General features: G+C 41.8%; 1 protein-coding gene across 1 annotated transcript; it reads left to right on the top strand.

Annotated features, from left to right (window-relative positions):
• The first annotated feature begins 35,586 nt into the window (after positions 1 to 35,586).
• On the top strand, positions 35,587 to 93,007 carry TAF4B (TATA-box binding protein associated factor 4b). The gene is made up of 14 exons (XM_066330165.1): positions 35,587 to 35,734; positions 36,476 to 36,583; positions 40,778 to 40,945; positions 41,049 to 41,171; positions 43,219 to 43,308; positions 46,961 to 47,536; positions 52,640 to 52,775; positions 53,292 to 53,397; positions 58,551 to 58,720; positions 61,442 to 61,572; positions 65,997 to 66,122; positions 67,078 to 67,134; positions 79,481 to 79,600; positions 90,621 to 93,007. Exons 1-14 carry the CDS (start codon positions 35,621 to 35,623, stop codon positions 90,783 to 90,785), a joined length of 2,190 nt encoding a protein of 729 aa, XP_066186262.1. The 5' UTR covers positions 35,587 to 35,620; the 3' UTR covers positions 90,786 to 93,007.
• Positions 93,008 to 119,947: the final 26,940 nt, after the last annotated feature.

Consider the following 119,947-nt stretch of genomic DNA (forward strand, 5'->3'; position numbering starts at 1 on the left):
GTCGGTGGGAACCGTGGCCACCCCGTGGCTTGTGCAGCTGCTTCCCAGCTGGCATGCTCTCTCCTCAGACTAGGTCTAGGCTGGCTCCTGTCCCCAGCCCCATGACGATTGCCCTTGCTGGCTCTGCTGTCCGAGGGTGGGCTGCGACTGCCCATCGCCCCCTGCTTTTCCCCCTTGACAACCGGTTCCCGGGCTGCTGGCTCCAAGCTGTTGTTGCATTCCTACAACATCCCGCTCCCCAAGGGCTCGCCACCTGAGCCTGATGTGCTCTGCTACCAGAATGACACTTCTTCTGCCCTGTCTCTTCAGATTATACAGGACCCAGAGCTGATGTGATGCTAATCTGGCTCACTCTTCTCCAGGAAATATCTGTGGCGCAGTGCTAAGATGGAGCAATGCCAGCGTGTCTATTCGTGTTTCTAACCATTTCACTCATCAATGTGGTCCATTTTTTTTTACTATTTTGGTCCATTTTTTTTTGTCTGCTGCACAGTTTATCATCATCATCATCATCACCATCACTATAATACTTGTAGAAAACCAAAAATAAAAAAGGAAGGTTTGAAGTAGCTGTATTTTTCTAAAGTTGATGGTGATCTTCACGGTGATCTGTGGTTATTATTACATGGTTTTGAGAGAACAGAGAGAGTAACAGTTGTAGTACCAGTGTGTTCAATTTGGTGCTTTTTTAGTTACTACAAACACCATCAAAGAACCCTACAAATGAAGAATACATGATGGCAATGGCCAAATCAGTGTGTAATCAGAACCAACCATCTCCTACACAGTTAGTAACTGAATTATGAGGATTTATTTTTATCATACACTTCTCCCTGGAGAACTGATGAGGTGTCTGAAAGTGTCTCAAGGCTACAAGCACAGCAAACATGTTCCTATGAAATACATTGAACACTGGGAATGCCACAAAATGTTTTTCTTTTTCCACAAATGTGACATCCACATGTCATGCTCTGGTTACTCAACTCCTGTGTATAAAGCATTTTGCACTGGGGTGTCTTGATGATTGCAGTGTTCAAGACGATGTGAGTTAGATGTCAGCCACATAAACACTCCTCTTAGGATCTTAATGTTTCATTTTGTTTTCCCACTTTAAACTTTAAGGTTGGCTTTTGAGTTGAGGAAAAAAAAATAGGCTTGTGGGATGCCACAGGTGAGGAACCTTAAAATGAAAGGAGTAGTTTCCCATTTTATTTCCCCAAATGGTCCAAACTAAATATGTGAATTTTTTTTTAGTACATTGCTATTTCCATGCAAAATACAGGAGAACAGTGCTTGAAATTCAACTCTGTCAGTTTCTAGAGGGAAGATATAAGATCATTCATTCACAGTCTTTAAAACTGTCTCCTTTGTTTCATTTTGTCTGAGGATTAAATTCAATCCTTTTTTTTTTTTTTCTTTTTTTTTTTTTGCCATTTGTGATGTTTTTCGTTCACGTTTAAATTTTTGGACTTTCACATTCATAAATGGCAACAGATCTAAAGAAACATTGATAAAAGGGGGTCTGAAACTCGGTTTCTTTTAGCATGGAAAGGGAAATTCACATTCAATATCAACATTTAAATAATGACACAGATGCATAAAAGCAGGGAAATAGATAGCTACAATGGAAATGTGCCACATGTCTCAGAACACATAACCACAACAGGGTGTCTCTTTTATGACTTCCTTAATGCACTGCAATATGTCTAGATATCAAAGGACATATGGTATATTTTCCCTTTAATTGCACATTTCTTTGCTCTTGTGAGTTACTCACAACCTTAACATTATTTAATTGTAATTCAGATGCATAAATCTCAGTCATCATCAAGAGTTTCAAATGCAAATATGTTTCAATGAGATCTTGCTTCCACCTCTGTTCCAACTTTTGTCAGTGTAGTCTTTCTTTTTTGCTGAAAGAGTACATTTGAGTATGTCATATGTTTGGGAGATAGGAGAATTCAGACAGAGGAGAATCAGTTCTTTTCTGAAAGACATTTTCCTTTGTTTCTGACTCATATTTCTTAGTAACTTTTTTTTTTTTTTGTCACTTAGATTACCTGAATTTCCACAGAGTCATGGACATTCTCCTCCACAAGAAGGAAAATGCAGAATGCTGATTCATTAACCTTTTCAAATGTACATTTAAAATGTAAAAAAATTAAATGTAGTATTTATGAAGCTAATTATGCAGGAAAGGGACAGAAAAGAATTTTATGGTAGCACCACTTGCTTAAAAACCTTCATGACTACAGGTCGTGGTATCAAAGTTAAGTATTCTTCATATGAGCCAGGTGTTTCTTAGACAAAGCTTTTAACATCTTTTTTGGTGAGAGCACAAATTGACAGCAACCACGTTCTTTGCTATAGTAAGGATGATAGCTCTGGATCTACTGGTAATAGATAGGACAGTGGCAAATTTAAGCCTCACTTTCAGGGTGGATTACTTTTTCATCTTGAAATTAAAAAAAAAAAAAAAGGGGAGGTGTTTATGCTGGTGTTTTGTGACATCAACAATGCCACCAGGTAACAGAGCAGATCCCAAGGAAGAAGAGTCTTTCAGTGGATGAAAAAGGAAGATGGTGAAATGAAAAAAATGACATTTTTGTTGTAATATTTCTTTACCAACTGAACTTGGTGATCACATAACTTTTTTGGGATTTTCTACATGTCCAGTCTCTGTGTTAATTCATCTTGTGGCAAAATGAAGCTTACATATGACGGTCTGCCTATGTAAATGGTTGATGTTCAAATTCTGTTTATTTAAAAGCCAGCAAATTGTCATCAAAACACACAACAATATCAGAATGGGGTTTAGGGTAAACGGTGCTTTTTGCTTCCTAAAAGGAATGATGCTAACGGAATAAATTTGTCTTCAATTTATTCTGCCAGCTTCCTGCCTGTTTTTTTAATTGTTTTTTTTTTTTTGCAGAATTTTGTGATTTCAATTCTGCATTGGCTATTATATGGAATGGTAATAAAAAGTAGCACCTGAAATGCAAGCCTGTATGTTCCAGTATAAAATGAAGTACTCAAACAGCACTGTACACTACAAGGATTTTGGTGGCTTTGCCATATTCCAGAGGGGCAATAACAAACACAGAAAAAAATCATTTGGATGCTAAACTTTTATTCTACTTCCTTCTGCAAATATAAATATTTAGAATAAAGAAGCTCACAGCAGGTTCAGCATTTTGCACTTATGGGAGTAAGTGCAAAATCTGCAGTGAGAAAATGTTTCCATGTCCTGATTTTATTCTTCAAAAGGGAATCTCCAGCTACTAGGAACATATGCTATAAATAAAAAATAGCAGAATGTCTAATCTAAGCCTCTTTGGAGCTGAAAATTCCTCAAGTATTCTTAGAGGTTAATATTTTATTTTGGGGCACGGAAGCAAAGTGCTACAGTTCACTAACTTCTTCAGTTTTTGAATGTTGAAAGCAAAGCAGGAAAGACGAACATGAGAAGGCACTACCAAGCCATGCTGAAGAAAAGGCAGCAATGATCTTGACAATCACTGAACTTTAGTATCTGGTAAAAGGTAATACATTTGCGGTGTAGAGTCATACTGTTCTTCTGGGGACTCTCACTTCTGCATCATCTCCAGCATCTGCCTTCTGAAGACTCATGACAATGAATGACAAAGGAGATGACTGAACAGCTAGAGGGCAGTACTTCCACCTTGTCACAATCCCAATCAACTTCCTGAGGGAAAACAGAAAGCGCAAATTATGTTGAGTGTGATTTCCTTTCAGAGAATCTGATCCCATGAGGTAAGGAAGATTCCTCATTCTGCTGGCAGTGCTCTTTTCAGTGCTGTCCAAGATGCTCTTGCCCTTTGTGCCAAGGGCACGTTGCTGGTTTAAAACCACCTTGTCCACCAGGATTCCCAGGTACTTTTTGCAAAGTCATCCCTCAGCATGAACTGGTGCATGGGGTTGGTTCTCCTCAGGCAGAGGACTTCGCTCTCCCATTTGTTGAACTTCATATGGTTCATGTCTAACTGTTTCTTCAATCCACTGAGGTCATCCAAGAGTGGTGATGTGTCAACAACTCTCACTCTTGGAATACCTTTGAACTTGCTGAGGGTCCAATTCCCTGCTGTCATCCAGGTCAGTCATGAAGGGGTTGAACAGCATTGGCTTGAGCAGTGGCTCCTGAGATGTATCACTGTTGACTGGCCCCCGGCTGGACTCCACGCCTGCTGATCACAACTCTGTGAGACTGACGCTTCAGCTGATGTTCAGCACACCCCACTGTACACTTATTTAGTCTGTACTCCATCAGCTTGCCTTTGAGACTGTCTTGGGAGATAATTAAAGTTAGTCTTAGCTAGATAATGAAAGTTAGTTAATTTAGTTAGTCTAAAGACTTAACTAAAGTTGAGACTTTTAAATATCCCCTCTCTGCTCAGACAGTAATTCTGTAGTATTCCTCCAGATTGCCTGTCCTTGCTTCCACCTCTGGTATGCTGTATTTTTATGTTTGAGTTTTGTCAGGAGTCCCTTGCTTATGTTCATCCATGCAGACTCCTTGCATATATGCACGCATGTTTCTTTTCAAGAAGGAGCAAAAAGGAGGAGAAGGAAGATACTTTGTGTGAGTACAGTCTGTAAGAGGAGGGTCCCAAGGCAGAGAAGATCTGCTGTGAAAAACAGGAGAAAACACAGAAAAAATAGTAACTATGTTGATTTCTAATAATTATTTTAAGGATGTAGCTTTTTTATCACCTTATGCTTTTTACCACTTTAATGCTTTTTGCCACTCTCTTTTCATTTTATTCCATTCCATCCATTTATGAATTTTAAAGCATGCCTCTCATACAAAAAGATACTTTAAAAAAGTGTTCTCCTATAATTGCAATATATTCTTTTTCAAGACAAATAGGAATATCTCTTACATTAAGTCAGTCTGAAAATCAAGTTAAGTTTGCTCTTGGTATCAGTAAGAAAAATTCTAAGTTAAAAGACTAATTAGAAGTCTTGCTGATGGGAATGTGGACCATAATAATACTTACGCCTCTTTTATGTTGATTCTACAGGAACAAGAAAAGAGTTTTTTCCCTAGAGTATAACCTTCATTATTAAATACTGCTAGTCTTCTAGTAATGACAAAATGTGGCTGTGATCTTCTAAATGCATTCACAGTCTAGTTATTAGTGTGTATGTATTTTTGAAGAATAAGGTACTATTGCTCAAATCAATTCAGTATGCCGTTTTCTAAATGCTGTATTCTTTCTTAGTCATTCCAAGTGGGCCTTTGATTCTGCCATCCACGATGGATCATTTTACCCTGCTGATTTTACCCAGCTAGTGAGAATAATTGTGTTTGGAACAAATATCTTTTGTAGAATTAAACATTTATGTATCTATTGAAAATAGTAAGCATAGATTTTTATTTTTCTTTGTCTTAGAATTCCTCATAGTACTTGGTCAGCATGAACTTGGAAAGTTGATTAGATATGGTCAAGGAAAATAAATTACAACCCATGAATGAAGAACTGAAGTAACTTTGCTCTCTGGTGAAAGGAAACAAAAAACCCCTAAATTCATCTGCAATTATGACAAGGAGAGCCAAGTGGAAGAGAGAGTGGCCAAATCTGCGAAAGAAAAGCAGATTAAACCTCCTATGTTTACTGATATTTATTGGTTCAGACCAAATTTTTGCAAGCAAAGTAATTAATTATAAGGCTAGAACAGAGGACAAAATTTTAATGTATTGACAATGTAACACGAAATTGTCTATGAAATTTTTCACCTGCATAATTTAACATGGAACTTTTATGAGCTCTGGAACAAGTAGAATTGATAGCTAAACTGTATGTGCCTGTTGGTTTGGAGTTTTGAAAAGAGCAAACATTTTATTTTGGAAGTATGAAATCATAGTCTGTTATTCTTCCTAAATGACCAGCTTATGTCTTTTAAAATATTATACCGTGTTCTACATTTATGCATGTAATGTTTTACCCTGTGTGTGCTTTATATAAAATAGTCACAGAAACAGTGTAGTTTGATGTTGGTTGTGATGTGCCAAAGCTATGGTCCTGGGTAAATGATAAGGAGAATATTTATCATAAGAAAGTTTTGTAAAAAAGGGGTGACTTTTGTATGTACTGTACTAAAAGAGCTTTTCTTTCTTGAAAAAGCTGGATAAGAAGATACATTTCTGCAAGGAAAGGACTCTATATGTTCCTGTAGGCCCTCTTTTACATCAATTTCTAGTGTTGGTAGGAGAGCATCTTTAAAGAAGACTGACTAAGCAAGGGAGGGGTTGCTTGTGTTGTATTTCAATCATACTTCAGATGTTCAACTCAAAATCCTTGTTTATTTGTCATCGATCCTATCATTAATTGAATTTCTTCAGTCCATTGTCAGATCTGACACAGTGCTGGTCAGTTGTTTTGGTTTTTTTTCTTTTTTTTCATTTATTTGATAGCCTAAGAAAAAGAAGTGCTGAGTTTCAAAAACTGAGAAAGCAACAAAGTTCTTATCTTCTTATCTAAGTGATGTCTCTAACATTTGTTCCATTAATCACTCTCAGAAGTTTTCAAAGTAGCAGTCTTCACCTTTCTTTCTCTTTCTTTTTCTTTCTTTCTTTCTTTCTTTCTTTCTTTCTTTCTTTCTTTCTTTCTTTCTTTCTTTCTTTCTTTCTTTCTTTCTTTCTTTCTTTCTTTTTCTTTCTTTCCTTCTTTCCTTCTTTCCTTCTTTCCTTCTTTCCTTCTTTCCTTCTTTTTCTTTCTCTATATAAGAAGCTTCTCATAAATGTCTGTAGTGCATTTACCTTCAAAACTCCTCCCCACCAAAATACTTATGAAACCAGTGACAGCGTTTAAGTTGTAGTCTGGCACTATCTTACCAGCTAAGAAAACCTCACAGCCCACTGTTACTAAAATCCATGTTTTTTCTTTCTCCCCTCTACACTCACTTGTGTTCCCATTCTGTCCCCCGTACCATCACTTTTACTTGTCTGGTCATATAATGAGATGTTTTAGGAAGCTGAATTGGCAGAAAAACAATTGTCTTTCTTTAAAAGCACTTCTCTGCCTGTTCACTTTCACAGATTGGGAGCAGATGAGTTTCAATATCAAAGCAAGGGAAGATGATTCACGGGGCAGAAGAGTGGAGCAGCTTTACCCTTCTTTGTCAGGAGTTAACTTTTAGAAGATTGTAGCCATAACTACAGCTATAAACAGTGAATATTCTTGAGAATACTACTTGCCACATTGGTCTGTGCTGACTTGCTATCTGGCTGGGCTCTCATGTCTGTAACCACTCTATTTCCTTTCTTTTCTACTTGGTTGTAAGCCTTTTATCCAGGGGCTGCCTATCTGAACTATATTTGTAAACCACAACTTTTGCAACTTCAAAACTTTTTTCTGTGATGTTTACCATACCTTAAAATTTTTCCTTCTTAACAGGTGTCAGACATTATTATTATTTCTAATCTGGGGAGGATGACACAGCCTCCACATAACTGTTTGCCAATGTCGCTGTGCAAAATCTGATTATTACAACATCTCCTCTACATAACATAAATTATTATTGGGGAGAAGCAAAAATTATACTTACATAACAGGATAGAATTTGAGGGCTGTGAGTTATTTGGGTATACGAAAACAAAAATGTCACCAAGCTTCAAGAGGAAAGAACAGTGATGATGTTCACTGAAGAATGTATGTGCTGGTTGATCACATCTGTTTGGCTTTTGTAGAGATTGTTACCAGTTATTGGACCACAATACATTGCACTGCAAGTATATGGTACATAGAAGACCTTTAAAACTGAATTTATGAAGACTGAATTTATGAAGATAATTGAGTAACTGTGAATTTATGAAGAATATTGTGAAGATGGACACTGTTTTGGGAGACTGGTACTAGGACATGAAGGCTTCTGCACAACTGTTTTGAATATAGCTAAAGTATTCTTATGGGGCCCATGGGAATCATTTTGATTTTTCAAAATTAGTGGTACTTTTCTTTTTTTCAATCATCTTTTAGGTGTCTGTTTGCATCTTGTAATTAGGAACAAGCCACTTGGATAGCAGGAGTTGCTATTTACTAATTCCAATAGCACTAGGCAGACTGAAAGGGACAAGAAAGACTAACCTACAGATCAAATTCATCAAAACAAATGAGGATGATATTGGAAATATTTCTGGAGACTTGAAAGACAACTTTGGGCTTAAATCTCTGCTGCTGTCTGCCTCCATTGCCCCAGATGCTACATTTTGACATGCCAATCTCATAGGAGAGACCCCCTCTTCCAAACATATATAAACCAATACTTTTGAACATTTGCCTCCACAGGGAATCTTCTTCTTCAGATGAGGACTTGAATAAAGGCAAAACTGCATGGAAGCTCAGCAGATGGTTAGCAGAACTGCCTAGAGCATGCATATTATCCCCCTGTACAGCTCCATGGGACCCCTAAACCAACTGGCCATTGTTACCTGGCACCCCAAGGCAAGGGTCTTACCCTTACCCACTTACCCCAGTGCCCTCCCACTGTCACTTCTGTGCTGGCCTTGCTGGCTGGCTGGGATGTGGCAAACCAGGCTGGAAGCCCTGCAGGGTAGAGAGGTAAGCCAAGAAAACCAGAGGAGGTTTCTTGCAGTGTCTGCAGGCCAGGTGAGAGCCTGCAAACTCAAAAGAACAGGAGGCAATTCAAAGAGCAAAGCCACAGCACTGACTTAGATCAGTCTAAACTCTCACACATTAGTGTGTGCTGCTGGGCAGTGACACTTCTTCCTCCTGCCTCTGCTCTGTCCTAAGCCCTGTCATCTTCTCCCTGGTGCCCTTTCTGATGTTGCTTTTGGAGCCCTTGCGAGTTGACTCAGCTCATCAACCTCCCAGGAAAAAAAAAAAAACTTCACTTGCTTGTTGCATTGATTCAGTGGGCAGCCATGTGAACGCCATACCTGTGAGGGAAAGGGGGAGTGAAGGAAGAAGTTGAGGGAGGAGATTTTAGTGTTGTTTTTTGGGGTCAGACTATTAATGTCACCCACTGAATGTGGAATTTGATATTACACCTAACCAACTGTGCATGAAGGCTGCTACTTAGGATAATAGTGCTAAACTCACTGATCTGATGCAAAGTGAATTCTTTTTTGCTGAGTTGCCACAAAGCTCTGTGATTGTTAAATCCAGTTCAAGGAAAGCTGCAGGAATGTGTGGAAGTGGTTGGGAAGAACAGAACTGCTGTATTTTGTGGCAATCTCCATTTAGGTTATGCTATGAGGAGGTGAAACTATCCTCTTTGTGTGCTTTCAGAAGGGATGAAAACAAAATTCAACTTGTCAAAAAGATTTCATTTTTAGTTGGATCAACACACAGGTCTGACAACATCTATAGAACTTCTCATCTTAAAATAGGGAGAGAATCAAAATATGCAGTGAGGGTCTGGAGAGAGGAAAACATTTTCTTTCACAGCAGTGGCCTCTTAGATTGGCTGATGCTGAATGTGGAACTGCTCCCCAAGAAGGGGAGCCCAAGTGATCAAAGAAATTTTCAGCTTTTTGTAGCAAACAGCTCATCAGAATGATCTAACTTAGAAAAAATCATTATCTTTTACCTTTGGAAACTGCATGTTTTCACTGGCCTCACAAAGCAGGTGAATTTGTGGGAGAATGGAAGAATAAAGAACTACACCAGAGAGCAAATAATTTACTAGGAAATTGGGAAGTAAGGAACTCACTCATCTGGCTTTACCATCAGGAAAGTTGTAATGTGGTACTGTGCTTTGGATTTTCTACAGTATCTTGTAGTGAAGAAGAAAAAGGATGTACCTCAGTAGCTCTCTGTTCTTACACTGTCATGCTGCTGGCAACCCCCATTTCCTGGTACTGTGGTTGGTGGGAGTGGTACAATACCAAAACCACAATGGTTTTGGTACACTAGGGAAGAGGGTACTTCTCATATGTGTTTTTGGAGTGGCTAAATGCATATTTAATCATGCAAGTTAACCTTCTGTAAACTTAAAAACTGCTATGACTTGAAATTTACTTAAAATTGCTATTTCTCAGAGTAAAGTTACTTCTGTGTCTGGTTTTAAATTTGTCTCTATATATTTTCACCTACATTGCTCTCTTGGCAGTTTTTTACTTTTAAAAAAAATTGCAATGTGGTCCTTGAATAATAATTTGTTGTTAGTTAATGGGGGACTTCTTGTGATGACTTTATCATTGTGATTATGCAGACCTGACTTCTGGTGCCACAATAGTGATTTAAAGCACCACAGACTGACTCTTGAGGGTCCAGCCACAGTAGAATACATCACACACTGCATTGCAGCTTCAGCAGATAAGCAGTTTGACACTTCGGTTTCTGCTTAAAATTGTCAGTTGATACAAGTATCATGAAGAGGTATGGAAGCTGATTGATAAAATCCTCAGGCTAAAGGAACAGTCACAGCTGACAGCAGCCAGTGTTGTCCATACTTTGTACTCAGCCCAACAAGTATTTACCACTATAATCCAGTGGAGTACTTTCATTGCTGAGTTTGTGCTCAGTGGATTCTGAAAGCTCTTACAGTGCCTGAGCTGATGGAATACCTCTTCACTAGTGAACAAAACCGCTGAAGACCATGTTTTGTCCTCGAGGCCATGCTCAAACCAGAGTGTCCTTGACTCCAGAACAGAGCAGCTGTGCCCTGGCTGTAGGTCCCCAGTATGTGGCAGATACCATTTTAGCAATAGAGATGAGCATGCTCCAGTGTCTGATGACCTTTCTGTTCTGACACAGGTATAGCTAAGGCAGCTGGGAGTTGCTGCACTGCCTTTGTTTCCCCAATACCCAGTAGGAGTGGTGTCCACCTTCACTGCTCAGTTTTAATTAGTTCTCTTTGGTAAGGCTTAGTAGGAGAAGAGGAGGGAGGAAAATAATGCATCAGCACATTTTGTAATTGCTTCCATACTTTGGTTATGAGTAAATTGGAACAATTTTTTCTGTAGAATTAAAACTCCCCCAGACCTGTAAGAGTATGTGCCTTGGTGAAGGCAAAATCAAATATCACATTGGCTTTGAGGCAAAGGACTGAAGGACATAAGGATAATTTAAAGGATTACGTTAATTTTATGTATGTTCTGTGTTTTTAAAAATTTCTCTGCTTTTGTCCACCAATGAAATAAAAAGTTCAAGGTTGAATTGTGATAATCACTTCTGTATTGACCCGTCTTTATTTCTAAGTGGGTAGTTTTATTATATAAATATTTCTCATTACTATGTCGGTACTGTAAATACTAGTTTTATCAATTTGATTTCTTTTTGCCAATTTTCTTTAACCTCTTAATATTATTGATGGTTTGAAGTAGTTACTAGAACTGGTAAGTAAGTACACACTGTGTTGTCTCTACTTAAGAACCTTGGTGGGGAAAGCTGCTTTTTGATAATTTGCCAGATTGTAGCCATTCTTGCTGTTACCATTATCTCCTCCACAATTCCTTTTTGCTCAGAGATTTGGGCTCTCAATTTGGAGGCTATGAATAAAAGGTAATGAGGAGTCCTAATTCCTTCTTTTCTCCTTTCTTAAGTATTGCATGTTTGTTTGTGTGGTTTCATTTTTCCCAAGGTGGGCATAGAGTAGCAGAGTTACTTACCAATGCAAGTGGTGATGTTAAACTTTTCAGTGTTTATTGTTCTGTACTCTGATATGCCCATCACACCTTCTTGGCTTCCTGTCCTGCTGGGACCTGTCTGTACTTGCCTCTTATTCCCTAGCTTTTGCCTCAAGAGCATAGTTAATTGGATTATCGTTCACAATCTCTGCTTGATTCCTCCCAAAAGAGAGAAAGCAGGGAAGCTCTTGTCCCCATCTGCTTTTCCCATCCTCTGAATATTCTTATTTTTTCACTGTAAGCAGTGCAGAACACCTTTCTTGCCATTCTCACTTTAATTTCAAGAAAATGCTAATGGATGGACCTTGTCTTCACAACTGGTGAACATGTGTTGGCCACCAGGGATACCATTTATTGACAAAGTCATGGTACAGGTGAAAATGGTCATAATCAGCTCTTCAGTAAACCCAGGTGAAAGTTCTGCCCAAGTTCTGGGTATCTTCTGAATTAACAAATGCTACTGGGGTTGTTTTGGTTTGGGGTTTTTGTTGTTGTTGTTTTTGGTTTTTATTATATTATATTATATTACATTACATTATATTATATTTTTTAAATTAATAAACTTCAGGGAGGGAAAGATAATCATTGAGCCACTACAAATATTTATTCTCCAGATAATGTAAGAAAAGAAAACAGAGCACTAGAAACTAGTCTAGCACATGAGACCATGTGAACAATCTTCAATTCACTAGGAAGTTGATTGTGATTTAGATGCCAATGAAACTGGAAAAAGTTTGGAATCTCATTTGAGAGAAACCCTGTGCATGCCTTTTTTTTTCTCCTCTGATGTAAAGAAGTATGTACCAAACTTTGGCAGTTCTTTCAAATGGAGCTTCTTGGCTGTTTATGCAAAAAAACCCCTTGCCTAACTCAGTCATGGCATTCTTAAAATGCTGTATATAGACCTACACGGGTTAGTGAAACAGCCTACACCCCAGCTTAATTGGAAAGCTTCTACCATGGACAGAATTTGAGTTCCTTTAACTGTTGCTCACAGAAGTGTGTTAAAAGATTGAAGTTTTTGTGCTTTCCATAGTTATTGATCAGAAGAAGTTTTGGCAAACAAGAGCTGCCAGAGAATAAAGAAAAAGACGTGGCATAAAAATAGTTGAAAACTGCTGCTCTCACATATTTATGTTCCTAGATATCCTAAGATGAAGTACTGGAACATTAGCAGAGTCTAACTATGAGCTGCAAGGGGAAATGGTTTACCTGGCAGACAGGAATGTTGTGCACTGCATGTTGCATAGTGACTGTGAAGGAGTGCCTTTGCAAAATATACATGAGCCTTTATAAGAGCAAATTAAGGTAAGTTCATGTGTGTTGTGGTGAGATTTGCAACTTCCTTTCCATCACCTGTGATTGCTGGCAATGCTAAACCTGGGTAAGAGTTTTGGAACAGAAATATGCTAAAGTAGCTCCAGGAGCCCAAAGAATACCATCAAACTAGCTAAGAAGTCACCAGTACTAAATGCATGCTAAAATCTTCGAGGAAAGTCTGGGACTCTTTCCTTCACGAAAATGAAAAATACTTGGTAAATAAATATACTTGTTTTAATGATTTCATTGTATGCTACACTGTGAAATCTTGTGGAAAAAACATTGAACTTGATATAATAAGGAGAAACCAGCCATCCCAGATATGTATTAATGACTCTATAGGAAACAATTACATAAATGGTATGCGAAATCTTCTCACAAAAATTATTCCAGGTGACACCTGTGCATTCAACTTGATGTATGAAATCTCCCCTAACATCTGCTGGTACTATGTTAGGTGACTTTTGTAGTGTCTCTGTAGATTGATAGTGCTGGGAGCTATAATGGTTGCTGCTGATTTATAGTAGTGTAAGACACTGTTGGGAACATTTCATGCAGCAAGCAGTGTAGGAAGGTGTATGGCAACATACTACTTGTGTGGGTTGTATAAGACACTATCATTGTCTTTGAAAATGATGAAAATTATAGCAGTGTTTTATCCTGTAGTGATCCCTATCACAGTGTTTCTGACATGTTGTTGTCCCTTTGTAGCTTAATAGCTTCTATTTCCATCACAAGTGGAAGATACAGGCTTTATAGTGTATAAAAAATTCACATTAAAATGTTATCAAAATGCAGTATCCTCATTGTTTGTAATAGTAACTGTAATACTACCTCTATAAAACACTGTCAGAAGGTTAAAGGAAGACAAACGTTCTTCCCTGCTCAGCACTGGTGAGGCCACACCTGGAGTGCTGTATTCCATTCTGGCCTCCCCAGTACAAGAGGGACACAGATGTACTTCAGAGAGTCCAGCACAGGGCCCCAAGGGTGATGGAAGGACTAGAGCATCTTGCCTGTGAGGAAAGGTTGACAGTGTTGGGACTGCTCAGCCTGGAGAAGAGAAGGCTCAGGGAGATAAAATTAATATCTATAAATACCTGACAGGAGGATGCAAAGAAGCCAATGGTGTTCAGTGACAAGACTGGAGGCAACAGGCTCAAACTGAAACACAGATTGTGTTGAATGCCAGGTGGGTTTTTTTGTTTTGTTTTGTTTTTGTTTTTTTTGTGGTGTTTGTTTGTTTGTTTTACAATGAGGGTGATGGAGCACCAGAGGGAATTGCCTGTCTCTAGGTATTCAGCATGAATGACAGATTTTAATGAGTGTCTACTTTGAAATTCAATATGCATTTCCTCTCTCCCAGTAGGATAGTACAGTAGGTGACTGTGACTTGGATGTTTTGGAAACAGCACAGGAAAAATAGGAGAGGGAACAATATGTAGATGCATTTTCCTGAATGTTTAAATAGGTCAAACAATTTACTTTGCATTAATGCTTTTGAAATTAGACTAATTTTTCAGTTTAAACATTTGTTCAAAGTTTTAGAGTACCCCCTCTTTCCCCCTTCAAGAATGAGAACAATGTGAAGGAAGGAAGAGGAAGGGGGGAAAACATCTCAGTCTTTTTATTAATGACCAAAAGAAAATAAAGGTAAATCCAGGTATTCTTTGCAGGCATTTTCTGATCATGTAAATCAAGTAAACCATTTTCTTTGAGTTATCCATGGAACGAAATTAAGGAAACAAGATTGCAGTTCCAGGTTCAGAAATCATTAGCTTTCTATGCTTTCATGCTCTTTGTGTATTAAGGGTGAATCAAATTATGAATTCCCAGTGGAAGACCAGCAATTCAGCTAAAAAATATGCACCTACTTAATCTAAGATGATACACAAGCATAGAAAGGTGGAAATGTAACACACTACTCCAGCAATAGTTTTCTGCAATGTGATGCTTGTGAGGATAAAGAAAAAATAGATTGGAGCATTGCAATTGCTCCGATTGGATTGGAAATCCATGGTATTGATAATTTTGTTTTACTCAGATTTTTCATGCATAAGATACTGAAATGCAAGTTACAGAAGCAGAGAAGGGAAAAAAAGATCTAAGTCACAGAACAATTATGACAGGATAATGTTTCTGAAGCTCTAAGAGACAGTAATTGCCTAGAGTGCACAGAGCTGCTGAATGAGCTGGTTTCTGTCTAAGCTGAGTTTTGTGGTTTTCTTGAAACATGATGGAGCTAGAGTTGTGCTACTTCCAATATGCTGGAGCTATGTAAAAAGTATTTTTTTTTCCTCACACATATATTTGCCACAAAAAATAACTGAGGTGTTTTCAGAGGCTGATGATTGGCCTGGGTTAGTGGTGGTACAGGATATGTAAAATCTGTCAAAACCTCTTTTTTCCTCCTTTTTTATTGTAATTTTTGCAAATAGGCTAATTACTGCTCAGTGGTACTATGAGTCCAGTAAAGATCTTATTTGTGTTCTGTTTCATTTACTAAGTGTTGCAATACTGTACATTATTCATGAGCAATATCAATAGATAAATAAAATAGCAATGTCACTTTACATAATGCTGTATTATAATGGGTCACTGCAGCTTCAGTGATAAAACTCTTTTAGTGAGTTTTACTGGATAGCAAGAGGTATCCAGTATAACTTCAAAGTATGAATTCATCTGTCATTCTTAACATATTAACTCTGAGATCAGTTGGGTTTATCCTGTGTTCTGTTGAGAATATATTTGTGCTCAGTGGCTAAACTTTAATACTATGTATCTCTTTTGTAGAGCCATTGTTACCTGTTTCCTGTTACTGTATATTTACAGCTACTCATGGCTATTGCTCATGTCCATTCCTCCCTTCTTTCTTCCGATTCACTTAGTTTTCTGATCTTTCTTTCTCACTTAGAGCCAAGCTTGTGGAGGTGCATGTGGTTTCCAGACCTTCCCACCTCACCAGGTCACTTCCAGCTGAACAAGAGCCAGCTGTGCCCAGGTGGCCAAGGCGGCCAGTGGCATCCTGGCCTGTTCCAGTGATAGTGTGGCCAGCAGGACCAGGGCAGTGATTGTCCCTCTGGACTGGGCACTGGTGAGGCTGCACCTCAAATCCTGTGTTTGGTTCTGGGCCTCTCACAACAAGAAGATGATGGAGGCGCTGGAGCATGCCCAGAGAAAGGCAATGGAGCTGGGGAGGGGTCTGGAGCACAAGTTGTTTGGCTACACGAGTTGGGGGTGTTTAGCTGGGAGGAGGCTGATGCCCTGACCACTGTCTACAACTACCTGAAAGGAGGCTGTGGCCAGGTGGGAGGTGGTCTCTGCTCCCAAGTAACAAGTGATGGGACAAGAGGAAATGGCCTCAGATTGTGCTGGGGGAAGTTTAGATTGCAGATTAGGAAAAATTCCTTCACTGCAAGGGCTGCTGAGCATTGGAAGAGGCAGCCCAGGGAAGTGAAGTCACAACCCCTGGGGGTATTGAAAAGATCTGTATGTGTGGTACTGAAGGACAAGGTTTAGCAATGGACTTGGCAGTGCAGGGTAATGATTGGACTTCATGATCTTGGCAGTCTCCTCGAAAATAAATGTTTCTACGACTCTGTGATGTAGCATGAGGTTCTTCAAACCAGCTGACACTGCAGGTGCATAGCCAGACAGGAATTCCTCTGCTGGGACTTCATATGCCTCACTGTTAGGTCTCTTGCTATTTGTAGCTCAGTGTAGTCAACCAAGATTTATGTCCAATAACAGTTTAAAAGTATATGCCAAATTCCTTTATTATACCTTCATGTTAAATGTTTTAAGAGGTTTTAAAGCTGCAGGATATTGTACCTCATGGAACAAAGACTTTGACTTATGCAAATCTGTATATACATTGTGACCTGAATATCCAAAAGAAAGAGGCACCTCCATAAAAAGATCAGTCAAGACAGAAAAAGCAGGGCAGACTGTATCTCTGATTATAAACAAACAAACTAAAAAAAATCTACTGAAATTGCAACCAAAATGCAGATGTGTTTCCTGCTGATATTAAGTAGCTTTCTGTGATTTTACTTGGTTTTTTTCATTAGTAAATAGATACACACTTACAACTTTGAATCCCATTACCTTTTGCTCATGTATTCTATTCCTACATTTCCAACTAAGAGAATATAAAACTTCTGTAAAAAGGATCATGGACATATTAAAACCCCTTTAAGCACATTAGATAGATTTTATGGGATTATAGGAAGCTGAAACCATCTTTGTAAATTAAACTGGCTTAAGATCTAAGGACTTAAAAAGGTCCATCTTTGGAAGAGTTAAGGCCTGCTGTGTGGACAGAAATTTTGGAAGGTGAGTGGCTTTATGGAGGGTGGTTTTTGTTTTAAAAATGATATTTGAAAGCCTCAGCACAGACTGATTCAATGCACACTGTGAAGGAAACAGGTTATGCAGAGCAAATTACAGGCAGTATCTATCTAACCTAATAGCTCCTGGAAAGGAAATCTGAGCTGCTGTTTGCTGTAATGCTTCTATATGAATGTCAGATGCATCCATTCATGGGTTATTTGAAGTAGTAGAACAGGTCAGTTTGCCAAGGCCAGGTGTTCAGTTACATGGTTAGATGCATCTTCAGCTGACTTTGAAAAGCAATCACCATGTTTAGCAGTATCCCCCAGACAAGGTCTTGGGGTAAAAAAAAGGTATAGACAAGAATGACGACTTAATTCAGAGTTTTTCAATGTATAGGGTATTTTTTTTGATGGTGGAATTTACCCAAGAAGCTAAAGACTTTTAAAACCCCCAAAACTCCAGGTAATGACAAAAGTAACTTCCTTACATATGTTTTAACCTCTTCAGTTATGAAAATAGCTTTCAAGTTCCAGATTCTTTGTTGCTTTTATTCTGAATGACTTTTTGTATTTCCTTTAACTTTGCCAATAGAGTGCATACTGGGCCGCTATGATAACACGTTTTTCCAGTCTGGGAAAAGGACAGGAAATATCCTGTGTTATTTCATACAATGATGGGTGCCTCTGTTTTGTTTGGAGAATACACTTATAGCACTTAAACTTTTTATTTTTTTAAAAGATATGCATATTTCTAAATCTCCTGGGTATGTTTTATTTTTTTTCCTCTTTATTGTAATTGTGCTATGCCTTTTCTTGTAAAGCATTTCATATTGCTTCCTTCACTTCTTGATTCATGTATTTCTTTCTCTCACTTTGCTGTATTTTCTACTTCCCATTTCCACACAGTGCTGTGCTTTGCAGCTTTGGTGCATACACTTCTGTTGTCTTTAGCTGCTTCTTTTTGCCTCTTTCAGATACAGTTTCACTCCTGAGCATTTGCATGGAGGTCTTAGAGACTCCCTCTAAATGGCTGCAAGAAGATAAAAACTTGGCTTTAAGTAAGAAGCCAACACCATTCTTCCTGAAGCCCAAGAATAATAGACATGATGCCTTGCTTTGCATCCTCTTCCCTTCTGCCATCAGTCACTGCTGGTCTTTGGTGAAACTGAAGCATCTCTCTCTCTCCTGGTCTCTGTGCATCCTTTGGCAAAGTTGGAGGTAACTCACTGTACCCTGGATGTTCCTTTATGTGTGTAACATAACTTCATACGCATAAGTTTTGATGTAATTTGGTCAGACTTGGCAGAGCTGTAAAAGGTACAGAGGATGTTCTCTTCTGCGTTACCATCTCTTCTCTTTCACCATCTCCTTAGCTTGCTCTGACACTTGGAAACTGTGACCACTGTTGCTGCCACCTCTTTTGAGATTTTGGGTGGATTTGTTCTGGAATAGAATAAGCATGTCAAGAGATGAGCGATTTCTCTTCTCTAAATGTTTCTGTTGCTGCTGACAGCAATACAAGCACTAATGCTGTGGAATCAAGCAAAGTTGTTATTCGAAATGGCCAAAAAGAGGAGTGTTTCCCTTTCTTGTCTACATTTCTGTCTGAAAAAACACAGCTGCAAGGGCAGTTTAATGAAAGAGTAATTATTTTTTTCTCCCAGTATTTTTTTGACTTTGAGCTTTTTGTACCACTTTAGTGAACCATACAGCAGGCCCTGGATTTTGTAATTGCTTACATTGTGCTCAATTTGGGTAGTTACAAGTAATACCTCTTAAATTTTATGCATAAAGCACGTGCATCTTTTACGCATGAAGCACATGCTTCAGAATGTATTGAAATCTAACCCAGACTTGGCTACGATACACAACGGCCTCAAAACACAAGTACTGAAGGTCATGCTGAGTTCCCTATCACTCGTACTCGTAACTTTCCGTGATATTCTAAAATTTGTTTTTAGAGCTGTGTTGTGTGTATTCTGTCAGGATCGCACTTGCTTTACAAGGGGGTCCGAGTTCCACGTCCTTCCTCAGCCCTTCTTCAAATCGAGCCCCGGGCATGAAGGTCAAAAGGGACAACTTCGTCCCCTTCATCCTTACAGGTCCGTGCTGCTTTCGCCATCTCGGCCTGTCAGCAGGTTCCCATCACGACACGACCAACTCCCACACTTGCCGGAGCTGCTTTTGTTTTGAATGGCAGCCCCAAGGGCACCTGCAGCCCAGGTAGAGCCGGGCTGCTCTGGCGCAGGTAGGCGGGCCGGAGGCTGGCACGGCGGGAGGAGCAGCTCCGCGGCTGTGCCGTGGCCACCCAGGCGTCACCCCCCTCCCGGGGCTCCGTCCCCCTCCTGCCGCCCGGACTCTGTCCGCCGCCGCCGACTTCAGCGCGGCACAGGCGCCGGAGTCCGCATGGCTCCATAAACACGGGCGGGCTCAGAGGGGCGGCGGGGCCGGCCCGGGCGCCGCCGCAGTAGGACGCGCTGGCGGCGTTGGACCGCCCTTCTTCCCTCCCGCCCTCCCGCCCTCCCGCCGCGGTCCGGGAGGCCGGGCCGGCCGGGCCCACGTGCGCGGCGCCCGGGAGCGGGAGCGGCGGCGCTGCCATGTGTTTCCGCGGGCGAGCCGCCGGCCGCGGCTCCGCCTGAGCGCCCCCCGCCCGCGATGCTGCGGGTCCCCGCGGGGCTCTGCGCGACGCGGCCGCCCCCCGTCCCCTCGCCGCCTCCTCCCCCATGAGCGCCTCGGCGGCCCCCGTCAGGCTGATGCCCGGCGGGCACCCGGAGCAGGCGGCCGCCTGCGCCCCAGCCGCGGGCTCGGCGCCCGACAGGGGCAGCCCCGCCGCCGCCGCCCCGCCGCCGTGCCCGGCCGCCGCCCCCGCGGGGATCCCGGTGGTGCGGGCGGCCGCTCCCGGGGTCCCGCGGCCGATGGCGCCCAAGGGGCCGCCCGCGGCCACCCTCCAGCTGCCGGCCAACTTGCAGCTGCCCCCAGGTGAGTGACCCCTCCCGGGCCGCCCCAGCTGCGCGCGCGTCCCATGTCGCGACTTAGGCGGCGTGTCGCGGTCGTCGCTGCCCGGGGCCGGTGGGCAGGACGGAGCGCGCCGCGCTGCCCTTGCTGCTGGGGACGAGCCGTGGCGAAGGACGGGCGGGGCGGCGGGGTGGTGGTGATGGTAGTGGCGGTGTGTGTTTCGGGCTGGTTGTCTGCCCCAAACTTCTGGGAACCGGCGTGTGCGTCTTCATTGGCAGGGCATTGGCAATGTGGCTGGGTTCAGTCGGGTAGCGCTGGGGATGCTTGCAGCCTGTCTGAAGGATGGATCTGGAAGTCTCTGGATAAAGGCAGCTTCTTACTTTGCTGGATAGCACGAAGAGCTAAGTAACCAAAAACTCAGCGGCCAAGTTACCATACATATGACTTGAAAAAGACTGCTGGAGGCTTTAGTGGAACTTGGATGAAGGAGTGTGTCGGGGAGGGGCTGTGAGCGTGGGCTGGCGGCTGCAGAGCGGCTCCGTAACTCACGCAGCGGGTCGGGTTGCCCGCGCTCCCCTCCGACCGGGAATTCTTGTTACTGGCACAACTCGGCCGATGCGACTGAACATGGAACAAAATACTGCCGTGCCTAAGGAGGGTAGAGTTAAAACTTCATTAAGTTGTTGCTCCTTGAAACACTTTTTATTCTGTAAACCCTCTGTGGGAAACATAAGGGTTCTGAGAGATACCGCCCTTACAGGTGTGCTTCCTATAGCAGCAGTGAAAGTATTAACGTAGGAATTGCACAATGCTGATAACAGTCATCCTAATACTTTGGATAGCAACAGAGGATTAGCCCGGGCTTCCACCTGCACTTTCTCTTAAGAGGAAGAAGGTGCTGTTGGTTCTGAACTTCCCACTTCTCCCTGTTGGGCTGTATTTAAATGTGTTTTTTTATAAAAAAGTGACTTTGCTTCCACAGGTTTTGGTCTCGCTCTGTTGAGACCCCAAGATATGTAATGACTTTCTTTTTATTTGATGCTATAATTATTTCCTGCCAGGACAGTTCTGTTGTTGGAGCATATGTTGCAATTACTTTCAGGTTGGATATTGCTGAAAAGAATGACTGGCTTTACAGTAATCCCTGTGCTAGTAGTGCATATTTGCTTATTTTTTCCTTTCCTCATTTTTTTTTAATCCAAATGTCTTTATCAAAGGCATGCACCTCCTAAGGAAATATATAATGCTAATTTAAAAAAAAAAAAAAAAAAAAAAAAAAAAGTCTTTAGTCAGTCAGTTTCACTGTAGATTTCCCAGCACTCATGATGCTGTAATGTCTGGGTAGTCAGCAGTCAAGGATGACTTTAAATCCTTGCCAACTTTCCTCTGAAATGAACCATGATGGAAAAATACTAAATTCTTGTAGCAGGACTTCCCAGATATTCAGATTTTCAGATCTGATATTCAGATCTAATATTCTTGCTTTCTGGAATGTATTGGCGTTCAGTGAAACACCTTTCTGTGAAGGCGGATGCTCATGGAAGTTGCCTGTTGTTTGGGAACTACAAGTTAGCAAAACTTTTTGGTAGTGGCTTAAGTTTGATTGCATCCAGGTATATTGTTGAATGTCATCTGACTTGTATTGTGGTAGGAGGTATTATATAAAAGTGGTATTACCCCTCAGTTGCATCAGCTTGTTTTTCTTGCCCCTGGGACAATGCAGTCTTTGTATCTACAATGCAGTAGAAGTTCTGAAGTCCTGGTACTCTGCAGCACTGTAAATTAAAATAACTGTATGGACTTCAGTGCTTCAAAAGAAACTAGACGTTGTCGGATTTCAAATAGATCAATGTTTCAGGGAAACCTGTCTATGTAATTGTTGCAAGGTTATATAAAAATGCATTCCATCTTGAAAAAGTGTTAGTATTTTACCTCTGTCTTCTAGGTGCATTCAATTTTTAATTAATAATAAAAAATGCAAGATGGATAGCATTAAAGCCACAAGTGTTAGCAGCATTAAAAAGAGAATGTGGAATAAACCATCAAATTCCTAGGCTTGAAAAGTTTTTATTTCAAATAAACTGCCAAATCTAGCTGTGCAGGTTAAAATACGGAAGGGAGAATGCACTTAGGTTTAAAATCATGGCATTCAACTTTTCTGGCACCTGTTAAGAAAAGTGCATATGGAAAACATCCTTCCCTTGAGTTTCAATGGGAAATATTTGAGGTGGCTTGGTCTGAGGAAGGCTGGACAGCACTGCCCTTACTGGTTATTAATGAACTGCTTGTGGCCCACAGTGGGCATTGCTCCCACAGCACTGCAGTCTGGGGAAGGAAAGGCACTGGTGGAGCTGTGTTTGCCTCTGTGGCTTGGAAGGCAGTGGAGGCTCATGAGAATTTGGGATTTATGCTGTTCTTTCTCTTCCATCTCTACCTCCCCCTTCCTCTTGTTCAGAATAAAGCCAGGAGTTGGGAAAAGCAGAAAACTAGATAATGCCTGACTCCTCGTGTCTCTGAAAACAGATTCCCCATCTGCCAAGTGCCTTTTTTTGTCTGGTTGCCCAGGAAAGATCAATGAGCTTTACGAGTTCTCTTGGTCTTGAAGGACTCAGACATGCTCATGGGTAACAAGGGGTTTTTATCACCTTCCTATGATTCCTCTACAAAGTGCTGGTTTTCAGCAGAGCAGCCAGCCGTCAGAGCAGTGCTGGTGGCACCCAAGGCCATCCTCCTGCACCAGTCCACCCCTGGCTGACCACTGCTGAAAGCTTTAGCACGCAGTAGGAGTCCAGCTGGTTGGACTTCACGGTTTGGGTTTCATCTTCTGTTTGTGCGTACCATCAGCTCTTAGACTGAATGGTTGGGCTATGTCCTCCCAAATGAAGGGGATTTGATCAAGGGTAGCAGCATTTCAGGAGGCTTTGCACGTAGCAGTCTGGGTCTGCAGAGAGCAGAGCGGCATGGGGAGTGCCATGCTGCCTCAGTCCTGAGCTCCGTGTGGCCTGTGCTGATGCCTACAAACCTGCAAAAGTCTCATGTCATGGACCATCTGTTTAACAAGAAATTGTGTCCTTGGTTAACCTAAGCTAAATGGGAGGGAGAAATGGATGGGCTGTGCTATTAAACAGGAGGAAATAATTGGGAAGGGGAAGGAGACACAAGGGCTGTGACAAATGTGCATAGTTCACCTTATTGTCTTTGGGCCCCACACTGCTTTGGAGAAGTGGAGGGTAGAAAAAGAGCATAAAAACAATGTTGTTTCTTGGTTTTTTAGTAGATAAATCTACTTCTTTGCTGATGGGGTGAAAAAGGACAGAACTGAACTGGATGCCAGGGATCCTCCATTGTTACCTCGAATCTGCTTAGAACAAGAAAACTCTTCGAAAACCTCACCTCATGCCACTGCTGCTGGCTACAGAGCTGTGGCAGCAGCTGCCATCACTCTTCGCTGTAGCTTTGGCTGCCTCTCGTGTGTGTATTTCTGTTTTATGCTTTCTGCTACTACTGACACCAGTGGGCCTGAGCAAGCACGGTGTCAGCAAAGTGAAGCTGCCCTGAGTGTGCTGTAATTTCACTAGTAATGTGGCTCAAGGCATGGTCTCCGTGTAAGGTTTCCTTTGCACCTGACTTAGAGGGGAACAGCAGCAAGTTCAGCTTCTTGGTTTCTGTTTGCAGCTCAGTTGTCTTTGCTTGGATATTTTGCCTTGTCTGTGGCAGGTTTTCCACTGCCTGCAGCTTATCTAGGCTGATAGTGGGTAACTTCAGAAAGGACAGGCACTGTTTGTGTCAGGTGGCTGGGCTGTGTGGCGTGAAGCAGGCAGGCAGCAGGTGGACTCCTGTGGGTGGGAACGAGAGAACCAGTGTGGGTATTCAAAAACTGCACTGGGATGGTTTGGAGCCTGGTCTTGTCGAGTTTCTCTTAATTGTCTGTAGAACCTAAGGTAGGTAACTACCTTAGGTAAGGTAGAAGAGGTAAGGGCTGATGATAAACATCTGGATGCTGCTGCCTTCTGCTTTTGAAGTTGACCTAATACATCTCATGCAGAGTGCTGCGATGTCATGCCCTCGTCATGTTCTAGTTGTTTTTCAGTGGTAAAACCATATGAGGAGTTAGATATTTCGGTATTTGTATCTAGTCCATTGCTTTAGAATAAGAGGAAATGCTGATTTTAAAATGCTTCTTAATCTATATTATGTTTGAGTAGGAGTAGGCTATCTGAAGATTTCTTGTTTCAACAGGCAGAAAACTGTAGAAATTCCTTTAAATTATGTAGTTTCTGGATGTTGATAATCCCATGAAGTGTGAGCATAGTACTTGTGCTCAGACCAGTAGGGGCTAAATAATCGGTGCTTGTAACTTTTTGTGTCCCAATAACATCCTCTTTTTAGCAGGCTTCTGGGGATAGAGTCTCTGCAGACATCTCTCTTTGCATTAGGTGACACTGAGCAACTTTTTTTTTTTTTTTTATCCTCTGAGGAAGGGTGAACAAAGCCTTGGTGGGCTTGGAAAGCTAAGTCAAACTTAGATAATTGTGAGGAAATGTTTTGTGCTGCAATGAGGTGAAATTTCAGCAGCACTGTAGGACTCGATTTTGTTTTCAGGACTGAGTGTGTCTAGCAAAATAATGCCTTCATATGATTAAATGCACAGCCATGTGGGAATTAAGATTGAAATCTTGGCAGAAGATGTAAAGCTAATGTCTAGATTTATGGTTTTCCAACACAGAAAAAAAAAAAAAAAAAAGATGCATTCTGAATACTGAAGCATGGAAATATGATGCTCAGTAAAATTAATGTTAAATACTGTTCAGATTTTACAGTCAGTTGGAGTGTGTTGCAAAGAATTACATCTACAGTTGGGTGAATAGTGAACTTTTTTTAATCTTTAGAAGAGAGAGACCATAACCTGACTTGTGTTGCTTTTGCAGTATTTAAAGGACCTTTCAGCTTGTAGCAGTACACACAGCATCATCCACACACAAGTGACAGCTGGAAGAAACTCTAATTATATTTCAATATTCTTTTTCCCAAAGATGCTGGTAAAATCTAGGTAAGCTCATGTGTTGTTATTTTGAGTAGTTACTATACCAAGGTTTTTAAGTAATTTTAGAGACCGAGGTATTTGTTGTGCCACTTGATTGGAATCTGTGCTGTGCCTAGTGGGTAGGATTGTATTTACAGATACATATGGGAGTTTTGATGTAAATTGATAACTTTGATAACTATCAAAGATGAATAATTAGTACTGCCTCAACCATTTAGACAAAAGCAAAAGGCAAACACTTTTTTTAGAATTCTCTTTGCATGAAGCTAATTTTCTGAATTATGTCAGAAGAAACGCAGGTATAATTTGCAAAATGGAAAAGATCACCATAGACGTTTTTAAGCACCTTACTATTCAAGTTGTCAGGATTAATGTCTGTTCTGCCATCTGGATCACCTTTAGAGCAAAGTCCACTAACAGATCTTTTCCATCAGTATCTTGAGGAAATAGTCTCTGATTGCAACTGAAGTGGAGTAAAAACGGCAATAAATGGCAGATCCTTGTTGCTAATGAGCAAATCTAGGATCTGCTAAGGCTGGAGAGCTGGTGAAGCTCAGTGCTGTGCTGTAAGAACAGTCCGATGGTATGGTAACAATTTTCATAGCTCGTGTTTGCAGACTTGTTCCAGTGCATGCTTCCAGTTTGGTGGAGGCAGAGGAGATGCTTTCATAGTACTGGCTGCTCCTAGAAGTTGCCTGGGAAATCAGAGTTCCTGGGGTGGATGTCCAGGCTGGATTAACAACTGGTTGAAACAGCCTGCCGTGGTTGGCACAGCACCTGAAGACTTTCCCTGGCAGCTAACCCAGTGGCAGTTGCCACCTAGTCGCAGTGGAGCCCTGGCAGCCAGGTCCAGCTGACTGAGGGGTGCTGCATTACCAGGCAGTCTCAGTGGGGCAGCCAGTGCTTTCTGTTGAAAGGGATTAGTGCAGTCAGAACACCTCTATACATGGCTTGCATACTAGGCACTTGACAAATATCACACAGTTCTGGTGACAGTTTCCGCAGTATCTGTGTAGGCAGAAGTTAATGCTTCCCATGAAGGTTTTGCTGTCTTCTGCAATAATTTTTGTTTGCTCCATCACACTTAGAGCAAGGTGGTGATCAGTGTTAAAATTCAGTGTTGATCCCTTGTTTGCAAGTGAAAAGTCATCCAGCCGAGGAGTGAACTTGCAGTTTTAGAATTGGAATTCAACTTTCTTCTGGTCCTCAAGTGAGCAATGAGGAAATAAATATCCCGTTGTAAATTTGGTGTGAATTAACTGACTTAATTCTCCTCCTATTTAAGGAGACTGAGATCTAGAGGGGACTGATCTTGTCCTTTGTTAAAACACTACCCAGACACCAGTAATGTTTTCAGCAACTCTTGGTTTAAAGTTAAGATTTGTGGTTCAACATTTCAGCTTCAGATTTCTCTGCAACAGCTAAATGGCTGTTCCAGAAATGGTAAGTGCAGGGTGTTGGCATGCCTTCTGGTCCTTAGAAGCTGTGTGCTGTGGATATATGTAGCTGCAATGTGTCAACCATATAACTTGCTATTTGAAGAATTTCACTCCGGTGAATACTAGGAGTGCACAAGAGAATGTGGTGTAGAGGCTCAGTTCTTCTTTCAGTGCCATACGAGTTGTCTTCACAGTAAGGAAATGTTACTTTGCTCCTTTGAAATACAATTTCACTGCCATCAGCTGAGTCCCCAGCAAGTATTTGAAGCTCCTGTATGAGGTAATTTGGGTCCTGGAGAATGCTCAAGTCAGATCATCTTAGCTGTAGACAATCCTAGAACTGTCTGATTACTCAGATAGGAAAGCAACCAAGCCTCAAGGTGCAAAGTTTCAAACCACAAAGATGTGATGGGGAAATGCTGATGGGAAATGATCCCAGTTCCTGAAAGGTGTGGCCCAAGGACAAGAACTAGATGTTATCACAGTATCAAATAAGGCTCTGACTTCTGGTATACAGCATTGGCTGGGAATCCCTGATGCCTACGCACAATAAAAACAACACCTCTTGGGATTCAAGTGTGATAAATACACTCTGAATCCAAATAGAAGCGGTAGTGTCATCTTGTAACTATGCCCAGAAAACCTATTGATTGTTTACATCCTGTTGTGGTTTGAAAGTAAAACGAATGAGAGGCTCCAAGTCAGAAATACAATTTAATGAGAAGAAAAGGGAAAAAAAAGATAAAATAAATGCAATAGGACAAAAAGGCCACTGACAGAGTCAGAATACAACCTGAGCTGGGTCATGGAAGCAGTCCAGGTGAGGTGGTCTTCCTGAAGCAGTGATCCTGTAGAAAGGTCTGGTAGCTCTGGTCCTCTGGGGATCCAGTAGGTGAAAGCTGCTTCTACTGTCCCAAATCCCAGCTTATATCCAGGTGAGAATGCTTGGCTCCTTCCCCTGGGCAGAGCATCTCACAATGGGATGATGAGCCATACAGGATGTCCTTGATGGCCCATTAAAGAGAAATAACTCCCGGATGGAGTTATCTATGAGTCATGGGCAAGGCATTGATGGGCCAGTGACAGAAGGCACCCCAGAGGGAGGGGGGGCTTGGGAAAAGCACTGCTCCAACGATTGGATTCATCGGTTCGTGAAGATGGTGATAAAATACATACTATACTACAACCCAGGACACATCCCCTCCAAGTACCAAAGCAATGTCCAGGTTTTCTCTAGATGGTTGGTATGGACATCTGTTGCTTGCTATATATATTAAAAATAAATAAATAAAAAAAGGAGGTTGACTACCCTTGCAACTGTTACAGTTATACTTTTGCTGAAGAGTTCTGCTATAACTGTAAAATTATCTATTTAAATGTATTCTCAAGGAAAGAAGCTCAACTGTGTGTGCAGTCGAGGAGAACTCTTAATGCTGAAATGTGGGCCTGTATGCTGTGAAAAGGCATCAGAAAATGTGAAAGTTATGGGGGCCCAGAGTTGCTAGACTGTTAAACAGATATCCATCTGGGCACCAAAATGCATTGATGAGCAGCTAGTCTCCAACAGCTTGGATGGTGGAGCAGTGTGTGAAACTTGGCTTCAGATTTTTGCAGTTTTAGCACTTTGTGTCTGGTTCCTGGAGAACGAGAAGGAGAGGTGACTTTGTTTACACTCTTGAGAAAGGTGCGTGGTGTCCACTATTCCTGTTTTAAAGAATAGGGTATCAGAGTCTGCTCCAACCTGCCTACAAGAGATAGCGTCATTCGTTTCCTGGCTCCTTATGCTTGGAAAGCCTGTGTCTGTACTGGGTATCTCAGGAGCTGGTGCCCACTGTTAGCACAGAAAGGTACTTAGCCAGGGAAAGGCTGGAGTTACTGGAGGCAGCAGCCTTTGCTGGGGCTGTAAACCAACCCCTCGAGCTGTTAGTGTGTACATGGTGGTTGTTTAAAACACTGCTCACAGCACCCCAGCATGGGAAACATTAATGGTGATGGAACTGTGCTGTCAGCTGGACAGTGAGGTCTGTGAGGAAAGTTGGTTTCTGGCTTTGAAAAGGTGAGATGTCAGACGTTAGCCTTGGAAGTTGTAGGCCAGAGTCTACATGAGTCTGCAGTGCAGTTTGTGCAGTTGGCAAAGACACCCATCAGCATCTTTAAAGAACTCACAGGCATAACATTGTGTTGTATTTTATATAGACTCTGTTCTGTTGTAGCATGAAAGAATATGGGGATTGTGCCCTTTGATTTTTTTTTTCCTGACATGGAAATTAATGATTTCCATATCCATGGGCAAAACAAGGCGTCTTTCATTGGAATTCAAAATCTGACATTTCATTGTGACTCTGCAGTATCTACATGCTAGTCGCTGGTGCTGAGCCATTGCTGTAAAGACCCATTAGTTTAGAAGCTTCCCTGGAACAAAGGAAAAGAGCACAGAGGATGATTTCTGAGATAAGTAATTATTTAGTTTGCAAAACAAAATGTGAATGGAATTAATTGGTTGAGGGCCTGGATGTGCGGTCAGTGATGCTGGTTGCAGCAATAGCAGTGCTTGATTGTGAGTTGGGCATTTCTGAAATCTTATATCAGCTATAATCGACTTCCAAAGGTTGGAATGTTTTGTTGTATGAAGCAAAATGTTTTGTAGATGCTGAACAACTTATTTTGACTCCATGTAGTGTAGATGAGCCCTCTGCCCTTCTCATTTGGGAAATATGAGAACAATCATAGGTTTTTTCACAAGAAAAGCCTAAAACAGGTAATCTTTGCGACTTCACAAAGATCTGTTGTCTGAAGTCAATTGCATTTAAAAATAGAGATAATTCTTAGGAGCCTGTGGTGAGGTAACTTGGTGTAGCCTCTAGAACGCTGTTGTAGCTTCATTCCTAAAGCAGTGAAAAGCACAGCTAGATGTTGTCTCTGGATTGGGCTGCCGTCCTTGGTTCTTCATCTCCACTACCAGTCTGCAGTAGACGTCTAGGAAAACTCAAGTACTGAGTGAGGTTCATAGGGAGTGAGTAGGTAGTTCTCTTGCATGCACTACAGGCTGTGCTTTATCTGAAAACATTATGGCCCCATCATATTAGCAGGATTATGTAAATCATGTAAAAGTTAAGTTACTGTCTTTCACAGTATTTCATTAACACTTTGGGCCTCTTCAGCACTCTTTTTCAGCTAACCTACAACATAATGCAGCTTGATACAATCACTGCCTGGACAGTCTGTGCTTCTAATAATGCCCTTTTTTGGTCTGTCTTATTCAGTCCTGTAATCTGTATTTTAAAACTTTTAAGCGACCTATTCTATGGGGCTTAATCTATGGAATTGAAGAAGAAAAACCAGGCTTTTTTTCCTACAGGATGGCTTTAGAGAGACTGTATTCAAACCTGTTGCATGGATTAGTGGTGTTTGGTGTTTTATTATCCAAATTTTGAATGATCCTACATAGTCCTAAGTAGTCAAAGAAACTTAAACCCAATATTCCTTTTTAATTGCCACTTAGTTTCCTGTAGAAACATCCCCTTTAAAGCTTGGTCTTAGCTTGAAATAACTGCCTTAAAAGCTATCGCTTTGTTTTGAATAGCTCAGTGAAAGAATGGGATTTGTTTAGGAACAGAGAGCTGACACACTGCTGTTGTTTTAAAACGGTTTTGTTGTTCAGTTACTGATTTGAGACCTGGAAGTCCCCATTTAGCCTTGTTTTTATAATTGGGTGAAAGTGTACTTTACTAAGATTGGCAACATACCTTATACAGGCACTCCTTGTTTTGAAATAAGCTAAGTTTACTCTTCTGTGAAAGCAGCTTTTGTGACTTGTGTTCTCTTTAATGAGTTTGGTCTCATTGTGGTTGATTCTTGCTTGTATTTTATTTTAGGAGCAAAAGACTTCTTTTCATTTCCTCATGTTATTCCCCAGCCAGCAGTTCCCAAGAGCTGTTTGGTTGAGCAGTTGGGTTAAAACCCTTGTAATTGAAGTGGTAGCTTAACTTGACAGCTTCAGCTTCACATGTAGTAACAGCATAAGGTGTATCTCCACTGGAGCACAAATGCCAGCTGGTTCATCTCAGGAAATTCCTGGGTGAAGTTCCCCTCAGAAATGGTCTCAGGCTTGTCTTATGTGGTGGAAGTTGCCTTTATGGTGGGCATAAAGAGCTTCGGTTGGCAGTACAGGTTAATGTCAACAACGTTGTGGTTTTCTTAGCACTATTCCCTGAGTTACAGTGAAGCCCATGCAGGTGGCATTACATACCCTGGCATAAACAGATTTCTGCCGTTATCCCACAGCTTCTTGCTCATGTCTCCAGGGAGGTTTTGGTGTTTTCTAGTTAAAATGCAGAGGTATCTGGAAGCTGCTTCTCCTGCTCACCTGTGTTTCTTGGTTCCTGGGTTGGGTGCTAAACCAAGTTCAGAATAAGGTGGGTTTCCTTCACCAGTGGTGTTTGGACAGTGAAAATCTGTAGCAGAGGGATCTCAAGCTGGCGAAATGAAATGAAATTTCGTCAGAAGGTCTCTGATTTTCCATTTCTCACAGGGCTGGCATGTCTAGGTTGAGGCTGATCTGGGTGGTGGCTGCTGGCACTTTGCACACATGTTGCCATGAAGGCAGGGTACCTGCAGCCCTGCTTCCAGAAGAAGGCAGGGCACTGGGTGTAGATCTCAATGAGACCTCTTCAAGGTAAGGAGATATAGTGTGGCTCCTTCTGTGTAGCTTTGGAGGAAACTGACTTGGGTTTTGGTTGTCAGGTACTTCCACTCCAGCCTTCTTCACAGGGTTGCAGCTGAAGAAAGGAGTGCAAAGAACAAATGGCTGAAACAGCTCATTGTGTTTTAACTGCCTTCTCTTCCAGTGTAGGAAAACCAAATAACTTTCCAAAGTATGTTTTTGGCAGGACAGGCAGAATATCTAAGGACAGAAGTCTCAATTAATTGCAAAAAGGGTTTGTTTTTTTTTTTTTTTTATCTGTGAGAGACATCTGAGTCCTCCATTGAAGCATGTAAGAAATAATCCTTGATGCTAATTGGTCACTTTGGTTTGAAAATAGGGACAGCTTTGTAGCCCCAAAAGGACTGTGTCTTGCCCTTACTATCAAAGTGCATGTATAGTGAGAAAGTTGTTACTGTTCTCTGAAACAATTCCAATAAAACTGTCGAACAGTGTTCTTGGAAGTGCAGCCCAAAAGAGAGCATCTCTAGTGTTATGAGGATGCTTCATTGGTCTTCATTTACTACCATTGATGCTGATATTTTGCTCAAATTGCCAATACCTTTTCTGTTTTTAAATGCAGTGCTGAGAGATGTTAGCTGAAACTTCATGCTTCAGCTGTTCAGCCTTCCTGTGTTGTTTCGTGTATTGTCTCTTCCTTCCCCCCCATTATCTTGTGGAGTTGCAGTGACTGCAAGACATGATCTGTTTTCACATTTATTTTGTTAGTATTTGCCTTCTAGTGAATGTGAAAACAGCTCTTGATAAGAAGTACTGTCTTTTCCCCCGCTCCCCCCCGCCAAGTGAAGAATGTGGATTTTTGCACTTATTTTCATTTCTGATAGTAGCATCTTGGTAGCTGCACGAGTCTGTTTACGTGACTTTTCTATTGTGAGCCTCGAGGTTACCATCACCTGCTGTTCACTCATTTCACACTTGTGCAGCTGTATGAAGTGTATGAGACTTCAGGCACTGGTTTTGAGAGCCATGGAACCTCTTCTTCTGGCATAAGAGACCTCCTGTGCCACCTCTTGGAGTCTGTGTTATTGGCTGCAGTATGGGATTATTGCTTTTGTTTCCAGGCAGAAAGGGAGTATCAAAGTTGTGAAAAACTGTAATTAAATTGTGGCAACCAGAGGTAAAAATAAGTGCTGTTCTCAACAGCTTTCGAAGTGTTTCAGGCAATTCATGTGTCAGTTTAGTGTCCCTTTGTGACATTAGGTTGTAGCTGCCCAGAACTGTCTCTTGTGCTTGGATAAGATGTGGCTCTTCAGTGTGTAGAACTGTAGCTCTAACAGCTGTTTCAAATCTGCCTTCAGCTTTATCTGTGCTAGCATTAGGCATCAATAGCATTAAGCCTATAGAAGCAAGAGTTAGTGTATTATCATAATGCTGATTTTGGAGTTAGAGTTTTGCCAGTGTCACAAAGAGCTACTGCCATGGAAAGGTTACTATGCTTTATTAAAAATTCTGCCAAATGGAACAAAGATAGGGCAATTATTGTTTGTTCCAAGGGGAACAATTTCTTACTTTTTAACTTGTATGCAAGTAACAGGAGTTATCATTGTTCAGTGTTCCAGTCAAGGCTGTGACCACTGGAGTGGCCTTAGGTAACTTCTTCTGTGGATGCTCTCACCAAGTTATTTTACAGTGTTCTAGTTCAGTATGGATGTCCTTTTGTTGCCTAATCCTATTGCTAGGGAGAAAGTTGCTTTATGTTTCAGGTTACATCCCTTTTGGGATCATTGCTATCTTGCTCAGATGTAAAGGGGCTACTTTGACTTTTTAGTAGTTGTGGTGGTTGTTTTTTGTTTACCTTTTCCTTTTTGGAGATGTTAATGAATTTACATATGAACATATTGTATTTGCATAAACTTTCTAGCTGTGTCACTCTTGAGGTAATTTCCTGTTAAGCAAGTAGATTGTGCTGGAAACTCACCCCATTCAGGTGACTGGAGAGTGGGATACTTTTCCAGCAGGGTCTTCATCTCTTGTGAATGCCGACTGAAAATGCAGAACAGTAGTGCAAAACCAGTCCCAGCCTTGTAATCAGGTTGACTGGTATCAGTATGGTTTCTGAAATGCAGAGCTAGAAAATGCACTTCTGATGATTTGACTTAACAGACAAATGTAATTAATAGTGACAAAATATCCAAGTACTTGAAAACTAACTTTTAATGCATTCCGAACCTCTAAAGGAATGACATTATAAGTTTATATGTGCCTTCTCAAAGAGTAGATCTGTCAGTTATGTTTTAAACCAGGCTTATAAAAGTAAAGCCTAAAATCTCCAGTAACAACACTTCTGCCATTCTGAACGTAGACCTAGAGCAGAGAGAAACGCTATTGCTAGCAAAATGTGGTCAACTTTCTTTCTTTCAGTGAGATCTGCATAAGCATGCAGTGTGAACAAGGGAAAAAATAGCCTTATTCTGGCTGATGATAAATTGTTTGCCATGAATCACTGTCTAAATAAGATGGCATGAAAAGAAAAAGAGAAATCTAATATGTTTTCTATAATTCCGGTTATTCATTGATTAAATTAAATGATCCATCTGTACCTAAATATAATTATAGTCAAGTCATCAGTGGAGGAGGAGAAAGCTGAGTTGTCAGATGGAGTTAACAGTGTTTTTCTGAATATACAACTGCCTTGTGCATCTGCCCTGTGTAGTAAAAGCTGCTTGAGAAAGGAGCATGTATATGCTGCTCTTGCAGTTCTCAGTTTGTGTCTGCTATGTAAATGGGGATACGTTGATGTTACAGAATTTTATACCAGGTTTTGTGTTGTCTCGCAATATCCTTTTATGCTTTTAGATGTAGAGGATGAAAAGCTGTTTCTAAGCATGTGGTTATAGCTTGATTGTTTCTTTAAAAGCCCCCAAAACACACCCAACAAAACCCAACTCATGGAACTTGTGGCTTTTTCTGTTGTATGCATTTAAACTCAGACAGAAGCAGTGTTTTAGGCTGTACTGTATGGTAGCATTTAGACAGCTTTCAGACTAACCAAGCAGTAAAAAGGCTTTCATTGCAGTCTTGTTTTACAGTAGAAAAGATTGTAAGTGTGAATAGAAGATCTGGGCTTTAGATATTGGCTAATTTGCAAGAAGGTTTAATGTGGTTCTCCAGAAACATTGAGGTAGTCTTATTTACATATCTGCATTCTCCTATGCCTCCTCCTTCCTTTTATTTGAAAGCTTGATGTTAAGTGAGGGTGTCTGAGGATGGTGTTTTCAGTGGGGGACTTTGCAACAGCTGTTGTTGGAGGCAAAGGAGCTGAGACACCACAAAGGCAGGGTGCTCTGTAGCTTCCTTGAAGGATCTGACATGGTACAGACCAGGTATCTAGCTGGCATTTTGCATTTGTGATTGTTTTGAATCCTCTGAATTTTTCAGAGATGAGCCCTTAGGGGAAGAGGCTTTGGTAGCTGAATGGTATTTTTTTTAGTTTTATTTTTTTGTTTATTTGTTTGTTTTTGTTTTGTTTAATTCTTTCCCACTGGAATCTCCCTATTTGGCTTCAAACTGCTTCAATAAAAACCTGGGTTTTAATACTTTTGGACACACCCTTGACAGAGGGACAGCTTCAAATATCTCAGTTTGAATCAATACCTTGATTTTCATGGGAGACCACTGCCCTCTTGATTGGGGAGGATAGTCTTGATACAGGTAGGTGAGCTCATACTAATCAGGCTTCAGTTCCCACTGCAGTTTTCTCTAAGCTGTGCTTTCACCTCTAAGTATGTGGCTAAATGTTCAGAAGCTGAAGAGGCAGCCAAGTGTGATAGTGGTGATGAATTTTGCAGGTTGAAGAACTGCTTAAAATTAATGTTAAAGTAATCCCAGAGTGTGTGTGTATTTTGTGTGTGTGTTTTTTTAATGTTCAAAGTATCTTTTTGACTCAAATGGTGACCTGCTTTGCAATTTACATCTTTACAGTGTTTCAGTGTGGCCAGTGTTAGTTTTTCTCTTGAATTTAGGAGTTCTTTTCTGTCATAAGATGCATAGTAAAGCTGATGTGCACTTAATTCTTATATTTCTTGGCAGCTGTTCTTTGGAGCAATAAACTCAATATTACATTATCAGTGTGGTCTAGTTATTTCTTCCACAGAAATACAGGAAAGCCAAATTAAATGTTAAAATCTAACAGTTTGAATGTGGTTGTTTTCAACAGGAACTGTTCTTATCAGAAGCAGTAATGGCCACCTAATGCTGGTATCTCAACAGGCAATAGCAGGAGCGCAGAATCAGACACAAAATAACACAAGTGTGAGACCATCTGTGCCGACCAGCACACCTGCAATCAGAATATGTGCTGTGCAGGTAACTTCTCTTATAACTTTAGTTTGATGTAGCTGGATGTTATGTACTTATAACAGAGTTTGCAGATAAGTGGTGTAGGGTTAAATAAGCATTTGAACCCTTTATGAATGGGGTGATGGTGTTTGGTTTTGCACCAATAAACATCACTGTATACTTTGCCTTCTTGCTTGGGGAAAAAACTCGTGAGCTGTTATATACAGTAAAGGTCAAATTAGTGAACTCCTCTCTGATGATGATGTAAACCATTTTTAGAAAAAAATGCCAGCCAAAACTGCCTAAATTGTTACTGCTAGTATCTAAAACCTTGTGATCCTCTGTTGGGATATTTCTCCAAAGCTGAGTAAAGGTGAGGACCTTTCCCGTGTCCCTAGGATGTTCCTCCTTCCCTGAACTCTGCTGGCTTTTTGCTTCCATCTCTTGTAGTATGGTCAGTGTGCAAGAGTAAGGAGATACACAGAAATAAAAATTTATGTATTTCTTTAACCATTTTATTCTGATTATGCATTATCTCTAAATAATGTCTCTGAATCTGTTATTGAATATTAAACTGGTAGACAAAGGGCTTTGTTGAGCAATGTTTAAACTATATGGACTGTGTGAATGGTGCCTGTATTGTTACTGTAAGAGGATGTGTCTCCGTTTGTATCTAATCCCAGATTCAATGTCTCTTTTGTCATTGACTTGTGTGACAACTGTTCTCTGCCCATGTGTAATTATTTTTTTATTTTTATTTTTTCAAAGAATTCTGGCACACAGTTAGTAAAGAAAATAGCAGCTGCTCCTGAGAAAACGTTATCTCAAACAACAAATGCTGTGGTTTCTACTGTTCAGACACCTGCTATAATACAGGTACTTTGCAAGCTTTATGGTATGGTGGAATAAGTGACGGAAAGAACTGGAGAAAATATGGATGCAGTCTTGTTATTTCTAACTGTAGTCTGGTTTTCAGTAAGCTTGGTAACCCTTGCCCTCATTTGCCAAAACAAATTATTTCCCAAATCTGTTTTTTTTAATGCATGATTTAATTAGACTTCCATCAGTGTGTGTCAGATAATCTTATCTCACTACACTAGAAAGCACATGAACAATGAATAAAATAAATAGTTCAGAGAGCCATTTCCAGTGCTTTTGTACTCCATGACAGAGCTCCTTCAATCTCTTGCTAAATCTTTTCTGGGAGATGTGCTCCTGTTGGGGTTCCCTGATTCCTTAGCAGGGGAAAAAAGTGCACCTGAGATGATGTGGAGGGGAAAATGAGCTGTCTGCACCAATCAAGCTATTTTTCATGTGTGTGATTTTTTCTCCTCATTATAAACTGAAGGAAGGTCTTAGCTGAAGACCTGTTCTCTAATTGACTGTGGCAGATGGGTTCCACAGGTACAGCTGTAAATAGGCAGTGGTTGAAAATGCCTCATTATTTTTAGATAGTATTTTTGTCTTATTTCCTAGGTCTTTGCTTTTTCTGGAGAAAAATTTTGTAGTCCTCTTCTGAAGAGGCTTTTATCAGCTGCAGAGTATGAGATTTTTTCCTATGTATGGTTCATCCTCTGTTCCTGGGGACCAGACTTCTGGATAAGCATGTGGAAGGAAAAGAAAACTACATTTTTCTGCAGATAATATGTTCTGTTCTCATAATCTGAAGGACAAATCATGAAGAAGTCTGTCTTGTACCTATATTTTGTGACAAGATTTTGAAGGGGATTCAGCTGTAGCAGTTGACAAAATAATAAATGAGCAGTATCAGTCATTCAAAAAAAACTGTGCTGGATGTATGTTCTTGACCCTGAGGGTGTTTGAAGGACTGGGGGATGTGTTTGTTGACAGTGGTAACAGTCTGACTAACAAGTTCATCCTTCTGCTGTTCTTCTGTATCAGCAACTGAACACTACTCACACCCTGTGCTCTTTTTTCACTTCCCTCTCTCTAGAGATGGGTAATGTTGGGGCTAAAGTGGAAAAACCCAGAGGCCTCTCTTAATACATTTTCTGTTTTGCTTAGAATGGAAACAGTGTATGCTTTGTGACTAAGTACAGTAGTGGATATTCCTTACTTTTATTTTGGAATACTAGCTTGCAACTCCTGTGTTTGTGATGTCTGCATAGAGGTCTTCAGGATATAAAAACAATAGTCGTCTGCTATACTACCTTTGCACTGGGGAAAAGAGATGAAGGTTATACATCATCTGATGGATGAAGTTGCATGCATCCTCTCACTCTCATGTGGATAAACACTGAGATTCATCATGCTATTAACTTCTCTTTTTTTTAACTTATGTCTGCCTTTGGCTTGGTTTTTCTGTACTTTAATTCAGTTGTGATGTAGTCCATTGAACTTGTGTTCTTCTGAGATATTTAAAGACATAAACATTGAGTACTTTTTGTAAGCTGGGTTGTTTTTTTTCCCCAGTGTAGAAACTGGAACATTTATTATGAGCTGTAGGGGCTGGATTTAAAGAGCAGGATGGATTTAAATGATGACTCTAGGAAAATTAATAGAGCTGTTTTGTTTGGAGTGGCTTCCTTAAAGCCCCTCTGTTTTGCCGAGGATTGCAAAACCCTCTGTACGAGCTCCTTTTACAGTGAAGAGTAAATAGGTGCAATGTGGATACATCTTGCCATCACATGGTCACGTTGCTCCTCACCCTGTGGCGGACAAGAGAAGAGTGCTGAAAAGGGAGTCAGTGCAAAAAACTGATGGAACCATCCAGGGAAAGGATGGCAGAGCCCTTGTGCCCGATTTCCTTGGCAGCAATTAATTCATCAGTCTTAAAATAATTTCCTGATCTTAGTCTCGACAATTTTTTGAGGTCACAGGGGAGGAGTGTTGGTGTGGAAGTATGACATCATCACAGAAAGTGGTGGAGAATGGAGAGGAAATAATCCTTGGCTTGGTTGTGCATCTTCAGTCTTGTGTGAAATACAACTTGGAACGCGCTCTGCAAAACTCTGTAGGTACTGACTGCAGGATTATTCTCCTCCTCATCAACAAAAATATTTCGCTTTTTTGACATTCCTGAATGTTTAAGCTCTGAGGTTAGACAAAATTACCTGCACATTCTTCTTTATACCTGTTTCCCAGATGGGGTAACAAAGCTGCAAAGTGTCTAATTAGCATCATGCTGAGGCACTTTCATTTAGATGCAGAGCACTTCTTCTCCTGAAATGACTTCAAAATATGCAGGATGAATGCCATTTTTTTTGTGGTGACTGTTTCTCTGTTGCTCAAAGTGAGAATGAGAATTGTCAGTAGCGAAAAAGGTTGACGGCAGATGACAGAAGTTAATTCCCATATATTCATTTTCCTGGGAAAAGGGTCCAGCAGACTTCCTGTTGTTTCCTCCCTCAGCTGATAAAATGCTGTTCTAGTCTTGATGCGTAAGCATGCCGGAATTTGCAAGAGAGCAGCTCCTGTTTTCGACTTTTAAAAGCCCAGGGCATTGCAACTTGGCAGATCTGCACTGTGTCCCCTTCCGTCTTCCTCCTGCCCATCTGTTTGTGGGATTCTTGTGCCCAGTTTGCCTCCCTGTGGTCTTAGAGCTGTTGAGCCTCAACCTTGGAAGAGGCAGTGGTGGTGGCAAAGATCCTGCAGAGAGCTATTAAAGTGTTACCAACAGCGGGAGCCTAAGCTAGAAAGCTTTCTGGTAGCTGCCTGCTGCTTTCATGTCAAGCTGGCAGCAACCTGGGGAGGGGAGGACACCCATCCAGGAAAAAAAAATTATAAATATATGCCAAAAGTGTTATGGTTTTGCTTTAGCTTTAAGTGTTTGTTCATTAATTTTCTCTATCCTGAAAGACTGATATTCTACATATCTGTCCCACTTTTGATCAGTTTTTGTTTTATCCATGGTAGGGTAAGTTAGACTCCTGTCTAACTGTCTTATGATTGATGCAATTAGCAAGTATTAGTTGTGCCTATTTGACCAAGCTGGGGTGCTTAAATGTGTTACGAGTCAGTGAAAACCATTACATTGTGCAGATCTGAACCTAGAGTTTGGACTACAAAACCAGAGTCTCTCTTCCTGTTCATAGGTATGGGGGAAAGATGACACCCAACTTTATTTTCAAATATTAACCTGGAACTCTACCTGTGGGCTCCCTCTGGCTTTTCAGTTTTTAAGCTGAGAAGTCTAAAGTAGTGGGTTTTTTTGCATGGGCAGAGTCTTTTCTTCGTATTGTGTTCTGTTGTATCAAATGAACTGTGTTGTTTTTTTGGGGTATGATGTGTTTGTTCTCTTTAAAATCTGAAGTAGAAGTAGTTCAGTTTAGTGGGTTTTAGATTTAGCCCAGTTTGCAAAGAAGGGAGGCATTTTTTCCTAAACCTTAATTACTCTCTTGTTGCTGGAGCTTCTGAATCTGTTGGTAAATTATAACGAGCTTTTAAAAGAGGTCTCAAAATAACTGGATTTTGTGAGGGTTTCTGTCAGGGCAGAGGAGAAGGAGATCCAAATTGCTGCCCAAAAGGAAAAGGAAGGAACAACTTGTTAGGTCCATTTGCTGAGCTGGCTGCTTCTGCTGGCACTTGCATCCTTCCAAAGTGGACACGATGTCTTTTGCCTACTCTGTGTGTGGTAGGAAAAGCAAGGGGTGTTGCAATTGGGAAAGGAGCTTCAGGGCAAGACTGAAAGATAAATAATCACTTATGGTTCTGCTCATCTCCAGAACAGTATCACCTGGCTTAGCAGTGTCCAAAATCCATTAATCTTAGACAGTAGGAGCCTGGCAAAGTTAATATGTTGGTTTCCTCATGACAATTTTACCTTTCTTTCTTTCTTCAAATTTGCAGGCAGTGCTTTGGTCTCAATGTACCTTTGTAATTTCTTCCCCTTAACCCTTGATTTCTAAATAGAATTATGGCTGTGGCTGTTACTTACTGTATCAAATAGAGTCTCTCAAAGCAAATTAATCTAAACTCTGAAAACAAAGAAGAATTGTTTCTTTGTGTTTTAAATAGCAGTGGAAGGAGGTTGCTACCTTACATGCTAGCAGAATCCAGTATGTTTGTCACGTTGTTCCTTGGTTAAAAAGTGTTAATTTTTCTCTTCAGCCAGCAGCTGCAACAGCTAGTGTTACTACAGTTACTGCTGTAAAGCCTTTGAGTACTGGAACACCTGTAAAACTTCCAGTTACAGGACCACCTGCACAAGCTATCTCCCAAAAGGCAGTCTCTGTGAAAGCAGAGGGCACAACAGTAGCACAGACCAGCGCTTCTACAGTAAGGAAAAAAAAATTTAATTAAAAATTAACATTCTGTATGTTCATCAGAGGTTGAAGAGACAGTGCAACATCTAACGGTCTTCTCTTTATTTCTATGCTAGGAGATGCTAGAGAATGTGAAGAAATGCAAGAATTTTCTTGCTACGCTAATAAAATTGGCGTCTAATGGACCTCAAGCCCCTGAGATGGGGCAAAATGTGAAGAATCTCGTGCAAAATCTGCTGGTGAGACTTTTTTTCAAACCAAACTCTGAGTCCTTTGTGTATAGATTTTGACATTTACTTCATCATAGTTTTGTTCCTGTTATTTTGTAGCTTTTTTTTTAACAGCTCAAGAGTTGGATTTGTGGCTGAGTACATCTGACTCTCTTACGTTAAGACTTATGTTATAAGTCTTAATTTATTGTATCCTACATTGTGTTATTTTCCCCCCTCACATTTCTCTTACATTTCATTTAGCAGGAGGAGCTGGTGGTGTTAATACAGCTTCTTTTTCATGCTAGTGTAGTTTTGAATCCTCAGTATCAAAAATCTGATGTGGAGGTTGTGGTGCAGTGCTAAGTCCATACTACAGCTTTACTCCAAGATGGAACTGAGCAGTGGAACAAGAATGACATTATCAATAGCTTAAAGCAGTAGGATGGAGCAGACAATGTGGTGGCTGCCAGCCCCTCTCTCTTTGCAGGTGGCTGCCGTATGGTGCTTTGTGCTGTATCCCAGCACAGCTGGGTTTTCCTGGTAACGATTTCTCCTGCCACTTCTTGTCATGGCATTTGACCGCTGCTGCTGTGTTGCTGTTCCACCGAAGCAGAAGGCTGTATGCTGGTGGAGGGGGGTGGCTTTGCTAGTGGTACCAAAGGGCTTTTCAGTCTAGGAAGGTGTGATGTAGGCAGGTGTGATTTCAGAGAGCAGACTGTTTGAAGATGCAGCCTTGCAAAAATTTGACTCCTTAGCCTCTGTCCCTGCTGGACTATACGCCTTCCTTCTGTGGGAAAAATAGAGTTGTTCTTTCTTGTGCTTACAGTACTTTTTTTTTTTTTTTTTTTTTTTTTTTTTTTTTTTAAGAGATGTTAATACATTGTTAACTGGAAACTCATTAGCTTTTTGTAGCAGTTAAAAAATCTGCTATTCAGTATTTGTATTATTTAAATGTAAAATAAGGTGACGTTTTGTGTGTATGATAGAAATGAGCAAATTGCAACTGGGCAGCAAAATGGTCCTTAAAGGCAGTTTCATGAAGTGGGTGTCAAGCACTCTGTATGCACTGAGCCTTATTGTGCCAAACCACTTGCATCTGTATCAGAGAGACCTTGGTGACCCTTGTCTGCATCTCAGTGAGATCTCTAACAGGCAGCAGATCAAGTGGCTAAATGGGAGAGCTGCAGGAAGCTCTGTTTGCAAAGACGCAGTCTTAAAAATCCCTGTTCTGTTTATGTGGCAACTTGGAACAGTTGTTCCAGAGGTGAATATGGGTGAGAGGAATAATTTCTCAGCAGAAGTGAAGATTAGTGCTGCTCTTTGTGTGTCTATACCTTCTTGGAGGAGGTAATGTTCTTGGTGACTCTGGGAGGGTGAGGATGGGCAGCAGAGACTGGGGCTTAGCTCTGTGTAGAAATGAGGGGTCTCAGAAGCTTGTTGCAGCTTCTAACTGTCCCAAGCCCTTGAGTCAGGTGTTTGTGTTCGGACAGGATGGAAAGCATTAAGAAAGGGAACAGTACTCTGCAATTCAGAGGACTGTTACCATGGGGGTATGCAGAAGTGTTTTGATTGCTTTCGAAAGACTTCAAGTATTCTGTTTTATTATGCTGTGTATGCATTAATCTAGAATTGGCTTACAAAAACTGCTAAGTTGACATTAGTCTTCAATGCCTGTAAGTTTATTTTTATGCAGATAAACTACCTTTACTGAAAGAAGTACTCTTAAAAATATATCTGCATAACAATAAGATACTCAAAAGGATCAGTGCTGCTTATAAACCTTTTTCTATCCATTCACTTCAGTAACTGGGTGTGAATACCTACCCCTAAGTTTGTTAGCTGCCTGTAGCTGAAGAAAGTGTAAACAATTGGGTAGTACTATATGAACATTATAACATTATTCTGTCCTAACTCCTTTTTTTTTTCTTTTTTAAATCAGGAAAAAAGCATTTGAGTACTGAAACTGAACAGTGCCATAATAATACAAGTTTGCATGACCTTTTGATACATCTTGGGGAAAAAAGTGAGGTGGATTCAGTTATAACTTACTGTTGTAATTGTATTTTCCTCTTAGGAAGCAAAAATTGAACCAGAAGAATTTACAAAAAAGCTGTATATAGAGCTTAAGTCATCCCCACAACCATATTTAGTTCCTTTTCTCAAGGTAAGTATCTGATTATGGATATGTAGTATTTAAAGAGGGAACGGAGGAGGGCAAGAAAAGAAAAGGGTTGGGACGTGCAAATAGGTTTTTGTTCAGGTCATTTGAAGAATAGTGCTTAGCATACCTCTGTGTGACTGTTGTGCTTGGAAGGGCAATTCTTAAGGGGAAGGGGAATTTTTGAGGAGTAATTTATGCTGTGTCCTTAATTCTGCAGAGTAATTGACCTCTAAGTGTTAGTGTAGACCAGTGTTTGGGAAGCTGTGCATCTATCTATAGTAGAGCAGCTATGTTAAGATGACCTCTTACTTCCTCATCAAATTGTAGCAATTCTGAGTTCTAATTCAGAAGCTGACAACAGTAGGGATGCACAGCTTATACCTTGTTAAAAGATCAAAGAATCTGCATAGATCTGTTAATCTTCTGTTGGTTTGTGTTTAGCTGGAGGCAGAAAAAAATCTCTACCCCTTTCTCCAGAAAGGGTCTGACAAGGCTACTGCAGCTTAAGGGAAAGATTCCTAGGAACTCTGCTTCTGTTCAAGCAAAAAATCATATAAAGGAAAAAAATGCTTCCTTGAGACTTTTAATCATATAATAGAATGGTATTAATAAAATTAAAATTAATTATACAGTAAGCATTAAATCTCAGTGAAAACATGGGAAACTATGTTAAATCTCAGTGAAAATATGGAAAACTATGTTAAATTCACTAAATGTACACCATATTTTTAGGCTTGTGTCTTGGTTTGGAAAGACAAGTGTCTGCCAGGGAAAGCTGGAGCCTCCCTTGGAATGGAGAATGTAAACCCTCTACCTCTGAATTTTTATAATTCTGAAATTAAGGGGCATTCAGGCAAAGATATGGGAATAGCAATAACAGTTCTTTACTAGGAATATTAAAAGTAAAAATGTAGTAGTGCAAAAAAAGCAAACAAAAAAAAGAAAACACTGACAGAGTCAGAATACAACCTGAAACCCTGTTGGTCAGGGTGTTGGTAGCAGTCCAGTTAAGTCCTCCTGGAGTGACAGATGTGGTTCTATTGGAGCAGAGATGATCCTGTGGAAGGGTGTAGTTTTCCTCTGAAGGTCCTGTGGTGGTGACATGGGCCAGGCCTTCCTCTGGGAATCTGGTAGAAACAGGCTGTCCTGATGTTCTGAATCTCAGATTTTTATCCAGGTAGGAATGCTTGGCTCCTCCCACTGGGTGGAGCATCTCACAATGGGATGATGTAATTGTATCAGTTATATGGTGAGCCTAAATGGCCAATTAACAGAAGATATCCTCCTGGAGAGAGAATGGCTTGTGGAAGAGATAAGAACACTGCCCCATCTGGTTTTAACAGTTGGCCCATTAACAGAAGATCCTGTGGAGTTATGAGAGATGGGTAATAGAAGAGATAAAGAAAACACATCCCCAACCAGTTTTAACAGATGGCAATAGAATACATACTTTTGGTTACATCTTGCATTGCAACCCAAGACAACCTGTTAGATCTGGCATGAGGGAGAATAAAGGAAGAACAGTTAAGTGGTAAAGCTGGGACAGAGATTTTCTGGAGTTTGCCCTTTTCCTTCATATTTGGCAGGCCATATGGCAATGTACGTGATAATGTTGTTATTGCTCTAGATGGCTGGTGCTAATCTGCTCAAATGTGGGATAAAAATTTTTCTTACAGTGGCAACTTTTAAATGCCTTGCTAGCAAGGCATTTAAATCACTTCGATGATTCTGTAATACTTAAAATTTTCCAATTGGTCATTTTTTACCTGTTTGATTTCCTGGAGGCTTCTTAAATGCCCATGCAAAAGCCAGAAAAATAAACAGCTCAGAGAATGGGTTTTCTGCATCCAGTGTGGCTCTGGCTGCAGAAGGACCAGGCTGTGAGTACAGGGTCAGTATGACTGACACTCAAAGAAGTGCTCAGCTATTACAAGAAACCATGCAATGATGTGAAGAGCTGTTACACTTGATGCAAAGGAACTCAAGGCCATTCAGCAGGGGTTAAGTTGGGTTCATCAGCATGGATCAGACCCTGACCTGTTGCAGCATAGCCTTTGTGTGTTTCTTCTGCAGCACACTGCCAGGTACTGGCGTCATCTAGGTTTCTCTGATTTGGGCAGTGTCTGTACCACATAATCCTTGGCATGATGCTCTCTCCCTGTTGCATGCTATATTAACAAAGATACACTGTGACTTCAGAAGTGTTGTTTATACATGGTCAGAGTTAGCTGACAGTGTTGCCAATCCTTTAAAACATCTTGCACCCAGATTGCCTTTTCCTGAAACACTGTGAGGATATGTGGTTGATACACACAGTTAGGTTGATCTGTAAATCTGAGCAGCTGTGACAGGACTGAGTGCCAAATGGAGGGTGACTTCAGGAGCACTCCTCTAAGGTGCTAAGAGGATCAGTGCTGGCCTTGTTTGTGGGGGAAATGTTTGCAGCTTGAGTCTGGAAAGAAATGTGATACGGCTTTTTGCCAATCCACTTTTAGCTAGTGAAGTGGAATTTTAGGGAGGACTCTCTGGAGTCAGCTCTTATCTTTGAGCTGCAGGTTTTTGATGAAGTTCTGCATGTGTTTCGTTTTGTGTGTTCCAAGAGGTGGGAAAAGTACAGTGACTTTGGCTGTGAAGCCTGCTTGATTTCCAAGTCTGCTGGATGCTTTTGGTACATGAATTGCATCAGGAGCTAAGCAGCTTTTTAAAAGGAAAAGAAATTAATGTTAAAAAGCATATGGGCTGCAAAAGGTCCAGTTGTGTAAACAGTATGATTACTTGGTATACTAGCATGAGACATGCTCCTTTTGCATGAAGTCCAAAGTGGCAGCATAGTGTTAGGAGCTCTTACAAACTTCAGCAACTGTTAAGAGAGGAAAAAAATATACAAGGCTTTTCAAGGGTATACAAGTAGCTGCACAGCTGATTTCCCCTGGTTCAGAGCCATAGCAGATTATAAACAATGAAGGAGGAAAATCTGTAGAGAGTTTGAAGATTATTCTGTCCATTAACCTTCTCAAACACAGCTGTAGTAAAAATGAGATGTTGCCAGATTCCTTTACCTTTGTTCTCCTGTTGCGGAGAAGTAGCTGTCTGAAGTTGTGTTGCTGCAGCTCTACAGACATTATTAAAGTGGTATCCCCCCCTAGTGTAGATACAGCTGTATTGGTATAAAAATGTTCTTGTCTTCAGAGCTTGTTTCTGACTTTATTGGAAAATTCGTAGCTCCCTGTCAGGCTCCATGAAATAAACACAGCTGTTCCAATATAGTAGGTTTTTTCGGTAAAACAAAATTCTTGTGAGGTAGTAACGCAGTTAAAATCATCTTACTCTGAAACATAAATTCCAAACTGAAAAATCTAAGCAGAAGAACAAAGTTATATCCGAGTTTCCCCATAGATGGGATTTACCATGTGTTGTGTAGCTGTGGTGATGGATGACCTTTGCTCAGCTGGTGTTGGTGTTTCTTGTCATCTTCGCTGAGCAGGATTGTCATCACTTTAAGGGTGTCTGAAATTTAAAAAAAACTTGTTTGCCATTTATCATCTCATGAAAAATTTTAATTGGAAAATGAGGAAGAGGATTCAGTTACGAATGTATTATTATTGTGGAAAACTCTGCTGCTACTACATCCAATGTTTTTTCATTTTCCTTTTAGAAAAGCATGCTTGCCTTACGGCAACTAATGCCTAATCCTCAGAGCTTTATCCAGCAGTGTATGGAGCAGCCAGCTCCAATCCAAGAAGTGGTTTCCACTTGTACCTCTGCAGTACCAGCTCCTTCGACAGCAGTGGCAACCTCAGCTGTAGCAACAACTGCTCTTCCAGCTGTAAAACCCGTGCCCGCCTCTGTAGCAGTCACAGCCCCTCTGGTTGTCACACCAGCCCTTGCCAGCACGTCGGCAGCTTCTCTGCAGGCCGTGAAGGCTGTTCCTGCCCCGGCAGTGGTGACAGCATCGCTCGCGCCCGCAGCTCCCGTCCTCACCACGACCGTGGCGTCGTCCGGGCTGACTGCTGTCCAGCCTGGTAAGCTGGTCTTCACCTCCACGGTGCCAGCGGCCCCTCTGCAGCCTGCAAAGCCAGTGCTGGTCTCTGCCGTGGCATCTTCAGCAACAACCCCTCTCCAGCCTCTGAAACCAGTCATTCGAACCCCAGTTGGTATTAAGATCTCGCAGCCTAGCTCCATCGTGTCGCAGTCAGCGGGGGCTCAGCAGGTGGTTAAAGTGAAACAGCTGGTAAGATGGATTCTCTGCTTATCCTTTACTTTGACTCTTGCTGTTTAGTAAAGAGGATACCAATTTGGACCTCTGGTTCTCTTTTTGTTTTTTCTTTTAATATATGAAGCTAGTCTGTCTTGAGTTCGTCTTTTATGTTTGTCATAGTTTAGAAATACTGAGCCCTTGCTGGAAAGATGAATCTAAAGCTAAGCTATCAGCTTGGTGTCCTGAAAAACCACCATTTCACCAGGCTGAACATCCATCTTGAGACACAAGGGGATACGAGGTCTAACCCCCACTACACACACGGCCAGGCTAGGTTGGCACCTGGAAGAAAAGGAAGGAAATGTAAGTGTCAGAAACAGAAACTGCTGATGGGATACTTATGTTAATTGCTCTTGGATGCCCTGTTGGCCTGTGCCTCAGCTAGCCACGAGGGATGCCAGTCTCTCTCCCCTGGCAGTTCCTGCCCCGGGTATTTCTCAGGCACAGGTGGCTGGATGATGTTCAGCAATGTGTTATCTGAAATGTATGAACTACCTCAAGGAGCTTTTCCGAGCTGAGTTCTGACCTCCACATTTACTAAGACATGTTAATTACCAAGTCCAAAAGTGAGTTTTTTCTATCAGGCCTCATTAGCTAACAAATTCCAGGAGGAATAGCTGTCTTATTAAAACAATACCCTCAAAAGCAATGTGCTAACGTTTTTTATTCTTGGCACAGGTTAACTTCTTGCTAATGTTAATATTAAATACCAAGAAACTGTGGATCACAGGTATACCCGAAAGAGCAACTTTGTGAAATAAATTAGGTTTGGCTTATAGGTGTTTAACATACCAAGTAGTATGATACCTAGCCAGTCTTACATGTAAGTAATGTTCTTGAGTATTTTGAGAGAATTAGTCTCTCTTTGGCAGATAAGTAACTCTATTCTTGCAGAGGAATTCCTTGTAAAGATTATTTTTCTTTAAAAAGTGGGAAAACCATTAGACTTCCTGGGAAACTAGATTTACTTTCCACAGGTATAGTAGGACATCTGCTTTGTGAGTTTTCATTTTAGCTTGGATATTGTGTGTACTTGATTTAACAGTGTTCAGACCCCTAAAATATTTTGATTTTTTATTTTCCTCCCTCTCAAAGGGCATATGGTAGATGTAATGCAAGATTCCTGCATTCTAAATAAAGAATGCATGCTATGGTAGCATAAGCTATCATAAGAATGGACTTTTCACCTTTCCAGACTTGCTTAAAAAGAGCAAAACACTCAACTGTATGAGGTGGATGGGAAGTCATTTTTCTGAGTAGATTGATTAAAGAAAAAAAAAAAAAAAAGGCAAAATACCCTCAAGCCCTAAAGTCCAAAGAAGATTTATTAAGCATATGCACTGACAATCTTGGCTAGTAGTAGCTAAAGTCAAATTGGAAAAGGAGTTGGTACTCATATTGTCTTCGAGGACTAAGTTTGAAATTCCAGCCAGAAGAATTTCTTAGGTAGCACAAGGGCAGGAGACCAGTTTGTTGGCTATGCAGTGAGTCTTGTAATCCAGGGGAAAGGTTGACCATCTGTGCAAATAGGCAAGGAAGCTTAGCTCCACACAAGGGAGTCAAAACACTTCTTGAATTTGATATTGGTGAACTCCAGAAATGGCTTCTGCCTCTATACTGCTGCAATGTGGCAGTCTGCTGCAATTGCTTTCCTTTGCTGTGCCTTACATATATTGAATTGCATACAAAACATGTTTTTGTCCTCATTTGGGTAGATCCCAGGCACAGTGATTAAAATACTTGCTCTTCTCAGATATAGTTGAAGGACTGAGTTGGCTGCTTCACAGCACAGCCATATCCGGAGCTTGGTGTTTGTTCAGACAACTTATTGGCACAAAGGGCAAGTTAGTAGAAGTGGCTGTATCTTCTATGGCTTCCCTGATGCCTTTTCTTGAAAGGGCAGAGGGTCTATTTTCTCCCATAAGAAAACAAATCTGGACCTGCCCTCCCTAAACAGAAGAGTCCTACTGCCAGCTGAAAACGGAAGCTCATTGCCAGCTGTGCAAATCTGTCTATACAGTGCTGCCAGCAATTTTTTCCCTTTTCAGCCCACAGGGATGTCTGATGCCATGCATTCCCTCTGCATGCCCCTTTCTAATTTTGGCCTCTTGTGCTTGAGAGAATTTGAACTTTCAAGTGCCAGCTTCATTATAATGTTGGTGGTGCTCAAGAATGCACACTGTTGTATTTTAATATGAAATTTGTGACTGGATTTGTGTGTTGGAGTGATGCAACATGAAACTTTCCATTTCTGTAGCATTATTATCAAAACTCTGTGTGGACACTGAGGGCATGTTGTTCTTCAGGGCTGTTGTTGGGATTGATTGTACTCCTGTGCTGTGAGAGTTGCAGATTTTTAAGGATTTTCTCCTGTGACTTTCTTAACACCACCCCATTTAAGATTGTTGGCTTACAAAGAAGTTTCATCTTGGAAATAAAGTTTGTCGTGCTCTAGTAGTGCTTTGTCTCTTGTTAAAGGACAATAGATGAAAATTTACATTACCAGATGCTGGCGTCCATTGGCGAGAAAGTTGCTGTGACATTACAGCTTCATCTCAGGCATAACCAGCTGGGGGTTTATGGAGTAGTCCCTACAGTTACCAGTGAGACAGTTTGCCTGGAGATTTTCAACGATTGAACCAAGTAGTGAAATGTTTATGCTGGTGCAGCTGCTTGTTCTTAGTGAGTTGTTAGTGTCAAGTCCCCTTGGAGCTTAACTTTCATGAACAATCTTCTCCATAATTTTTTTTGTCCTGGTTATTGCTTTTGCATTCAATTAGTGAGGCTTCCTTCATGGAGCAATACTGCTTGTGTGTGATGATACCTCAGCATCCTTTTGCTGATTCCCAAACTTTGTTTTATGATGTAAAACAGGTTCAGTGATTCTAATCAAGGTCTCTTTCAGGCAGCTGTCTCTTCATTTTCAGCTGAATGTTGTGTTGGATTTTTTTTTTTAACTTAAGAACATTGGTAGTTTTATTCTGATGTCTGTGTCAACCTGCTTAACAGGGCACAAAAGAACAGTCCCTTTTCTTTATTAGTTCTTGCTGCTAACCTGAAGAAAAGAGACAATAACTTCTTCACACAGATATTACTGATGTCGGTAATGCTTCATTCTGGCATTGGATCCCTGTTGAAATTTCCAGTATTGCTGTTCTCTCCCATTACAACTACCAAGGACTTCTAGCTTTTGTTAGTCCAGAGCTAGAATGGCAAACAGGAAATGAGCTCTACTGCCAACACATCCTTTCTGTTTTCTTGGCAATGTAGCCTCCTTGATTACTTGACTTACATCCCAGTCTCCACTTAGACCATTGTTATAACATTGCTATCTCTGTTCTTTTGTCTGCTGTACCTCAGCCTGGAATGCTTATGTTTCCTCCTGTGCTGTTCCAGTTTTTTGCATTCTGAAGATGAAGCATCGTTCTTCCTGGTTGGAAGGAGGATCTCTAGGTGTGTGTTAGTGCCAGTGCAGCCTGTGAGTAGTGTGTCCAAGCTGGTTGGCTCCTCATTAATTACCTGAACTCACAAAAGAGGCTGCAAACGTTATTTACAACTTGCAGTTTTGAAAGCTGGATCTTTCTGAGAGATCAGACTGAGCTTTGGGGAAAACACACAGGAGTAAACCTTAGCATCTGTTCTGCTCCATGAGGAAGTGCTGCATATGTGAGCCTGTCTCTGTCCACAGTCTGTGCCTGTATTCCTGTAGTTCTTTCCTCTGGATCTTAATGCTGACTGTCTGTCAGGTTTTCAGATACCACTTTCAGATCAGTTATTCTATTACTGCTGCTGCACCAAGCCTTAGTGCTACCAATACGGAGATGGCTGAGCGGTTATCTTGACTCTTGTATACACAGAGTACCTCTTTTTATTAATGTGTGATGCTTATGTTGATGATACTTATTAATAGAAGAGAAGTTAGACGACAGGAGAGAGCCTAATTTCTGAAGTATTGTAAATGTCAATTCTTTAATTACACTTGGGCAATCTTGCTGTACAAGCACTCTTTAGACTTTCTGAAGTAAGAATAAAAGATGTAGAGGAGAAAAATGGCTTATTGACCCTGACATTTTCTTTATGTTAGTGTTCTGCTGCTAAAAAAGTAGGATTCAGTCTGAACATGTTGACTTTATGCTTTGGTGAAGTAACATCTTCCTGCTGCCTGTAATCAAGAACTTTTTAAAAGATGTATCAAAGCTGAAGCCCACATTCTACTAGCTAGGAGGCTTAGAAGTGAGATTTTTAGGGATGCTGCAATTTTATTACTTTCTTGCATTTTTATAGCTGCCCCTAAAGAGGAAGGATTAGTATTTATGGGCTGTGCCTGTAGGTCTGTGTTGTGATGACATCCTACTGTTTGGTTTTGTTTCTTTGAAGACTCTGTTTAAACAAAACTATGAACTGCCTTCCTTTTTCCCCTTCAGGTGTGTACTGATGCCTTTGTGTAGAGGCTCTTCTTGCTGTAGGTGTTACTCTTTAGTACTTCATGTTCCTGGTAACCGATGTGTTCAGTGTACTTTGCCTTAACACTTTGAAACTCAGCATCTCAATTTACAACTGATGTTGCAATTCCATATACACATCAGTAATATTATAGCATGTACTCTTTAATTCTTAGCAGGTAAAGTATTTTGTGCAGGACTTCAGTTATTTTGGAGTTCTTCCTTTCTGACTAGGTGTTTGTGATACCTGCCTTTTTGAAGCTATTGGCAGGCAGACTCACTTTTTAATATATTAGCCTGCTGAGCAAGACTTACATAAAGGAAAGTCTCTGAGTGTAATGGCTTGTGTGATAATTAGTGAAACTTGTCTTAATAGAGTTATCAGTAGAGAATAGGGCTGAAGTGTCTCTTAGAGCTCATTGAAGGAGCTTAAACCTCACTACAACTTGTTAAGATTTTTTGACATGAAGTTAAAAAAATAGAAAGTTTTTTCTGAGCATGCTGTTAGCTTTAAACTGAAAACTAGACAAGTATACCTGCCCAGCGGCACTTCTGGCTAAATGGAAACATTGATACTGTTTACTTCTCTGTATTTTTAGCTCTTCTCTCTTGATATTGGATATTCCACTTCCAGGTAGTCCAACAACCATCGGGAACCATTGTCAAGCAAGTCTCCACGCTCCCACAGCCCTCTGTGCTCACCCTACAGACATCTGCTGAGAAGAAGATGCCGCTGAATACACTTGTTCAAACCAACCAGCTTCCTGCAGGTAAAGTGTAGGAACCTCTTTCCTGGAGAAGGGGGAGGAGTGCTGAGGTATAGAAGTAAAGTGCAGGCTGTCGGTAGATTGTAGGAATGCAAGAAGGTGGCTGTCTGTTGGGAGCAACCAGCTCTGTGCATTAAGTTGAACATCTTTACTGTCCGGAGCTCTGATGAGAAAATCAGTGTCACATCTACTTCTGACATTTGTGAAGAGCATGTCAGTCAAATTGCTTTTTCCTTCAACAGGTTCAGATTGATGCGCAATAAGAGTTTGTCTCAGCCAGGCTGATTTTGCTGAAACATTTTCCTGGTCAGCACAGAAGGGAGGGTCTTTGCTGAGAGTGTGTGAGGCTTTGGGCTGTACAGAACTTGTAGCATGTAAGACTCTAGAGTGAATGGTTTTCAGATGGACCCAATCAGTTGTTACTGAGTCTGCAGTAGCCTTATCTAGAAGAATGAACTGACTAAACAGTTGTCTTAGCATTTTGCTTTCTACTACAGCATGTTCTTTGTTTTGTTTTAGGTTCCATTCTGAAGCAAATTACCTTGCCAAGAAATAAAATTCTGTCGCTTCAAGCATCTCCTGTTCAGAAACTGAAAATAAAAGAGAATGGAGCAACATCCTTCAGGTAAAAATGAACAATATCAGAAGTTAAGTACAGAAAGGAACAAAAGGAAGAGACAAGTACAGAGGTGGGAATGGACCCCAAATAAAAACAACTTTCTTCAGAAGCTTTTTTCTGATACATACTTTTTAATAATAATACTCATTATTATACTACTCACTGGCTATGGGTAACCTTAAAACTTCTACATAGATATTACTTATTCTTAGTGTAAGAAGACTGTCCTGGTGAGGTTGGGTTTTCTGTCAACTTTTCACTCACATGTTTTCCATCCTATGCATACAATTACTAATGTAGTTATCTTGCATTAAAGTCTCTGAGCAGGATTAAAGCAGATAGAACCTCTGTTTTTGCATATGGTCTGATAGCATTGAACTGTTACTTGGACTGGCTTGTAACCTGTCTTAAAGCTCTGTGCTGCATTTCAGAATCTTTTATCAGCTCCTCTTACAAGCTTGTTTCTGTATGTACACGTAAAAGTCTTCAACTACATCTCTAATAGTGATTTCTAACATATTCTCTAGGCCTTTAGATTGCAAGAGTACTTAAAGCTTTTAGCTGTGGCAACTGATTAACTTTTCAAAAGCAGAAATTATTTTTACAGCTGTAAAGTGTGATGTTGGAGCAGAGGTACAGACTGCCATAAGCATTACTAGTATTACAGCTTCAGGGCAAGTTTGTCATTGCTCTTCTGAGGGAAAAAAGCAGACATGATGACACTTCTGTCTTGTTGACCAGTTGACTTACCATCTCTTGAAAGCTGCAGCTTTGAATGCATTGGTATATACAGTGAGCTGCTGCCATTTACAGTAACATACACTATACAGTGAATGCTTAAAAACAGTGTTTGCCAGAAATTGAAATGAAAAGCTCATGTTAGAGCACTAGCTCTGTTCGTCTGCCTCAAGATCTTATGAAATATACTTTAGAATATAATGTGGGATGTAATTTTGGGTAATGATGTTAAAAAAAAAACAAACTTCATAAACATTGTAATTGAAAAGAGCAACAAACTCATACACAAAAAAGAGAGATTTTCTGTGGTCTTCCAAATGGAATATATTAACTGTCTTATATGAAAAATTTGAATTCTTGGAAATCGTTCCCTGCATTTTAAGTTCATAGTGTAGAAAAAAACTGCCTTTACAGTGTGATTCAATAGAGATTCCTCTTAACTGCATTTGGATTGCAATCTTCAAAGTCGCATAAGTCCATGAGAATTTAGATAGGAAATCTCTAACCTTAAATTTTATTTGTAGAGTCTTTTGTCTCTGAAGAATTTGTTTTTGGGTGTATCTTTTATTCACTGCTCTAATTAAACTTTCTGACCTATGATTCATCAAGTGCTGATCATGTGTGAGACAGAGAGAGGCACCATAGCCTGCTTTCAGGTTTTGTGATGAAATTTGTTACAAGCAGAGAGTGTGTCTTGTAACAGATGTGACTGTACATGTGGCACTAATGAGAGTGCTCTTACTGTGCACTCTCATTGCAGAGTGTCATTGAGCCTGACTCCCTCTGCCATTGTGTGACTAGGCTAGCTTAGGATTTGAGGACATTTTACTCGCTAAGCTGTACTTAATTAGCTGCAATTTGACTTTGCTCTTTAGCAGGCTGGTTTAGGTTGCCTGAGATAGGCAGTAGAAAGAGCGGTGATCTCCTGCCCCCCAAGCAAACAAACAGAAAAAAATCCCCAACAAAACACAAAGCATTCCAGCTTTCTAGGTGTTGATTCAGCTAAGCATGGACATTGCACCATGGCATGTCAAGAGAGAGTCTATTTTTAAAAAATCAAGGTTTTTGTAAACTGATCTACTCATTTCTCTAAAATATATTCTAGGGCACTCTGGAAAAATAATAAATCACATATTTTATCTTCAAATATTTGGTTTGAATTTCTTGTGTTTAATAGAGTTGTTCTCCAAAGCATATGCAACTTTCTGGCTTGGCTGGAATTGTTCAGGCCTGGGTAGTTGTCAGGGATGGTGCAGTGAGGTTTGGGTTCAGTGTGTCTTTCTAGTCTTCCCTTTGACTCGTGGATAAAATGGAGTAAAGATAGTGGGATTCAGAAGACAAGTGCGGTCATCAAACACCAGAGGGTGCCACAGACTCACTTTTCAGGCAACAGGCAAATTCATAGATGTGAGGTGCATCTGCATTGCTTGGGCTTCTGTTGTAGTGGATATCCAGTACAAATCCCACAAAATCCCACAAAAAGTGGATATCCAGTCAAACCGGACTTCATGTGGTGTATCGCTCAGAACTCTTTGAGTTCTGTTTTCAGTCTTGTCCTAGTAAGCTTAAATCACTGGAGACTTATATCAGCTGAGTGAGTTTTTCCTGTTCATTTCTGAGTGTGACATGATCAAATGCAAAGAGCTTCAAAAGAAGTGGTGCAGAAAAGGGGCTTCATGGAGGGATTGCTGAAAGTCAAAGCAAGTCAATATCCATCAAACACCTTCATGTACTTTCTATAATATTTTAAATTTATCGCCTTAGTAGAATAATTTCTACAGCTTACTCAAAATACATGATACCTTACTTAAAATAATTGAAGTTTGTTTGAACAAAGAAAAGAATAGTAAAAAGTACGAACTTACCATGACTTCTGAAACTTCCATTAATCTTTATTGAGCATTTTTCTAAGGAAGTATAGTAATATAATTTCTTTGGGTTAAGTAAAATAAGTGCAACAGTGTTTTCATGTATTTTGTCAAAGCTAATGACTTGTTGGCTTAATGCAAACTTATGTCTCACAGTGAAAAAGTTAGAATTGGTACTGAAGACCAGTACTTATAAATATGTCTGCTTGCATATTAACTCTTGTATGCTTGTACACACTAGAGACACTGTATGGAAATAATCAAAAACTAGTAACCTGGTAAAGGCAGGTTATAGAGAAATCAAACTTCTCTATGTAGAAAAATGGATAGATGTACATTATAGAAGTTTATCTGTTCTTTGCTTGAGCATTTTGAGTATGTGGCCAGATTAAATGCAAAAATTATTTCCTGAAACTGCATGCTATGCAGTTGTACCTGGGATGCAAGCATCCTTCCTGGGATTCCATAAATAGTTCCACTGAGTAATGTTGGGTTCCAGCTTCAATAGCTTGTGGTGTGTGTTCCTGGTGCTGGTTGTGCTGATTTTGTCAACAGATCTTGGCAGTTGCTGTGCTTCAGTGGGATTCTTGTCTCTGCCATCAGCAAAGACTTCTCTGTAGTGGTCACTGAGAAGAGGAAACTGGAATGTACTTGTGAAGATCAGTTAGCACTCAATTATCATCCCATGAAGCTTCATTGACACGCCTGTTGAAAGTTCAGGGTCTCTGTTAGGCTGATAGAGCCCGAGTATACACATGGAGCTGCTCAGTTGCTGGTTGAGAAGGGGCAGGAGGAGGGAAGCTGTTCTGGCACTGTTGGTTTCAACTTTAAATTGTAGCTGTGGACATCGAACTGTCCTGACACTCCTGGGATTTAACACTTTTCTTAGCATGATGGATTTGGGGCACAAGTGTGGTTGGGAAGCCATTGTCTCTAGTTAGACATAAAGAGCTGCAGCTGGTTTGAGAATCTATTTGGTCTCCTTTTTCCTGAACTCACACACATAGGCACTGCTAGCAATGAGGCCACACAAACGGAAGGAGGAGTAGAAGAGGTCTGGATTCAAAGCTGGACTCCTTTTCTGGCCGGGTCTCTTGCTGGAAGTTTGCAGAAGAATTGTGCCACAGAAACAGACTGAAACCCAACGGAGAAAATAAATCTATAGTTAAAGAAAAATATCCTAACATTTTCTTCTGTCTTTTGAGTATGGCTTAATACTCAACTCCAACTCATGTTCTAATTACCTCTAGTCAGTCAAAGGATAGCCTCCAAGAAATATCATTTCACCTTAGAACGGCAAATTTCTTGGCTAACTTCTTGTTCAAAAGTTATTGAGGCCACAGTGTTTTCTGAAGGTGAGCTTTATCAAACCTTGCCGGAGAATACTTTCCAAGAGGGGGAAGTGTGTGCTAGTTTTGTTTTCTATGCTTTCCAAATAAAAAGACATCCAGATTGAGTGATTTTACTTATACTGTCCTAATACTGTGGATATCTGGTTTGGATTGGTCCTAAATCTCTGAAGCCGCTATTAGGGCCTTTGTCACATTGTGAAGTAAAAATGCTTTTTTTTTGATATTCTGAACTTATTTGGTGTTGGGAGTTCCCAAGCAATAAAAGACAAAACAGGGGGGAGAGGAAATATGCCAAGGTCTCTGAGCCCCCTAGACCGGCTCCACACCCCCCTGTCTGGGGCTCAAATTCCCTTCCTCAGGTCCCAGGCCATCCAAGGGAATGTCCTGAACTCCAACAATCTGGTAATAACTTGGTTTGTTTCACCGCCAAAGTAGCACAAACCATCTCTAAAAAAGCACATTAGGCTGAAGCACACAGGCAATTATAGCTAGTCTGAGTGATGTTCACCCTAAATATGCCAGATTTGAATTTTTATTTTCCAAAGCTGCTGCATGAGAATCCAGCTAATGCTGTTACCATCTAGAGCTCTGGCATGGTGCTTCAGAAGGACTGGCATCTTCCCTGCTGTGTTCATAAGAATGGTAGGACTGATCCAAAGTACAAGGTCTGGATTCATTCTAGTATTTTATCAAGGAGTGTTTGTATCCTATGTTTTAGGAGAACTTACTAAAGAAAACTGAAGATCAGGTCTGTGCTAATAAGCCTGTGCAAGATACACATCTTGGTTAAAAAATGGGCTGGTTTATAGTCCAAAGAGTCAACATTCAACTTCACTCCACGCTTGGTTCTACCTGATGAATTAGTTTTAGAAGAAATTTCAGGCTGCGGGAGTGGTGGTGCAGGGTTAGGATTTGTGGGAACTTTTAATCTGGGTTTAACTCAGTCCTAGGTTTCCAAGCTGGCTCAAAATTTCAGTTTCATATGAAGGATTTACATGCCTAGCAACTGAGGCATTAGCCAAATTAATGTTTCAGAGACAGTTTGCAGAAGTGTGAGAGATTTTAGGAGCTTCTTGTCCACACTCATGCTAAACATCTGTTGTATGTAGGATATGTGAATGTTGCTGTTTGTTGATAGTCAAGACTTTTTCTTTGTGTCTCTTCTGAACAAACCATAAAATGTTGGTCTCCTCTTTTGTAGAGATGAAGATGACCTGAATGATGTGACTTCTATGGCTGGGGTTAATCTCAGTGAGGAGAATGCCTGCATTTTGGCAACAAACTCTGAGCTCATTGGTACAGTGATTCACTCTTGCTCGGATGAACCATTTCTGTCTTCGGAAGCTCTTCAGAGTAAGATCTTGAACATAGGTGAGAACAAAGCACACATAGCAGATATGTATGGATGTAGTGTTTCCTTTCCTCTTTCCTCAGCCAACCTCCAATCTTTGAAGAAGGACCTGGAACTATTAAGACCTGCCATCTCAATTCATGTGTTTCTACCAAACAAAACTGAATTTTCACTTCCTTTTCCGGGAAACAACTGTCCTTTAAGGTTTTCTTTACACGGAAACAGTCAGAAGCACAACCAGAAAAAAGAAAGTGACACCACTTTTACATGTGAGAATTGAGCAACTTTCTTACTCTTAAGCCTAATGCAACACATGACAACCATAAAGGTGCTAATGTCAAAACACTTAAATGTGCTTTTCTATCTAGGCAGCTTCTAACTTGATGCATTACACTGACTTCCCTAACAGTTTTTGCATTCCTCAGCCTGTTCGGGTATATGTACTCTATTTACTAACATTAGGAAGACATTTCAAACTTCTATACACACGGAGCAGAGCTTTGTTTTTTACTCCCTCCATGGAAAAAAACTTCTATTTTATACAAAAGAGGTGTCAAAGCTGTTTGTCTCTATAGTGAATAATACTGTGGAATGTACACTGAATACCTCTGTTACATGAAGTTTCTAGTGTAGGCATCATTTCAGCTGTTACCTTCTGGGCAAAATATTAAGTGTTGCTTAGCAATGTTGTATTTATTATGTCAGAGCAGGGAGCATGCATTTGTGTGCACTGGCTGGTCCCACTGCTGTTGACAGCAAACTTGATGCATGTTGCTCAGCTCCTTGCTCGTGCCCTCTGCCCGGTACATGCTGTACTGGAACACTGAGTTTTACAGCTGAGCATCCAGGAAACCATGAATGTGCTGTCACAATTTTGTCACAGTGGCTTAAACACGTGTTCACAAAGTCTTTCTGTTTCCATACACGAGTCCAGAGTGGGCAGCTAGCCTGTGACAAGCGCGTAACCTGCAAGTGCTACCTGTGAGTTTGGTGCTCCTGCCCCGGTCAGCCAGATGTGTCATCTCCAGCTGTATGGGGCATAGTGAATGCTGGGTTACTAGTGGCAAAGGGAAAACACACATCAGACCTGGTGCCTAGAAGATATTTTCAAAATTCAGTAGAAGATTAATTAATCATTTGTAGGAAGCGAATGTAAGGAAAAAGAGCTCTGCAAAAACAGAGAGAGTATTTCTAGAATAATTTGCCGGTTGTGGGTATAAAAACAATTCACTGAAAGATGGAAAATAGAAGCCTAGCTGTTTCATAGCTAGAATGGTAGTTGTTCCAAATTAATAATAATAATAGTAGCAGTAATTTGTGTCATAAATGATCAATGCTTGTTTGCAAGGAAAGGAATGCTGCCATGCCTTTGAGTAGAGCAATTCAGAAAGTTAACATGTCTGCTTTTGAACTGAGCCATCTTTGGATTAAGAAATGTATGTGTCTGTGTGTGTGTGTGTAGGGAGGTCTTCAAGTTTGGGAGGATTTTATTTTGTCTTTAAATTGGTGTTTCAGTAGAGAGACTTCTCTGATAGTCTAGTGAGAAGCTGCAGAGGAAGTATTGAAAAGTACTTGAATGAAATGAGCTTTGTAGCCAGTTAAGTTACAGGCCAGTGCTTACAGATCAAATGGGAATGCTCTGATTGCATCTGGGAAAACATTCTAGGTTTTCCTTGTCTTGTGAGATTGTCATTCATTTTCAGTTACAGTAGCGAAAGCAAATGAAATAGGTGATTAGTTTTTTTACAGTGCGCTGTTTATCCATTCTTAACACTTCACTTGGCAGTAAATACTGAAATGGGTTTTGAAGGCACGCTGTATATTGCATCATAAAGTATTACAGCTGCTGTAAATGCAGTGTAGGGCAAGGAAAAGTGCTTCTGACAGGTACAACGTATGAGGCATGTGGAAGTGCTGCCTGCCGTGCCTACCAGGGAAAAGCCGCTGCCGCCCAGGTGTCTGGATGGAGCCGCGCTGAGTGATGGATGGTGTCAGCCACGGGAGGGCTTCTCCCTAGGCAGCCTGCAGCCACGGGAAGGTCACAGAGGTGATGCCCAGCTCTGGGTGCAGGGCCAGCACAGCCTTGCCTGGAGCTGTCACCAGCTTCGGCCGCAGCTGCTGAGATGCGGGGAATCAGCGGCAGCCTGAGAGAAAAGGTTGGAGGTGGTGGCAGGGTGACCCCGGCTGGGCTGGGATCCGTGCTGTCCGAGCGGCTGCCGTGGGTTGGCCGGGTCTGTCTGCCCCATCCTGGTCGGGCAAGGCAGTTTGGAGGGTCTCCTGTGCCTGGAGTGCGCCGCAAAACCCGTTCCTGCTCGTCAAATAAATGTCATGAGTTGTTAACAAGCATGGTGTCAAGCAGGGCAAAATGTAATTCTGTATTTTTTTAATTACTGGAATTAACAGAATATGGCACTAATTTCTACAGCTACCTCTTCTCCCCCTCCCTGAACATGAAGCTTGATTTGTGTTCTTATTAACTTTGTCCTATAAATGACCTTGCAAGGAGAGTGGTTCTGGAGGCTAAGTGAAACAATGTCTATATTTTCTGAAGCTCCAGGCTAAGTTTTATTAATGTAATGTCTAAGATCTTTGAAGTTGTGACTTTACCAGGAAAATCATAATCTCCAAACCTTTATTCATAATGGGTATGACTTCCAGGGGGAACAGAATACCTGCTGTGCTAATTATTTCAATTATCAGCTACTACTAAAACACGTAATGGATTTTCTCTGCTTCCACAGGTAAAAGGCATGACATTATGGAACTTAACTCTGATGTTGTGAACTTGATCTCCTGCGCTACACAGGAGAGATTACGAGGGCTCCTAGAAAAACTAACTGTAATTGCTCGGCACAGAGTATCAACCCACAAGGTAAAGGAAATCATTAGCAAGTTTTGCACAAAGTTTTCCTGCTTTGCAGCCTTGAAGGTAAACCTCTTCCAAGTGTGGGCACATCACAGGCAACATTTGCCTTCTCAGTATCTACCAAAGGCTGGTTTCAGCTCTGTCAAGCCCAGCATATTCCATTTGACTTGTTGGACAGGTGCTCTTAAAACCCAGCATAAGACTAAATGCATGTGTTTCTTCTCTTCCATAGCAGGGGTGGCTTTTATACAGGATCTCTTACATGGTAAATGGAAAGCTAACTTTGAATGCTCTTGATGGTGGGTTGATTTAGGCTTGTGTTTTCCTTATGTATTTACTGTTGGTGGAAATGCAGTCAATATTGGCTCAGTAAAAAGCCTTGGGAAACTGCATTGATTACTTTACTTTTAGAAAGTGCTCCATGAAGGCAGAGGCCCTTTTCATCTCAAGATTTTTTTTTCATCTTAAGTTTTTTTTATCTTCATTCAATATAAAGTATATTGTGTCCCAGTGAGCTAATATCCCTTAAGGTGCTTGTACGGTGCAAATGGGAGGTGATAATTTACTGGCCAAACCAGCTCTTTTTTTTTTTTTTTTTTTTTTTGTCATTCAGTAGCAAGATACTAATCCTTACTTCTTTCAAGTGAAGCTGTTTTAGAAAAAAAAAAGAAGTGAGAAGCAAATATATCTGTCAACTCTTGGCTTCCTGTTTGTTCAGGTTTGAGTTTTTTTACAAGAACTTTATACTTAATGAAATTTAACAAGAGCAACCAACTGATGGAATAGGAGTTATTTTTGTACTGAACAGTTTTTATGGGCTTTTCAGGACTGGAGCAGCAGTATTAAAGAGGAGCAACTATTTGGAAACTTCTCAGTATTTACGGTGTTGTCTGGAGCAGCTGGAGTGTTCTGTTCCTTGCCAGAAGAAGATGTAATAGAAAAGAAAATCAATACAGAACAAGTTGAGAGTTTTGTATGAAAAGACTTCAGAAATCTGCACATGTTGTTTGTTGTTTTCTCCAAAGTGGGAAGTACAATTGAGCTTGTGAGCAAAAGTGAGGAGGAAGTGAAGTCCTGAGTAACCAGCAGGACTTAGTGTCTCTCAGACACCAAGAACAGAAGGAAATGTTTTTTGGACTGTAGGCTGTATAGGACTGGCTTCTTTCTCATTGAACTAAAGCAATAGAGAAACAGGTTTTTGTCTGATTGAATTGCCAGAAGCAATGATAAGATTATAAGATTGCAATAAGCTGGCTTTCTTTTCCTCTTTTCTCAAAAGCAAAACAAACAAAAACATCAGAAGTAACAGGCACAGTAATCTTAGAGGCACAGATACCCTCTTTTGTTAGGAAGATGGTATTACTCAACAGAGGAGTGTCCTACAGGATTACCTTTGTGAGTAATGTTACTGTGAGAGATGCTGACAGGCTTTTAGAAATCTTAACTTCAAGAAGAGAGCACTGCAGAGTGCTGGAGTCCCGTTATGTATTAATATAGGTATTTATACAGTTCTGTATTCCACCTGCCCTGGTGCTTAACCCCTGTTCTCTTTTCCCTCATGTCTTTTGATTGGTACCCCTGCACAATGTGAGCTACATCTATGTCAGATAAATTCCCTGAGCCTTTCCAGGAGGGTTGGATGGTTGCTCCATAAGGCTCTGTTCTGGCCTATCTTCATTACAAAAAGACATTTAATACGGGTAGGTGTGGTAAAACCAGAGTAACTATTGTTAGGGTAGGAGTTGGTGTAAAGAGGCAGTAATTTATGGGATCATACTCAGGAAACTCTTTTCCCAGTTTACTGAGCTCATGCCCAGTAGCTTTCATCTGATAAATAGCACTGCAGAGAGAGTGAATTGGCAGGGCAAAAGCTTCATGCTATGCCATCATGTAGACTTGTCAACTTTTGTCCTTTTTTTGGTAAATTTAAGAAAAAAAATATAATTGGAAGTCACTGACTTAATTGGGATAAAACTATGATGATGGTCTCTTCATGTGAAGTAGGAATAGCCTTTCAGATGGTTGGGAGCTGCTCTCTGTGATGCAGCTCTCATTGCAGTGATCGTATAAAGCCTTTGAAAGACCATAAAGGGGAAGGGTTTTTATGTGGGTCCATTCCAGCATGAAACAGCTGCCATGCTCCTGTGGTTGGAGCCCCTGAGCTCACGGCTCCAAGAGGCATGGTGTGGTGCTGAGCTATAAATGATGCTCCATGAGAACATTTTCCCCTCCTGCAGTAGCACTGATATGCCGCAACACGAAACTGTGTCATCTGTAGGGCCACAGGATGTGGTGATAATGCTTCATTGTAACAGCATTGGCTACAAGTCATGAGCAGGGGTACAAGGTAATGTTTTCTGTCTCAGCAATTCCCTGCAAAATGACCACAGAGAAGTTTATTGAGTAGGACGAAATATAACTGCAGGTGTTCCTCTTTTAAAAATTCCTGAAATAAGCTATCTTAAAACAGGTGATGAGCTGAAATACTGTTATGGATGCACCTATTTCTTGTCTCATATAAGCCCCTGGTAGTGCACTGGGGAGCTTCTGGTTGAGAGACTTACATTGCTAGTTGACATAGGGTCATGGATTTGTCTTAAAATGTGTATATATCTGGCTATTCCAAAGCAAAACACTTCTAAACTTTGAAAAAAATAATCTTCTGGTACTACAGCTTTCTTCTTTGTCCTTTTAAAAGGATTGTGGCATGGTGGTGGATTATTATAAACTGCTGCTTCAAAACAAGTTGTACTGATGTACTGAGAGTGACTCAAAAATATGCTTTGTGGTGAGCACTTAAAAAAACACTTAAGTAGTGGCAGAAGAGAAGGGGAAAATGTTTGTTGGACTTTTTTGCAGAGCCACAGACGCTGTGGCTCTCTGGTGGCAGCATATGGCGTGTTTTGAGCCACAGTTAATATGGTGTCACAGGTAATATGTGACAATGAGGTGGCGTATTGAAAAGGACCAAACCTAATACCAGAAAAGTGATTGATTTCATGCTCTGACTCAGTTGTGAAAATTCAGATCAGGAGACAACAGTGCTTCACAAGAAAACTTTTACTTTCCTTTTGTCTTTTCATAGTGCACGACTGGGTGTGAGAAGAAGAGTCTTAGTAGTATCCTTGAAAACTAAAAATAGAGTAACTGAAGTCACTGATAATCCATATACTTAACATATAACCTTGCCGAAAATACAACAGTAAAATACCCTGTGATTTTTTTAGAATAGTTGTATGTCAGAGTTGTTTCATTAAATGTAAGGTTGGGGTAAGATAGAAGGAAGAGTTGCTGAAAGTACATAGTATGTTTGGCTGATAAAAGCCCCAGGATAAATTTCTGAGGAAAAAAACCCAAATTCACAGAGTAACAGAGAAAGAAGTCAACTGTAGGACATGCACTAAAAAGTGGTACAGACAGGTGGCACAAACATGCCTCGTCTAGAATGGGATCTTTGTCTTGTGTTGCCTAAATGCCCTCTGGCCAATGCATGGGCTCAAGAAGCCTGTCTTCGGATAAGCAGAGTAGTAAAACCAAGCTTTTCATTGCCAGTTGACCATGTTTTGGATCTTTCCTTTCTCTGCCTTTCTGAGCTAAAGTAAATGTCAACTCCGGCTCTCCAGTGGGGGCAAAAATAGAATGTAAAATAAACTACTGGTTGCTGTTCTTTAGACCAAAAGGACCTCAGCTCTGTTTCAATGCCTGTGTGTCCAGTGATTGATGGACTAATACTAATCATTAGTATTTGCTGGCCCAGCTTTGTACAGGTGGCTGGACCAGATGACTTCTCTAGGTTACCTTTCAACATAAACTATCCTGGGACTTGAAAGCATTCACTGAGGCAAAAATATGTATTCTTAAAGCCATAACAAACCATATATAATATATTTCTGATTCTTCACCTCTAAGATTCATTATAACTAGTTCCATATCGCCCCTCCAATAAATAAGACATCTTTTTGGAAATACCAGGTGATGCTTGTTTCAACTTCTGCATTAAATGGCTGAAACTAGAACATAAAGCGCTAGAAATTTAAAATGTCAAATTCTATTTTTTTCTCTTCAAAGGAGAAGATATATTACTCCCTGCTGCTTTATAGTTCCCTTTTTTAACTAACATGTTTACTGGATATAAAGTTGGTGATTTAAAACAAAATTTCAATTTTTAGTCTAAGGCTAGGGAAGACTTCTGTTATTATAGTCAGTATAGACTGGATGTTGTTAATGTCACTTCTTCAATAACCTCTTACTAGCCACAGAGGATTGGAAACAGGCTGCAGTGGAGAGGCGATGTATAAATGACTACCTACCACCTGAAGTCTTTCTAAAAACAGCCCACACTTTTCAGCTTTGCAAAATAATGTTCTTTTCAGATTGTTCCCACCAGGTTTATTAGCTCCTGGTTGTCTATAACAAACTTATTTTTTCAGGGGAGTGATAAGTACGTTGTATCTAGTGACACCAGAGCACAACTGAGATTTCTTGAGAAACTCGATCACCTAGAAAAGCAGAGAAAAGATGAAGAGGAACGTGAAATGTTGCTTCGAGCAGCCAAGGTAAGACTCTAGGTTTCCAAGGAAGTAGTCATGTCCTCTAGATTGGTGACCATCTTCAGGTTTCTTCTACTTCTGCTTTAAATATAGTAACTATTAACCCTGTCACTGAAAATCTATAATATTGACGACAATTGAGGCTATACAGGAAGGGATTTAACATATTTACGTTATTTTAAAAGTACACAAGATTTCTTTGAAATGTGTGGTGGGGTGAACTCCTCTTTTGAGATTATTGCTACTGGTCAAAATGAAGTGAAAATCTATAAATGTCCTTCCTGTATCTCTTTTGCCTCTGAAACAGAAGCCTGGGAAGGTCCACCACCCTTGCAGGTGTATTTGTTTTCTGTAGTCAAGTTCAGAGGGCTAGCCTTGGAGCTGGTGCCGCAGCATTCATGAACTGCACATGGAGCTCTTGCTAGTATAGAATAAGTTTCTTCTCTCTTCCCTCCACTAAAGAAAAGGGGAAAAAAAACCCAAACCTGCAACAGTAGATGTTTCTTCATCAGCTGTGACTTGACCATCTTCTGTTTATTCTTTTCTTTTGGTTTTGTTTCAAGCCAAATTCTGGAGCCTCTTGGGTGGAAACCTAATCTAGAGTTGAACAAACTGTGTTGTTCTTGCATGAATACAATTCCCTTTCTTTCCTATACTTCCTGTCCTTTTTAAGTGTCTGATGCTGACATGAACAACATCATGCCTAGACTGGACCTGACTGACAGTGTTAGCATCATTTTCAGCTTAATCTTGCCTCTGGCTAGAGCAGAGGCAGCCAGCCCAGATGAGGAGGGGTGTGCACGTATGTGGATGGAGGGGGATGGAAGCCAGTCTGGATTGAGGCATTCACCCCTGGAGCTAAATCTTTCAATCACCAGAGAAAACTGTCATTTATTAAATATTTAACAAATAGGATGGTGTTTGCAATTTCTATTCAGTCTTTTTCCTCTTCCTTTGGTAGAGCCGTTCCAATAAAGAAGATCCAGAGCAACTGCGGTTAAAGCAGAAAGCGAAAGAGGTAGGACTCTCCAGTTACCATGCTTGCCTTTGTGTGTTGAGAGAAGGTTGGCAGCCCTGTCCTGGCAATTAGGTCAGGGTTTATTTTGCTGCTGCATACCATTTGCAGAGGCCTTGGGGAAGGACAGGAACTGCCACAGGCAAGGGCAGTGCTTCAAATGAGGTCAATGAATTATGAGCTCTCTTTTTTTAACATTTTATTTTTGCAGTTTCAGTCCTGTCTCGAAACAGTCCTTTGTAAACTGCAGCAGTACACTTGGTAGGAATATAATGTGGGATTAGACAAAAAAAAAAAAAAAAAAAAAAAAGAAACTTTGAGATTTAGCATCTGGGACTGTACAATAGGCTACATTTTTCCAGGGTAATTGTTCGTTTTGTAAATCTGATACTGCTTATAATTCTTTGGCTGGGAGGCGGTACTGGGATTTAGTTTTAAATGGAAAATGCCTCTGGCTTTTAATTTTCTGGGCCCAGCAGTTTTCTGTTCTGGAATGGAGCCCTTGTTTCACACAGTTCATGTTTAGCTGCAGGGGTTTTAGTTTATAGCTTAGACTGGTTAAGCTTTTACTCCCAGAGGCCTCTGCATAGCAACTGTAGAAATCAACAAATAAGTTCATTTATGTCTGCAGCCTCCTCTCAGTAGCTGACTTTTTACATTTCCCAATATCCATTTCCTGACTTTTCTAGCCTGAGAGAAAAAAGCTCCACTAATTGGAGCTTATTTTAATTGAGCCTTAATATTGGATCTCACTGGAGTTGCCCCCAGAGCTACTGGGAACAGAATGAAATGAAAGTACCTAAGGTTGAAGATGTGTGTGCGTGTGTATGTGTGTGTGAAATTTTTCACTTGACCTACAGATTCTTGTCCCTGCTGAATAAATCATCAAGCCTGTTCACATTTCTGATTAAGGATCTGACAGCAGACGATAATAAAGACAATTGAGGTGTGAGACGTGTGATACAGAGCTGAAGAAATTGGTTTCTATAGTTACTTGACTGATTTCATGCAATTTTTAAGGATCTTTGTGCTAAATGAGAGTGATTTTCTGAGCAACCTTTTTCCTTAACTGTGCCTCTTGAACTATGAAATTTGTTGTTGCTTAACATTGCTGCACTTGGCTCCTAGGTGCCAGCAGCAGCAGCAGCAGGTTATTTATGAATGCTTTAAAGGCCCTTATTGTTTGGATTAATGTAGGGGCCCAGGCAAAACAAATGGAAATCCAGTAAAATAGTATTTGAATCAATGCTCTGGATTTGCAATGTAGTAGATAAAATTTGTTAAATGTGAGAGAAGAAACTTGCTTTACTATCTGTCTTTTAATTCTTTGTTTCTGCTTACCACTCTTTCTTCATTCCTAAAATTTGTGAGTACAAAGTTGCCCTGAAGCCCTTCCCAGTTTGCCTCTAGTGCCACCAGGATCAACAATCAGTGGGTGATGCTAATCTGTCTTGTTTTGTAGGTGACTTTACCTCTGCATCATCTGATTGTTTCTAGATGTACTTTCTTTTAATAAAGACTGCAAAGTAATTCATTTATGCAGCTTCTTTTCTCTCGTTTTCTGAACAATAATGTGTAAGATCATGAAAAATATTCTGTGGTTTGCATATTTAGAACACAAAGAAGATTGGGTTAGATTCATTGATATGTTTCATGAAATCTCTTTTAAAAAGTGATAGGCATAGTAGTATACAAAAAAAGGTGGCATAGTGATGTACAAAAAACAGAGCAGAGAAGGCATCTAAGTTTAGTGCTTGATGTTCTAATGTGTCTTGAGTTCCCCTCCTTCAGTGCATCTTGTCTTGTGCCAGACTAACACAACCTGCATCACTCTTTGTCCTGCGTGTTTCTCCATGCTGTGCTGCTCCCAGAGGGAGTCTCCAACTGCTTCACCAAAAGAAGAGGAGGCAGATGTGCTTCTTGGGGCAACACAGATCTTTGTGTTTGTATTCACTTGCCCTCTGTCCTGCTGCTTTCTTCTCCAGAGAATGAGGCAGCCAAAAGCTTCTCCAAGCTTCACATGGAGAATGGGGTTGCCCACCTTCTGTGCCAGTGGTGCTTTTTGATCTAAGACACCATCTTACGATTGAGTGGAAATGAGAGCAGCTGAAAAAAAATAGCGCTTTGCTGACAGTTTGGAGGAAACTGGTCAGCACACATTTGCATTGAAAAAATGCAAGCATGAATAGGATTGGAATAAGAGCAAAAGAAAAATCAACAAATATCCCAAGACTAAAACTGGTAACACAGAAGCATGGTGTACAGTGGGATGAAGGCTTGAAATGGCTTACCCTTGTCTGTCTGTCTTGTCATGTTGTGGTTATAGTCTGCTCCTAAGGAACCAAACTTGGAAACTTTGATACCTCTGTCAGCTGGAATCAGATCCTTTCCAGGTCACTCCAGTAGAGTATCTGCTGGAAAGCCTGATCTGATTGTCTGCTTATAGTTCTTTAAGAATTAATATGGACCTGCCTTCCTCAAAGCTGTCTTTCATATGTTGATGGTGACCCCCTGGGAGAGGGAAGAGGGTGTGGAGCAATGGCACTGTAGCATGTTCTAAGGCAAAGTTTCCCAAAACGCAGGGTGTACATCCTGACAATGAATACTTATAAATCCAGGATATGCTGTCATCCAGTAGCTGGAAGCAACATCTTAACATTGCTGGAAGTACATCCAGAGACTCTGCAGTGGATTCTTTTATCCAAAAGGCTATACATAATTGCTGTGACCTTTTCATCCTTTTTGCATGACCTATTGCCTCGAACTTCCCCTCTGCCAAGTCATTTCCTTTCCTATATTCTTAGCCTATGTAGCTTGCCGTGAATTAAGTCTGTATTTATTTCGCTCTTTCACCTGTTTCAGCAGATTTTAATACCTGTGGAAAGTGCACATTCCTTCTGAGACAGCTGCAAGGCTTGCCCCAAGCTGCTGCTTTGTGCACTCAAGAATTTTGTCCTTGCTCTCCTCACGGACCAGCTCTTTGTGCAGTGGCGTTCTGCAGTCTGGGTAAATTACCCCTGTTTTTCATTCTGCCTTATCTGCCTCTTCAAACTGAGAGGATGCAGTCTTCTCATTGTACCTGATGTTTGCACTATTAAACCATAAGTTTTGTAGGTGGTTTCTGCTATTTCCTGTTCTACTTTCTACAACGCTTCCAGTTACAAAGAAAATGTTTAGTCAGTGTGATTCTTATTGCTGTATTTATAGTTTATCTGTGGCTTCATCCCCTTTCCTGAAATGAGCTTTCCTAAATTGAGTAGGTGTAGGATTCTGGCAAATGTGCAAGCTAGCCATATGAACAGTTCATCCCAGAAGACCTGTAAAAATGTCAGTATTAAACAGTGTGTACCATAATTCTAAATATAAACTCTGATCCCTTAGAATCATTTAGGTTGGAAAAGACCTCTAAGATCATTGAGCCCAACTGTTAAGCCAGCACTGCCAAGTCTTGGACCATCACTAAACTGTGTCTCTATGTGCCACATCTAAATATTTTTTAAATCCTTCCAAGGATGGTGACTTAACTACTTCCTAGGACAGCCTGTTCAAACATTTGACAACCCTTTTGGTGAAGGAGTTTTCCCCAGTTTCTTTGTACTTCTGTCCATCTTCTTCAAAAGTGAGCGTGCTTTTGTAGTATGGCTTCAGGAAGCTTAAGGCTTAGCCTGGGCAAACCTTTCAGAATGTATCTGGGCAAGATAGCTGCTTGGGGTTGAGCAGGTGACCAGGTATTTTACTGAGAGCATCTTTGCTTATTTCCACCTTTATCCCTGCTCCTACCTTGTGTCTCCTTACGGCGTCTGTCAGTGCATAAAGGGCAGGGAGCAGCTGCATCTTGAGCTAGAGTAAGGAGTGTGTGGAGCAAGCACCTGATGGGCAGCAGACTTGCCTGCCCCATTCCTTGCTCTCTCAGTGGCTCTGTTCACTTGTGACTGCACAGATCTTCCCACTCCCTTGTCCCTGCCTGCTTGAAGCACTCGTGTGTTTTTTGACACAGATACAAGATGGCAGTAGATGAGATGCTGAGAAAATTCGATACCTTTACTATCAACTGACTGGGAGGAAAATGGCAAACCCTAGGGTTTTTGTAGAGACAAAACAACTCCTATAGAAAACACCAAAGAGCCACCATGATTCCAGTGCATTCTGGGCCTTACATAGAAATTGCTGAATTTTAGTTGTTCTGTAGTATCTTCTCAACAGTTACCATCTTTTTCTCCGGTTTCACATAACCTTCTAACTCCCTTATTTCCTCTCACATTCTCAGGTAACAAGTTACTGTAACTTGATTCTTTGCTGCTTGCCCTACCATCTCCAACTCACATTTTCAAGCTGTTGTTTGTTTTTTTCCTCTTGTGCTGATTCTCTGTCTAGTCTTCTGGACCCAGTGGTTCAAATTATTTAAGACCACTCTTGTGGTAGGGCAGAAGTTAACCATAACCTCTCGAAAAAGCAAGTACAGGATGCTGCAAGCAAAACAAGACCTCATTGTGATCAGTTGGCTTTTTTATGAGCCTTCAGTGGCACCCTAAGAACTTCTGCTTAATTTATATTATCTTTATTGTTCTGTAGTGTTTCCTACCTGCATCTGCATGTTCTGAAAAACAAAAAAAGCAAAATAATCAAAGAGACATAAATTTTATTAGCTGCAATGTAGTCTTACAAATTACAAAGGGCAATCATCAGAGATTTGGCATGTTCCAAGTCTTGTAGAAAGTCTGGAATAGAAATTCAACAACGTGTTAGATTATTAGGCAAGTTACAAAGTGAACCAAATGCCTGTTTGTGACTCCCATGTTGGTGTTTTGAAGGAATGTAAGGAAAGAGTAGCTGAGACTGCATTGAATACCCTAAAATATCTGTCTGAAAGATTATAACTATCTTTAGTGAAAAACAGCCCCTCCACAAAACTCATTAAGCGTGTTCTTAGATTTGCAAATAGCCTTTTTTCAGTTTGTTTGAGAGATGGAGAATGGACATATAACCAGTTGGAAATATGGCCTTAGATTAGAAATTTGCTAATAGAGGAAACTTTAGGGCTGAATGTACAGAAAGAGAATGATAATGAAGATTCAGAGGGTTTTCTGCCAAGAAGTGTTGGGTGGACTGAATGATGAGATAGAGAAACCTGCCTGCTGATGGTCATTGAACAGTCTTCTCCTAACTGGCAGCATCTGAAACAAAACTACTGAATGAGTTGCATTGGTGTGGGGTGCTGTAGTCTGTTCCTTGTTCTTGCAGTAAAATTAGCCTAAGCAGTGTCTGAAAGCACATAGAGAGCTTGATGCTGGATGCCAGACACCCAGGAACTTCCCTGGGCCTCCAAGTAAGGCAAGCTGATGGGACTGCACAGGAGAAATCATGCTCCAAGTGTCCTAGAAAACCCAGAAAAGTATCAATAATGGTTAAGCAAACCAAAAAACTGGTAAAAGGAAATACATACTCCAAAACATAGGAAATTCTTACCGAGAGTGCACAAAATAAGGAGTCAGGAAGTCACTGTGCCCTGGATTTTTCCTTGTGTGGAGTTAATTATGTATTAGGAAATGTCAATTCAAAATAATATTTTTTCCTCCTCCTCCTATCGGTAGATTACTTTGTGGCTATCCTGGAAAAATATTCTGCTGTTCTCCAAATCATTTTATTGCACCCTTTTATACAGACAAAGCACTGGTCTTGGGGCACACAGCCATGGTAGGGCCTATTCTGCCACTGAAGCAGGTATGTGGGATATTAACCTGAAAGAAATCTACAGTATTACAGCTTTATTACAAGTCAGGACTGCATTTCAAACCAGTGCATGCTATTCTGCCTTTCTGCTGTTAAATCTAAATTACAACAGAGGGAAAAGTCAGTGGAAACTAATTGTATGGCTAATTAAAACAGTTTGAAAGGAAGCAATTGCAAGAAGAGAAATTGCATTATAGGCAAGAGGAGAGGATGGTAAATGTTTAAATATGCAGCCTCCAAGTGTCAGTTTTCCTCAGAGAATGTCCCCCATATGAGAAGCCTGCTATTCAGCTGCATTCAACCTGTAGGGCAGAAAATTTTGTATAGGAAAGGTGGAGGCTGGAGGCAGTAATGCTCATTGAGCTTTATGACAACCAGTGTGAGAGGCTTGGGATTGAAAGCAGATTTTAAGGTTTATTTTTCATTTTCTTCTCAAGTTCCTTAAAATGCTTAAAGGGAATGTGAAAAAAATTGCAGTTCTTTCTTCCAAAGACAATGAAGAGAGAAGTGACTGAGAGCAGTAGACAACTTTCAAAGCACTAAACAGAGGACATAATGAAACCCAGTGAAACCTTGCTTGGAAAAGCTGGTCAAAAAGAGAGAATGGATACAAAAAAGAGAAAAATAATTTCAGTGGGATAAGTGGACCCACTTAAAAGGTACCTCAGAATTTAGTTCTTTAAAAATACACAGGAAAGAACAATAAAAGGCTCAGATAGGTCCTGAGGTTTCTCTTTCACAGATGTGAGCTAGAAAAAGGTAGACATTGAAATTTGGTCACAGTTTCTTTGACTTACTTTGAATTTTACTATTTGTTAATTTATTGTTTAGATTCTTTATTGTTGAAGCTGATAGGATTGGGAGCTTCTGTCTCTTTTGTATGTCTATATTCCTTTCTTTTTTTTCCCCCTGCAAGTCTTATACAAATTCTTGTTCATCTACTTTAGTGCTTTTATTACTCCTGATGTACTTATTGCTAGATAGCACACATAACCCTTAGGCATACATTAAGTTGTCTTCAGCCTTCCCTGGTTTTCTTTCCTGCCAGTTTTTCTGTTAGTTTAAATATTTATTTAATCTATCCTATACTCTATCTGCCTGTAATGTCATATGTGGAGACATCCCCACGTTTTACTTAATATTAAAGCCAGTATCTTGTACATACATTTTAAAGTCTTTCTCTTATATTAATTATAACCAAGTCCAGAATTGTGATGTTCAGCCACATCTGTCTTGCCAGCATTTCTTCTGAGCTCATTTACATTAGTGAGGCTATATTTTTTGTTATTGCATTGCTAAGACAATTTTTTCATTTTTTTTTCCAGGCATAAGTTCTTAACTCTTCTTAATTCAAATGAAGAGAGATACCTTTTCTCTGCTCCTCAGATTTGTTTTCTAGTACTTTGTATATTGAAGTGCCTGCAGAAGCAGACAGTGGTATGAATTTCTCTTGCCAGCACGATGCTTGCATGTCATACTGGACAAGGGCTGCCTGTCTGGCTTTTCTTTTTCTTCCTCAGTCCTGTTACTGCTCTATGAGCTCTGGCTAAGACAGGTGATCTCATCTCTACCTGTAGAAAACCTTCCCTAGTAAAACCATTTTTTTGAGGATCTAGAGAGTAAATGTTTCATGCACTTTGCCTTCTATGAAAGCTTATACCAAATACTTGAATCCTGTGCTGCTGCATATTTTATGACCAGACACAGAGGCTTTCATTTACTGCTTTTCTAAGGTCTACTTGAATTCAGTTAGATAATACTCTGCTTTTTCCCCACCACCTTTGATAACACAGCTACCTCTTCTGTACACATCATGGATTATCTGCTGTAAATTAGTTGACTTTGTTTGTAGCATTGTATACTTTTCATCAGTTGTTTTTAAGGGATTCTTCTTCTTTGAGGAAAGCCTCAGATCTGCCTAACTTGCATTATTGAGGCTCTGATCACGTACTCTGATCACATTATCACATACTTCGTAACCAAAAGAGTTTAAAACCGATGTGGAGTATTACTTTAAGTAAAAGTTTCAGCATCTCATAGCTGAAGTACTTCTTGTCTCCTTACACAACTTGAAATTTATTTTTTAATAATAAAGTCCCTCAAAAATGTCGTTGGTGTAATAGTAAAAGTAGATTTTGCGTATTTTCTGAAATGTGGGGTATGAGATGTAAATGGGAGAATTTCTGTGAAAGGAAAAGAAATATTTTTCTCAGAGGATTGAGTGAAGAACAGAGAGGTCAATTTTAAAACCTTTCATTTTGTGTGATTACAGCCATGCTGCAAATGCCATTTCACTATAAGGGAGGACTTTAAAACATACCTTATTTCCTGATTTCTGCTGCAGGTCAGATTAACTAAAATGGTTATTGTGTCACCCTAGAGATTCCTACTTGCTGCAAGACCAGACTTTAAACCCTATTTTTATTATTAAAAAGGCCAGCAGCAACAAAGACTATTTTACGAGTTCTGAGACATTTTCATAGCAATTTGATCTCTATACTCAGGTTTTTAGAACTCTTTGTACTGCAATTCTTAGCATATGTGAAATCCAGAAAGTGGGGGGAAAAGAAGCATGAACATTCATTTGCCACTTGCCTGGAATGCACCCCCTCTTAATGCCCTTCTTGGGGAAGGAATTTTGAATAGAGCACATGTTGGATTCTTCTGTTGTGATGGAAGAGCAGCATCTTTCAGCAGGTGAAGGAGGTCAGATTGAGGGGCAGCATGTTAGTTTGGAGGTCTGATGTCTGGTGCAGCTTCCCCCTGCTCCTCTGGAATTGCCATCACACACTTCTGTCTGCAAAGAAAAAGATTTATCTGTTGTCAAGATGAGTATGATGATATGACTTCACCTGGGTGTGACAGTTCTCTTTGTATCCTATCACACTCAAAGACACCAATGACAATGCTGAAGGGGAAACCATGCAGCCTGTCTATGTTACATTTAAGTAAAGTGTATGCACTACTTTTACTGTCCCTTACTGCAGTGATCTTTCTTTCCCAACTTACATGCTACAAAACTAGCTGTTAAAGAAAGATTTGACTCCTCACAGTCACCTCTTGCTCTTACCGAATCTTTCATTTAGGAAAATCTGGCAGTAGTTAGCCACCCAGTATCCTTGGCTTCTGTTGACATTATCTGCCTGTCTTTTCCTTATCCTGTGCTTTTAACGGCTCACACAATGTTTAGACACTTAATCTGCAATTTTTAATGGAACAAAACTTGATGAAAAGATGATTTTGCTGGCTTCAGCAGGGTAATTTGGATGCCTGCCCACATTGCTTAATGGGGATCTGTTGAGTCCATTATAGAAATTGAGTGTATAAATTCATTTGTCTTAATTATGTTCTCAGAAAAATCCCTCATATGTGTAGAATGCAACAAGACTATATTTTTTTTCTTTTGCTCCAAACCTCTGGTGAGATTCTGTATCGTTTGAAAAATCCTTTAACTAGCTAAGAGGTGGAAAATGTATTGGAGAGAGCAGATGTTGGTAATGACGTGTGATTCCAGCATTGTCTTGGGAACTGCTCGGTCGATGATACATCAATTCTGTTTCTAGAAAGCACATCTTTTTTATACAGTCCCCCAGGTGTCATCCTCTCCTTTGTTACCTCTGCCAGCACTGCCCTCCAGCAGCATTGCTTCCTCTTGCAGTGTGTCTGTGCCAGCAGCATGCTTGGTCCACTTGCCTTTCATGGGGTAAATAAATGGCGATGGTGCCAAGGCACTGCTGAGTCCTCAACCAGAGCAGCATCCTGACGTTCCACCATGAGAACCTCAATCCACCCAGTCCCCTCCACCCCATGCTGATACCAAAACCTCTTGGTATTTATTTCAAAGCTCTGCCTTTTGTCCTTACGCTTGACCATGGCTGCCCATCAACAACAGCTGTAAAAAGGAGAGAGGGGCTTATATCAATGCTGCTTCAAGACAGAGGTGTTCAGCAGCCACACGTTTTTGACAAGTCTAACTGCAGTAAAGCTGGTTGGTGTGTGTCTTGTAGGGTTGAGGGAGAAGGAGGATGTTTTCCAATGATTCTCAGGGATGGAAGCACATGGTTAGACTAGCAAAGGCTTTTGGTTTGTTTTGCTTTGTCTTAAGTTTAATAGTCTTAAAAGTCATTTTACTTTGAGTGTAATGGTGCCTAAATTTAAGCACATCATCTTTTCCCTTCTGGTTTTCTTTTTCACTGGAGCAGTTAGGAGTTTAATCTTTCCCCAGAGGGGTGCTGTGTGCATGGCATGTTGCAATACCCCTTCTCATGGCAAGAAGGCTGTGGTGTACGTGTGACCATTGTGAAGGAGTGCTTTACTTTTGCAGGGATGCTCCATAGCTGCCTGTAAGGAGGGGTGGCTCCAGGTGTTGGAGGCCTGGGTGGCTGAGGCTGGAAGTCAGCACCTGCCTCTGCCAAAAAATCTCAGCATTTTATTGCTGAGATTTAATGCTTATTCTAAGCATTTTATTGCTCCAGCTTAAGTAGTTTCTAAGCCTCGATCTTTCACAGTTTGCAAAGTTTCAAATTTTTTATTTATTTTTGCTTTCTCTGATTGATGGTGATGATGGTGGTGATTATCACCATCTCTGATTGGCTGGAGTATATTACTGAATATAAAGATACGAGATTCAGTGTATATATGAGATTAAAGAAAAGTTTAACTTAAACATTTTATGCTAGTAGGTTGCCTGGAGTTGACCTCAGACAATTGCAAAATACTACTAGTTTGAAAGTTTATAGTCTGTAAAGTATTCTTGAAAGCAGTCCTGTGTATTTGGATAAAAACAAGCTGACTGAACTGAGTGAATTTTGATAAATAAGGTGTTAATTGTGTACACTGCACACAAAAGCAAGAATAGTGTGTCTGGTAAGTGAATGATGGTATCTAGCATTAAAGAAGTACTACTGTGTGAAGAAGTACTACTACAGTAAAAGCCTACATAGGGTGATCAAAGATGACTTGCAAATCATGCTGTTTTCAAAACTGAAACATACAAACCCCAAAAAAACTATTCTCAACATATTTGTTAAAATCTTGCTTTCCCTGATTCCTGCTGAAAAACCATGATCAGTTTGAGTCTTCAAGGGAACATTGCCCTTCTAGGAATCTTACCTTGAAATATTGTTTTTATTTAAATAGCTTAGTTGCTGCAGTATTTGATGTGAAGCTGCCACCGTCACTATATATGAAGTAAAATAAAGCTTGTAACAACACCCACTCAGAAACCACCTAGCCAAAAGCTCTCTTCCCAAAACATTCTCTCTGAAACCCAAAGTCATTCTTTGTTGTGGATTCATCTTTAAGTGGTGGCAAGTAGGGGACTTACATCATGTAGGTGATGCAAGCTCATTTATCTGTTATCTGCTGCATTTCTCCTCTCCAAGTGGGATCTCTGGGAGCTGAAAAGCAAGCAAAATCATAGAGTGTTGCAAGCTTGGTAAAGCAGATATCTGTATTGACTGGGTGAGGAAGTCCAGTTAATTCATTTGGTTTATGATGGGGGAGAGGAGAAGATTTGGGTGCTTTCCTACCCATGGTATCGTTGTACTTTAGTTTTTTTAAGATGTGCACACACATCCATGCAGAGAATCCATTTCATCTGAGCAATCTTAAAAGTCCTGGGAATGGGGAGGATGTGGGCTACAGAGCTGTACTAGTTGCAGGTCAGATCCTCCCAGGACTGACATCAAACAAGAGGTTTATGTTTGGAACGCCTTCCTTTTCCAAATGCTCCAAACTGGACAGCTGGTGGATCTGGAAGCAGTGTGGTTGTGTTAGCAAGGTGGCTGATCGAAGACAGTCAGCAGACTTGACTGGGTTGAGCTCCAGAGCAGCTGGCATTGATAATTATTGAATAGAATGTATCTATGTACATTCTAATACAAGAATAAGACTTTTTTTTTTTTTTTTCATTTTAATCCTCTTTACTGTGGGTTTCTATCCCATCCCAAGTTTACCTAACCCAGGTGAAAGTTGTTTCTAATGATTTCTTAGTGTCCAGCAGTTTTTGAGGTGAGGGAAAATAAGCATGCGGGGTATCTCTGACTTGCTTCAGATGTTCCTGAACATTCAAATAGGTACTGGGAAGAGAAAGACTAGCAGTCAACTGGCAGCATCCTGTTAAATTGGGTAGTACAATGTTTCACAATGGCAATATTAAGTGCTGGGTTCAGGTGATAGAGGAAATTTGGTATCTTGCTTGTGCAGTCAGGAATTGAGATTTTGAAATAAGAATAAACCCAGGTCACATAACCTGGTACATTTACTTTTTAATACTAAACCATCTTCATAAACCAGTTCAGACCAACTGTTAACCAAACTGTTTCTGTAAACCAAAACCAACAAACCTTATGAGGTAAGGAAGCAGCTGCAAGGCTCTTGCTAAGGCTGCATTGATACCAGTGTGGTCTCCATAAAAGGTGTTATTTCCACAGTGCTTCCATAGGGCTCCAAGCATGACTGAGTACTGAAATTTGTAAAAAGTGACCAGAAAAAGTGGAAAGATATTGTGAAAGCCATTGTTTCTGTGGGAGCTACAGAGTTGTCAGAAACTGCTATGAAAAGAACCTTTAACATAATGTGTATCATAATTAACGTAAATGTTTTCTTTTTAAATTAGATGCAACAGTTGGAATTAGCACAGATGCAACAGAGAGAAGCCAACCTCACAGCTTTGGCAGCCATTGGACCAAGGAAGAAAAGACCATTGGATTCATCAAGCATTGCATCTGGGCTGGAGGTACAGGCATGGCTTGCAATGTCTTGCGTAGTGTTACATCTTCATACTGAATTACATTTATCTTTCCCTGTGAGGAGAAGTGAGAATTCTCTCACACAAAATGGTTTGTTGCATTCTGTAAGGAACTGAGTTTGTGTGTTAGGTGCCTGAAAGGATTGCTTCTGGTAGATTTGATGGGTGTGTGTAATTGTCTGTTAAAGACTGTGCATAAGAGCGCTGTGTGTAAAGGACTGAATGAAATGATGACTCAGAAATTCCCATCTATGGTGGAGGGGTAACCAAGCTGTGGTGGCCTTACACAGTTGTCATGGCCCCTCAGTTGAACTCACAGTGCCTGGTTTGGATGGCTTTTGAAATGGCTCTTAATTTGACTGTGGACATTTAGCCATGCACAATGCATAGGGAGTGTTCTCTGATATTCTGTGAGTTCATCTTGGCTAGGTTCTCCCAAAAAGCAATAAATAAGTCAGTAAAGCTAGACCATTCACTTCTTGCAATGAGCCAGATCGTCTTCTGTAGCTCATGTTGAATATTGAAAGTGCTTTTAACAAATCTTTTCTGAGCAAATCTTTAATGTGCTGAAGAGTAATTGTTCCTGGTATCTGGGAAGCTTTTGTGGTTGCAGAAGTCCTTTCTGAGGACACTGACAACCTACTTCTGTTAAAGGTCATCATCTTTGCTGGAAATGGGAGAAATTTGTGTTACTGCCAGTTTTGCCCCTCTACCACAAAGCCTCAGTATTGCTTAAGTGAAAGGCTGGTTGGCCTGACATAATCACAATGAGTAGGAGCCTGGACAGGAACTCTTGTGTGGAGGCAGTGGTGGTAAAGTGGTCGTTTCTGATGAACTTTAAGTCTTTTTCATTTCTGGTGTCTGGGAAGCTTAAATAGATGGTAGAATTGAAAACAACTGTCATTTCTGCATAGTGGAGTCTGGGAGGACCTTGTCCTCAGTTATTTGGAATGTAGCTGAGACAATGGTGGCATCTGTCCTGTAGTTTTTTCTTCATCTGGGCTATGACAAGAGGCCTCACTAAGCAGGTGAGATAGTCATGTTTCACTGAATTTTTAACTTACTTTTTCCCTGACATGGATACAGAATTAGGTCTTTGAATACTCCCTGTTAACCACAAGTGAAGGGAAGCGATCTGTCTCTAAACAAGCTGCAGAAAGCAGTGTTCACAGCTTTTGAGCAGCTTTTCTTCTCTTCTTTGAAGTTTTTTAATGCACTTTCACATGAAGCTAAATGTATGTTGTTTTTTTTTTTTTAATAATACCACTGGAAAAACTTGAAAAAATCAGTCTAGCACATGAACAGTTTTCCCCATCCTTTTCTCACCTTCCCCCAAGCTTCTATCAGGTAACTATTCCTGTTCTTCGTAGTGGTTTTCTGTAATTATTGCCGGATTTGTTTCTGAATATTTAACAAGTCTGCCTGCTAAGTACTTTCCAGTTATTTCTCATCATCTGTGGTATGTCTGCTTTATTAAAAGCTTCATGAGATTATGCCAAGGCGAGACAGATAACAGTGTTGCTGTTGAAAGCTGGTGATCCATTATTTACTTTGCCACTTTAAAAGAATGTGGACGTGACACTCCTAAAACTGACCATAAACCTTGATAACATTCCATTGTCACAAATTTACCTGCTGTATTTTAAGCAGCTTCTCATATACGTTGCCATACTAGACTAATTTGTAAGGGCAGTAGGTGAAACTAATTGTGACTGTGAAACTATTTTTGTTTCTTGCATGCAAGCTTGCATTCCAAAGCCTAGTTCTTAGGCTTCGTGCTACTGACAAGCATTTCTCTGCAGACCTTTTTTTTTTTTTTCTATTTTGTGGAATTATGCAGGATAGCAATCCTTGAGAAGGATGTTTAGATTTAAATGTTTTCAGGTGTCCCAATATATCTGAGCAAGATTTATAAAAGGCTTAAGACTTCTCAGGTAGAATTAAGCATGGTTTTGACAAACACGCTCTAGTTCAAGAAGCAGAACATTTGTAAGACATTCATGATAACATGGCAAAACATCCTGAGCAGTAAACAACATTCCATTCTTCAGAGATGAAAGGAGGCCTTTGAAACTGAAAGCAAGTACAATATGGCCTTAGGCTGATACACATTTGGGCATCTTTAAAGTCATCTTTTTGGGCAACCTGTCTGAGAATAATTTAAACAGGCAGGATGTGCTTTCTCATTTCAAATTGCAAATACTGACAAAATACAGACAGCTTTACTCTCAAATAATCTTAAATGTGAAATGGCAAGTAAGTCTGAGCATAATACTCCTGTGACTTATTATTATTATTATTATTATTATTACTACTACTACTACTATTATTTTTAAATCCTAATAACTTGGTAGACAGGGTAGACAGGTATGATAGAATAAGTTATTCCTGAATATGAATGATATTGTTAAATTGTTATTGAGTGAAATCACTGATGCTAACTGGATTAAGATTTTTAACTATGGCTTCAACTTTCTTTGGATAATGTTCTTTCTACACTTGTGTCTCCTATGGCCATGTCACCTCTGTACAGCTTCTTTTTATGGTTGCCTCCTGCAATAATTAAAGGAAAATAATTGTTTCAAGCAATTATTGATGCAAGCCGAAGCCCTAAGGTATTTGGGCAGACAGAGAAGAAATAATCTGTAACAGTATGTATTAAAAAAGTGAAACTCTGTAAGCAAATTTGTCATATATTTGCCTTTCTCAATTCAGTACTAAAATGTAATGGATACTGGGAAAGTTCAGTTCAGCAGACTGGGTTGGTTGGATCTGCTGCCTACTGTTGCAGTAAACGTGAAGAGCTCAAACCAGCATTTTGGGGAGCATGGCATGTAACTTATCCACAAATGAGTATCTGTGTTTAACTGGGATGATCCTTCAGCACAAGGTTTTCTATTTCTCCACACTCCAGCACTGGGCTTTGCTGTTCTTCTGAAAAGTCTTCCCTGAGATAGTTGAGCTCATGATTCCTGCACGTTCATCTTAGTTTGATGTCTGGAACTCTGCTTTACTTGGTCTTTCCAGGTCTTTCATTTTATATGTGGTAACTAGAACATGTGGTGGGTGACACAAGCATGTGCTTTCCAGCCAGAAGCCTGCTTGCCAGCAGCCTCATCACCTCATAGTGTAACAAGTACAGAAATAGGCTTTTGTCCAGAGGAGTGCCTGTCAACTAATTTGGACCTAAAAGCAATATAAAAAGAATAATCTATATATTGTCATGATTGTTTATGTATCTCTAAAGCTGAAATGACAGTAGGGACAAATCCATGATGATCATGGAATGGAAAAATAAGGCTAATGCTCTAGGCCTAATTAAAAAAATAAAAGAAAGAAAAGGCAGCAGTATAATGGGAATTCTTTTTCCTTTCTTGTTGGAAACACTAGTTTGGATAGTTTTGCATGTTCTCTTCACTGCAACTTAACATTTGAATGGTATTGTTCAGAAAGAGTAATTTGAGAAAGCCCTGGTAAGAAAATCCTTCTATTGTGAAAATGTGTTAATTGCTGCTACTTGTAATCCAGAGGTGGCAATATCTTCATCTCTCTCGTTCTTATCCCTCTGGACACTTTTGGATACAATGAAGAGGAGAGGCCTTTAGATTCGATTTATATGTGTCTTGGGGTTTGTGCATTTGTTACCCACCTCTCCTCCTCCCCTAGTTTGAGGGCATGTGGTAAACAGTAATGAATTAAAGCGTAGGAAGAATTGAAAACTAACTCATCTTGGGAAGGGAGGAGGACCCTTCTAAAACAAATAAGAAAAAAGTAAACTTGAAACCACAGACTCATTTTCCCAAATCTTTTTTCTGTTTCATAGCTTTTACTGGTTGGTAACATGCCCCATAATGTTTTCAATGCTGATAAATAGTCAAGGTTGGTTTTTTTTTTTTAATCAAGTTTTACTGTTCTTCTGTTGACAAAGCCATTTTGGAAACAGCTTTGTCTCATTCCCACTGCAACTGGATCTTAGAAATTTGAAGACTACAGTTCAGAGTCCTTAAACTTTCTTTCCTTCTGTTCAGAGGTGTCTTGGGTGCAAGTTCATCTTTGGCCTTGAACTGAGAGCTGTGTATTTGTGCAGAATCATGCAACAGGGAGGAAGAAAGTCTAGAGATATTTCTGAAAGTAGACTCAGAAGACTGGCTGTTACACTTACAGTCGTCATCTGAATAGGTCATTGGGCCTTTCTACTTTGTATAGGAAAACTTAGTGGGGTACTTGTACTTCTGTGTAGTTTTTTTGGGTAGACTACTTGCTTTGCATTACTTTTCTGGCTACATGATAACACATTAAGTACTTAGACCTGCTCCTCCCACGGTTAGTGCTGAGTTCTTCACTTACTTTCTTCCAGGTTGGTTCCACTGACTGACTCAGAGGTGTACATCTTGTGTGTTTTCTTTCTTTTTGCCAGATCCAATGGCAAAGAAAATTCCTCCTTCCAGATACTGCCCATGTCTGTTCTGTCCCCTGCCAAGACTGGCTGCTGTGTTAGTAAGTGTGGGTCTTGCCTTGTCACAGGTAGTCTGGCTTTGCTGCGGAAACTTAAGCTACTGCAAGTAGTTGCTACATAAGTAAATCATGCAACTGATATGCTGTGGTCAGTGCAGAGCCATTTTAAGGACTTCCTTCTGTCAAACTCCTAGCCCTGGCCAACATAATTAAAATAATATGATACTTCCAGGCTTGTGCACTTCTAATACAGCAGTCCACACTTGAATTTTCCTTCTACAAAGAAGTTTGGCAAGCAAAAATGGGAGAAATGCCTTGTTTACCACAGTGGTCATTGTTCCATTTTTAGTATTGACTGTGGGTGGAGGAAATAAGCTTGTCATCTTGTGTCTGCCACATCTGATCATTGTTAGCAGAACTTAAACTTACTCGTCTTGCTTTACAGCTTTGGGATGCTGGTATGCATGTTGATTAAACATATTCTGTACATGGTGCTTGTTTAAGCTATGGAAATGTTCTTTAGCTTGACTGAGGAAGAACTAAGCCTTTGAGTAACAAGTCCTTTCTGCAGAATGGAAGTGAACCCAATTCTTCCAAGTGACTGGGGAAGAGACATCATTTGTGTTTTCTGGTGTGTGACAATCCAGTGGCGCTCTTGTTGGTGTTTTGTTTTGTTTGGGTGTTTGTTTTTGTTTGTTTGTTGTTGATGTTTTTGTTTGTTTTGTTGTTTGGGGGGGTTGTTTTTTGCATTTCCAGGAGAGGTTTATGCTCTTGTAAGTGGTAACTGTAGAAGCTACTTCTATTTTTTGGCCATGAGCTCTTCTGATGAGGGAAGACACTAGCACAATTCGTGAGCTTTAGGATTGGTGTTAAGGACATGCCTAAGTGTGAATTTGAAGGCATGAATTGGCTCTGTAGCAAATAATAGCTCCCTGTGCAGTGAGGCCACTGCCTGGTCTTTGGCATGAGTACATGATAATCTGCTGAAGTATTTTCTTAGAAGTTGCATAAAATTAATTTAAAAGCAATCACTTCAAATTAGGCTACTTATATATAAGTAGGCATTCATAACCAGGCTACAAAATCTGTTTCTACACCTCAGTGATTTCCCTCACTTTCTCTGTGTCTCTTTCTGTCTCTGTCACCCCTTCCCCCAGCTCATAGGTAATAAGTGATACTGGAGGGTGAGGTTTTTTTCTGCTTTGCATATGCTTAATATATGCAGACTCTTGATTTCAGTTTCTGGTTCTTATTTAAGCTTTTGGACAACTGAAGTGCCTATGACTTGGTCATACCTTTGGGGAAGAAGGGAGCTAAAAGCTAACTGCAATTATAAAATGTCTTCAGCATCTTAGTTATCTGTTTCAAGACCTAACAAAGCACAGCTCTGTCTGCTAAAGAGTTTCAGTTTCTGTGCTGAATTTTCTGGCTCCTGTCAGTCTAGGCCATACACTTGATCTGAATTTTTTCCCCATGTAAATAGGCAAAAATATTCTCAACTGCCATTCACACACTTCAGAAGTACAGTTCATTGGCCCACATCGTGCCTTCTCTATGCTAGAGATGAACTTTATTCTTCTTATATGTGAAAGATATCTGCAATTTAAATGACTAATTGCATTGTAGCTTTAGGCTGAACATATTGGTAATGCACAAATGTTGATGACATGTGAAGGGTCAAGAGATTTATAATTTAGTTGACAATACATTGCTTAAAATGATGTGGCAAAGAGCCAGAAAATTTCAAGTTAATAATTGTCTATTAACTAACATGACATATTTGTATAGGATTCATTACCTCCAGGTACAGATTAAGCATCTGATGTACCCATACGAAGTGACACGTGTACATGAATCTTGGGCATAATAGTGAATAAACTGACATTGCATTCACAGTAATTTGTTTCAATATGTAAAACATGTTGTTGCCTACATTTGAAAGGACTTGTAGGAATGTTGCAATGAAATCTGAAGAAAAATGTGTAATTGAATGGAGTTCTCTATTATACAGATCTGACAGCTCTGTGAGGCTTTTCGTAGGCTGCAGATAACATCATAAATACACATTTGTTTTCAGCTGCACAAGAAGCAGTCTGGATATAGAGATCTGAGTCTATCAGCCATTGGCTTGAGCTACCCTAATTGTCTATAAGGTTAAAAAAAAATATAATCCCCCAACCCCAACCTAAGACAACCAAATTTATTTTTAAAAAAGAATATTGTAAATATTGAGTCATGTAATATTTTAGTGTTGTGAATGTGGGAGTATTTCTGTCAGACCGAGGTTTGTTAGAATAGGCAGCATCAGTGGGCTGGCTTGCCACCAAGCTGCTTTCACTTTGCCATCAACTTCTTTCACTTTGTTTTCTCTGGCCTAGATTAGGCACTTGTGTGTATGAGCAAAAATGTCACAATTTTGATAGGGTCTATTCCTTCTCCCCTGGCTGCTGGAGGAGACTCAGGTAAGTGCTTGAACACAACGGGTTAATGTTTTTTTAACCCTTGTTTCCTCCTATGAGACAGGAATGTGTTCTGTGTTTTACAGCTGGGAAACCAAGTACAGCATACACTAGGTATCACTGACCTCAGTGTGACCACACATGACAGAGATGGGGGTTGCACCTGGATGCTTTTGCTTCGATTCACTAGGTGCTTTTACCACCTTTCAGCAACATGTCTGCTGCACACAGCTGTCGTTTTTCAGTGTTTGAAGATGTCATTGAAAAGTGTCTCATGACTTTGCTTCCTTCTGCTGGTGGTATTTTTATAATGTGCAGCAGAGGTGCAATAACAGTTTGCTCTCTTGGGATCTTGGCTCTGGGACTGTGATATGTTTATGCCACACCAAAAATTGAAATGAGAACTTTTGGCTTGACTTTTCAGATTTGACTGAACACTTTTCTCCCTTAAAGTGTCTCCCTCGCAAGAGTTTAAAATTTTGAAATTTGGTTGGTATGAAGTCATTGAATTTGGGCAGGGAGCGTATACTCCACCAGGAACACCTCACTGAACCTGACTGGAACTTGGTGGGGAGGAAGGTGTCTGCAGACTTCTCTGAGCTTTGTGTCAGGACCTGTAGATTAGCCCTGAGCAGTTTTGAAATCCTTGTCAGTATCCATGATCCAAACTTGCAGATGCCAAGCTCCAGATACGTTGTAGACTAGAAATAGGGGGATAGTGGTGGCTGTGTATTAACTTCAGTCTTGCCGTTTCAGAGAATTGGTATTTAATTCTCCATCCAGCCACTGGAGAGAGCTCTAGAGATCTTTGAACAGGTTTCCAGAGCAACCTCTGAACGAAACTGGCTGTTCAACAGCTTGGGACTACAGCAGGAGCACCACAATGTGTTGTGCTGCCAAAATCAGTGAGTGTAATTGATCTCTGTCAGGTGTGTATAAAAGGCTGTAAGGGTGACAGTGTGCTGCTGTGGAAAAGTTGCTGATTGGGCTCAATTTTGAGGATAGTTCAAAAGCAGGACTGTTGCTGTTGTGACCTCCTGGGGCTGATTTTAAGCCAGTTGTGTTCTCAGTATGGGTGGTTTACAGTGGTGCAGTTACACTGCACAGTGCCTTACCTGGCTTACACACAGTGTCTGTCAGCTGTGATACCCAGGCTGACTGATAGAATCTATACTGGTAGTTGGCCCTCCTGGACTGCATGTCTCTGTGTAATTTCCCTTTTGGAAGGAAGGCAGCGTGGTGAGGGTTTACTGAAAGGCAGGAACTTCAACGTGACAAAAAACAAAGAACCAAAAAACGCAAAAGAGGGAGAAAAAAAAAGAAGTTGCTAGTTAGAGCACTAATAATTAGATGATGTAGAAGGGGGATGCAGGCTGATTACAGTACCCTTTGCTAGAATTGATTTTACAGGAATGCATTTTCTTATCTTTGTATTTGTCTGTGACCTGGTTGAAAAGCAGCACTTTCTCCTAGAAATAGATAAAGCTGTCTTGGGGTATGCTGAAGACTATCAGTGAAGAATCCCCCAAAACAGCAAGACACAAGTGGTTGCTGCCTGAATGGGAGGAGCATAATAGAGACATCTGGGAGCAAGGAGTGGCCTGGTGTTTTTCAGGTCTCAAAAGCTTTGTGCTTTTGAGGAAGGGGTATGTGAGATCTAAAGAAGATTATTGACTGTTGCCTAGGGCCAGGCAAGGTTGACCTCCTGCCTAGTAGGAATTTGCTCAAGTGGAGCAGCAGAGGACCCTCCCCCTAAAGTGTCCCTTGTGTCACCTTGAGAGCTCCGAGTTGGGCGTTTCTTAAGTAAAGTCCTGGACATAAACAGAAGCATCTGTGATGGTTCTTTGGGATGTGCAGATCTTGGACCACTGCTTGGTCCAAGTTCCAAAACAAAACCAGGAAAAAACAGTGCTTTAATACAACTGTGAAAGACAGTAGCTAACAGGAGATAGTGCTCACCACTGTACAAATTCACTTAAAAGTGGGTTCCCGAGCATGGTCCCTATCTGGACTGGAATGACCTGGGCTGTCCGTTGGCTTCTTTAATTTTAAACCATCAAGTACTTTGAGAGAAGGACACTTTATTTTAACTTGTGGTAGGAGATATTGATTGTAAAAGAGCTCCCTGGCCCCTGAAATGCAGTGCTTGGCAGCTTTGATAAGCAAGAGTGATGCAATGGGAAACTTAGAACTGTGAAAGGCTGTCTTAGTAAACAGGGGTCCAGGATAAGCTTTGACTTTGGATGTGGTATTACAGCATAATATCGCTTTATGTCTCTGTACTGGGCATGATGGGTAAGAATTTAAGAATAAACAAGTCCATAACTGTCTCAAACTCAGGCAGCTTGGTGCGTCTGCCCTGTTGTAGCATCTTCCAGCTACAACAGCGTCCAAAGTGGGCTGGGGGATTTGCACTGTCTATCTCCTTTCTGTAAGAGTGAACAGGATTGAGGTGGCTTTGTTTGGTGTCTTTTTAAAGGTAAGACTTCTAGTCTAATGACTTATTTAGAGAGAAAATACTTTCACCTCAATAAAGTTCTGTGAATTATAAAGGACATTGCTGTTGGGTTACTGAAAACCCTTGGGGTTTGTTTCATTTATAACATTGCCTCGGGCCTTCTGCTGCATCCTGTTGGACTGACCTCCTTTTCAACCCATGCTGGCAGCTGCATTGCAGAGCTATCTTTTCCCTGGATCCTTCAGGGTTGTCATATGACAAACTTGAACTGTGACCCTTTTGTGTCTTACCAGGACAGCAGTGCCCTCTGTGCAATGTGGCCAGCAGTCTTCCCCATGCACACATTTGTTCCAAGCCATTTAACAAACTGAAAGTTTCAAATGATGGCATTTCATAGTGTTTAATAGTATTGACTGTAAAGCAAATGAAATGGTGCTGAATACCCTGCATGCTGCTTGTAAAAAATACAGCTTCCATTTGTGCAATCTGCCCTGGGTTTTCTGTGGCTAGCATGTGCTCTCTGGTGAATCTCTCTATATTTTTAATAAATTTCAATGCTTCTACCCTAACAACAGTAGCATTTGCTGCTATATGTAGTCCAGCGCTGGTAGTCATTTCTAATAAATGGGGGGTTTAAACAGATTTCTCTAAGCAAAGTGGGCAAAGTCATTTTGCTGAAGTCTTGCAGAGTGTTAGGGTAAGAATTGATATAGTTAACACTGCATCCAAGCAACACCATCTCCAAGTGGTGTTGATGCTGGCAGGCATTGCCTTGCTGAAGTTACAGAGACTGAGCACTCGTATTTGTACAAATTACATTCATTACCAAGAACCCTCCAGTAGTGATAGGAGACTGGCTGTGCAGCACAGATTGGCTCCAAGATAAGTAGCCAGTCTATTGTGCAGCTCATGGTAATCTTCCTCTTCCCCACCCCTAATAATAAATCTTGAGGCATTTTGGAAAGTGTGGGGGTTGCTCATTCCAGTAGCTTGAATGTAAAACTACTAAATATCATCATCTCCTACCAATTGTATTTTCATAACCAAGCAAGGCAGCTGACTGAGGTGGATAGGCTCAGATAGTGTTCTGAATATCTGGAGGCTTTTACTGAGTATTTGTTGTCCCCTTGAAGGATAGAGCACAGAGGATGGCTGGAATGAGAGTTTCTCCTGGCCATGTTCCAAAGCTAGGGTGCACTGACAGTGACAGTTTTCCGCATGAAGAGATGGAGCAAGCGGTAGTAAGAGCTGTGCACAACTTGGGCCTCTGCATAGGTACTGTGTTAGTACCTTCTTCATAGTTGGCTAATCCTTTCTCAGTGCAGGTCTGCTTAGCAAACTTCAGTGAAATGGCAGTTATTTATCTTACCATATTAGTATAATTTTAAAAGAAGAAAGAACTTTGTGATTGCTTTGACTGAAATAAACCACCAGCTGGCAAGTCCTTGCTGTGTCTTTTTCAGTATCTGATGTGCAAGGACTTTTGGATTGCTGGTTTTCAACGTGGAGTGCTCAACATCAGTGGGCTAGTTTTATACAAGTAGGCAGTATAATCCAACCAGTTTAGTTAAAACTTCTATTTTCATGAAATTCTAATGTTTCTGATGTTTTTTTATTTCCTCTCTTCCCCATTTAGGGCTTGAATAGCAATGGAATTGCTGGATCATCAGGTTTTAGCCTTACAAAGCAGATGCTCTGTCCAAGAGTAACCCGTGTTTGTCTCAGGGACTTGATATTCTGCATGGAACAAGAGAGGGAGATGAAGCATTCTCTGCACTTGTACCGTGCTCTTCTGAAGTGATTTGAATCTTGCATTTCACCGTGCTGTCTACTGCCAAAGAAAACACTGAAGCATTGTTGCACTGTCTTGAAAATCCAGTTTCTGGAAAACGATCCATTGTAAGGATAACTCTTTGTTTACAGATAAACATTTTTATTAAATACCTAACCTAGCACCTGTAAGGTTTTTAATAATAACTTGGCTTAAATCAGTCTGTAGACTAGTGAAAACACTGAGCTGCACACAAAAGCACCTATCTGTTTGCATTTAACGGTCTTACAAGTTCTGAGGGCTTGATAAATGTCCCTAGTTTATGTATGTCACTTGCTTCAGTACTCCAGAGTCTGCAACATCTGTTCTATGTGTAGTGCCACCTTCCAACCCAGTCTTATTTAGGGAAACGAATATCACTATAATGGCACAGCATAGCATGGCAACTGTATTTAATAATGAACCAGCAGTCAGTAAACATGCTGATGTATTACCTGTCTGACTCAACATCTTGAGTTTTCTGGGTTTAGAATTACTACTAGCTATGCTCATTTGTGGAGATAAAGTAGCAAGCAAAAGAAATGAGGGGTCCTTTCTACCCCACACTTTGCCTCAACTGCCCTCAGACTTTCCTCTGAGAAAGTGACTGAGGAAAGGAGGACAAATCAGTCATTCTTGTGATTGAAGTACATCACACAGTGTAGTTATGGCATACTTGGACGGTCATGGAAAATTTGGAGTTACTAAAAATACAAGGAGTAAAAGATCCTAAAAAGGGAGGGTAAACAGAAGAAACAGTTTATCTTTCTGGGGATACAAAAAATAGCATTGAACTTGAGCATAGATGCCAAAAGATATTAACAAAACCTGTTCTGACTACAAAAAAGGGAAAAGTTGAGGTGCATTGAAACTCTGGAGCTGAAGACTCTCCTTGGAGAGGAGCAATGTTTGCAAAGCACAGGATTCACTGCTTTAGAATATTGTTTTGATACTTCAGTGTGGTGTAACAGGGAAACTTGTCAAATAGAAAGTATTTAGATAGTTGCTTTGTTTCCATTCAGTGAGGAGGATTATGGATTATAAAGACTGTTAGAACAGATTAAAAGATGTCTACTTGCTGGTAAAGACTGCTTTGTGGTGGAAGGAAAGCCCTCTGGGTCACCCTTCTCCCCAACCTCTAAACATGTTGCCTTCCATGACACAGCACTGTATAGCATGGCTATTTCCCAGGATTGGTGGTGATGCCTTAAGTTTTAGCTTTCATATTTTTCAGAGTCTGCATTAATATGTAACTCTGAATTTCATATAAAGTGTTAGAAAGTTCTCCTCACATTTTAGTTAGACAAAACAATCCTTTTTCAGCCTGAGAACCAAGGACACTGTTGCAGCTTCAGGCTTCAAGAAGTATAAACAACAGTGAATTGATGAGAGCAGTTTGGGAGGATGGAATTTCATAACCTGAAGCTGTAATTGGACAATTCACTCCAATATATAAATAGAGCAAAACTTACAAAAGTGTGAAAACTTGTGACTGGTCGCCCATCTTGTGTCCATCTTGGGTCGAGCCATGGCCAGGCTCTTACACTGCCCAAGGTGTATCCTTGGAAGGCCTTTTAATAAATACCTACTTTATTCCTTTAATACTGTCTAGCCTCTGTTCCAGGTAGCCTCCTTAGGCATCAGTGAGAAAGGCACTGACTGTATCCACGGAATCACAGAATATCCTGAGTTGGAAGGGTCCCCCCAAGGATCATCAAGTCCAACTCTTCAGTGAATGGCCTGCACAGGGATCAAACACAGAACTTTATTAGCACCATGCTCTAACCAACTACTGAATGGCTTCCTGCTGATTTTTTTTTTTCTTTGAAAGAACAAGCTTCCTATGGTTACTTGGCATGCTGCTTCAAAACTTGAAGCAACTATTCACACAACTATTCTGCACTGTCAGAACCACTGCAGATGGTTACCAAATTCACAAAGTTGTGAATCGATTATGTTGTTTTTTTGTTGGAACAGTTAGTAAGTAAATCTAGTAAATGAATGCTGTAAATTATTTATGTATGTATATATAGCATATATATATAAGCAGTACTTTGACTAAACTATAGTTTGCAAGATATTGATGGCATCGGGCAAAATTGTTTTGTATAATTAAATGCTTAGCTTTACTTTTTATGTAAAGTGCAGCATTTCCCATATTTGTGTACTGTTATCTTATTGATCAGATGTTAAAAATTATTTTAAATACTGCATTAAAGCAATTATTTTATTAAAAATAATAAATGGGTAACTTGGTTTCCTGATGTGAGAAGTTCCACACCTGAAGCTGTCGGCACCATGACTAATGGTGTGACTCGGAGGGCGAGCCCCAGCTGTCTGCCCCTTGCAGGAGCTGGCACAGTTTCCTCACGTGACATATTAACTATGAACATCTCTGTTTGAAGGGGTTTTAAACAGAAGTGGGTGACAGAGAAAAGGATTGCTGAAAGGGGGTGGGCAGGGAGAAAAAGTAACATCTCATGTCTGATTTCCTCCTCTCAGCACAGAGACTGGGTTGTGGGGCTTTTGTTAACAGCTGGGCAGAGGTGAGAGCTTTGCACATGTTCTGGGAAGCCAAAGCAAGAAGTGTGTCAGACTTCAGCAATGTGCTGTGGAAGCACTGTCCTAAATTATTTTTAAAACAACTCACAATTAATTAAGTGCAGGCTGGAGAATCACAAAGAGCATCTGCATATTGGCCTGCTTCTTTCTCTTGAAACCAGTGCAATACTGAAGTGAAATATGTTGGAGAAAATAATTGAGAAATAGAGATATCTAAAGGATTATGGATGATTCAGGTGTCTTTATGGCCTGTGTATGATGCAGATCACATGCTTTTTTTGCTGCCAGAGCAAGTTGTCTCTCACCAGTAGATTCTCCCTGTGTGCTCCCTCTTCCCCCATATGTCGTGTCCACACCCACCCCACTCTCAAAAGGCCTCTCAAATTCAAAAATTTTAGACTGTAAGGAGTAGCAGATGTTTCAAAAAGAGTTTTTCAGCAAGTCTTTAGGCCTGATTTCAGACAGGGCAGCTTTGTCCTTGGTGCAAAAACTGAAAATACTTGTCTCCTTGCCAAGGGTTCATCCTGCCTCCCATTTGAGCTCAGCTTTGCTTCTGAGAAAAGTGTCCTCTAAAGTGGCATTTAGGAGATACCTGGGCTTTGCTCAGCCACATCAGGAATTAAAGGAGAGATCACCAGGAGTTCACTTCCATGTTTTCCCCACTTTTCCTGCCCTTTATGGGAATACTGAAATTCCAGTCATAAGGTGATGAGGCCAAAAGCTGCTATCATGCTCCCTTGTTTTTTAGTTCTCAGTGTGCTCATGTTCAAGCTTGAGAACCTAGGGGAACTGTCTGCCATTGGTGCTGGGATGGCTCTAAAGCTTGCTCCAGGCACTTTCTGCTTTCCAGCTGGTCTGCTAGCCTAGTGGCTGTTTCTGATGCACTGGGCTGGGCAACAATCCCTGCTACTGAAGTGCTCATCCTCCAGAGAAAAGGGTATACAGTTTGGTAGGGAAAGCTGTTGTTGCTTGCTCTTCACTACTGTCTCAGCAGCATTCTATGCCAAATTTTGTGTGTTACTTTGTGACAAAAGGAGGCCTGTACTGTTTCTCCTCCAGCTGCTGCTTTTTCCTTTTATTGCCATTCTCAAGTCTTAGCACTGAATCCAGCCCTTTGCACTGTCTTTGACTCCAGCTTTTCCCTTCTCCCCATGGGAAAGCCTAGCTGGAGTGCACTAACACACCCTGCAGCTTTGTTCGAGGTTTAATGAGGAAGGTAGCAGGGGATCCTGAGACATTGCTGGATGATTCCTCAAAGCCATTGCACTCTCGTGGACACTTTGACACAAGTAGCTTAAGGCTACTGTTTGCATCAAGTTGTTCTAGGCCCCCTCTCTTTGTAGGCACCTGTGTCCTGCCATGTGAATGCACTGTGCTGAGCAAAAGTGCTGTCAGCTGTTCTCCAGGTTCATCTCTTTGCTCTGTTCTTTGCTTTCCTCTTCATTTGTAATCACTGGGGTGAAGAGAGAAAGACTAAAGCAAGTGAGGATGTCCTGAAGGGGCAGACAGTCCAAGTGATTGGACTTGATGATACAGGCTTGTTCCCAGCAGCTTTTCAAATGAGAGCTGCTGGGTTTCTGAGGCCAAGCACTCACACTTTTCCTCGTGCACATAGCATAAGATATCTACACACACTAGATGCAGTCGTTCTTTTCCCAGGTCCCACGCTGTAGCTCTGGGAATAACTACAATCTGTAGTGAAGGCTTTACTCCTGTGAGGGGGGCAAAGGTGAGTACCAAGACTGAAGAGCACAGCACATCAGACTTGTATGTTTTGCCACTTTGGATTCTGGGCTCATTACCCCTTGTCAGTGGTTTGTCCCTCCCTCACTGGATACAAAGGCTGTTTGTCTGCAGACCACAGTGCCCATGTTTCACTTGGTGCAAGCCTTCTGCAACCTAGATGAGCACCCCATTTGGCTTTGTAACACTGAAAGAATAAGTAATACACTTCATCTTTTCAGATATATCAGTCCTTGTTCCTACAGCCTCTTCTATTATAGGCATGAGCTGGTCACTCATTGCCTGCTCTCTAGCCATTCTGGCATGTTAGCTGATAACTTTGCTACCCAGTCTCTCCTCATGAGCCCCTGCTTCAGAGTTCCCCTCTGGAGAGCTTGGTTTTGAAAGGGTTTTCTGCTGTGAAGGGAGGAAAAGGAGTGGAGACTGGACTTTAATGGTTATTCTGGAGTGGAAGGAGATGGTGGCACAGGTCAGCCCACAGCCCCGAGGATGCTACTTTCTGTGCTGGGAAGATCCTTGCAGAAAGTTGGTGTTTCATGGTGGCCAAGACTTCCACCATTAAGACCTACTCCAGTTAAAAGTTTTCTACAAGGTCCTTATAGCAGTAGGTACCTCTCGTCTTCCAACGGACGTTTCCCTGGCAGAGCCATCCAAAGTTCCTGCTGGACACCCTATCAGAGATGGTCCCTTATTCTCTTCCCCAGACCCATCTCACAATCCCACAGCTCTTCCATGTGTCTCACTGTCCGCCTGTGTCTGTCTCAGAACTAGCGAAGGGTACAGAGCTTGTTTTGTGTGATTCAGGTGGATACTGAGGGGTGTCAGGACCCACACTGAGGTCCAGAGGGTGATCAGTGTGTGCTTCACCAGAGTTCTGCTCATTTGCAGTGTCACTGAACGACTACTTCCCCTGGGGCTGTGCCCTGCTGGGAGGGAGCACAGGTGGGGGTCTTCTGCATAGGTACTGCTAAGGCATAAAGCTCATCTTAGCAGGTTGGTATGCCATGCTCCCACTCCACAGGCTTTGTTTGATAACTGCTCTGCAGTTATCAGCAAGCAGTTACTGTCTCTACCAGATCACAGGGAATACTATTTTTAAATCTATTTGAAATGAAAAATTATCTGGCAGATCATCTGTATCTGTTTTTGAGAGCTAATTCATAATTATGTGTAGTTCCCCAAGCTTTTTGAGGTATTTGCTCTTCCACTTTGAAGTGTTTAGTGTGACGGGGTTTATTATTTACAGTTATTTTAAGGTGTTTCTTATTTCTGTTTTTAGAAGATGGAAGGGAGGACAGGAGTACTTTTTCAAGTAATTATGTGTGAATATACATCTGCTCTGTGTGTATAAGGATGGCTGAGTAACTTCTAAGAAGAAATACTCTACTTCATGTAAAGACTGAGTTATAACAGCTCCCAGGTGTGAAACTTCAGCAACAAGGAGAGAGGGAGATAAATTATCTTCTTTCTTTAAGAGGTTTCAAATTTTAATGTGTTAAAATCCTTTGATACTTTTGTACAAAATTGGGCAGAGAATAAAGACTCCCTTGAAGAGCTGATCAGCGGGAAGTCTCAAGAACGAAGGGTAGGAAAAGGAGAATGCATACAAAGGATTGAAAACACAGTTCACCCCCTCTTCAGGAGCTCCAGTGATACATTTACATGCATTCTGGCAGAGGCTTTCTTTTAGGCAAAAGACAGAAAAGGACCTTTCTAGAACAGGTGAGTATGTGTAGGCAGGCTGCATATTTATTGAAGCAGACTTACTGAGGAAGAAATCCTTATACTGTTGCTTCCTGCTCAATGCAATTTTCATTTTTAACTTCGTGTCTCTTAAAATTTGGAAAACCCCTCTGTTATCACCTCATCTCTCTTTGAAGGAGTATCAAGTACTATCACCAGCACAGATCTCTGGGCTGTGGGCCACGTGCTGTCCATGGGAGTCTGTGGCCAAATGCTGAAAGAAGAGAGAAGGTATGTAGCTACATTAGACACAGCAGGAGATGTGTAAATACAGTGTGAGCTACTCAACATCTCGTAGCTGAAACAGTTTTTCTCTATTGATGTGAATAAACCACAGTTGAAGTCTTATAGCCCATGTGAGCACCTGCCTTGCATCAAGCTGAGGTGGTAATCAGGCTTGTGCTACCTCTTGTCTGGGCCAGGTCTGTAATTTTCTGCACTCTGCCTTTCACCAGCCCTGGCAGGCGGTGCAAACTCAAAGAGGCCTCATCTCATACAGCTCTCAGTCTTTGCTTCTAATTTGAAAGCTTTAGCCTTCTTTATTACAGGGAAAAAAAAAAAAAAACTGAAAGTGGCCCAAACGTCAGGTACAGAGGGCAAATATTAAAAGTAAGCTTGTTTTTGCCTTTGAAATTCCACACTTCTTAGAAACTGTTGGTGAGTGATGCCCCAGAGCTGGGGAGGATGGCTCCAGAAAAAGATCCCCTCAAGTGTGCAATCAGCCCTTCACAGGAGTCTGCTGGGGATGCTGAAACAGAAATCAGCGTTTCGAGTTTTATTTTTTTCCCATGCGGTAAAGAAGAACCTGTGGGAAGGTCCTGCCTATGTCCTTACACAAAACCAGGATATCCAGTAATTAGTGAGAGATACCTCCAGGGCAAGCTCAAATTTTGCAACACTTCCCAAGGCAGGGAAAATGCCCTGGGCTAGGGCAGTCTTGGGAAGAGAATGAGTCAGGAGCCTTTTTTTTTTTTTTTTTTTTTTTTTTTCTTTCTTTCTTCCCTGTAGTCCTGATCAAGTAAAAACTTTGTAGGGATGAAAAGTTTGCAGAGACTCGACTCTTCCAGACCTCGCAGTACCTGGGTGAGGCTCCTGCACCTCCTGAGCTAGACGCCTGCCTTTGCAGACTTCTCCTTGACAGGCTCAACTTTCTGCGCTCCTGAGCCACGTGTGGGAGCGGGGAAGCCGAGCTGACCCCGGCTGCAGCATTCCCCAAGGAAGAAAGCCCGGGAGGTGCCACCCAGCCCTCGCAGAGTGGAAGGAATAGGGTGCTGCGTCCTTTGGCGATTCTCTCCCCACCCCCAGAAACACAGGGATGACTTAAAGAAGGGATCAAGAAGAGATTTACAATTCCTGTTTAGCTGTCACCAGCCTTGGGCGGCAGCTGACACACGGGAGAAGCCGGATCAAGGCGGGATGGGCGCACCGGGGCGATGGATGGCGGGAGCTGGGCGCTGGCCCGCCGGCAGCTCCTGCGCGGGGAGGCAGCCCCGGGAAGGGCGGAGAGGCTGCGCTGGCGGAGGCAGCCCTGAGAAAGCTCCACCTTGGCTGTGGGCCCAGAGGAGGCAGCACCGCCCCGCCGCCCCAGGGCCGCCGTGCCTGCCCGGCCCCGGGGCAAGCGCTGCCCGTGGGGAAGGCCCTGCCCCTCGGCGCGCCCGCGGCTCTCGGCCGGGAGGCCTGGCTGGGGCCTTTGAGCCCTCACTGAGCCGCGATTCCCTGGCTGTTCCTCCGTGTGACAGGGCCCCAGCTTCCTCAGGCGCGTCTCTCCTTGAGGTGGCCTCCTTGGGAAGCCGGTCTGCATCGCGGGCATTACGCCATATGAGAGGGGCTCGAATTCCTCCCGTCGGGATGCGGCACAAACACTCCCTGGCTCTTGGAACAAACACCCCCAGCCTCATCCGACCAAGATGCAGCGCCCCCACTCCTCTTTCCTACTCTTGTCTCTTCCATCTGTTTTCTGTGGTGGTGTATCTCCTTCCCACCAGCTCTTTACCCCCATAGCTGCCTTAGTTTTGGATCTTTCCCCACTGCTTGTGCCTTGCACAAACCTGCTGTAGCACTGCCTGCTTTCCCTTACTGTTCTCCTTGGCCACAGCCCTTTCCCAGTGTTTTAAGCCCTGGGAATGATGTTTTGAAAGTATAAGGTGTACCCCCACTAATAAACAATGCTGGCATAATGGTGACAGCAGGTGAGGACAGGGCTGAGGTACTCAACAATTTTTTTTTTTGTGTCAGTCTTCACTGGCAACCTCTTTTCCACATTTCTCAAGTGGATAGACAGCAGGATGGGGACTTGAGAAGCAATGTTTTCCACTGTGCAAGCATGACCACCCGAGGAACATGAATGTACATGAATGTTTTTGGGATCCGATGAGATGCCTCCCAGAGTCCTGAGGGAATTGGCTGATTTAGTTGTCAAGCCATTCTCCATGATATTTGAAAAGTCATGCTGCTCAGCTGAAGATCCTGGGGACTGGAAAAAGGGAAACGTTGAAACATCTTTAGAAAGAGTAGAATGGAGGACCCTGGGAACTACTGACCTGTCAGCCTCAGCTTCATGCCTGGGAAGATCATGGAACAGATCCTCCCAGAAACTGTGCTAAGGCACATGTAGGACAGGGACACTGTTCAGGACAGCCAGCAGAGCTTCCCCAAGGGCAAGTCCTGCCTGACCAACCTGGTGGCCTTCTATGATGGAGTGACTACATCAGTGGACAAGGGAAAGGCTACAGATGTCATCTAAATGAATATCTGTAAAGCCTTTGACGCAATATCCTACAACATCCTTCTTTCTAAATTAGAAAGAGAACAGTCCATCCAATTCAATGGATAAACTGTTAGAGGGATAAGAAATTGGTTGGATGATCATACCTGGATGATAGTGCTCAATAGCTCAGAACCCTGAAGGACATCAGTGACAAGTGATGTCCCTCAGGGGTCCATATCGGGACTCCTGTTATTTAATATCTTCATTAATTACATTGACAGAAGGATCGAGTACATCTTCAGCAAGTTTGCAGATGACACCAAGCTGAGTGGTGCAGCTGGTCAGGACAAACCCAAAGGATGATATCCAGAGGGACCTGGATGAGCTCAAGAAGTAGACCTTTCTATGAGGTTTAATAAGACGAAGTGCAAGTGCTGCCACCTGAGTTGGGTCAACCCCAGACACAAGTACAGATGGGGGAAGAAGTCACTGAGCAGCACTGCTGAGAAGGACTTGGGGGTGCTGATGGATGAGAGGCGGCACATGAGCAGGCAACATGTACTTGCAGCCTGGAAAACCAACTGTGTCCTGGGCGGCATTGAAAGCAGGGTGGTCAGAAGATCAAGGAAGGTGATTCAGCCCCTCTACTCCACTATGATGATTCTGTGAATTCTAAACTGCAAGGGAACTGCTTCATCCAGGCACCTTCCAGCCTGACTTGAATTTCTGTGCTTGGGCAAAACCCAAGTGAAATGCTCATGGACCAACACCCAGACCAGGTGCTTCCACCTTCATCTTTCACAGCTGTTGGGCACCTCTGCTCTGCCTGAAAGCCTGCCTTCCTCTTCAGCTTCCATGGCTGCTCTGATTCTTCTCCCTATTCCTCAAATCATGTGTTTCACTTGGGTGACTACCATCGCTTCTCAGCCTTCTTCAGGTTTGCTGCTTTGATTGCATTCCATAGGAGACATCTCCTGCACAAGCAATTCCTCAGCTGCCCCTTGCCTGAGCTGAGAGCTCACAGAGCTTTATTGTAAACCTGTTGTCCAGGCAGGAATTGTGAGCACCTGGGGGTCCAGGTGGGCATGTAGAGACATTAAATCAGTTTGAACAGGGCTAAAATAGGGCTCAGCTACTTTCTTTCCCATTACCTTTGTTAATGAGTAGACAGCGTCAGTCCTGTGGTATTTGTGATCTTGGGCGCTTCCAGACCTTGAATGTAACTTCTCGAGAGCCTTGAGGAGTGCTGGCTGCAAAAGTCTCTGCTGTCATTTCTGCCTTCCCAAGGCATCAGAGAAGCAGGTTCCCTTTTCCCCAGGGAAGGACAGCCGGGGTGGAGCAGTTTTCCTTCCCTAGATTCCTGTGTGCACCTCCTGCAGAAAGAAGGCATGCTGTCCCAGGCAGCTGCAGTGCTTTTAGGCTATTAAGCTGTTTCAGATGTCTCGTTCAAGTTGGGCTTTGCTGTGATGCCAATAAAAACTTGCTGGTGTTAGGATTCTGCGGCATCACAGAGAATGCCATGAGAAGGAAGCACTCACTTCTCAGCAGCTGAAACCCTGCTTTGGGGATTTCCCTCCATCTATTTTTTGGTAGTTCTCTTTCCCAATGTGCCATCCTCTGTGGATGTCCATGGCCCATTGCTTGAGGCCGCGTAGACCAAGGACAGCACTATATTATACCTTCCTAAGATTTACCACAACAAAGCCTTTTCCTGAAATTAGCTGTGAATCCAAAACTGACTGAAGGGTCACATCTTGTAACACCTCCAAGCGTGTGCGGCTGCTTTGGGGGTGGCACTTTGCAAACCCTCTCCCTCATCCTTTTGCTTCCTGGTCCTGCTCTGTCTTCAAATGGGCGGGGAGCTCTCAGAGAAAATGGAAAACAGTCTCCACTCCCATGGGTTCATGGTTTTGCCTTCCATTGTGCCAACAGCAGGCTGTCTGAGGGAATACAAATGGTGCTCACCACCAGGTTTGGATAATTAATACTGTTTCTTTGAGCTACAGTATTATTTATGCCTCTGGTTGATAAGTACAGTGATAAAGATACAGTACTTTCTATGACTGCACAAAACAAATACATGGGAGGAAAAAATGGAATTTTTACTGGTCCAAATTAATGTGGGCCCAAACCTCTCACATTAAATCTCCCAGAACAAAACCATCCTAGTTTCATGACCCCAGGAAAGGCCCTTAGATGCTCTCCTAGTGGCTTATGTGCCTGTGTGTACCCAGATCTCTCCCACAAAGCAGCTGGGAGGGGACAGGAGCTCATTTTTCCAATAAAAACATGTAGGGACAATAGGTCCCATCCACCATGATGTCACAGGGCTTGTCTGCCACCCCCAGCATAGCTGCAGTGTGGGGACAGCATTTTTCTACTGCTCCCTGGGGAGAAAAACCCTTGCCCAGCCTATCCTGCCCCAAAGCAAAGCAAAAGCTGTGAGGAGTCACTCCAACCTGCTGTGGTTGGTTTAGACTATAAAATTGTGGGGGATTTTTTTGGTGTTATTTAGTGAGCAACTCACTGTGAATTTAATAGATGAATTTTGCTATCAGTAACAACCCCCTTAACTCCCAAGCAGTTTATTTCATGTGTACAAGAGTAAAAAAAGGGAAAAGTAAGAACACCTCTGGGGAAAATAAGGGGTTGGGAAATGGCTGTAAGTGTAAGCACAGGATTGCCAAACCCACATGTTCAAAAAGCATGAATCAGATCTCCAGGAATCACAAGACTGGTGGTCTGAATTCCAAGTATGAAATCTGGGCAGTTCCTGAAGGATATTTCTCTCTGTGTTTTCAGTGCTCTAGGGGAAGCTGTATGCCTTCCCTTGGGGATAGAGTGTTGGTGGGCTGGAGTTGTGGATTACACATGCTTATAAATCCATGCTCCCTATGCCGGAGCCTGAGATGGTCTTCATGCCCTCCAAATCCCCCAAGGCTGCCTCATTGCAGTGCTCTCCCCAACTGTGGGGTATTGCTGCTGCTCCCTCATATCCCTGATGAGCTGCCTGGAAGGACAGCCAGTCCCCAGTGCCCACCTTGCCACAGTGGGAAACAACAGCTGCTTGCATCAGGGTTATTCTCCTACCTATGGATAGATGGTGAGGAAGAGACATCTTTATTTAGTCCTCAGACTTTAATAAGAGAGAGACGCAGCTTTGAATAGTCCAAAGATGTACCTAGCCAGGGCCATAAAACCAGCTCAGCACTGCCCGAGGTAGGGAGAGTTGCCTGCAACACCTGTTCTGGAGGGACGTGAATTGCTTTTCCATACTGTGCAGGAGCTTGCTTTAAGACAAAGCTGAAACTTTTTTATTGGGGGGTACAAATTAATAGCTCCTCCCCCAAAGTTACATCAAACCCCCAAAAACCTGAGAAGAGTGCTGTGGCAAACTTCCTTTTTATTCGACCAATTTTTTGGCCCCTGAGCCCCCAGGCAGAGAGCAGTCTTCACCCACACCTCCAAATATGGATGTGCTGGCAGGAGAAGGAAGCTTCCTCTGTCTCCTGCCTCACTTGAGGGCCTCTAGATCTATAACTGATCTAAGCTGCAGTTGCCCAACTCAGCCTTGCAGAGTCAGCTTTGTTGCAAGTCCTTTCTTGTTTCCCTCTGGAGTCCCTCAGTTACCATCAGTGCCACAAGGTTGGTCCCTGCAAGCTCTTTGGTCATGCTACAACTGCTCAGTTACAGCTGGCCCCATCGAAGGAGCAGCATGACCTCCATGGGAGAGGACTCCCTAGATGACTGGCTACACAGCAACATGAGATAATCTATCCAAGCCCAGCATGGTAGTGTTGCTTCCCTGTGCTGTGAATGTTGAATCTGTCTCAGCAGAAGCCACTCTCATCCTTGTGTGTTGCCTCTTTGTTGCTCTTACATCTTAACTTGTACTAGTCAAGACTCATTGGTGTGAAATGTGGGGAAATCCCAGGCTGCATGGCTCTTCCTGAGCTCCTGTTGGCTAGGCAAATTACGTGTCACAGGGAGAGGATTCAGGAGTTGGAGGGAATTGGATGCAAATAGGAAGAGCAACCAAAGAGCCCCAGTTCTCCCAGATCTGCTGAGGCTGAAGAGTGCAGTTGGCAGTGCACCTGCTTCAGTGAGGGGTGAAGCTGCAGCTGTACAGTGGGTAAACCTCACAGCCTTTCTCCTTCAAAGCCAAGCATCATATTTTGCTCCAAAGCACTTGTACCACCCACCTGTGGAAGAGGAGTACTGGTGACTTCCAGCTGGGTGGACAGCAACTAGCAGGCAGCAAAACCACTCACATCTAACAGGAGCTGCAGCTCTTGCAATGGTAGCTGATGAGCAGAAGCTGGTTAGTTTCCAGGGCAGGACTGACTCAGCCCGTCTGTGATTACCTGTGAGTTGTCATGCCCAGCTCCGGGCTCCCCAGGGCCTGGTGCAGCAACGTCTGCTTCCTGAGTTCAGTGAAAGGGAAAAGTTGGCTTGCTCCCTTTTGATGAGTGTGGATTAATCCATGTTGCCCTAGGTTGGAGGTAATACCAATAGCACCAAGCACTCTCTCCTGCTGCATATCAAGTGTGGGAGTATCTTGGCCTGAAGGACCAGACATATTAGCCTGATCCATAAGTGAACCATGTGCATCAAAGAGGACTTGAGATTAACATGTACATGGACAGCTCGTGGCTTCGTAACTATGCCTGCTTGCCTCATTAAAGGCCCTTTATCTGGTAGATGGACTCATTTGCCAATACAAATACACACTTGCCAGCAGGGGTCAAACACAGTGCATAAAGTGCTGGAGAAGCTGGAAGAGCAAAATGCGTCCAGCATACATGGCAATGCCAGGAGAAGAGCACCATTGGAGCCCAGGAGAACAGACCCAGCTGTATCACAGTGTAGTTCTTGCTTTGATTCCTCTTCCCCCAGTCTCTCTATAGCCATAGCTGCCTGAAGGGGAGAGAAAAATCCCACGAAAGTCCCTCTCAATGCTCACTGCTATCACATAGAATACATCAGCCTGTGCTGTGGGTTGGAGCAAGGTGATGGGACCTTTGGCTGCTCCCAGGCCAGCTCTCTGCATTGTGATGTCTCCAGAGCAGGAGAGTTCACTCTCTCTTTCATTATCAATGTACAGCTGGCCCTCACAACCCTCTCATGTTTGCAATAGCAGAGCAACCTATGTGAGTTGGACAGGGCATCTGCCAAAGCAAGGCTTGGGCCTCCTGCTCTCCCACAGTGCTGGCTCCAGGGATACAAGCAGGTGGACACAACAAAAATGTCTCTGCCTGCTCCCTCCCAGCAAGAGCTCTGCTACAGTTGGATCTCCATTTGAATGCTGCTCTAGGACCACACAGTGATCACCCTCTAGATCTCTGTGGAGTTCCCACTTTTCCTTGAGACCAGGAGTGCACAGTGCAGGGTACAAGGCTTAGCATACCAAGCTCTTATCCACATTGCAAGCCTGGTGAGTGATTCCTGATATGCTTTTCCATGTCCAGATGCTGTCCACAACTTATCTGGAGAGCCATTCCCCACAACCGCCTTGTCTCTCTTGGGAGTCATATGCAGAGTGGATATTTTGGAATGTCAGTCCACAAGCAGCAAGTGAGCACTTTTACCTGTTCTAAGCTCCCCATAAAGTTCTTCAGTGTGTGCAGGCTCTGAAGAGCTGTCAGGTTGTTTCTCTGACAAAATACCTGTCTAGTTGTAGCTACATGTGCCATCAGTCTACTGAACTTTCCTTTCAAAGGGGTGGGATTTCCCATCCTTGTTGTGAACTTTCACTCATGAAAGAGCACTTCAGTGTGGACAAGATGGCCTCACAAGCGATGGCTCCATTCTGGAGTTCTGAATACTGCTGACTCTTCAAAAGACTGGATTTGCTGCTCAGCCTTTCCCTCAGAGTAGCAGCCCTTATCCAGCTAAATTCAGCTGGGGGAATTCCACCTGTAAGATGTGCAAGTAAGGGCAAAGACATCCTTTGCCTTGTCCTTGTCAAGTTTCTGCTCCCCAAGGCCTTGCTTTCTCTGTTGGTAGTTCCTGCATGCAGCAGCAAGTCTGCTCCCCGTGTGTTTCACTAAAGCCAAGATGCCCACACATTTTTTCCATTGTGAACCTGGCTTCATCCCTGCCAGCTCACGAAAGCAGCTATTGTTAAGTAATTGTTTGAGTCATCCACTGAGCCCACACCCAAGCAGGCTTTTCAGATTTAGCATATGGGAGATTCACTGCTGTTGTCGCGTGGCTTTGGGGTACCTTACCTCCCGTCTCTGCACAGGAGGAAGGCAGCAATGAACACGCTCCTGATGGGCCATTTCATGCCCTTCCTTGCTTTCCCAGCCTCCAGCCACCAGTAACAGAAACCTAATGCAATACAGAAGAGCCACCAGCTCGCACCCAAGCTGGAGCAAGAGGTTTTTCTCCTGATGCTGCTGGAGATCAGAGGTATCCCTTTTTCCCCCTTTTCTCCATATCCCCACTGTCATTACCAGAGCAAATGTCAGAGTTGCTTCCCTTACCAGCGATGATGCCTCCCCCTCACCCCTACTTGATGAGTAGGGTTTATAGTTGAATTTTAGTTTGGCATAGTTGCTACTCCCCAGCTGTGGCAATTAGAGGATTTGAGAAGTTCATTACAAAGCCCTAAGTTTTCATATGGTCATTCTGGCTGACACCACACTTTTTACCACGTTTTTACATACACAGCCAAACTACTGGGCACATTTTCAGAAGAGAGAAGATTAAAAACCCAACCAAAAAAAAAAAAAAAACCCCAACAAAAAACCCAGGAAAAAACCCGAAGTGAATTACTAAAGTTTATAAGGCTAATACTTTATAGGGCTAGTATGCACAGGCCTGGGGCCTTCAAGATAATATAATCTAATACTTGGAGATCCCCTGATGAAAGGCACTATATATGCAAAGTGCTTTATAAACATTAATTAGTTAATGTTGAAAATTTTGCCCAGGGCAAAAAATAAAAAAATCCTACCAAAAATCCCCCTTCCCTCCCTCTCTCTAGTCCCTAACTATACAAAGTTAATGATTCTGTGTGTGCAAACTTAGAGTACATTTTAATTTCTGTTTACTTCTGGGGAGATGGAAGCACTGGAAGTACTTTCATATACATTATGCTTCTGCAAGCATTAGTAACATGGTGGCTTCTCCTATCGTGTGCTTTAATCTCCATGAATGAGGACACCCCAACATCTACAGCATAACTTTTCACCACAGTGTTTGCAGCAAAACTGCCCAGGCTTTACTTGCTTATCCCTTCATAGTCTGTAATCACCAACCAACCAAGCAACCAACCCATGTGTGAAGGTCTTTGTGGCAGTAGTTTCCATTTCCAGGCCACCTTTTCAAACCTTGGGCAGTCAACAGGGGGTTTCAGTGTCATCATCACATCATATGTCACCACATAATGTATGCACAGGGAGCAATGGACAGAGTAATACACATATTATTTTGCTTGTCACAAAAGGAGGGAGTCTGAAGGACAGAGCAGACCTTGCAGGACGAGGTTGTTTTTCAAAGTAGGTGGTGTAAAAGGCAACAGGTTCTGCATTCAATGATATTTCCAGCAGTGATATTCCAGGTATATTTCATCTTTTCCTTCATGATCTCTCCCAGGGGAACATTCAGCTTTTAGATAACACTAGGGGTTGTTTTCCCTGGAAGCTCACATGTGTGCTGATATAATAGTCCACCACAGTCCATCCCACTCCTTTTAGGGCACTGTGCTCACTTCTATGCTTTGCAAAGCTTAGGGACCCTCATAGACAACACTTCTCTCCTGAAAAAGTGCTTTGCATCTCTGACAATGCCCTTGCAGAGTCCACTCAGTTCATGCAAGTCTGCACCATGCACTCTCCTAGTATGCCACAAATCAGCTGCCTGACTCGGACTTCTCTTTACTACATTTACCAGCAAAGGACCAGCAGGTCCCTTGCCCTATGGCCAGGGTGGGTGACTGCTTCCCACCACTATTCTCCCAGGTGCAAAGGCAGCAAAGGCCCCAAGGGAAGAAGACGTGCAGGCAAACCTCTTCCCTGAAAAGCTGGTGGTATCTTCTGGAGCTCTTTTTCCCCATCTGTCCTATCAGAACCCCAAATTCATGCCTGTCAGCCCAGGCACTGGGATAAAAGTGCTTGATGGAGCAGGAGAAACTTTTTTTTACAGAGAGGAAGAATGCAACTTGCTTGCAGGAGCAGGGTCTGGGCCCAGCAAGGTTTTTCAGGGCTGGGTCAACTACATCCTCTTGGCAGTGGCTGGATGCAGAGAGACCTATTTATTTCATCTGATGCCTTCCCTGCCAGCTGGGTTTTTGCAGGCACCAGATCTTCCCCCAGCACCCACAGTAGCTAGTGCTGCCTCCCTGACAATGGATCTTTGGTAGGGGATGCTTTTCCTTTTCCTCTCCTGGGTCCTGGGGGTCTCGAGGGCTGCTCTTAGCATTTTGGCTCCCCACAGTGCCACCGTGTGAGATGTTGCTGTGCACTGGCAGCAGGACACTAAGTCAGACATTTTTTGTCTGTCTGGGCTGTCTCTGGGAGAGGCAGCATCAAGGGATGAGACCACTGCAAGGTACCACCATTCCCTTAGGCTCAGACTTGGTAACTGCTAGAGCAAAGTCTTAAACTCAGCCCAAGTGACCACAGGCCATGCTGATGGTGGCTGTCTTGTGCCTCCAGCACTTAGCAGCCAGGCAGCTGCATGGCTTGGGAATGAATGCATCTCCTCTCCAGCAGCTTGTGAAGAGGGGACTTACTGAGCTTCACTGCATGTGGGTGCAGCACTGTGCTCGGCAGGTGAAATGATGGGGCCAAGGAATCGATGCATTCCCAAGGATCTCAGCCCCAATGACAGCCCCCTTTAGTATCAATGGCAGCTATTGATTCAGTCTTTGGAGAATCAAAGGCTGTAAAGGTTTGCTCTGTTCTGTTACAGTCACTGCCACCTCTGGGCACAGTCAGGGTTCAGCTGAACATCCGACTCAGGGGAGTCATTCTCAGGGGAGTTTTGCCTGCACACGAAAGCAAGATCAAGCTAGCAGAGAGCAGTCACTTACACATGTATCTAATGCAGACATACGTGAATGAGCTAAGCTATACTTCCATTTGTGCAGTTAGAGATGTTTAATTTTAATCCTGTGTCAATGGGGGGAAAAATAGTACGAAGTCCTAATAAATAAATTATGCTGCTGAGTGCTCAGATCAGCACATCCTAGCTAGAAGCAGTACAGAAAAAGCCGCCTTCCAGCACTGCAGACTGCTTTAAAACATCCCTTCAAATAGATGTTGTTGCCAGCCAGTGATACACCAGTGCTGTTGTGTTGGCTTCAGATCATGAAGCATTTGCCATTCTGAGGGTGTGCAACTCTGAGGAAGAAGAAAAATGAGAAATATTAAGTAGTTTTTGACGATCAACTTGAGAACTCTTGAAGAACCCTGATTTTTCAAAATCATTGCACATTTGCTCTCAGCCAGCCTGGCTGCTTTCAGGCATATCACGCTGGGCACCCGCCAAGGCAACCACTGAAATTGCAAGTCTGCTGGGAAAATCTAGATGGGAGATTGTGATGGAGGAAACTGTCTGTGCTGCTATTGCTGAAGTTACTGATTTTTACCTCCTTTGTTTTTAAGTTACTTTGTGGCATTATTTGCTCTCAAAGACACAGCTAGGAATGCCAGGAGAAACTGGGGACTGGAAGCATGTTTTATATTGCTGTGGGCAGAAGACTTGGTTTTCCTGGGATTTCTTGAATGCTCAGACCCTGGTTAAGTGCCAGGGACAGCAATTAGCACAGGGAACTGTTGGGTCTAGGTCAAATACCACCAGTTTCACCAAAGCTGTTGGTTTGTGCCACAGCAGAATATTTGCAATATGTATCAGGACAGAAGCTTTTTACCACCCACTAATGAACTTCTATGTGTAAAATGTCCCTTTCAGTTTGGGCTGAAGCAGACACCTGCTTTGATAGTTATATGAAAAAACCCTTAACTTTGCTTTGGGATATTTATAACCGAAATGCGCAGAATTATTGCAACATAAAATCTGCTTCACTGGGTATTGGTGATATATAAAAAAAAAAAAAAAAAAAAAAAAAAAAAAAAAAAAAAAAAAAGAAAGTTAATGTAATAAAGAAAAAAAGACAGATGAGTACACAGAACACACTTCAGATCTACACCACTATATTGTCCCAGCAATGCCACCAATTCAATTTAAATCCTAAGGAAAAAGGTAATGCTGTTGAAGCACTGCAAATTAACAACAGCCCTGGCCTTGTACATCACCCCTTCAAGACAACCAGCCCATCAAACACCTTTGCTGCTCCACACGAAGACAGAGTGGAGGAAAAGTGAAATGTTTTCTCATCCTCTGCCCTGCCAGAGGCAAGTGCCAGCTCTCACTGTTGTAAACTGTAAGGCAAGGCAATCTGCAATGCTATGGAAAGAAAACAAATACCACAGTAGCAGGCAGGCAGGCGGAATGAGACAGATATTTTTAATTGATGCTAGAGGAACATAAATAGATGAAGTTGGCATTAAGCAGCACAGCCCTTTTTCTCTCTCTGCCAGGTACCCATTTACCCGGGCTCATAACCAAAGGCCAACATGACATCAGAAGCCCTGTGGTGTTTTGCCTGTGGGCAACAGCCGGTAAAACTGGTTTCATCTGGCAGATGAGCATGTGAGCTGAGGTAATTGGTGTGTTCTTTTCTCCCTCAGATTCCTTATCTCATCCTGAATATTCCCATAACCTCCCTTTTTCCAGCCCCTTTTGTTTCTCAACAAAAAAAATATTTACATTGAAATAAACAGTGGGAGCCTCTCGATTGCATCGGGGAGACACAGATGCCGGTAACTTCATGAACAAAGAGCCAGTGCAGTGACAGCTGCAGAAAGGATAAGCTGGAAAGGGGAGCTTTTTCTAGTGGGACTGTTCCTGAACAGAAGGGGTTGGAACAGACCCCGATTGATAAAGGAGCCTCACTCAAAACCAGCTGCTCACCTGCCCTTCCATTTTTCTTTCATTCCTGAGATCAGTTTGGATTCTTCTGAGGTGTTTTGCAACTGCAGATTAAAATCCACCTGAATGTGATCAGAGCACAATGTGAGAATCTTTCTACATGCCAAGGCTGAAAGCAACCAGGGCTGCCTATTCCTAGGGCTGCATTAGTAGTGCTTTGGCAGTGCAGCCATCCCAGGCATTGCAGAGGTTGTGCAGGCTTCCTGCAGGCATACCTCACATCTCTCCCTTCTTTGCTCACTGAAGAGAGCAGAGTCATGGAATAAATCCTGCCAGCAAAACTATATTTTCTAACATATCACTGAATGTACATTACTGGTGGATTTGTTGGATTATCTGTTTGGATGAGTGACTTCACCCATCACAGCTGTTGTTTAGGGATGGCCACAGCATGTCTGCAGGATACACATGCTCAGAACATTACTGTGGGGCAGCACCACAGCCAGGTAATGTGTGGCTGGGTAATCTGGGGAATGGGCCAGAGATTTCTGGCTTATTTGGAACATATGAACCTCTACAATCTTCCCCTAGAAAGAAGTTGGAAGGAGAAAAAGGGTTTTCTCCTTCCTTCCTTTCAAATATACTACTGATATACTTCCTTTCAAATATAGTACTGATACATATAAATGTGGCAGAAGGACTGGGCACCATGCCTACCTAGCAGGGACATGCTGGGGTTAAGGTTCCTGCTTTGACACATTGGCACAAACCAGGTAGGGTGCTGCCTCCATCTCTGTAACTTAAGGAAATGTGGCCTGTTTTTCAGAAACATTGTTCTTTCTATTTATATGTCCCTTTGGAGCTAGGAGATGCTGGAAGCATGGAGAAGCTTGGGAAATCTGGCAGTAGACAAACCCAGACACTTGGGTTTAGCCTCTCACATTTTGAATGTTCTCCCTCTTCTCCTATGGAAATCACTGGTGAGACTTCCCACTGAAGTGAAGCTGGGTCCCAGTCTGTTAATGCTGACATATTAAGAGGGAAAAGAAAATGCAGAACATAAGAGAGTAAAAGGAGCCTCCAACCTGCTAAACAAGGCTAAAACACAAATCCTGTGGTTATGTTAAACAGTCCAAATGAAAATTATCCAAATGTACAGGATTATAGGAGACGAAAGAAAACAGACAACTGGAAAGAGATGATGGAAAATGGGCTAAGGGAGGAGGAAGATATAAAAGGTGGGAAATTAATTGGAAAATCCACTTGGGGATGAAAGAGAGGCCAAAGAAGATGTAGAAGGAGGACACACTGAAGAAGATGTAGAAGATCTAGAGAGAGATGTAGGAAAGTTGGTGTGAAACACAGGTAGTTCTGGTAGTGTCTGTCAGGCACCCGCATGGGAGCTTTGGCATCTGGGTCTGAGCCTCATAGATGACGGGAATAAATGCCAGAGGAGTATGGACACCTCCAGAGAGGCTGGAAAATGTCTGAGCCCTTTGTGGTGTCTCTGGAAAATATGTCTATAGGGGAAGATGGAGCAGGGAAGGAATGCAGAGGTGTCCTTTGTCTAGCCCACCTTGCTGGATGTGCCCCAGAGACCAAGCCTGGACAGGTGCTGCAGGAGCTCCTGCTTTTTCCTAAGGGACATCAGGGTTTCCTGCAGGACTGAAAAGCCCAGGGCAGGGATGTGGTCCAAGCAGTGTGCAAGGCAAACCCAGGTGGCTCCTCCAGCACATCCCTTTGCCCAGACACCACCACTCCATGCCCCCCACCTCCCGTCCTTCTTTGCACTGCCCTGCTGCTCCCAGCTCACAATCCAACACTGTGGGGCTACCCAAGACCTGAGAAGGAAGCCAGAGGGCTGCAGCCTGTGCTGCTCTTTACCCCTACATGGCACACAGATATTTGGGAGCCAGAGAACTTAGGAAGCTTCTGAGCTTGTCCAGGAGGGTGTTGGCTCTTCCCACAGACCCAGCCCCACAGTGACAGCACGTGATGCTCCCTGCCTACCAGGCTTTAAACTAGGTCCACAGAGACAAAGCTGGGAGCACTGTTTTAACATCTCTTATCCCTGTCCTCTCTCCTGCACCAAGAATGTTTTGGCCAGGGTCTTAGCAGCAGAAGGACGCGCCCCTCTGCTTCTCCCTTTGGTGAAATGCTAACCAGCACACCACTTCGGCAAGAAGACAAATGCCTCAGGTTCAGAAAACACATTTTGGACTTTTAAGAAGAGTGAAATGAGGCAGCTGCCCATTGTGGGCAATTTAGCTTAATGTGATATTGAATTCAGCTGTTTAATACACCCAGATGATCCAGCAGTGAGTGTATAAAAACCTCCCAACTTCAATAAATAATGAAAATGTGAAGAATTTTTTTTTTCTGTTTGTTTCGTTTTTTAATGAAAATGGCAAACCCACTAATTTCCTACTGTACATCTGCACCGGTTATTTAACATGACATCTTGCTGTAGTAATAATCCATCAACAGCCAGTATTACATATGGAATCATAAAAAGGTTTATGCTTGTGTTGGTGCTTTTGCTGTCTGCCAAACCAATTATATACATTTTACAATAAATTATACATATTGAACTGAGAACCTGCTGTGCTAATTGCTCACATTTTTGTAGGGGAAAAATGTGGTCATGGAGTGCTTTTTTCATTTTAAGCATATTGAGGACATGGCAGAAGAAGATGCTATGTCTTCAGTTTTTCAGAGCTGAAAAATCAATATTTAGCCCTACAATAAGTAAAACAAACAAAAAAAGTCAGGAAAAAAGAACTCGGGGGAAGCTTTCTCTAGTGTGTTCTTGCGCCTCTGTGTCTTCACTTGGTGTGGTATGAAAATACAAACACAGTTTCAATACTGTGAGTGTCCCATGAAATGAAAACCAAACTTCTACTGTATCAAAAGCTAAGGGTGCCCTGAAATGCCTCTCCAAATCAGGACCCCACAAGGATGATGTGATGGAGCTCTGCATCTGCTTTTCTTCAAGTTCTTTTTTTGCTCTTCAGCAACAGTGACATGTTGACATTGAGATACAGCTGCACTGTTCACAGAATTTCTGTGAGCAATACTTTAAATATAGTTCATTACATTAAGCCCAGCACTTGCACCCAATGGCTTTTAGGTCCCATTAGGACAGAATCTCCATTCTCCTTCCTCCCTACTGTAAAAAAGGGTAAAATATCTCTCTTGAATGAAAAGAAAGTGAGAACAGAATTAAAACTCCAGATAATATGACAATGGCACCATGTAAAGAGGTTGGGCCACATTCCACACATCCCAAGGAACTTTTCACATCTCAGTCAATCCGATCTTGGAAATGACAGAAAACAGAATGGTTGAGGTAGGAAGGGGCCTCTAGAGATCATCTTCACTCTCATCAGGGGCAAGCAGGGACAATTTGAGCCCATTGCCCAGGACTGTGTCCAGCTGCCTCTTGATCTCCAGGGGACCCAGAGGATTTGCCTGATGGTGGAACTGGGAGCTGGGCACCCAGAACTCTTCGCTGCCAGCAGCACCTCTCCCAGGCCCAAAAGTGAGTACAGGCACTGCCCTGGGCTACACCTCCTCTTGCTGCTGCTGCTTGTTACAACTGTGACTTTTTTGGGTGATTTCTCATCACTGGTGCTGCTCTTGCAGCTATCACTCATGCAGCAAGGCCCCATGAGCTGGGGAGCACACCATCACAAAGGCTTCGTGGTCACCAGTGCCTATCACCACACCTGCTGGGTGGAGCACCAGCTGAGGCTGGAGCAGAGCAGGCTGCTGAGACACAAATAAAGCCAATCCAAACACTGAGGACAAGTAAATGCCCTAATTTTTAAAGATATGCATCAAAGGGGATGGTTCATCTTGTATTGCAGCTATCAGGCCAATAAGAAAAGCAAGGAATAAAACCAACAACCAAAGATGTGGCTAAATCTCTCAAGTTGAAAAAGTGATGTATTTTTTTAATGAAGGCATATTAGCTAAAAAACCCCAAAAACCCAAAAACCAAGTGTAACTTTTACTACAAATGTGTAGTAACATCCTGGTCCTCATCAAACTATGGGCCCACATCATGTCTTTGATGGAAGAGATTAGAAAAAGACCCGTAGCATATACACCAGGGAACAGGAAAGCAGCATTTCCTAAACACTTTCAAAATGTGCACTTTTTTATCCTAGCAAAACAAACTGTGTGCTGTTTCGATTGATTTATTATCTCAGCATTGCCCTTCAGGCTCAGTGGACATATTAACATTAAGCAGGTAAAGACTTAGGAATAATTTAAAATAGAGTTTACAGTAGCTGCAGATCTGACTGAATTCTGTTGTGGGATTGTGAAAAAGAGAGAAATGCTCTATTAAATTTAGAGAAAGAGACAGTTGTGTTTAAGTGTGTTAGTGAAAAGAGGCTGAGACTCACTGTGACCATGAATTCTCTGCCAAGCTGGCAATGAACATCATGGTACAACTGGTCTGGTCTCACAGAGAAGGTCCTTCCTCAGAGCATGAAATTCCTTCCCTCTCCAAAGAGCAATGGAGGATTTTTCCCCTTCACCAAGGAGCAGATCAATCAGGAATGAACTTAAATGCATGAAGCATGTTAAACCCACCAAGTTACATGCACTGTATTTGGTCTTCCTTAAACATAGTTTCTTTGTACTTCCTTGCTAGCCTTCAAAGTGTGCCAAGTACTCTGCTCATGCAATATCTGGTTTCAGGCAAACCAGCATGGCAGTTTGCCTGAGCTGAGAAAATACGCTTGAAGTCGGCATTCACAGGCGGCTTCAACATCCTAAGGAAAATGCTTTGTTTTTGTAGCCTGAAAGTATGTCACAAACATGAATAGAATTATACACTCACTCTCCCTCACCCTCAATCCTCTTTACCTGAGGAAAAAATTATACACTTCCAATTACAGGGCCAGTTAAAATCAATACAAAGGTGGGAGAAAACAGATCATTTTTCTTATGGAAGTAACTGTTTTCATTAATTTTTCATTAGTCCTGCTTTTGTTGTGCTATCCATCACTGAAGAAGCTGGTATGCAGTAGATTACATTTAGGTTATCTTACATGCTTCCAGGATTTAGTAGATATTGCCCGATAAAGCTGCGAGCTTTATGGCTTTAACTTACATCTATCAATAATGCATCAGAAGAGAATTTTTCTGCAGAACAGCTGTCCCTGAGCCAAGCAGCTTTCTTCTGGAATAGCTGCACTGGTTACAGTGGAGATGACAGCACAGCTTTTAAACTCCTCATCTAAAGGCTACAACTATGAGAAAGATGAGCAGATGCTTAAGGAGGAAGATAATCCGTGAAGGTTTGAGCCCTAGTTTCCCGCTGTTGTCATTTTTATTGTGGAGCATTTGAAGCTGGGAGCCGGCTGTGCCTTGTCCCATCTCAACAACCACACCTGAAAAAAATTCCTGCCATCCTGGCATGCAGCAGGATTTTGTTGTGACCACTGTATGAACAAACAAAGCTCTTTCACAAACTGCACTGGAGTACACCCTTCTCCCATTTTAATGCCTGAGTTCTGTGTTAAGGAATATAAACATAAACAGAAAATGATAGCCCCTACTGAAGAGCTGAGACAGAGAAAAGAAAAGAAATAGACTCTCAGTAGACGTCACTTAAAACATGTAAGGTAAAGGAAATTTTATTTAATTTAATTTATTTTTCTCTCACTTTGGAAGGAATTAGATAAAGAAATGAGAAGGTGCATCAAGCCTGACATGATTGTAATGCTAACATTTTAAGTTCATTCAGACATCCCAGAAATGCCTTCTATGTGCTTGAACAGCTTCTAACTCTAAGCTTAAAAAATAAATGTGTCACAGTTCTTTCTTGATTTCCGCCTCTTCCTGTACTATAAGAGGGCTTGTGGAAAAGGACAGCTAAGGGAAACTCCAGATGTGCAGTCTGACACCCAAGTGGGTGACAGTCGAGCTTCTTCAGCCTCTCTCCAGCTGAAAGGAGAGTTTATTGATGCCTCTCTCCCTTAGAAGTGGAGTTGCTTAATTGAAGGTCTGTACAATGCTTTGAAGAGACCAAGCACTGCATTAGGGCCAAATTTATTACCCTTGAGCTGTCCAGGCACAGCCCTCAGCAGAAAAAAACCAAGCCTCCTGAACTGGAGAAAGCAAGGGAAAGAAATGCACAGCTGCTTTTGGTTTTAATGTAAGCCACCCAGAACTGAAATATTTATTCAGAAGCAGCAGGGATTAGTGGAATCATGGCTCCAGCTCTTCAGAACAAACATCCATGCTCTGCTTGTTTTGCCTTTTGTTTTTGCAATTTCTTGGCAGTTAATCAAATGAAGTATCAGACATCCACTGGGGAGCCTTACTGAGCCTTTTGGTTTGACCTGAAGTCAGAATGGATGCAGTACATGAGTTTAGGGGACTTCATCACATGCAGTTTTTGTTTTAAGTCAATGTCACCCTGTCTTTAAGATTGCATCCTAATGGTAAGGAGGCAAGGCCAACCATCCCATGCTTCGCATTTTCCTCAGGAAAATTAATAACAACACTGACAAGCTACATAACAGAAGGCACAAGACCATTTAGGGTTGTAGATGAGATCATTTATCAGTCGAAACTCCAGAACACAGAGACAAATCTCCCTCTTTTCTTAGACCAGCAAGCCAGAGCTGTGCTCTGAGGACCACAGGATAAGGATCAATGGTCTGGGCTAGGGCACCAGCACTCCGTGCTCCCCAAGAAGCACAAATCCAGCCTGCTCATGCTAGCAACAGCCTCTCCAGAGAGGAGAACTCATGTATATAGGGCTTTAATGAGGCTGAGAGAGAAGAGTCTCATCAACCCACGCTTTCTCTGACCTGCAGTGGAAAATACTGTATTTTTAGAAGCAACAGAGATGACATACTATTGCTGTGGATGGAATGACACCGACAGTCCATGACCACACTGCACCCCTTCAGCTTCTGACTGGGGTATGAGGCAAGTTCACCATGAATATGGAGGGCAGAAGATGGGATCTGGCCCATAATCTCTGACATCACCTGAAAAATATTACACTCCTATTATTTTAGGGGCACAGGACTCCTAATTAGGTCCTTAGTCAAAAAATATGAGAAAAAACCAAAACCAAAACAACAACAAAAGAGATTCAAGGAGGCTTTTCTCCATTTGTCAGAGGACATTTCCATTTCTGGAGCTCTTACTTGTGCTGGAAGATGCTTCAGCTGGCTAGCACTAGGGTTTCCCGGCAGCATCGATGTTAACATCCTGGTTACCAGCTAGCAGATCCAGCTCAGCTTACAAGAGATGAACTTGTGCACTATGTGCCTGCAATTTTTCTTTTAAAGAGGAGTTAGGGCTATGATTTTAGCAGTTTCAGTCTCAAATAGAGGATCCCATATGCTAAGTCAGTTTTGGGGTCTTCGAAAAAACAGATCAATGGGGTAGGAGCCAAAGCCAACACTGGGACCTGGTGCAACATATTGATTTTTGGTGGTGGCGATCCTTCCAGACCCTCAAGAAATAATAAACCACTCAAACTGAAGTCTGAGAAAAAGCAACTGGTCTACAGGCCCTAAGGATGTCTTGGTTTCATTTCCACTGTAAATAAACCTCAGGCAGCTTGAATGCCAACATACAAATACCAGTTGTCCATAGAAATAATTCATAATATAGAATTCCGCAGTGAAGAAATGACAGATGGAAATACATGTTTTTATTTCTCTGAAAAACTGACCATTAGTCAATAAAAATGCTTTTCTCACCCTCCCAAATCCAATCCTTCCCCCGCCACCCCCAGCCCTGCAATGAAAACATTAAAGAAAAATTCACTTGACAAGTCATTTGGGTGGCAGTAAAAACCCTGTAATTAATATAGAAATCAATTTTTAAAGCTTGCTGCAAAAAATTATGCTTATGAACAAAATGTTTGACTTCAAATTGAATTTAGTGCCTGTTCAGCATAAAGGAAAATAATTGGTGGCTCAACTTTCACGTTTTTAGAGTTTACTAAGTTTTCCCCGTTGGTTTTCGTTATGCATTTTAGCAGGCATCATAAAACAATGTGTCAACTCAACTTGCTTGTGCCTGTCAAGCACTGAGGTGATCAGCTTCCTTCCATAGACACGTGGCAACGGAGAGGTAAAACATTCACTGGGCCAGACTGCCCAGCTAGTACATACCTAAAGACAGAATAAATTATCAGCACCTATTTACCAGTACTGCTTTTGCAAAGGGAGATTAACCCAGTGACAAAGCAGGATTTCACTTTCTCCAGCACAGAGCAGATTAGCTCAGCCTTCAATGGGACACTCAGTTTTAAGGTTCATCCAAGCATGCCAGGATCCATACTTACATTATGCAGCTGTTTGGTACATTAAGGAGTTGACAGGGGAAGAACTAAACCCTGGGTCGATGGTTATTGCAGAAATCCAGCATTCACATTACCCAAAGAAAAGGTGAGGACCAAATTCCTCTGCCTGTGTCTCACTGTGGGAAGGGCAGTTGGTGCCATCTGCAATGTCTGCACATCTGCAGGAGTTCTCCTGGCAGCTGCTTAACCAACCTGCTGAAGTACAACATTGGCAGCTACTGCTCACTGCAGTTCTGCCTCTTGTTATTAAATACAGCACCACTCATGGCATAAAATGGAGTCAACACTTTCTAATAAAAATTAGATAAATTTAAATGTCAAAATTACTAACCTCCAGAGATAAGCTGACAGTGATCTGGTCCTTCTTGGTTCTCCCACTCCTCCCACATTTCTGGAGAAATTTCTGATTTGTTGAGCAGTTTTTCTAATGAACATTTTAGAAACACATGGTTATAAACCTCAACTGCAAACACGACTAATCTCCTTTGCTCTCTAAAAATCTACAGCCAGTTTATTCCTGCATACATTTTTCATCAGTCCTCACTTTGAATATTCATGACCTTTTACTCATTGTAACTGCAGAGACCTTTAAATTCAGGGTCTCAGAGTGATTTTTGACTCCATCAAGACAAGCAGGCTTGGTGAGAGGGTGACCATCCAGTTGAGGATTTGGGAGGAGCCCAGGGGTATCTTCAAGGTCATTACCTTGGACAGGTACATGCTGAGCAAACAAAACCACCAGCTTTGGGAGCCACATGTTGGAAAGCATCTGAGGCAAAGCTCCTCACATTCCACACCCTGCCTGTGCAGAGGCTGCAGACAGTTGAAGGCCCTGCCAGCACTGGGGGAACACTTCTGGGGCTGCTGATGCTCCTGGCCCAGCAGGCTTGCGGTGCCTGCTCACCAAGGAGCAGGAAAAGGAGCTGCACCACCCCAGCTCCAGCCTGCACTGGAGCTTAAGCCCATATGCACAGATGGGGGCAAACAGGGCAGGTCTGGATGTGGGAATACCTTTGGGCTGAACAGAGAGTGTAAACACATCCCCAGGGACACTGTGGAGGCCTCAGAAAGTGCAGCTCCACGCGGACACACGGGAGGATTTGTGCAGCA

The sequence above is a fragment of the Sylvia atricapilla genome, chromosome 1 (genome assembly GCF_009819655.1).
Source record: "Sylvia atricapilla isolate bSylAtr1 chromosome 1, bSylAtr1.pri, whole genome shotgun sequence".
Taxonomy (NCBI): Eukaryota; Metazoa; Chordata; class Aves; order Passeriformes; family Sylviidae; genus Sylvia; species Sylvia atricapilla.

Bases quoted from the DNA above. Each gene is read 5' to 3' on its own strand.
- TAF4B (XM_066330165.1), top strand. From the start codon at position 35,621: ATGCTGGTATCTCAACAGGCAATAGCAGGAGCGCAGAATCAGACACAA. The intron at 61,573-65,996 runs GTAAAGGAAATC...TTATTTTTTCAG, and splicing joins ACAGAGTATCAACCCACAAG to GGGAGTGATAAGTACGTTGT. The intron at 79,601-90,620 runs GTACAGGCATGG...TTCCCCATTTAG, and splicing joins GCATTGCATCTGGGCTGGAG to GGCTTGAATAGCAATGGAAT.